At 37.3% G+C, this 144,179-nt stretch overlaps 1 protein-coding gene across 4 annotated transcripts; it reads right to left on the bottom strand.

The window, feature by feature from the left end:
- Positions 1–45,806: 45,806 nt before the first annotated feature.
- Positions 45,807–120,584, bottom strand: CDH10 (cadherin 10). Of its 4 annotated transcripts, XM_086609017.1 has the most exons (12): positions 120,354–120,584; positions 94,266–94,560; positions 84,794–84,913; positions 84,006–84,173; positions 78,865–79,052; positions 75,065–75,318; positions 69,991–70,127; positions 67,609–67,734; positions 55,008–55,015; positions 52,178–52,286; positions 47,100–47,351; positions 45,807–46,297 (listed from the first exon to the last, which is right to left on the bottom strand). In XM_086609017.1, exons 1-12 carry the CDS (start codon positions 120,582–120,584, stop codon positions 45,807–45,809), a joined length of 2,379 nt encoding a protein of 792 aa, XP_086465143.1. The 4 variants fall into 4 exon arrangements, with proteins under 4 accessions (XP_086465143.1, XP_086465141.1, XP_086465142.1 ...); XM_086609015.1 differs by lacking the exon at positions 55,008–55,015 and having other exon boundaries at positions 67,613–67,734; XM_086609016.1 differs by lacking the exon at positions 55,008–55,015 and having other exon boundaries at positions 45,807–46,291; positions 67,613–67,734.
- Between the last annotated feature and the right edge of the window lie 23,595 nt (positions 120,585–144,179).

Genomic DNA, 144,179 nt, shown 5'->3' with positions numbered 1-144,179 from the left:
GAGTCAATCGGCACCTCTGCAAATTTCCCTATTTAAGTCGGGACAAAGGAACCAGAAAAGGTGCTTTGCCCAGGAGCGAGGAGAGAAGGGAGGAGGGCACTGCCCCCGCTCCCTGGCTCCTGGCTGGGCAGCTGCCTGCGTCGGGCCGGTGCTGTCCACTGAGGATGGCAGCGGTGGAGCCAGCTGGGGAACTCGGGGAGCACCCCACTCCCAGGGTGCCCACTGGGCTGAGTTCACCTGGAGAGGACTGAGATCTGAGAGAAACAGCCGCATCGACACCAGGTCAGTGAGGATGGAGCAGGAGGAGCTGAGTTTCCCCTGCAGCTGGTGGTGAGACAGCAGGTGGCCCCCCTGCAACCAGGACGGCCTCGGTGGAGCAGAGACCCACTCGCAGCCCCTGGAGAGGAGATGCCTGAGCCTGAGGACAGTCGTGTTGGGACGCACGACAAGGCAAAGAGGCATCTGGAATCTGCGTGACGACCCAGTCTGGAGCGAGTGGCTACAACTCCCTAAGAATCCGAGACTGTGGTAAAGTCCACACTTGGGCAATTTGTGGGGAAGGATTGTTTCCTGTGGGCTGGACTCACGCTGGAGAAGTTTGTGGATTTTTCCTCGTGGGTAGGGGATCCACTGGAGCAGGGGAAAAGGGTGTACGGACTCCTCCTCCTTTAAGAAAGAAGCAGCAGTAACAGCATGGAAGGAACTGACCTGCACTCCCCCAGTCCCTGCCCCCTGCGCCACTGGGGGGAGGAGGTAGAGCTGGGAGGAAAAGGAAAAGGGGGGGTGGGGGGGAGGAACGAAGGTGTCGGTTTTAAGATCTGGCTTTGTTTCTTTTTATCCTCTTACATAACTGGTTTTGTTTCCCTTTGTCCTTTTAAGTAACCATCAATAAATTGTTTTGTTTTAAGAAAGCCAAGTCTGTTTTGCCCGGGACCATGGTTGGTGGGTGCTCCCTCTGTTCTTGTCTTGATCCTCAGTCCCTTTATTATATTTTTCTCCTCTTCACTTTACTGGAGAAGGAGAGACTGTGTGAGTTTTAGTTGCTGGATCAGCCTAAAACCACGACAGTTTAGCACAGACTCAGATATGAGATGTGAGAGAAAGAAGATTTCACTTATAGTTTAAATAAATAATCTACAAACTATGAACATTAAACAAGAGATAAGAGATTAGACAAGCTTCTAATAAAAATAAACAACATGCCTTGAAAGTATGAAAATTATTGGTTAAAAACAGCCAACAATTTTGTTAATAAAAAAGGCATGAGTAACACAAATCCCTTTGATATTCATGCTTGCAGAAGTGCATATGTAGAATATGCTGTATAGTAAAGATCTGCAAATATCTCCACGTATCTGCAACTTTTTACTGGGGAATACCATGAGTTATTTATGCATATTAATCTTATATGCATATTTATGCATATAAATGCTCTGGTGTGGGGTCCTCCACAGCTGCAGGTCTTTACAGACTGCTCCACTGTTTCTCTCATGGGCTGCAGGGGAGTCACCTGCCATCTCACCATGGGCTGCAGGGAAATCTCAGCTCTGGCACACCTCTTCCCATTCCATCTTCACTGATATTGTTGTCTGTGTAGTTGTTTCTCTCACATCTCAGTTCTCTCTCTGCTGCAGCCGCATCAGGCCTGACCGGCCTGATGAACCTTGGCAGCCCCAGCGGGATGAGTTCCACCCAGTGTGCGCTCTGGGAGCGGGGAGCTTCGGAGAACTCCAAGCTGCTCCAAGCCTTGGCCACAGCCATCTCCACCAGACGAGGGAGTGCAGGCAGCCCAGTGCAGATAGCAGCCTGCACCTTCCTCCTCTCTTCACTACAGGTCTCACATGATGCAGGTTTCTTTGTCCTTTCTTAAATGTTATTCACAGAGGAGCTGATTAGCATGGTCCTGGCCAGAGGAGAGTCTGTCTTGGAGCTGGGGAAGGTTCTAGCAGGTTCTCACAGGAGCTATCCCTGTAGCCCCTCCTCTGCTACCAAAACCCCTCCACACAAACCCAACACACGAATATCCAGGTTCAGTAGAGAATGACTTTTAAATATTGTGGTTTGCCCTGGTTTCAGCTGGGACAGAATTCTTTCTAACAGCTAGAAGAGCTCCATGTTTTGGTTTTAGTCTGGGACTCGTTATGAGAAGAATGCTGATAGCACATTGATGTTTATAGTTGGCACTAAGGTCTCAAGGACTTTTCAGCTTGCCATGTTCTTGCCAGTGTGCAGGAGCACAACAAGATAGGGGGGAGCATGGCCATGACAGAGGGTCTACAACTCCCATCATTATTTCAATTTAGGATTGAGGGCTAAACTGACCAACAAAGTATTCCATATCATGCAGCGTCATGCCCAGCATAAAGATGAGGGCTAACCGGAAAGAAGGGCTTTTGCTCTTCCGGGCCTCTCACTCTCAGAGTGCTCTCTCTGTCTCGTTCTCTATTTTTTGGTCTCTTGCTCATCCAGGATTGCGATATTGGGATTTATCTGTTTCGGGATGGTTAGTCTGGGACAGGACGGGCCTCGGTCAAGGGGTGGTAAGCAATTACAGTGTGCATCACTTGTTTGTATATATTATTATCATTATACATATCTATATATTCATATATTATTAGTAGTGGTATTAAATTGTTCTTATCTCAACCCACTGGTCTCTTTCCCTTTTTCCCCTTTAATTCTCTTCCCCATCCCCTGGGGGTGGGGGAATGCGAGCGAATGACTGTGTGGCATTTAGTTGCTAGCCAGCCTAAACCACAACGTGGTTATAAGCATGCTGCACCATGTACATAGTATATTACAGTTTTGTCTTGACAGCTGTAATTATGGCTTATTTCTTGTGATTAGACTATGACGTAATTAATATACCTACATGTTAAAAATGCATTCATTAAGTATGCAGAAAATAGAATAATAGTAAGCCAATAGAAATATCTCAACCTTCTGCTAATGTGAAACTGTGACAATTGCCAAACTGTGATTCCACAGTCATTGCAATGTAGACACAAGGTAGATAAATTTAAAAGTGCCATTGCCTGTTATTTGAAAAATAAAAAAAGCTTGTGGAACAATTTTTAAAAGTACTATCAGACAAAGTTTAAACCAAAAAATATTTCTGAAAAAAATTCACTTTTTTATAAATAAAATTTAGATTTATTATCAAATTATTCATGAATTTACCTATACCTGGAAGAAAAATATGCTAACCCTTGATGTAATTTTAGTAAACAAAGATTGCTTTAGCATATCTTGTTAGGATTAGATTTCAAATCCTGTTCCAGGGAATCAATAACTTTATCTTCTTAATGGAGAATATGATATCCATTTGTGACTTCTCAATTCCAACGAAGGATACAAATCCATTGGGAAATACTGCAGAAAATAAACAGATATTTGGAAATTATGAAACTCCTCTTGTTTATTCCCCGTGCTATGTGCGTTTGCATAAAGGTATTTAAGTTTGGCCTTGATGAATCAGACTTACTGGCTGGAGTGGCGAGAATTCTTTTCCGCTGCTATTTAAGTGCTCTCAGCTTGTCTTGGGCAAGCCTGATATCCCCCTCTCCTTTCAGTCTAGTGTAAAGGACTGTCTATGAGCTCCACTAGCTGATGAGCAAAGACTCTCTTTCTCCTTTGAGAAAGGTGAGTTTCTCATCTTTGAGAAATTTTGCAGAAATGCAGAAATTTTGCATCTTTGAGAATTTTGCAGTTTCTCATCTTTGAGAAAGTTTGGCATCTGGTGCCAGCAAGCCTAGTGCCATGTAGGATATCCCATTTCCAAAATCCCAAAATTTTGTTGGTGACACCAGCCATGGAGTCACGTATCAATAGACTGGGTGCATCTGTTTCTTCCAGTGTCACTGCCCGCCATGGGAAGAAGAGAGGAAAGAATATCCTGTGCTCCAGATTCCCTTACCACCTGTCTTAGGGCCCTGAAGTCTCTTTTGATGGCCCTTGGACTACATATCGCAGCTTCATCACCACCCACATGGAAGAGCAGTGATGGGTAACAGTCCAAGGGCTGTACCAGGTTTGGAAGTTTCCTAGCGATGTCCTTAACCCTGGACCCACAGAGTCAGCAGACTTCCCTAAGAGGAGAGTTTGTCTGGCATATCGGACCCTTGGTTTCCCTCAGAAGGGAGTTGCCTACAACAATAACCCATCTTTTCTTCCTTGTGGAGGTGGTTGTGATACAGGGGATAGTTCTTTCTGATCCTGGCAACACCTCTAGTGTAGAAGGATCGTCATCCACATCATCCATTGACTGGCCATCCACATCCAGAGCCTCATATCTGTTGTACAGAGGTACCTGGGAAGGCAAGGTGGGCAAGGAGGAAGTTCTCCTGCTGCCCTGAGCACAGACTTGCCTCCATTCATTCTGCTCCTTTAAGCTACTGCCTTCTGTCTGGTGAGGGAGAATACAGGATCTCCTTGATCTTGGCTTATTTCTGGTCGTTGTTCCTGTTTCTGTCTCAGGGAGGGCAGAGCATGACACCACCAGTCTATTTCTTTCCCAGACTCTCTGATGCTCCTTTACCTGTCTACTTCCTCTCACAGCTCTGTCACCATGCTGAGCAGATCATCCACCTGGTCACACCTCACACAGCTGTTCTCTCTACTGCTGTCCATTACCAGACAACAGCTCTGGCACTCCCTGCAGCCTGGGACCTGGGTGGCTGCATGTTTTCATGGGAGCTCTGTCTGGGTTGCCACATCCATTCTGCCAAGTGCAGAGGACTTGGCTTTCTGCTGTGTGGGTACATAGCTAGGCTTCTCTGAGAGCGTGATGGCCACGAATTAAACTCATCTCTTGAGCTGGCAGCGTGACTACGCCAGTCTTACAGGCCCTTCCGTGTGAACTGCTGTGCAAACTGCTGCACCACGCCCTGTTTGCCTGCTCTGTTCACTCTTGTTCTGTAACAAGCTTTAACAATAGCACTATTGCACAGCTACATAAATCCATAAATTTCTATTCTTGGTTGATTTGAGAACTGAATCTTGTACAAAAATGTCATTCTTCTTTCATATAATACTGTTACTCTGTGTAACTGTTCATCATTTGTCAGAAATTCTTATTTAGCAACACTGAATTAATAATACTTGAATGTTATGGCATTGATTACAGTATTCTAGGCCCTGTTCTGCTTTACTTGGTTTTTGTGCTCTCAGAGTTCTGGACGAAGCCTACTCCACCTGAGGGGAGACAGTGTACCCTTTCTTTAATCTGGAATACAGTACAAGAAAAAAGGCAGAGAGTAGTGTTAAGGCATTTTCTTTTTGTTTGGATCGCTCTTAGAAGGTGCTAAAATACACAATATAACATAAAGAGAGCACGCAATCTGCATAGATTTTTCCATATGATAAATCACAGAAGAACACTTCAAGCTAAAACCTAGGTTTAGATGATTCTGCTTCTACAATTGAACTTGCACGTGACGAAATACTGCGTTGTTAGTTAATGGGGCTACTCAAACTAAATTTTTTGCTGATATCAAAATGTTAAATATTATGTTTAATAAGTATCATTGAAATGAGAGTGACATTAAGATGTTAAGATCTTGTAGATAATCTAGGTTTTACCTTCACAGTGGTACAGAAGGAAACAGAGATAGTCAGTTCTATTTTATTTAGTCACAGCTGTTTTATTTGAGTAGTACATTACTGAAAGCAGAACAAAAACCAATCTGGCCTGTGATATAGCAATCTAAGCAAGCAGATAAGTAAAATGACCAGGAAGCATAAGTTAAAAGTATTCTTCAGTATGACTGTAAATGAATAGTTGTTGCTTCACTGTTTTCTAGTGTTTGGGGTGTATTTTTCTGCTTGTTAATATGAACAATCAATAGATTTAAAAGAGAGCCTTAAGAATAGATATACAAAGGAAAATTTATTTGACTTTGCCATATTATTTAGAGCACATCTTTTACAAGCTCTGAAGAAGAACAAGAAGAGTACAACAGTGATTTATGATAATGTTATCTCTAGGTGAAAACAGATGTCATTAATTGCTGAAATTCAGTATGGAAACCTCAACTCTGACATCAGAAAAAAAACCTGCAGGATTAGTTGAAGAACCTTGCAACAGGAACATGACTAATTTGAAAGATTTGTCAGGAATGAAGGGAGTTATAGGAGAATAAAATGGAATGGTAAAACCCTAAAACAAATTAATTAGGAAAATTAAATTCACATAGCAGTATTTTATCTTGCTCATATCAGTTCAAAATAACATCAAGGCTAGAAAATAGAACACTTCAATGTGTGATCTTGAAATATAATAAACAGTGTAGGAAGAAAAGTTGTAGACACATGGACTAATGGCAGAAGCTTTTTCCTAGGGGCAGTGTACATAGAGATACTAGAGCACGGTTTCACAATGTTTGATCTGATAATACTGGAAGCTTCTAAAATCTTGAGGAACATTACTGATTAATACTCTTTTAATAGTAATTTTAAGTGTATTTCAGCACGTTGCACCCTCAGCAAGTTTGCCAATGACACCAAGTTGTGTGGTGCCGTGGACTCACTTGAGGGAAGAGATGCCATCCAGAGGGACCTTGATAGGCTTGAGAAATGGGCCAGTGCAAATTGCATGAGCTTCAACAAGTCAAAATGCAAGGTCCTTCACCTGGGTCGGGCCAATCCTAGGCACAAATACAAACTGGGCACAGAATGGGTTGAGAGTAGCCCTGAAGAGAAGGATTTGGGGGTGTTTATAGATGAGAAGCTCAACATGAGCTGGCAGTGTGCTCATGTGGCCCAGAAGGCCAACCGCATCCTGGGATGTATCAAGAGAAACATTCAAGGCGAAGTTGGACAGAGCCTTGAGTAGCCTGATCTACTTCAGAGGCGTCCTTGCCCATGACAGGGAGGTTGGATTAGATGATCTTTAAGGTCCCTTCCAGCCTCTGCCATTCTATGATTCTATGTAGCCTGAATATGACCATTGTCTGTTCCTGTCTTAAGTATTTAATGCACTTATTCTAAAACTCAAGAGTGTTTCTTGGAGATCATTTTGCAAAAGCAAATAAAGGAATCCTAAAATACTTTGAGATAATATAGAACTAGAATTTGCAGAAAAATCTTTAACATTGTAAACTCGTTATATACTTCAAGATAGTGACAGATTCTTTTTTGGTGGTGTTGAAAGACTGACATTTGACAGTGGGATTTGGAAGAAGGGTCAACATCTTTGCAGGGTTTAGCAGTATTTAGTACTTTTTTTTTTTTAATCTGTCTGCCATGTTTATCTGATTTCTAGGCACTGTCACTATTAATGTTATCTTTTCCTGATTTACTCCTGCCACCCTGCCCTTGTGTTGGATTGAATCCTGTGCTTGGCTTTAGTTTCAAGTTCACCAGTCAAAGTTGAGATAGACTGATTGGAAATAAAAATAAATAAATCTCCTTGCACTGTTCAATGTGGTGATCAAAAGACTTATAATGAGAGAGATATATATGCAGATGTGCAGCTTGCCATGCCTACTTCGGTCATCTCATTTTTTGGTCTGTTGGATAGGTCACTGATAATTAAGGCATGACAGATTTTAAAACTGCACATAAAATGCAATGTAGGAAATAATAATAATGTTACATGCTAGTCTATCATTTTAAATGTTTTTGTTGTCTAGCAAATGGAGGTAAATGAGCAATTTAACAATACATTAAGATATTTCGTGCGTTATGATTTATTTCATCTGTAAATTGAAATGTCAGAAATGTTTTTATTCCACATGTTCAAAAGTCACTAGGGATTTATTTTAGCTCTTATTTAAAAGCTGAAAATTTACAGTATGTATTTGAGAGAAGAAGGGATCTCATGATGCAATGAGACACCTGTTTAAGCTATCTCAGCAGCTTCATGGATCCGGCAGATCTTTACAGTCCTTTATGTCTTTCCTGCTGTATTTTATATGACATCAGTTGAATACATTGTGAAAAACTGCAGAATTCTGTTTATGAATGCTGATTAAGATTGTTAATGTTTTGTATGAATCTATACCAGATTGGTGTTTGCAGTTCATACATGGAGACTTTTGCTTCTTTGCTGCTTTTTTCAACCCAGTCTTCAGAAGTAACTCAGAAAGGAGATAGTTCAGAGCTAGCAGAAGAGGGCTACTGCTTTAAGGGCTCCATTGCTGACCACCTGTAATTTGTCTAAACAACAAGCCTATAGGGGGTGGAAGCAAGGACAGGTAGCCTGGGAAGAATACAGAGAGATTGTCTGAGTAACCAGAGATCAGATCAGGAAAGCCAAAGCCCTGATAGAGTTAAATCTGGCCAGGGACATCAAGGGCAACAGGAAAGGCTTCTATAGATATGTCAGTGATAAAAAGAGATCTAGGGAAGATGTAGACCCTCTCTGGAAGGAAACAGGGGACCTGGCCACCCAGGATATGGAGAAGGCTGAGGTTCTCAATGACTTCTTTGCCTCAGTCTTCACTGGCAAGAGCTCTAGCGGCATAGCCCAAGTCATGGAAGGCAAAGGCAGGGACTGGGAGAATGAAGAACCGCCCACTGTAGGAGATCAGGTTCGAAATCATCTTAAGAACCTGAAGGTGGACAAGTGCATGGGACCAGATGAGGTTAATCCATGGGTCCTGAGGGAACTGGCAGACGAAGTTGCTAAGCCACTATCCATCATATTAGAGAAGTCGTGGCAATCTGGTGAAGTTCCCAATGACTGGAAAAGGGGAAACATAGCCCCCATCTTTAAAAAGGGGAAAAAAGAAGACCCAGGGAATTACAGGCCAGTCAGTCTCACCTCTGTGCCCGGCAAGATCATGGAGCAGATCCTCCTGGCGACTATGCTAAGGCACATAGAAAACAGGGAAGTGATTGGTGACAGCCAACATGGCTTCACTAAGGACAAATCCTGCCTGACTCATTTGGTGACCTTCTATGATGAGGTTACAGCATTGATGGATAGGGGAAGATCAACTGACATCATCCACCTGGACTTATTCAAAGCATTTGATATTTTCCCACACGACATCCTTGTCTCTAAACTGGAAAGACATGGTTTTGATGGGTGGACCACTCGGTGGATAAGGAATTGGCTGGATGGTCACACTCAAAGAGTTGTGGTCAACGGTTCAATGTCCACGTGGAGGCCAGTGATGAGTGGTGTTCCTCAGGGGTCGGTACTGGGACCAGTGCTATTTAACATCCTTGTTGGAGACATGGACAGTGGGATTGAGTGCACCCTCAGCAAGTTTGCAGATAACACCAAGTTGTGTGGTGTTGTGGACATGCTGGAGGGAAGGGATGACATCCAGAGGGACCTTGACAGGCTGGAGAGATGGGCCTGTGAGAACCTCATGAAGTTCAACAAGGCCAAGTGCAAGGTCCTGCACGTGGGTCGGGGCAATCCCAAGCACAAGTACAGGTTGAGTGGAGAATGGATTGAGAGCAGGCCTGAGGAAAAGGACTTGGGAGTGCTGGTGGATGAGAAGCTCAACATGAGCCGGCAATGTGCGCTGGCAGCCCAGAAAGCCAACCATATCCTGGGCTGCATCAAAAGGAGCGTGGCCAGCAGGTCAAGGGAAGTGATTCTGCCCCTCTACTCAACTCTCGTGAGACCCCACCTGGAATACTGTGTTCAGCTCTGGAGTCCTCAACACAAGAAGGACATGGAGCTACTGTAACAAGTCCGGAGGAGGGACACGAAGATGATACAAGGGCTGGAGCACCTCTGCTATGAAGATAGGCTGAGAGAGTTGGGGCTGTTCAGCCTGGAGAAGAGAAGGCTCCGGGGTGATCTTATTGCAGCTTTCCAGTACCTGAAGAGGGCCTACAGGAAAGCTGGAGAGGGACTTTTTACAAGGGCATGTAGTGATAGGACAAGGGGCAATGGATTCAAACTGAAAGAGGGCAGATTTAGGTTAGATATTAAGAAAGAAATTCTTTAGATTGAGGGTGGTGAGGTACTGGAACAGGTTGCCCAGAGAAGTTGTGGATGCCCCATCCCTGGCAGTGTTCAAGGCCAGGTTGGATGAGGCTTTGGGCAACCTGGTGTAGTGGAGGGTTTCCCTGCCCATGGCAGGGGTGTTGGAACTAGATGATCTTTAAGGTCCCTTCCAACCCTAAACATTCTATGATTCTATGAATTAAGGAAAAACTGGTTTGTCAAAGGGAAGCTGTTGTCAAATTGATTAGTTCCAGTAATGACTCTAATCAGGTTTCCCATCAGACAGAGCAAGAGGAAAGGAAAAAAGGTATGGATTTGATTTGCAGTCATATTCAGCAGTTAAGACTAAGGAAGACCATTTGCATCCAGAACCAGAGGTGGTATTTTGAAAGTCTATTATATCTGGTTTACACTGTCTTATGCTGCTGTCTTCTTTGTTTTAATTCTTATAGATAACTTATTGTTTTCCCCACAGATTTCCTATCCCATCTTCCAGCTCCTTTCACTGTCAGATCTCCTCCTTATATATCTCATTATTAGACTTCCTGTTAGTCTAGGATCTGTAGACCAATATGCACCAAACATGTCATCAACTGAGTGAGTGTAACAGTCATCTCAATCCTCGAATAATATTCTGATGGATCACAAATAGTGGTATAGTCAGAAAGAGTGTAATTTGCAATATTTTGTCATATAGTGAGTAATAAATTCAGTGTTTAATAAGTGAACAATAGATATTTTAGCAGGAAACGTGGCTGACATGAGGAGGTGAAATAATTTTTGAAAGGATGTGACAATCTCTTACCTACTTATCTCCATTTTTCCATCATCTGCAACCATAGGATCCAATTTATAGCTGAAGTTACTGCTTGCCATTCTAGTTTTACTGTAAAAATAAGTGATTTTCAGTTTTTTTAGGTGCCATATTTGATCAATATTGAATGCAAATGTTTTGTGGACCCTTGGAAATGTGAAACATACATAACTTTTTTCTATACCATTACAGAAGCCCTTTTTTCATTTTAATGCTCGGATGTAGTTTACTGTTTTTAAGTATATTATTTGTTTTATTTGGTTTAACGAGCCATTTCATACAGTCCCAGAGATAAATTGTTAGATATAATATACGCACTTGCCATGTATGATTTTAGATTTAATAGACAAACCACACAAACTTTGCAGCTGAAGATACAGTAAATAAAAATAAAGTGGAATAAAAACTTAATTTTTCCCGATTCAAATATGAATTTATTGTGAGCGGATGCTAGCCCGTGGCCAAACACCCACCCTGCCTCTTGCTCATTCCTCTCTCCTGTGGGATGGGGAGAAAATCCAAGGAAGGTGAAGGGACTCATGGATTGATTTTAATGACAGTTTAATAAAGAAAGCAAAAGATGTGTTTGCAAGGAAAACGAAATAAGGAGTTATGCACTACTTCCCATCAGGAGGCAGCCATCTAGCCACTTCCTGGGAAGCGGGGCCTCAGCACCTGTAAATATTGCTTGGGAAAACAGCACAGTTGCGAATGTCCTTCCTACCTCCCCCTTTCCCTGAGCTTTTGTTGCTACGCACAACATCATACAGTTGTGCACATCTCTTTAGCCAACCTGGATCACCTGTCCTGGCTGTGTCCCCTCCCAACCTCTTGTTCTCCAGTCTGCTTGTTGTAGGGGGAAAGTGGGAAGACAGAAAGCTTTGATTCTGTGCAAGCACTGTTGAGCCAAAACACAGGTGTGATATCAACACTGTTTAAGCCACAAATGCAAAGCACAGCACCATGCTATCAAGAAACTTACCTCCATCCCAGCCAGACCCAGTACAGAGTAGCTTCTGTTGCTGAAATGCTTTACCTATACACTTATGCCGAAGTCAGTTTTCATGAAGACAGAAGCAGGAAGACTGTGTTAAAAGACAGTGGGGAAAGCTGTAAATTGTTTATTCCTTCCAGGTAAACTATTCAGTAATTTTATGTTAATTTGTTTTGAATATATTAATCATACCCTTGCTGTGTGTTTTGCAATGCAGGATTAGTTTTGGAAATAATAGTATCATTTACTACATACCTTTATATTGCTTTTTCCAATGCATATTCTGTTCTTGTTTGACCTTGCTAGGTATGTTATTATTTGCCAACCAGCCAACATAACAAATTGCTCAGGAACTTATTAATATTCTGAGATTAAAGCATTTACTTTATGTTCTTGGTTTCAAATTGCTGTTTATTACTCGTTCTCTATTTCCAAATAACATTCTGACTTCTTAAAGACCATCACTAGTTAGCTAATACTATATGAGGGGAAGCAAAAAGAGTAATCCCCTTAATAAACTGACAGCTGTATTTTGTGTTAACATTCCCTCATCTGAAACTCTTTTACAATCATCTTCTAGAAGTAGTCTCATAGACAGCAATATTATTTCACAGAAATCTTTCCTTTACTTCGCTCTTGTCTTCATCAACTTACGAGTGCAAGCTTTTTTCTCTAAGATAATTTAAAATAAAGTACTGAATATTGCTCTTATGTTCTGTAGATGGAGGGGGTTTCTTAAATTTGTATTTCCACTGCAAGTAACAAAATCATACTAATAAAACAAAACTGTGAAGCAAGATGGCATATTAGAGAAATACTTTCTAATTCTAGCATGATCTGTAGAATCTTTGTATCATCTTACTTAATATAAATTCTTTTTTGTTTTAGTTAGTGACAATTAGCCATAACTAGCTTTTGTGATGCTTATTCTCTTTTTTCATCTTTTGCTTCCGTTAAAGGTCCTCCCACTGAAAACATCTAGTTTTCGCATTGCAATAGCCTTTGATAACATACCATTCTCCATCCTTCCCCTTTATACACCCTGGAGGTGTTCAAGGCCAGGCTGGATGAAGCTTTGAGCAATGTGATCTAGTGGAAGGTGTCCCTGCCCATGGCAGGGAGTTGGAATTGGATGATCTTTAAGGTCCCTTCCAACCCAAACTACTCTATGATTCTCTGATTTTATGAGTCTACGATTCTATGATTAACAACTCAACAGGACTTTATGGTCAGGACTTCATGAATTGTATATAATTGCAACTGATTGGTCAGGAATAGATAGCTGTTTTTCAATATAATCTCTGTTGCCAAAGAAAACATATAAAAATAACTAGTTCCATAAAATTATTATATTCAGATAATATTTTCATAGATGTTTTCAGATGTTTCTTTCCTGAATACTTAAGTATATGCACGTATATATGTATACATACACACACACATATGTATTTATAAGTAAACATATATATATAAAAGACACAGTGAGAGTTTGAATATTTTTCACCAATAGTTACATATTTATATTATAAAGAACAGTTATTTTTGGAAAAAAACATCAAGTTGTTGTTCTGAAGAGATGAAAATGGACTACCATGTAACTTTTCTTTTTTTTTTTAAAAGATATTATAGAGTTGTTAGGGATTCTAATTAGCTACTTGCTATGTATTTATTAGTTTAAGAAGGATTTGGCTAAAAGACAAAAGCACATCTACACTAGAAAATATGGTTTAGACCTCTGAAAGTCCTATAGTCACTACTGACCTCTTTGGTTCAACCACCTTTGGATACTCTTTTACGGTTTTCTGTAGTAGTTCGAAGACTGAACATTACTCAGTAATAACTCAGCAAGTAATTATATGTTGGTTATGTTATACTTTGGGAGAGATTTTATGCTATAGGAAGAAGGATCTAAGTCGAATAATCAGAGCAGGATGAACTCTTGTAACCATTGAAACCTACTGTTTCACAGGGGATATATATTCTGATAGGGCAGATGGGAATATTTCTAGAAACAGCTGTTGTCCATCATTCTTCTGCACAGCAACCCAGATGCTGTTGACAACTTGTATGTAAATCATGCTGACAATTTGTTCAAAGTCTTTCCTGCTGTGACTGAGGTTGTTCTGGTCATACCATCTATCAGATAAAGAAGTTATTGTGGTCCTGCAAGAGTGGCTCCAACTGTTTTGTTGGCCAATAAGCAATGGTAGTCATTAAATCAGTGAAAAAGTTTCTCTACCAAGAATTTATCTCTATCTTACAAAAAGAATTGTTACCTCTGTCCCTGATTCTGTGTGAAAATGAACATTAGGTACTAAATGTTATGCAGACTATAAAAATGCTAAATTGCTTTCTATGATTGTTCCTAGCCTTTTTCCTTTATTTTTTTTAATGACATTGGCAGATATTTCTCTGACCTTGTGTTTTAAAATTACTTTCGTCTCAAGGATGTGACATACAAGGGGGAAATTATGCATGTATTATTTTATAAATGTCAGGCCTTTTAGTTTGCAAATGCTGCTATAAAATCTTTACATTCATAGAAAGTTGATTTATACCCCATATCAGTCTTGAATCTACGTCTTCCTAATTTTGTACCCTAAACAAATCAATAAGATTTTGATACTGTGTTAAGGGTGAAGGACAAAGGAATATGTAATGTTTCTTTAATTCATAAGGTTCTCCAAATAATGCACTAAACCAACGGATTTTAATAGATAAATATAGAACTGTTATATGCTGTTTAAAAGTCTTCTCTATCGTGAAGAAAAAAAATACTTGTGTAGAATGATACCCTACTTAAAGACAGTGGATGAGTATGGATATAACATGAGATGGGTAATGCATAGTTCTTATATGGAAATTAAGAGTCTTGCAGCTTAGTTACGATTAGTATACCAGACATTAACGGACTAGTGGTGATATTCCCACAGTTAAATGTTAATGCGAACAAGTTTCATAAGATGGTAAAAAGAATCAGAGAAAGACATTATGTAAGGATCTCTGAGTGCTTCCTGAGGAGTACTGAATATATTCTTAAATTTATATAAACCTTCATGTATAAATATTCTGAATAAACTGAAAGAATATGTAGAATTAGAAGACCAGAAAACATATAACTGCACACAACCCAGTGTCTGTACATTGTTAATGTATCTAATAATCTGAATTCTTCTGTTCATGTGGATGAATTTGTTATCATTCTGTGACACTGCCTAGATGAGTGCAGTGAATGAAATCTAGTCATTACAATTCAGTTCAATTTATGTAAATTAGACTATACTTTGGCTAATGTAAAATTACAATGCTTCCCACTTAATGATATAAACAATTAAAAAAAAAAAAAAGGTTTTCATATCATTCAGAAAGAAGGCCAGACAAAATGATCACTATGGTAACATAGTCCTAAAAGACTATGTAGAGAACTACGTAGTGAACGTAGTGAACCCCAACATCTTTACAGAATGTCCATGTATTGGACTATAATATGTTTTAGAAATATGCTCTGTGCTTATTTATGAACTTTAGTTACCTTTGTTAAATTTTTTTTTTAAAGTTAAAAATTGGCTGGTTTTAAACAAATTTTTTTTTGTTTTATTTTCCCATATTTTTTTCCTATTACTGAAAATACATTTATTATGATCAAAATCGGTTGTACAATTTTTAAATGAATTTTGATCTATTCTTAATTCATTTTAATAAGAAAGATGGAAATAATGATAAAATACTTGTTGAGAAATGCCACTACAGCATTGCTTTCTACTGTCATTATAAATAATTTTAAATGTCATTATCGTTATTTATTTTAGAGATCAGCAATCAATAATAATTTGAATTCCAGCTTGCAAGTAAGTTAAAGATGAAAAATCAAACACTTCATACTTTGTGGCAGTTTCTTTCATAAATTTATCCCTTTAATAGAATATTTCACCACTTTGAAGTATGATATATATGTGTAACAAGATACAGAACATGGATAGCTCTTCAGATGGAAGGTTAATGCAATACAGCTCCTTTGTATCTGTACAGAAGTTTGGAATTGCATGTAATTTTTATTTGAGAATTATTGGATAAAATGCATAAAAACACTGGGATCAGGGTATCTGACACTCCAGATGGGCATCTTCAGCAGTGACTTACAAACTGAAATTCTTTTTTTTCAAACCGTGTATATCTTTCATTTCTGTATGCACCATGATCAAGTTTCACCAGTCAGGGACAAGAAGGGATCTCATCCCTGACTGTTCCAAAACCTGATCAAGTTTGGTCTTACTTCCTAGATAAGCACTTTAATCACAAAAAGGTTGTCTGTTTCTCCTCCTCCTTACTTCTAGAAGCTGATGTGATGTTCCAGACCCCACATGAATACAGGGATTACATGTGAAAGCCTGACTTAAGTTCCAGTTTAAGACTATTGGTTTGCCTCATAGTCCTTGTGGGCAACAGTGTGTCACAGTACAATGTAGAAGTACTAAATTTGCCTCTGAGAGCACGAAAGCTTTTATATAGCCAATGAGGAATGGTAAACATACTCCAATTAGACATTGAATCTATCCTTCGAGACATATGTTTACTTCCCTTGCCTATACAGGGAATTAGAGGCTCTGAAACACCATGATGAAGACAGGTGTGAAGCCCGTGGTTTAAGTACCACGACCCCTGGGTTAGGCAGCTAAATAGATGTCTTGAGATGGCGAATCTGCTGATACAAATGTGGCCTGTTATCATTAAATGATCTTTCCATTCTGCATTTAAGAAGTATTTTTTTTTTTACTTCTACGTTTATGAAGAGTTAATTTTAAAATATATTTTGAGAAAATTCACTCAGTGTTGAGTAGTTGCTATAGTTCTAAGATATGCAATTGCTATTTCTTTATAGCAAGGAAGCGAATTGAATTAAATTTCTGCTTTAAGTTCAAAAATCAACTAAGTTTTGTCTTGGAGGCTTCAAATGATGTATTTCAACAATTGTATCTAAATATTGTCCAGTCCTATGGCAATATCCAGGCTATCCCCTCAGGAAAACTGAAAAGCTCCTGTAAATACCCAGCTTGGAATCCACTTGTGGACCAAGTCAGTCCTCAGGCTGTTTGAAAAACAAACATATGGATCCAAAAAGGTAATAATCAAAGCATGAAGCTTAATCTGCATGCCTTCCTAGACCTTTTAATTTACTGCCATATTGAAAGTAATTTTATTTTAGAAACTTAAAAAAAGGAAGCTTAAAAACATGAATATTTTATTTATTTTCTTGGAAAGCAATGAGATATAATAGGAATATTCCTCCAGATTCCACATACAAGTCCTTGTGAAATAGACTGTAATTATTCATGTAGATCATATAAGGGGTATCATATTGGTAAATAGAATGAAAATACCTTATTTTTGTACATAATCTTGCTTACAGATGTCTAACAGTTCTCTTTAAATAATGTATGAGAAAGACCTCACAAAAGTTGGAGCAGAGTTGGGCAATTGGCAATAGACATTTTGTTGGGAGAAAGACAGCTGCTCTGAAAGGCTACAGGCTGAAGGTTATTATGGAATCATAGAATGGTTTGGGTTGAAAGGGAACTTGAAGATCATCTAGTTACAGCTCCCCTGCCATAGGCAGGGACACCTTCCACTAGACCAGGTTGCTCAAAGCCTCATCCAACCTGTACTTAACAATTCCAGGGATGGAGCATCCACAACTTCTTTGGGCAACCTGTTCCAGTGCCTCACCACCCTCAGAGTTTAGAATTTCTTTCTTAGATCTAATTGAAATCTACTCTTTCAGTTTCAAGCCATTACTTCTTGTCCTATCACTACACACCCTTGCAAAAAGTCCATTTCCAGCTTTCTTGTAGGCCCCCTTTAGTTACTAGAAGGTAGGTACACTACTAGAATTAGTGTAGAAAGAACTATACAATAAACTTTTTATAATTGTACCTGTGTGACCAGTTTCCTTGTTTAACTCACAAGGTATATGTGTTGAAAATATGGCACTTTCATTCCTAACTTCTTGTCTTGCCTTACATACAGTGTTTTTTTCCCTCTTTTTTTTGGGCAGATTATAGACTAGCAATAAGATCTTCCATTTTCTTCACTTCGACAGGTAGAGTGGCTGGACTGAGGAAGCTTATCAGACCTAACATTGATATAAGCTAGAACGTCAGCAAGATTCTATAAATATGAGATTAATGTTAGGACTTTACTGGCACAGAACAGTTCCAAATAATTATTTTGTGACATAACTTAAGTTTCATGAAGTTATAGAATGCATTCCAATTAATTTTGGCTCTTCTGGGATTAAGAATCAAAGACTACAAAGTAACTAGCAGTTCAGCCTTTGTTAGCAGCATTGATACTGCTGGCATGATGATTTGTAAAAAAGTTAATTTTATGGCTGTTGTACTTCATCAGAACCCTCTATGCAATTCAAAGATATTTGTTTATTTTAGCTATTTGATGAGTTTTGCTTTACAGTGACAGCTTTATGACTTAGTAAAAAAAGTCTATATTTGAATAAAATACTGTTTTCTTGTCTTACAAGAATATATGTTCTCCCCTTTGTTAATATTTTATCTCTATATATCAATATATTTTAAATCCTAAGATAAATTTTCTGGAGTCTATATGTTTGAAATAAAGTGTTAGTGCTCTAGACTAGGGGTTAAGTCTTCATCCTGCAAAAATGCATACAGTTAATGACATATTAAAAAATAACAATAAAAAGGTTTTGTTCCATGGAGGTATTTATATGTAAATGCTTGTAAGTTAAGGATAAAAATAAATTAAACCCTGATTTTTTTCTTACATGTCCTTTTTGAAACAGGTTTGCTAATTCTCATTAATTTTTTACCACACACATTTTTCTCCTGTTCTTCTTTACATAAACGATACTCGAAATAATAAAGAGTAAAATTTTGTTATGCAAAATGAATTTGCTCTTTGAACACATTGCTTATGTCTATGGATAACTTTCCATTTCTTTTTGAGCTTTTAGGCTCCTGGGCCTTTGCTAAACTCTTAATATTTTCTTTTAAAAAAATATTTTAAATAACATTCATAGAAAAGTCAGGGTAATTTTATGATTTTAAGTCTATTTCTAGGTAGGTGCTGGAACATGACTGCTGTCTTCCTATTTCTATTTGTTCAGAGATTTTTGTATGTTTTCTTCTGAAAAATTTGTAAAAAAAAGATGCTTCAAATGATCCCAGATCGGATTGTCACAACTGTTCCTATTGGGAAATATACACTGGAAACAATGTCATGCAGACCTTGCTTCGATTAAACTTAATTTTTGTCAGGAGCAGGTCTGAAGGTGAGATGCAGAAGTCAAAATGAATGGAAATCCAGGGACTGTTTAAGTTATTTGAGTCTTATTGCTAGATACACTAGAGTATGAAGAACACTGTCAAAGTTCTCTAGAAACTTGGGATTTTTCCTGTTGCTCTCTTGATTAAGAAGTGAATACCTGTCATCAGGGGTCATAAAAACTGAATGAACTCTCCAACAACCAAGCCATGCAGTTAACAGCTCTCTTGATAAAGATAACATTCTTGTTGTATTTTACTTAGGAAATCATAATTGTTATTTTTAAAAAGATTGTATAAGGTAAAAGCATGTTGTTTGTGAAATACATTCAGTTTAGTTAAAGTAGAAAATCATTGTGAGATATGAGTTAGTTGGATGAGTCCTGTATGTCTGAAAGACAAGCAGAGCAGCTTGGATCCAGAAATTGGATATTTTAAACATAGAGATAATTTAACTTCTACAATTTGTTCGAAGTTCTGTTTAGAATGGTTTCAAACTAACTCTAACTAACTAGCTTTTGAACCCATGAACGGTTACAACCAAAAGTCTCAAAGATGTAAAAGTCTTAGAATTAACTTCATAGTTAGAAAGTTGGAAGACAAATAAAAGAGAGACCAATATGTGACCTCAAGAATGATGCCTGGCCTGTTACTTAATGTCTCTTTATCAGCAAAGAAAATATGGGTACTGTGATAAAAATGAGCAGAAAAGGTGGTGGAAGAAATACAGGAAATACAAGTAGGAGGGACAAGGTCTCTGAAAAATGACAAAGAAAACTATAGGTACATTTGTCATCTCTAGGAAATTAAGTTTCATTATTTCATTTGCCCTTGGAACAACTCATTTATTTTTAGGAAAAAAACATACTGGGGCTGCTCTGAAATGTGAAGTCTGTCACAATGAAGCCTTAATAAGACAGATACTTTCCATTTCATGTGAATGCTTTTATGATCCTGGGCCTCCAAACAAGATTTTCAGCAGTGACTAGTGATGTTATTTTTTTTTTTATTTTAATAGCCAATACTAGATGCTGTAAAAGGAATTTTCAGCAATTATTAAACACAAACTTTGAAAAGTATGATTCTTCTCTTTTAGGGTCAAGCAGGGTAAAGTCAGAGGAAACAGAGATTACAGGTAGGACGTTTCTTCCTTTCAGTCATTGTCATAAGATAATTTATAGGATTGGCTGCTATCAAATGACTCATGTTCTGCTGTTATGTTCATTCTACAATTGTCTTGTTTAACAATTAGGATTCTTTCATTGGTGAATTATCCCAGGAGACATTGTACATCACACTACTTACAGCTACACTTAACTGTTATCTTCAAAATGTTTTCTTTTTGACTATTTATTTTTAATAAAAGAATAAATAATTAAGTAGTTCTCAGATTGTCAGTTTAACTACTTAATAATGTAAGCAAAAAAGATAATCCTGAAGAGCTTTTTGCAACATAAGTAGGAAGAGAAATTAAATTACCTGAGATTTCAACAAGTAAAAAAAACCAAAGGACTGAACATATTGCTAGTCATATCTAGTCACTTTATTATCAATCAGTCCATAAAGCTGTGTAATACCTTTCATAAACCTCATCAAGAAAAAAAACTAAAGCCATATCAAAAGCACTATATTATTAAATGAAATGCAGTACAAACAGGAGTTTGTTCTTACATGTACTGGAGGTCTAAGGTTCATACCTACCTTTTTCTAGTGCAGTACTTCTGGGTTTATATCAATAAATAATGAGGCAGGTTGCTAAAATATACTACTGTTTTCCAGTCACACCTTCTTAGATTCTCTGAGCCTGAGGAAAAGGTCTCACAGAACTTAAATATTTCTGTAGCTTGTGTTTTGTATATAATTCCAGATTGTATTTCTGTGTGTGTACTGAAAAGCTAATAGAGAGAGAAGCAAAATATTGTATGAGTAAGTACGAAAGGAAGTGAACAAAAAAGAGGAATAAGCTTAGACTGATTGTGCTTTTGTTGGCCATACAGTCTTTGGTGATAATTAGGATGAACTCAAAATATTTCACACATATGTTAGTGAAAAAGGTATACTCATGAATGAGATGCTTAAGGAAGCTCTGAATATCTCAGTTTTATTCCCATTCTGATGACTGTGCTTTAGTTTTCAAGTAATTTCATTGCTATCTGTTACTGCTATACATTTGTTGAACATGTGTAATGGGAATAAATGCACTTCCATCAACAAGATAGTTTTCTAAACAATTACTGGAGAAAAGATATCCTTTGGAGGATAGCTTTGAGTGGAAGATTATGCCCTGAATACTTATCAGGTAAGTGTATTGGCCAACCTAGGTGCAGGATCTGTACTATTCTTAGAAGAATTATTACCTCTGTTCTTTCCTTTAGAAAACAAACTTTAGAAAGGAAGCCATGTAGGATGGGCTGTGGAAAACTGTTCAACAAGAAAGCTTATAACTGTGTACTCACTAGTCAGTCACCCATTTTGCCTCTAGAAGTACAGGAAACAGATTCCTACTCATTCACTCAGGAAGGATAAAGTCTGCAGTGAGACTTTCACGCTATATGACACTGCATTGCCATTTTTTACAAAGTGGTACTGCAAAAGGAATTCCTTCAGAGAAAGGCCATACCTAGGATTTTCAGCCTCTCATAGTATCAACCAGCAAAGCCTGGACTTTGGGATAGATATGAACCTTAGACCTCTAGTACTTCAGTCTCAAATTTCTTGCAATATTAAGGCATGTGGATCACAGCAGGCAAAGTCTGGTACTGTAGGATGGACAGGGCCTCAGCCCTTAAAAGAAGATAGGTACCTAAGGAGGCTGAGCAATGGCTACAGGCTAATTCACAGAATATTTGCACAAGGCAAGGGGTTGTGAACACTGATAAAAGGTTTGAAGACCTGCAGTTCCTGAAGATAACATGTCTCATGTTGGGGTTTCCAATTGGAAGGTATAAGTGGTGTGCTATTCCTTTGCATTGGGCACTGGTCTGTTGGTGTATGATTTTCATGATGATGAAATGAATCAGGATGTGAGATGTCAAAAAAATTCTAAGAGCTTGTATGATCTTTCAGATACTCTTTAGATTCTTATCCAAAGATAGAGGAGCCAATATACAAGTTCTAAACTGTCTTCCAGAGAGGTATCTTTCTCTACACAAACAACCTCTTATTTTACGCATCTAGTTTTACCTTTTCTTCTGATAAACAAGGCACCGCAAATAAAGCTATGTGAATCCTTTCCTGTCCTTTCTGCCATATTCTTGTATTCATACGTTTGTAGACTTTGTTATTTAAGCCTACTGGACAGAAAAATCTAATAAAGAATATGCAAAATTCAGCTGTGATCTTCTTGAGAAACATTAATTTGTTTAAAGACTTTCATCTTACATGTTCACTATCTTTTTTTCTGTTTATACCCTCTTTTTCATAACTACTTCACTAATGAGTTTGGTGGTATAGAGACTGTAGATCTGACAAAAGCCTTTAAAATCTGCCACAGGACATATAATTAACAAAGAATTACTTTGACTTCATTCTTGGAAAGCAGGACTCTGAAAATTCCTAAAAGATAATAAAATAACAGACTTTACATAACTAAGAAATGTTTCTCAAAATTTTTTAGATTGATCTCACAAAATAACTCGAATTTATGGGACTGAGCTTTTGGTTGCTTTTATTTATTTGTCTTTCATTGTTTTCCATGAGTTTTGTTTTCAAATGCCTGCTTTTTTTTTCCTGAAAACATATTTTATCACATTACTTCATAGAAAAGTAGTTAGTGCTGCATTTGAGACAGAACCAAATGTTACAGTATTTTATTATTATTCTTATGAATAAAACATGGATACTTTTAAAGGAAATTATTTTAAAATTAATAACCTAAGCTATCTTGTAGTACAAATATTCAACATCTATAAGGATGCTATATAGCTCTCCTTTATTACACACATTCACTGTCATGTCTGTGTTGTACCTTACAGTGTGCATTGTAACAGCTTATTCTATACTCTGAAAAGTATTTAATACTCTTCCATCTTATAAACCTCTTCTATATATCTTATTAAAATCCAGTAACCATTATGGAAATGTGGTATATATCTTATTAATATTACAATAACTGGTAGAAAGATGATCTATATATCTTCTTAATATAGCAATAATCATTAAACTATTTTCATATTCATAAAAGTGTATAAAGATGTCATTTTAATATACAGCTCTAGTATCTTACATATGTAGCATAATTATTGTAATGTTAAAATAAAAAGAAAATATTGATCAATAAATACAACAGACATGCATTTTTATGTAATGTAAACAATAGCTCGAAAAAATTCCTACTATCCAACAAAAATTAAAAGCTTAAAAAAAGCTTTTAAAAATTAAAAGTATAAAGATGCATGCTATGCTTAGGTAAATATGCTTCACATCTAGATTGAGTAATCAGTGAGAACATTTCATAGAATCATACAGTCATCAAATCATTTAGTTTGGAAAAGATCTTTAAGATCATCAAGTCCAAATGTTAATCTAACACTGCCAAGTCCACCACCAAACCATGTCCCTAAGCACCACATCTACATATTTTGTAAATATTTCTAGGGATGATGACTCAGTCACTTCCCTGGGCAGCCTGTTCCAATGCCTGACAACCCTTTTGGTAAAGAAATTTTTCTTAATATCCAATCTAAACTTCCCTTTGTGCAACTTGAGGCCATTTCTTCTTGTCCTATCCCTTGCTTCTTGGGAAAAGAGACCCACACCCACCTCGCTACAACCTCCTTTCAGGTGGCTGTAGAGAACAATAAGATCTCCTGTGAGCCATCTTTTCTCCAGGCTAAATGACCCCAGTTGCCTCCACTGCTCCACATAAGACTTGTGCTTTAGACCCTTCACCAGCTTTGTTGCTCTCCTTTGGACATGCTCCAGCACCTCAATGTCTTTCTTGTACTGAGAGGCCCAAAAATGAACACAGGGTTTGAAGAGCAGCCTCATGAGTGCCGACTACAGAGTTACAATCACTTCCCTTGTACTACTGGCCACACTTTTTCTGATATGAGCCAGGATGCTGTTGGCTTTCCTATTTCAGTCAGCTGTCAACCAATACTCCCAGGTCCTTTTCTGCTGGACAGCTTTCCAGCCACTCTTCCCCAAACCTGTAGCGTTGCATGGGTTTGTGGTGACCCAAGTGCAGAACTCACTGCTTGGCCCTATTGAATCTCATACAATTGGACTCAACCCATCAATCCAGCCTGTCTCAATGACTCTGTAGCGCCTTTCTACCCTCAAGCAGACCAACATTCCCACTCAGTTTGGTATCATGTGCAAACTTACTGAGGCTGCATTTGATTCCCTCATCCAGATCCTTGATAAAGATAATAAACAGAACTGATCCCAATACTGAGCACTGGGCAACACTTGTTGCTCACCAGCCTGGGCTGCAGCTCCAAGGATGCTGTTGCATCTTCCACAGCCAGGAGGAAATGGCCCACCTTTTGTAGGCAGGGTCTAAACCTTAGTTAATTAGTTAATCACATATTCAATTCAATTCATGCCAGCTGGGTAATAATAATTGGATGCCATACCACTTGTGACCAGTAGCCAACTGGATTTAACTCCGTTCACCACAACTCATTTGCATACCTGTTTCATGGATTGTAGTTGTTATTGCCAAGCTGCATAATTCTTCCCTTTAATTCCTCTTAATTTGAATGTATATTAACACTCAGAATCTCTGAAGAGCTACAAAAAGCTGTCTTTTAAAAATAAGGCAAGTAGGAAGAAAGTCTTGTAAGAAAACGTCACTCCTTCCCACCAAATTGTGATTTTATGACTTTGTATGTCTATGACAATACTGTGCTAATGAAAATTTCAAAATTTGGTTTATTCTTTCTATCTACCGCATGAACTCTTGTTACTTTTTGACTTGTAAATTAAAATGTAGTTTCTGCAAACAGTAGAACGACTGAAACCATTTTTCTGGTGGATTTGAGTGTTCAAGCTCTAGAGCTCTCTGTATTACTGATGTCTTTTCTGCAGATTGGAGAATAAATATATATGTATTTTTCTTTTCTACCTGGATATTTATTTGCATGAAGGCTATAGAAAAAATACCTTTTGAAATAATTTACATTCTGCAGATGTAGTAGAAATCAGGCAGCTGATTTGCAAGTCAGTAGTGGGGGATTTTCGTATGGCTGTGTTTATGAGGTGGGATCTTGGCAGTAGGGGAAAGGCTGCCACTGTAAGGAGATGAGAGAAGCCTCCCAGGCTCAAAAACTAGTCAGACAAATCTCTGTCCAGGTCGGACCTGCCTCGGGCCAGGGCAGAGCCAATCAGAGCCTCGGTGAATGCCATATTTAAAAAAGGGGCCAAAGGATCCTGAGCCAGGTGGGACCTACAGTGAAGAGGGGGAGAGGCGGGGAACTGGCCCCTCAGCCTCCTGGGCAGGAAACAGCCCGTGCTGAGGAACCACCACTTGACTGGAGGTGGCCGTGGCAGTGCAGCGTGAGGTGCTCCGAATCTCCCTGCTCCCGGGATGTCCGGTGAGCAGAGTTCATCCTGCTGGGACTGCCAAGGTTCATCAGGCCAATCAAGTCTGACGTGGCTGCAGCAGAGAGAGGACTGAGATCTGAGAGAAACAACTACCCAGACACCAAGGCCAGTGAGGATGGAGCAGGAGGAGGTGTGCCAGAGCTGAGGTTCCCCTGCAGCCTGTGGTGAGATGGCAGCGGCCCCCCTGCAGCTCACGAGAGGAACAGAGGAGAAGAGGTCCACGCACAGCCTGTGGAGAACCTCCACGGTGGAGCAGAGATGCCTGTGGTTTGACCAACCTATCGGTAAAGAAATGCTTCCTAATATCCAGTCTAAACCTCCCTTGGTGCAACTTTGAACTGTTCCTATGCATCCTATCACTGGATACCAGGGAGAAGAGATCAACACCTGCCTCTCCCCTTCCCCTCCTCAGGAAGCTGTAGAGAGAAATAAAGTCACATCTCAGTCTCTTTTTCTCTAAACTAGACAAAAAACAAAGTCTCTAATAGAGAGGGATGCTCTCACTTGCCACAAATTTTGTTGATTGGTGGCATTTTCTATGTATAATGTGCCACAGTTTACCAGTTTGCGTTGCCCCCCAGTGCTGCTTAGATAAGAGCCAAGTTAACGGGTAACATTTCTGAAGCAGTAACTTTGGCCTTGGACATCCTTTCCTTTAGAAAATGGCTCCTGAGAAGACTTTGGCATTTGTTCAGATATCACACAACTCGTGTAACTTTAGTAGCTTCTGTGCATCCAATGCCTACTTCACAGGCAATGCCAGGTGATTTTGCAGAAGGACAGTCAATTTGAAGAAACTCTTCTGTGTAAAGTTTTGGAACATACATGGAAGAGATGAGAAGTGGAGAAGTATATCCCACTTCGGATATATATATATTTCGTACTTCTACAGGTTGTCAGAATATAAAGATAAACTATCGAAAAGTCCTTACAGGTAATTGAGAACTACCTGATAGTACTGGGGAGATTAAGTCAGTGAATGTTTGACTTTTGATCTAAACTATTAATTTTGTAATAATACTAAGTGAACTGTAATCCTCCCACTCATATATACTAATATTCTGATTTTTGCAAACTATATGAAATATATTTTTGGCAGACAAAGGATAGTAGGAATTTTATGAATGGATAGTTGCAGAAACTGCCCTAGAAGATAATAAATGAATCTAATTTTAAAGAGATGCTGAGATGATCCTCAGTAAGGTACAAGTTTAGCCTACTTTTTCTCTCACGTTTTACTTAGAATGCTTTGTGCTGGCTAATCAACTGATATTAATCATTCAGGTACTGTGAAATATGCACAAACCCTAGGGGCAGTACTGTTACATTTATCTTATTGTGACAGAACTGGTGCAGAACTGCCTTAAGATATCTGTATTCCTACAGTGTGTATAATGTCACCTGGAGCTACCGCATGAACATGTGGCAGACTAATCAATTCTGTGTGCTTGCTCCTTCTCTACTAGCTGATGGAGGGACTGTAGAATGGAGGCAGGAAGAAAGGAAAAATTATGACCTTAATTCTAAAGCAAATGTCTCTGAAAGGGTGGAAAAAACATGGAGAACTCTTGTGTTTGTGTTGGGAGTGTCATATTTATACTCTGTCTCGTAAATGAAAAACTTGTGTCTTTTTTTGTTTTGTTTTCAATGTGAAACTCACATAGATTATCAAGATGCCCTGTTAATTAATTGCTGCCTTTTAGTTTCTCAATTGATATCTTTTTCTGAAGAACAGGCATTTGAGAGGGTTTGTTTTTGCTCAGTGAGGTTGATAGCAAAAAGTTTTCACTACCTGGATAATCCGTTTAGTGCTTTAATGCATTTTATTTGACAGTCTTTTTCTCTGTATATGATAAATGGGCCAAAGTGTATGAAATCCACTCCTTGAACTGCAATGTGTCAAAATGGACAACTTAGCTTGAAATAAGGCACATGAAAATTTAGTTTTTAGATTTGTTTTGGTATTTGACTTGCTTGTCTGTTTGCTTCATTTAGTCATTATTCACAATTACAATATGCAAGTATGTAATATTTCCTAGGCTTTTGCCGGACTAAAAACTGTGACCTTGTTTGTATCAATTCCAGGTCAATTTCATTCTGTTCGGATTCTATCAAAATATTATGTGATGTGATCTTCATGGGGTAGAACAGTGTTCTGACCCCTTGTGAAGGTTGTATGTATATATTCTAGTCTTCTAGTATAATTTGTTGCTCCTAAATATGTTTGTTCATAGACACACATGTATTTGAATAAATTTGCCATCTTATTCATTTTTCAATACCATTGGAAAACTGAAGATGGATTAATCTGGAGCTTGGTTTTATCATTCTTTGTCCTTATAAATGGGGCTGGAATATCACACATCAAGTACTTACTTTAAGCACTTTACTTTGTTCTGTAATACTCCTCCTCTTATTTATTTATCTGTGGTTTTTTTTTTTGTCAGAATAATGTGCACATATTGCAGTGAATGATGAGTCAATAGAGATCTTCAGAGAGCCACTGACTGCTGAATCAAACCTAAACATCATCTATTTTTTCTGAAGTTCTAGACGTTGCTTTGTGCAGTGGCAGAAAAATTTTGTTGAAGGACAAAATTCAAGACGTAGTTCATAAAAAAGAAAATCAAGTAGAAAGAATTTAAAGGAATTGGCTTCTCTCGCAATAGATTTATACTACGGTTTTTTATTAGCTTCAGCAGAATGAATCCTGACATACAGTAATGTAAGGGTAAGCAAAATCACATCCTAAGTCTTTAGATATCATTTCAAAGAATAGCTTGATAAAGATATACTCTGGCACACTTAGCTTAAAACAATTAAAGATTTGGAAACTAAAGTCTCAAATTGCTAAAAAGATTGCATGTATTTAAAAGAGAAATTAAAATTAATTCTCACTCGACTAATGTGTATCAATCTGATGAAAATTCAAAGCTCTTTTGGCTGTTCTAATTAGATATATTGTTCATACTAAGATTAACACTTCAAGGATATATTTAGATGCTGCTAATTTTAAACTACTGGGTTTAAGTGAAAAACTGAAGGTTCTTTGCTGCGTTGTTCTTGGATCTACACTGCATAGGAAGGAGTGCTGTGGTTTAGTGAAGACCTGTGGTCAGTGGAGTGGAAAGGAAAGGGTATTAGACCAGAAAAAGTAGCCTCTAAAGGAATTGTGCCATCAATGTAGAAGGCATAAATATTACCTGTAGGAGAGTATTTGAATTTATCTTATACATGTATATATACAAACATATATTTAAAAGATATATTATACATACATACATATAAAAAGAATTTAAAAATAGAATATAGCTGTTCATTACATGATAATTAAAATTAATTGTGTTTTGAGTTAACGTACTACTTTTCCACATATCAAAATGAGAGTTGTCCTAACCAGATTTACAAGGGGTAAGGAATGATTTTTAACGCTTGATGCAGATGTATTAACCTCTTCTGGTGGACCTTGGACTAAGTAAAAGCATTCTAATCATGTCTGTTGCCTTCTGTGCTGACATTGCAACTCACCTGTTTTTTTTTTGTGCTTAAACATTTTCTGCAAACTTTTGTCCTATTTACATTTGGAGAGAAAAATGAAATATTCAAAATGATGAAAAACATACATCAAGCTCATGACTCATTTTAAGATTCTTGTTATTGAGAAGCCAACTTCTCCAAATGAGCCACATTCTGACTATTACACATATCTCAAATATTTACTAGATATTTGTGCATTTCATTACATCTTATGCTGAATTACTAGGTCAGATCCTGAGTTCATTTGGCCAATCTTAATATGAGATACTTAAATGTATCTCAGATACAAGCTTGCTGCTACCAAAGATTCCCTCCAACAGAAGCAAAGCATGTGCTTCTGTTGCTTCCTTTGCAATTGCTCTATTGATCCTCTGATCTTTTTCTGACTCAATTAGGGAAAAAAAAGAGTTTTCTGCTGTGTTGCCGAGATGAATTTTCTTGCCTTTTGGAAATGATTTCAATACTCTTATATAAATAAACATTTGTGGTGTGGTTCAGGTTTCTTGTTTGTTCTACCTGTGAGTTTAAAAGGCTTTCATAAATACACCCCTGACTTCCTCAGACTAAAGAACCCACCCACCAACTAATTCAGTACTTTGCCTTTCTGTATTGATAATATATGAAAATATTTAAATTGACGTCTTGCTTAAGTTCATTGTCACTGTCATTCTCCTGAAAGGTTAATGTCTCCACAAACTCATTTAGCACAAAAAAAAAAAAGATTCACCTCCAACTGTGCAATGATATTGCACCATAATATACTTAAAATTATGAGGTTTATGTTAAAAAAACGCCAGCAAATCAAAACTCGTTTTCAGTGTTTTCCAGAGTTCTGATTTCCATTTGTGTCTGGCCATCTTATCCAGAGTGAGAATAAAAGTAGAAGTGTTGAGGGAGAAGGCTACAGTGAAGGAGAAAGAGGAGCATAAACTAGTCCTATTCAAAATCCAGACAAGAGTATACTCATAGGGTTCCAGATCTTGAGTAATCTTAGGTAGCAGAAGTGTTTAAATAAATGCTATGGTAAAGTATTTAAGCAAACACTTGGATTGCATGTAGAATCTAGAGCTGTGTGCTCTGACCCACCAATTTAAGGAGCAAAGACACTCTTGGTCCAGTTATTTGTTTATAGCTCCATCTCTCTACAGTCAAACAGGTATGACAAAGAATGCTAAAACCAATTGTGTCCATTACCAATCATGTACAACTGACAGATGCAGTTGTTTAGTAAAAAAGTCAATTACATTCGCTAGCTTCTATTTATTTTTAATTTTTATTTATTAGTTGTGCTGTGAACAGCCAGTTAATTAAATCCAAATTATGATTTTTTTTAGACAGAGGTGACTGTATATGTAAAGAAAGTGGAAAAGGTAGTTAAGCAAAGGGTTCCAAATATCTATCCCAAACATTGGCAACTGGCAATCTTGCAACATGTATTTCATTAGGTTTGGTTTGCTTTAAAAAACAAACTGCCTACAGTTTAGTGTCTTAGAACATATATTTTACGTATAAATAATAATGAGCCAATTTTCATATTCCTGGCTGGAAATACTGTTCCAGCCCCCACCTCACCCCTACCTGCCATGAAAAATATCAACAAAAAAGCCTGAACCTCACCCAATGACAGATGTGCATGTGTGGCCTCTGATCACCAACATTCCTTGTCCATCTGTTTGGTTGGTATTGTGTTTAATCAGAAGTTAAACAAAGCTTTTCACAAGAGTTTTGTGGTTTGGCAAAAATAAATTCGGAATAAAGATTTTTTATTAACATTTCCTATTTTCCTCTATACTATCATTGCATGTTAGTAGATTCCTCTTGCATTTGATCATGTCTGGTCAATTCTTAACCAAAATCTATTAAATGACCAAGAGAAAGGAAAACAGTTTATAGACTGTCAAGCCTTGCACAACAGCATGCATAGCAGTGGGTGTTTGAGAAAATCAGAATTCAGGTTTTGACTTCAATAAAAAAGAACTTCTTCCTCACAAGAAGATGCCATTCACTTTATACTGCAGACCCTCACACACTGCCAGGAAAAAAAGAACTTGGGAAATGTGTGAGATAACTAATTATCATGAAAGTAAGGAACAGTTCATAGGGTATAACATCTGCAGAAACAAGGTGTGAAACACCTCTTCAAAAGGGTTAAAGGAGATAAGGATTGGTGCTTTTCAAAGAAAACGCCTGGATATTTTTCCTCTACGACTTAGAATTTTACTAACAAAGGATATTTAAAGGAATAAATCTCAAGTGCTTATCTGAAAAAAATATGCCAAGATTTCATTCTTTCCTGTTAAAATCCAAACTAACTTCACTGAAACGTACTTACTCTCCTTCAAAATTTGCATGGAAGAAAATGAGATGAGTTTCACTGCTATAAATGTTATGATGGTAGAGGCTGAATTGGCTACATCAAGTGTTCTATTGCCATGCTTCAGAAAGCATTTTATGGAAGATGAGATACTATACAAAATTACATTTTGTCTCAGCCCGAAAAATATGTGTTCCATAGCCTTCTGCAACAGCTGATCTAGCTTCCTTGGACAAATTTTATGGCCTTCTTTTAAGACTGTGAATGTTATAATAAAGAATGTCTCACATTTAATGAGAAAAGGGATAAGGTGTTTCTCTTCAGAATTGCACCAGGATATAGTAATAGAGTCTACTACATCTTCTTTTCAAACTCAATCCCTGTCATGCCCAGAGCACATATTAGCTTATGAACATCTCTGCTGAAGAAGAGAGTTAAAAAATCCATAGTTAAAGAATCAAGTTTTTCTTTTTATAGCTCTGTGACCATTCTTCTGTATTGAAGAACAAATGAGTGAATCGTAGACTTTCAGAATGAATAAACAAGTTGATTTTTACTTTGTACATACTTGTTTCTCAGAAGTAAAATATTCTAATAGAAGGTTTTATATATTTATGTGGTTTTATCTTTACATGTTCTCTCTACTTCCTTGATTGTGCATGACAATACTCATTGTAGTTATGAAAGAAATGAAGAACTCAGAAATGATATAGTAGATGGTCCTGATCAACTCAAATTGGATGCTGCTGAAATAACATAAAAGTTGTCTCACAATACACCAAACTCTTCTACCAAACTTAGGACTCTACTTTCTTTAACATCACTAGTGGAATATCAAGGCACCAAGAGGGACAAGAGCCTAAAAAATGTTCAATTAGACTCTCAGTGACTGTTTTGGGCTTATCACAACTGACCTCTCAACTGTTTGAGGTACATCCACTCTTAACATGGAAGAAGTCAAGCCAAACCAAAGATAGAAGGAAACATCTGCCATCTTTGCAAGTAATACAGCAATATTTTATTGTTATATTATTTTAATACTTTGTCCTGTAATAACACTGCAGAAAAATCAATGAAACTCACTATTCAGCTTGCACTATTTTATAAATAAGAATAAATTTATATTTAAACTCCAGTTATAGCATGAATTAATATTGATTCATTTCACAGCATTTGGGTGCTAGGAAAAAACTAGAGCACTCTTCTCTCCTGTCTGACATTTTCCTTTTAAACATGAATTGCTTTTCTCTTAATATCTTATGTAAGATAATTGTTTCTGCATTAAATAGCTTAGAAATTTATAAATAGCTGTCAGTGACCAGGAGGAGTTATTTTTAGTGGGCTTACATAGACTGTATCTGCACATATGAATGTTGATTAGTATTGCTTTTACTTATATTAATTAAACTAATGGATGTAATCATAGAAATGTTCTGTTTTCATTGAAATGGACAGAGATGACAAATAGCTATAAAGTTGAAACTTAACTATTCAGACTATGTATTTCCCTGTTAGCTCTGAGGGCTGTTTTGTTTTTTCTTACAAACAACTTTGAGGAAGATTTCCCCTGATGTTCCTGTTACAGGTCTTCAAAGTTGCTCTCAAATCTAGTTTTAGGCATCTTCAATAAATATTACTGCCATTTATGTCAATAGTGTTAGGGCACACTTGAGAAATAGATGGGTCTTGTTTGTTTTGTAACACATGCTGTACTTGATGCTGAAAGAACTAGCATTCTTCTGTAACGATGAATAATCAATCAGATTTATAGCTCTGAAACTACACAGATTTGAACTTTGAAAGCAGATACTTTGAGGTTTGTTTACTTGCTGTCTTAGCTAAAATGCATTCTTTCAGTTTGCAAGCATGTTTTGTATCTGCGAGAATATTATGTCCTGAACCAAATAGAAGGCTGATGTACAGCACTTTGTACGAGTAATTCCACATGCAATAATGTTGTTCTGACAGTTCTTAAGAGTAGAGGGAAGGCCTATGTTATCAGTCAGGACATGCCTGTGAATAAAATGACAACAATAAGTCATAGTCTTATTTTAGTGTTTCTTAAGCTGCTATCAGAAAGGAATAAATACAACAAAATTATTAATTCTACTTGTAATAATACAGTTTATTATTCAATTATGTTTTTACTCTATGCACTGGAATTCTAGAGAAATACATAGAATCTGCTTTCATGTCACTGCTGATATCAATGCTCTCCTTTTTAAATGTTTTATTACTTCAAGGTTTGGGTTTTTTTTAATCCTGCTATATGGCAGAAAGGTATTCTGAAGTTTTATTGAGCAGTTTAATAGAAGATTTTGGTTTTTAGGAAGCAATAATGTGGTAGAGTCTCATTTATAGGAAACAAATATATGAGTTTTCCTTGCATTTGAAATAAGCTCTGATTTTTAAGAATGCTAAAACTACAAAAGAATCTTAGACCGGTCATGTTTGAATATTGTATCTATGAAATTTTTTGTTATACATTACAAGACAGGGAAATTTGAACTTCTAAGGAAAAAAATGATGACCTTTGACACACAGTAAATGACATCATACTCTAAAACCGTATTAGTTAACAGTATTAAGGTTGCAAAGGCAACTCAGGAAACGCCATTATTGAGGTTGTTTGTGCTTATTTCTTTATTTTATATGTGTTATGAGTTAATTTTAATCACATGGTGGTTTTTTCAAGTTTCTCCTTTACTGAATAAAGCTGGCCCGCACTTTGTAAGTAACTATTGTCCTTGTCAAATGGATGTCCATACATTTCATTTGCTCTATTCAGTTCAGAAGGGGCTCTCAAGTATTGTATTTTTTTCTGGCATTCCTATAGTGCTCACCACTATCAAAGATGACTCTTTCACAAATAATTTAGTCAAAAAAATCCTCATGGTCTAAAAGGTTTATTTATCTGTAATTTACAAATAAGAAGCTGAGGAATAACTAGTAAAGTAAGAAAATGCCTTCTAGCTGAGATATTATATCTCTGATAATATATATATATATAGATAGATAATATATATATAGATATATATATCTCTGAGATATTCCAGAGATCAGGTTAGGAAAGCCAAAGCCCTGATAGGGTTAAATGGCCAGGGACATCAAGGGCAACAAGAAAGGCTTCTATAGATATGTCAGTGCATCCGCGGGTCCTGAGGGAACTGGCAGATGAAGTTGCTAAGCCGCTATCCATCATATTTCAGACGTTGTGACAATCTGGTGAAGTTCCCAATGACTGGAAAAACGGAAGCATAGCCCCCATCTTTAAAAAGGGGAAAAAAGAAGACCCAGGGAACTACACGCCAGTCAGTCTCACCTCTGTGCCTGGCAAGATCATGGAGCAGATCCTCCTGGCGACTATGCTAAGGCACATAGAAAACAAGGAGGTGATTGGTGACAGCCAACATGGCTTCACTAAGGGCAAATCCTGCCTGACTCATTTGGTGGCCTTCTATAATGAGGTTACAGCATTGATGGATAAGGGAAGAGCAACTGACATTGTCTACCTGGACTTATCCAAAGCATTTGATATTTTCCCACACGACATCCTTATCTCTAAACAGGAAAGATGTTTTGATGGATGGACCACTCAGTGGATAAGGAATTGGCTGGATGGTCACACTCAAAGAGTTGTGGTCAACAGTTCAATGTCCACGTGGAGGCCAGTGAGGAGTGGTGTTCCTCAGGGGTCGGTACTGGGACCAGTGCTATTTAACATCTTTGTTGGAGACATGGACAGTGGGATTGAGTGCACCCTCATCAAGTTTGCAGATGACACCAAGTTGTGTGGTGTTGTGGACACGCTGGAGGGAAGGGGTGTCATCCAGAGGGACCTTGACAGGCTGGAGAGATGGGCCTGTGAGAACCTCATGAAGTTCAACAAGGCCAAGTGCAAGGTCCTGCACGTGGGTCGGGGCAATCCCAAGCACAAGTACAGGTTGAGCGGAGAATGGATTGAGAGCAGCCCTGAGGAAAAGGACTTGGGAGTGCTGGTGGATGAGAAGCTCAACATGAGCCGGCAACGTGCACTGGCAGCCCAGAAAGCCAACTGTATCCTGGGCTGCATCAAAAGGAGCGTGGCCAGCAGGTCGAGGGAAGTGATTCTGCCCCTCTACTCAACTCTCATGAGACCCCACCTGGAATACTGTGTTCAGCTCTGGAGTCCTCAACACAAGAAGGACATGGAGCTACTGGAGCGAGTCCAGCGGAGGGCCACAAAGATGATCTGAGGGCTGGAGCACCTCTGCTATGAAGACAGGCTGAGAGAGTTGGGGCTGTTCAGCCTGGAGAAGAGAAGGCTCCGGGGTGATCTTATAGCAGCTTTGTAGTACCTAAAGGGGGCCTACAGGAAAGCTGGAGAGGGACTTTTGACAAGGGTGTGTAGTGATAGGACAAGGGGCAATGGCTTTAAACTGAAAGAGGGCAGATTTAGGTTAGACATAAGAAAGAAATTCTTTACATTGAGGGTGGCGAGGTACTGGAACAGGTTGCCCAGAGAAGTTGTGGATGCCCGATCCCTGGCAGTGTTCAAGGCCAGGTTGGATGAGGCTTTGGGCAACCTAGTCTAGTGGATGATTTCTCTGCCCATGGCAGGGGTGTTGGAACTAGATGATCTTTAAGGTCCCTTCCAACCCTAACCATTCTATGATTCTATGATTCTATATGTAGCTGTGAATTCTTGGTCTCAAGGATTGATGGTTTTGCATACCAGGAACACTCTTCTACAAATTTGGAGCTCAGAAATTTAAATCTATATAAATTATGATTACCAATACTTATTATATTTTAAGAACCCGTAGCAGAAGTAAAAGTAGAAAACTGCTTCCCTGGGAAGAGTGTAGTTTTTGATGAAATATTTGTACTGCAAAATGCCAATCTCTGTATCAAACGAAGTGTCCTGGTTTTGACTGGGACTGAGTTAGTTTCTCTTTTTAGCAGATACAAGAGCTCTGCGTTTTAGTTTTAGTCTGAGATTCACTATGAGAAGAACGTTGATAGCGCACTGATGATCATAGTTGGTGCTGAAACATCAAAGTCTTTTCAGCTTCTCATGTTTTACCAGTGTGCAGGAGCACAACAGGCTGGCGAGGAGCATGTCTGGGACAAAGAGTTCACAACTCCCCTTATGATTTGAATTTAGACTTAAGACGGAGGACTAAATTGTCCAATGAAGTATTCCGTATAATGCAGTGTCATGCCTAGTATATAGATGGGGGTTGATAGGAAAAAGGACTCTTGCTCTTCCGGGAGCTCTGTCTTTTGGACTCTTGGAGTGCTATCTTTCTCTTGCTCTCTTTTTGGGCCTCTTGCTCGTCTGGGATTGCAGTGTCAGGACTTACTTGTTTGGAATTGTTTACTGGGATGGGACAGGCATTGATCAGTGGGTGGTGAACAATTATGCTGTGCATCACTTGTTTGTATATATTATTAGCACTATACATATATATACTGACATATTATTGATGTTATTACTTTTCATTTTATATAATTATTATCATTATTAAATCGTTCTTATCTCAATCCACAAGTCTCCTTCCCTTTTCTCCTTTAATTCTCTTCCCCATTCCCCAGAGGTGGGAGAGGCTGAGTGAGCGACTGTGTGGCCTTTAGTTGCCGGCTAGGCTAAACCACGACGAGGCAAATGTCTGCACAGAACAGTCATTATACAGTAGCCTCAAACCATTCCCCCAAAAAATCTATTCAGTGTGTAACTGAGGAAAATGGAGCAATATGAATGAAGATAGTGGAGAATGTGGGAGTTACTGTAATACTTGGAGTACATGAAAATTTGCACTAAAGAAAAAGGTTTCTTCCTCTGTCTCTCTCAACTGTACACTAGTATATAAGAAGTCCAGGCTGAGCTCTTGGCTACAAAGGATTATTTTTTTAACAAGAACTGTTTTTCAAATGATATAATGTAAGGTCAGAAGACAGTCTTCATGCTTTTCATTTTTCTGTCTTCCAGCCTCATTTATACCAAGGCTGCCCAGGTCACTGTTTTGAGATGGTGAAGCAGAAAGGTTTATATATCTTTGACACAACTGTACATAGTAGTTGTCCAAAGTTTCTTTGTTGTGAATGTCATCTAAGAAAGGTTACTGTGACATTTCTGAAATTGTCTCTTGCTAATATGTTTGTTTTCCATGTCATGCCTATGTATTGTGCACATTTAACTAGAACACACATATATATGCACACATGTGTATGGAATATTGACATTAGAAACAATATTTTCTTTATGTTCTTTTCAATAGAGTAGGAAGCAAAACAATACTTCTCAAACATGAATAATTTGGAGGACAGAGAGTAGATGGACAATAGTTTCCTTTCAGCAATACTGTTTTCTTCAGCCTCTGAGTTATGAACAAGTTTCATCAACTTCTGTTACTAAATAAAGTGTTTCTTACGGCAATTAAATTAACTATAATATCCTTTACTGTATCTGATGGACTTTCATAAAAAATGAACTATTTTAAATCAAAATTTTAAAATAGTTACATTAAACCTAATTATAGTTAGTTGTTATGCCAGCAATGTCTTGAAACTGTAGCCACCAAATTTTCTTCAAATAAATTGATATTTTGGGCCCACTTATATTAACGTACAGCAGTAGTAAAGGTAAGGTGAGTTTAACTGAGTATGGGTAAAACAAAGATCTTCTGTTAATATCATATACTATTTTCTTAGTCTAATTCTCTCCCATATCCGGTTAAAGCATTTTCTGGAAAATTATCCTATGATTATTCAGCAGGAGTTGCAGATATAAAGAAAGAATTCCAAGGATGACTGATCCATTTGCATTCAAAATTATAGGGTAGGATTTGGTTTTGGGGGTGGAAGAATGTCATAAAAATGAGAATATATGAATCGCTTTACCAGAAATCCTAAGGTCTATAGATCCTGTCTTTGATGGTGGCCAGCTATGGATGGTTGGGAAGAGTGAAAATATAAAGTAAGCATGTAGTGATACTTCCACGTAGAAGTCATGACCGCACCACCAAGCTTTGTGGTGCAGTTGACACACTGGAAAGAAGGAATGCCGTCCAGAAGGACCTTGACAGGCTTGAGAGGTGGGCTTGCAAAAACGTCATGAAGTTCAACGAAGCCAAGTGTAAGGTCCTGCACATGGGTTGAGGCAATCTCAAGCACAAGTATAGGCTGGACAGAGAAAGGATTGAGAGTAGCCCTGAGGTGAAGGCTTTGGAGGTGTTGATTGATGAGAAGCTCAACATGAGATTGCAACGTGCACTTGCAGACAAGAAAGTCAACCATATCCTGGGTTGCATTCAAAGAAAGAAGTGTGGCCAGCAGGTTGAGGGAGGTGATTCTGTCCCCCTACTCTGCTCTGGTGAAACCCTACCGGAGTACTGCATTCAGGTCTGTGGCCACCCTACATGAGAAGGACATGGAGCTGTTGGAATGGGTCCAGAGGAGGGCCACGAAGATGATCTGAGGGCTGGAGCACCTCTCTTATGAAGACAGGCTGAGAGAGTTGGGATTGTTCAGCCTGGAGAAGAGAAGGCTCCAAGTAGACCTAGTAGCCTTCCAGTATCTAATGGGGGCCTACAAGAAAGCTGGAGAGGGACTTTTTTGCAAGGGAATGCAGTAATAGGACAAGGGACAATGGTTTGAAATTGAAAGTGGATAGATTTAGATTAGATGTTCCAGATGAGCTCAGAGAAGTTGTTTCTGCCCCATCCCTGGAAGTGTTCAAGGCCAGGTTGGATGAGGCTTTGAGCAACCTCGTCTAGTGGAAGGTGTCCCTGCCCACAGCAGAGGCTTTGGAACTAGATGATCTCTAAAGTCCCTTCCAATACAAACCATTCTATGATTCTATGATTCTATGATTCTATGATTCTATGAAATTACTTATATGGTCACGGGCATAGTAAAATTCCAGGGATTCTTGAATGATCATAACTTGCATTGAGGAGCTTTTGAAACATTTCCTTCAACAGTTTTGTCATCTGTTTAAGCATTTAACATCTACAAAGTCTTGCAGCAAGGAACTCCACAGCTTTAGGTGTGTTTTATGACTGAAAAATAACCCTTTTCTTCTTGTTGAACCTGATATTCGTTGATTTTATTGGATGATTCTTGTTACTTTTATTCACAAACACACTGTGTAGTAGATCCTCTATATCATTCATGTTTTCATAGACATCTGTCATGTCTCCTATGAGCTGAAGAATCCTAATCTGTCTTACTGTTCCTCACAAAGAAACCATTTTCTGCCTTTGATCAACCCTTAACCTCTTCTTTATCTTTTCTAGGTTTATAATATAACATCTGGGGGAGAACGTGATAAGGACTGCAATAAAACCTTCAATGTAAGGACATGACAGACAGTAGCATAATAATTTTTTTTCTTTTCCTAATAATTCTTGATATTTTATTTCCTTTATGATTTGCCCTTTTATTTACTGGTTTTAAGCTTAATCACAAATAAGCTCTCTTACCCCATTATTCATCTCCTTTTCCTTATCAAAAGATCTAATTATGAAAGATTCCACTTTTGGCCTTCCTCTACTAGGATTATTGAATATTTACTGTCACTAATGTTGTCTTTTGCCCAGGTGAGGACTTTGCATTTTATTCTACGGTAGCTTAATTTCTTTAGGAGCTTTGATGAGAGACCTTGTCAAACACTTTTTGGATATCTAAGCAGACTATGAAATCTGGAGTTCCCTCCTCTATATGTAAAAATTTTGAGTTTCTTGACTCATAGCAAATGAATGAAGTTTCTAGAGGCAATCAAATCTTCTGACTTTCTGTTAACAGACAGATTGTCACACTATCCAGAAACCAGACAAAATTCAAGATGTTCATTACTTCTGTAATTGTCTACAATTATGAAATTCATGAGGGGAGATGCTTGCTAGAGACGTGCATTATGATTGAAATATTTTTTATGCACCATTGTTAAATATATCACCATTCCTCTGTAAATTAAAATTTGTCAAAACTGTTATGACTCCCAAAACTTTTAAGACCTTTTAATTATTTAATTTCTTGGATTTGCTGTACTTTTTTGTGACTGTACATCTGCAAGTCACACTATTTTGTTATCTTATATCCTGTTTGGAACATAAAAAATTTTTCCTAGATTTAACTGTTGGCTTTCCTCTGGCATTTTAGTGAATATTATACAATTAGAATTTGTTCTGTTTTGCTCAAAAGGACAGGTGTAAGAGAAGCTTGCTGAAAGTTTCCACACATAGTACCTAAACATGGGTGCAAGCATATTTAGAAAATATTTTCCTTCCAATGTTTAATCAATAATCAAAATCTTTTTTTGAAACATTCATGGAAATGTTCAGTAGTATTTTGCCAAGTATATGTTCAAAACATATCTGATCTCTGGTTTGTAGCCAAAAAATCAAGGAAAGAGCATTTGTCATATTTCTTTTCAAAGAATTTTTTATTTTTTTCATTGTTTATTGGGGTTGACATAAACTTAAAGGCAATGAAGTTTTCTCAAAAGCTAAATGTTTGGTTTGAAATTATTATTACTTTTTTTAAGAGAAACTCACATTCAGAAAAATGTTAATTTAGAAACTGTAATTTTGATTTCATAGTTGACTATATTCCTATAAAATGAAACAAAAATAGCTATAAAGAAGAGAAGACAAAACAGAAGAAAAATTTAAAAAAAATAATTCTATCTGGCTTACTGTATTTATTGGTTCTCATGTTGTTATTACTATATTTTAGGTCTTCAGTTATGTGGAAAGTGACTTTTCAGCCAGTTCAACCATATAAGAATAGAGTTTGAATAAAAAGACTGAAAAAATGGAGAAACAATAGAGAAGCCCATGACAACCAGTTGGAAAAAAAAATTGTATTAACATGTCTCCTTGTATATGCTGTTATCTCCTTATGTTTACTATTTACATAATGATTTTGGACATAATAGATAACACTGTTATGAGCAAGTGAAATTGTTTTATCTTGAACATCTATCTGCTCATCTTGCTCTGAAGAGATTACCGTTGGGTGGTTTCTGTGCTGTTGAAGTGAGCCTAATAACAATAATACAGTGTTTGAAGACTTCTTGTAACTTTTGTAGTCAGGTCTCTGCATGACTTATTTGACAAAAAGTAAGGAAGCCTAAACTCTTCTGTTGATATGTTTAACATATCAGATATATGTTACTAATTAGCTTCCTGAAAAGTTCATTAATTTTTCTTTTGAGTAGTTAGTGATGGGCCAAAATAAAGTATTCACCTTTTCCCAAATTTTGAATAAACCTAGAGGAATACTATTAAAGAATTTGTCTTCTGTTAGAATAAAAGCAAGCCAGTCTGAAACAACCTGGAGTAATGATTGGATTTCATTGTCTCCATCATTCGTGATTAGCATAGTAAGCAGCTCTATAGTCCTTAACAAGTATTTTTGCAGTTGTTTCAGTGGGAGTAAATTATAAGAAAAGGTTTGAAGGAGAATAATGTAGCAAATTTAGTTCTTCTTCCAACTTTGAGTGATAGGTAGCATAAGAAGAATTAAAAAAAAAAAAACATTATAGGAACATCTGGTTCAAGGGCAATAGGGTCACACTGGACAATGAGAGGAATGAAGGGGAGACTCTTGGCAGACAGTAATATAATCAATAAACAGTTTGGTCTGGGAATAGTATTATGCGTGGTTGAAGGATAAATGGTGGAAATGTGACTCCTTGTAACAGTGAATGAGTGAAACACATCTGCATATACAGAGCCGGCAGCTGGTGCATATTGACCTAATGATGCGCAATGTGAGGATTTTGTTGATTTAGGTGCTTGTTTTGTTTCCTGTTCTTTTTTAGCTCTGCTTAGACAGTTCTTACCATAAACCTTTTCCCTGGATGCCCTATAAAATATTACTATTTTTGTTATTGTTAACATAAGGTCTTGTACATACTTCCTTTCACAAGATCTCTTAAAAAAAAAAAATAAATCTTTTTTTTTCAACATACTTTAAGAACTCACTGTTTCCTTGGAGTCTAGTGGCTGCAGTAGTTTTGATACGTTTCTGAATTTTTAAACATTTATAAGGTCTGTCTTGTAAGTAACTCGTAGATTCCATCTGAAATGCGATATTAATGTATTTTGTTTTGTGTGATTCTGTGGCATTTTTCTCATAAGAACGTATAGAAAATTAATTCAGACTAAACAATACCAGGGTCTTGTTTACTACTTTTTTTTACATTTTGTTAAATTTCATACAATGTCATGTGGCTAGGATTAACAGGTACTACTTGGGAAGCAGGTATCTTATTTTACATTTTCTTCACTTTGAATTGTCTGGGAGTTTCACTTTCCAATTCCTCACTATTGTAAGGATGTAAGACAGACATTCAGATAGTGTCCTTGATTCCTTCTCCCTTTCCACAACATCTGATACTCATAGCTTTTATCTTGTACAATATGGCCTTGCATTTGACTAAGCTGTTGTGACTCATCTGTGGCATAAAAGAACATGGAGAACATTGTGGACTATTCTGTGACTGCTTGTCATATTAGAGACCAGGCTCAGTTGCATAAATGATCCAGTTTAACTTCTAAAAGAAATTAGATATGACAATGAACTATGACTTCCTGAATGCTTTTTTATGATTTGTCTGCACAGGTGATTGCATGTCCCTATGCCCACTTTCAGTAGACCGAGCTATTTGTACAGTAAAATGTTGCATGTTTGTACAATGATATGCTGTTTGCACAGGAACATCTATAGTGCTGAAATGGATTTTTTTTTCTTTTCCTAAAACATACTGGGAAATGAAACTGCAAGGATATGGCAAGGGGCAAAACAAATTTTTGTTTATACTATTTATGTAATAATTTTAGTAGAATGTTTATATATCATTATATACTTCAACAATGTATACTAATATTTTATTTAATAATGCATACAGGATTAAATTTTAAACATTAGGTTCATATTCTGCTGAACAATTATAAAATAACTTCCTTAAACATAGTGATAGATAAATGTTTTCACAGTTATTATTCAAATATAAGTACTGTAATGTAAATCAAAATATAGAATCTTACTTGACATTTGCTGATATCTTTAAGGAATGAGGGAGCTATGTGTGTTTGTTTTTCTTTCTGGAAACAAAACAGTCATTCTTGCTGAGTTATATGTAAAAGTATTAGCTGGATCTGTTTAACTAAAATCTTGGTTTTAACAGAGAGGTAAAAACTAGCTGTATTCTAGCCGGTTTTATTTTCCTTCCTAATACATACAGTTAAATATGTAGGGTGTCACTGATCTCAATGTTGCTGCAGACAGAAAACAGTATTGGAAGAGTGCCTTTTGGCTATTTATGTATTTAATGGATGAATTTTGTTTGTTTCTTCCTATTACATGCTTTTGAAGGACAAATGAGAGTAAGAAGAAAGAAAAGATTAGGTCCATTTCGCTTGATAATCATAAAGAAGATCAGCTGTTTGTATGGCCTGCAAGACTTCTACAAAGCTTTGTAATGCTGATTACCTAAGATGTTTCTTAATATTCTCAGAATTACTTTCTATTAATGAATATAAAAATTCCTTAGTTAATGGAAGTATTACTGAGTGAAATGAAAAAAAAATCCATAATCTTCACAGTTTCTTAATAGATCAAATAACTTAACTTGATATCAAGCCAATAAAATTTTGGTTGCCATTGCATCAAAATAGCTTGCATAATAGCACTGTATTCAGCTTTCAACTTCATCGGGTTTAATCACTCCTTTAACGAGAAGAAATATCAGATCAAATAACTATGCAGTATGGCACTTTTCAAAGGACTAATATATTTTCAATATCTGTTGATTTTATGCCAGTAGGAAGTTAAGAGAGACAGAGGAAGGATTAGAGGAAGACCTCCCTGCCGATGAGAGGGGGTTTGGAACTAGATGATCTTTAAGGTCCCTTCTAACCCAAACCATTCCGTGATTCTGTCTTTCAGATGCGTTTCTTCCACAATAATTAAGTAAATGCAGAACCCTATGACATCCTGCTTTTTCTCTGAAATTATTTAATCTCAGCAGTCTTTCAAAAATGCAATGCTTATTTACTAAATAAATTTGTGTAATCTACAGATATCTTAAAATGTATTGGGTTACCTACTTTGTTTCATGGTAGCTAAAGTATGATTTCTGTTGCAGCTGGCTAGTTGCTCAGGTTTCTTTTTACTAAACTTTTCCAAGCTATCAGAAAACTCAGTAAATTGGGTGGCGGGTGTGCTAGTTTTACTGACACTTTGTCAGCCTCAGCCTGACAGCTTTAAAGGAGATTAAGTTGCAATACAACACAAGGTGTTTTATAATCAAATAATTTGTCTTCGGAAAAGGATGCTGCTTAAAAATGAATGTTTAAACATCTTTTTACACTTATCCGTTGCAATTACAGATCACCTCTGATGATGCAATTATGATTCAAAACGGAGAACTATAGAACAAATAAACTCAGTTTTTGAAACTAATTATTTGTGTTTGGATGGGTTAGCTGTACCAACATGTTTTTAGAATAAGGTAGTTCAAGTTGAAACAAAATAGTAGTTCATGTTTCTAGAACAGAATATCATTAGTTCAGCTCAAAAATAAACCAAAGTTTCTCTTAAACATGACAACTGCAAGAAGTAGCACTTTTAAGCAAGCAAATAGGTCTATAACTTGATCCTCTCCCTGTGAGCACAAGCACTTCAGACTGTGCTAAATGTATGGAGAATAATGCAACATAGAAGTACTAGCAGTTGGCTCTGCTGTCATCGGAGAAATTTCGTGTTCTCTTCAAGCCTGGAATTGATGGCCAGAACAGGCAGGCAAGCATCAACGTAGTTGTAAAAACTGGTTTATTTCTTAAAAATAAATACAAAAATATAAATATAAAACATTGGCAGATAGAATTTGATGAAATGAAGTTCCACGAACTTTTTTTTTTAAACCAGCTGCATATTACACTTATTAACACCACATGTACATTTTGTTTGAATTTTAATGTACAGAAGAGAACATACTGGATTTTTTTTTCTTTGCCATCTTAAAAGCTGCACTTGCAAGGATAAGGACATGTACCTAACAGAAGCGGCTTGTACATGAGGTTGCTTAAGGGATTATCACCCTGTTCAAATTTTTGTAGGTAAGATATTCTTTATTTTACTTACTAAAATGGACAACACTGAATTTCCATAGCTTTGGCTCTTGGAAAGTGATTAAATAAAATACTGTATATATTCCAAGTGGCATCCTACTAGAAAGAATGAATGACATTAATGGACAAATTTTAAAGAAATTTTAAAAGGAAAACATTGTGCTGAGTGGCAGGAAAATTTTCCTCAATGTTAAATACTGTTGAGTGCAGAAGGTGTCTGTAAAATTACTTCCGCTCAAAGGAAACAAAAGTGTAGCCTACTGTAGGTTAAGTGTCTTTGTCACTTTCTCCTCCACCGTACATTTCAGCTAGCTTATTAAACCGAGGACCCCATTCTCGGAGGTAATCATAGTTTTGGTCTCCTTCGGTAGTACCCGACTCTAAGGAGCTCAAGGATTCAGCTATTGAATCGTTTCCTTCATAGGCATAGGTTGCGAGCGAGTCGTATGGCGGTGCAGAAGGATCAGTATCGTGCTCTTTTAGCCTTTGGTTAATGAAATCTCGGACATCTGTGTTATCCGGTGCTGAAGGAGTCCTCCGTGGTACAAATAACGTTTCAGGGATAATGTCTCGTCGAAGCTTCTTATCTTCGATAGCTGCAGGATTCCTCAGTGTGCCAATATCAAAGGCTTGGGTGTCTTCCTCTCCACCGCCTTCATCGTTATAACTCACAATGTTGTCTCTGATGTCCTCTTTAGAGAGAATCAAAGGCTCCTTCTTTCGTTGCCTCTTCAGAGCAGCAAACAGCACCACTATAACTTAGAGAGAGAAACAGAGGATGGGTAAAGATCTCTATTTAACAATTTCTTAGTAGCAAATCTGCCAGGTACAAGAGCTTTATTTCAGCTACATTTCAGCAATTCAATTCTGTGTAATAAATGGATAAACATCTCTATATTACAGTAGCAAAGTAAGGTCTATATCAAAACATGTTATTTTGCACACACATGTGCTCTGCTTTACAGAACCATGAGCTTGTGACCGTGCTCCTTCTGTAACTTTGATGAGTTTTAAAATAGCCAGGTCTATTCTGAAGATCTTTTCCCTCTTTTAAGCTCAAAGTATATTGTTAAAATTGGCTTTAAGTTGAATTATAGATCTTTAAGCGATATTCTGGAAACTGTAAAATGAAGGTATTACAAAATTTACGGAAACCTCTGGATAGACAGTGCTTTAATATAACAGAAATACTATTTACTGGAATATTCTGTGTGAAATATATATTGCATGTTGACTTTGGAATGTTAAATAAAAAAAAGACATTCCCTAAAAATAAAATGAAAATGAAAAATATGAAATTGAATTCTGATTATACTGTTCCTCCTCCCTGATCTTTTTTGGACAACATAATGAAAGAATAAAAATGAGCTTTTGGTTGCACACTGATAGTTTAAACAAGCAGGTTTTGCCTTATTTTTTTCCTTCTTTTCATTTTAAGTTGCAGCTAAATTCTTCTTGCAAAATCAATGATCATTCACTTTATCGACCTGCGTAGTTTTGTAAAATGACTCAGGCCTGAAGTATTTGTTAATGGGAGAAAGATGAATTTCTTCTTCTTACCTAGCAGGATAATGATGCAGAGGAGAATGGCAACCAATGCCCCTGTGCTGAGGCCGGCAGGGAGGAGCAGGGCCTCAGCATTGCAGGACTGCATGTTCCCCCGGCTGTCACAGGCGCACACTCGAATGGTCAGCGTGCCAGTGCTGCTCTGGATCGGGTAGTCATTGTCCGATATCACCACTGGTAGAAGGTAAGTACTTATTTCATGTCGACTAAAGCCGTTCCTTCTCGTCAAAATTCTGGCAGTGTTATCTAGATTGATTAAAATATACTGTTGTAGAATACATGAATATAAAATATATCATTTATAGTACATGCAGATCAACATATTTTACATCACTGGTAGCATTTTGAAACTGTTCCTGATATCCTAGTGATATCTGTCTTTTTCTAGTGACATTCTCATTTGATCAGAAGGCCATTCATAATTTTTTTACGTACATTTTGCCCGCTCTCTTGTGCCTCTACACAACTGTGCTGATTTTGTCTGGGATGATTATCTTCATAGTGGCTAGTATGGGGCTATGCTCTGGATTTGTGCTGGAAACAGTGATGATAATAGAGAGATGTTTTCAAGCCCTGGTCCTCATGGGGGACTTCAACCACCCTGACATCTGTTGGAGAGACAATACGGCAGGGCACAGGCAGTCCAGGAGGTTCCTGGAATGCGTGGATGACAACTTCCTCCTGCAGGTGATAGAGGAGCCGACAAGGAGGGGTGCCATGCTCGACCTTGTGCTCACCAACAGGGAGGGACTGGTGGGCAATGTGAAACTTAAGGATAGCCTTGGCTGCAGTGACCACGACACGGTGGAGTTCAAGATCCACGGGGCAGCAAGGAAACTATACAGCAAGCTCTGTGCCCTAGACTTCAAGAAGGCAGACTTTGGCCTCTTCAAGGACCTGATGGGCAAAGTGCCGTGGGAGGCGGCCCTGGAGGGACGAGGGGCCCAGGAAAGTTGGTCCACATTCAAGGAGCACCTCCTCCAAACTCAGCAGAGGTGCATCCTGATGAAGAACAAGGCGGGCAAAAAGACCAGGAAGCCCGCGTGGATGAGCAAGGAGCTCCTGGACCAACTGAAAATGAAGAGGTTAGCCTATAGAGGGTGGAAGCGGAGACAGATAGCCTGGGAGGAATACAGAGAAGCTGTACGAGTGACCAGGGATCAGGTGAGGAAGGCTAAAGCCCTGAAGGAATTAAATTTGGCAAGGGATATAAAAAGCAATAAGAAAAGCTTCTATAGGTATGTAGGGGACAAAAGGAAGTCCAAGGAGAACGTAGGCCCCCTCCGGAAGGATACTGGTGCTCTGGTTACCCGGGACATAGAGAAGGCTGAGTTACTCAATGACTTTTTTGCCTCAGTTTTCACTGATAAAGCCTCTTGTCTTACTGCCCAAGCTGTGGAAAGAACTAGCAGGGACTGTGAGGATGAACCACTGCCCACTGTAGTTGAAGAGCAGGTTCGAGAACATCTGAGGAACTTGAAGGTGCACAAGTCCATGGGACCTGATGAGATCCATCCGCGGGTCCTGAAGGAACTGGCGGATGAAGTTGCCAAGCCACTGGCTATTGTATTCGAGAAGTCGTGGCGGTCTGGCGAGGTCCCCGATGACTGGAAGAGAGGGAACATAACCCCCATATTTAAAAAGGGGAACAGGGCAATTACAGGTCGGTCAGCCTCACCTCTGCCTGGCAAGGTCATGGAGCAGATTCTCCTGGGAACCATGCGAAGGCACATGGAGAGCAAGGAGGTGGTGGGTGACAGCCAACATGGCTTCACCAAAGGCAGATCGTGCCTGACCAACTTGGTGGCCTTTTATGATGGGGTGACAGCATCGGTGGACAAGGGTTGACCAATGGATATCATCTACCTGGACTTGTGCAAAGCTTTTGACACTGTCCCGCACGACATTCTTCTCTCTAAACTAGAGAGGCATGGGTTTGATGGATGGACCACTCGGTGGATAAGGAATTGGCTCAATGGCCGCACTCAGAGAGTAGTGGTCAACGGCTCGATGTCCAAGTGGAGACCGGTCACGAGTGGTGTCCCTCAAGGGTCCGTGTTGGGCCCGGCCCTCTTCAACATCTTTGTCGGTGACGTGGACAGTGGCATGGAGTGCACCCTCAGCAAGTTCGCTGATGACACCAAGCTGTGTGGTGCTGTCGACACACTGGAAGGGAGGGATACCATCCAGAGGGACCTCGACAGGCTGGAGAGGTGGGCCCGTGTCAACCTCATGAAGTTCAACCAGGCCAAATGCAAGGTCCTACATCTGGGTCGTGGCAATCCCAGGCACAAATACAGACTGGGTGGTGAATGGATCGAGAGCAGCCCTGAGGAGAAGGACTTGGGAGTACTGGTGGACGAGAAGCTCAATATGAGCCGGCAATGTGCTCTTGCGGCCCAGAAGGCCAACCGCATCCTGGGCTGCATCAAGAGGAGCGTGGCCAGCAGGTCGAGAGAGGTGATTTTGCCCCTCTACTCTGCCCTCATGAGACCTCACCTGGAGTACTGTGTCCAGTTCTGGAGCCCCCAACATAAGAAGGACATGGACCAGTTGGAGAGGGTCCAGAGGAGGGCCACGAAGATGATAAGAGGGCTGGAGCACCTTTCCTATGAGGACAGGCTGAAAGAGTTGGGGCTGTTCAGCCTGGAGAAGAGGAGGCTCCGGGGTGACCTTATAGCGGTGTTCCAGTACGTCAAGGGGGCCTACAGGAAAGATGGGGAGAAGCTGTTCAGGAGGGCCTGTTGTGATAGGACAAAGGGTAATGGTTTTAAAATAGAGGGAGGTAGATTCAGGTTGGATATTAGGAAAAAATTTTTTACCATGAGAGTTGTAGAACACTGGAACAGGTTGCCCAGAGAGGTGGTGGATGCTCCATCCCTGGAGACGTTCAAGGCCAGGTTGGATGAGGCCCTGAGCAACCTGATCTAGTTGGAGATATCCCTGTTCCTTGCAGGGGGGTTGGACTAGATGACCTTTGAAGGTCCCTTCCAGCCCTAACCATTCTATGATTCTATGATTCTATGATTATTGCTGAGCAGTCCTTACACAGAGTCAAGGCCTTTTCTGCCTCTCACATCACTCCACCAGTGAGTAGGCTGGGGGTGCACAAAAAGCTGGGAGAGGACACAGCTGGGACAGTTGACCTCAACTGACCAAAGGAATATTCCGTACCATATGATGTCATGCTCTGCATATAAAGCTGGGGGAAGAAGAAGGAAGGGAAGGATGTTCAGAGCGATGGCATTTTGTCTTCCCAAGTAACTGTTATGCATAATGGAGCCCTGCTTTCCTGGAGATGGCTGAACACCTGCCTGTCGATGGGAAGTAGTGAATGAATTCCTTGTTTTGCTTTGCTTGCATGCACAGCTTTTGCTTTACTTATTAAACTGTCTTTATCTCAACCTTTTTCTCAATCTTTTTCTCACTTTCCTGGTTTTCTCTCCCATCCCACTGTGAGGGGAGTGAGCGAGTGGCTATGTGGGGCTTAGTTGCTGGCTGGGGTTAAACCACAACGACCACCTTCAAGTGTGATTTGAAAAGAGGATTTCTCAAAGCTTAAAATGTTTTATAGATTAATGCATGTAGTGCATGACACAGTTCCAGGTCAGGGCTGAAGCACTGAAATGAAGTTGCCAACTGAGAAAAAATAACTTTCCACTTCATGCTGTTCTACAAGCACTCTGTTCTGAAAGATTCTTTCTATGGATCTTCTCTGACAACACCTGCAGGAATGCTATCTATAAATTCAGTATGAGATTTTCCATACAAAAACGTTTCAACACATTACAGAACAATGAATTATGTACCTTAGCACATGGAGTAAATTTTTTGGGGGTAAAAATTGTCTTAGGAATTCAGAAAATGTGTAGGCATTCCTGTATGGTTCTGAGAAAGGAATTTACTAAACTGTATTTGTAGCAGACAAATCTTTGTTGTATGCAGTATACTTCAGTATCAAAAGCTGTTCACTGAGTGGCCAGAGAGAAGGAAAGGAAGGGGAGGAATGAATAACAGGGATAGACTATTTGTTCTATTGTTAGGGTCACAATAAAAGTGTGACCCAATGCTAGAGTTGCTAACTTTTTAGTCCAAAAGAAAAAAAAATAAAGATTTAGTCTCCATTAGAAGGAAAATTTAATTTTCACCATACTTGTGAAACTATCTTAGTTAGCTATCTTGCCAGCCAACTTCAGATTGAATTAAAATAACTCATGTGCAAAAAGAAAGAAAATAATTACAGATAGAAAAGAAAGCAAGGTCTATACCTCTATACACTCAGAATCTAGTCACTAGGATATAATCTTTGTTTAAAATATTAAATTATATATTTTTTTCACAGCCTCCATGATGTGAAACAGAGTTTTCCTTTATTGCATTCCTTCATTATTTTAGGGAACTCATATGCTATTTGTTTTCACCCATCATCACTATTCTCATTGCCTTTATGTTTTTTACATATTTGAAGGTTGATACTACGTTCCTCATCATTTATTTCTTCTGTAATCTAGAGCCATCTCAGTCAGTCATACTGATAATGAAGACCAAAATAGGTGCATAGTTCCCCTTCCTCGACAGAATTTTCATAAAATTTTCTCTGATAAAGAAAGATTGACAAAGAATCAGAAGAAAAGCCAGAATGATTATGCACTCAGAATGATTATTTTCATTAATGGTCAGAAAGAAAAAAACAGAACACTAGAAGAATCAAAACTATGTTACAAAAGGCTAAAGAGAAAAATCTGAATTTATCAGCTGAAGCTATCTTTGAAACCTTTTTTCTGCTTCATTCAACCATTTCATCTGGCTACTCACACTAAACCAACATTTTTACTGATTTTCTTTATAATCTGTTTTATCATGTTTTTGTCATGCTGATATTCGCCTCCCTTACACAGACAAAAATGTAGAAGTCCTAAACCACAAACATTCAGGTAAAATTATTATTCTTGCTAGCAGCAGCCTTAGCAGCTTCTCTATATATTGATAGACATTAAAATCAAATGTATTTCAGGAATGTATGCCAGACAGCAAAACTAAAACTCCTTCCCCGGAACAGGCATGAATTTTACCTTCATTATCCTGAACAGTGAAGTTAGGGTTAACAGCAGCTAAACTGAAGAAAAATTTTTGTCCACCAAGAGGGTCATCTTTGTCTACTGCACTTATGGTTTGAATAAGCTGCAGGAAAAAAAGTAAACAAACAACAAAAAAACTAAATACACTTAGGTTTTTGATACAGCTGTCTGATTACTTTAAGAAGACTACAAGTGTTAAGACAACTTCATATTCAAACTAAACACACATTGACTTACGAATTAATCTGTAGAACATATTAACTGAAAAAATGTTAAACGAGTATCACATAAGTTTTTCAACAAAAGCATCCATACATGTTTCATGTGGTGGTACATGTATAAAATGGCCAGCTTCTACCTTAGTCCTCCTCGATTTCTTTTTTTCAATACATTTTTATATATTTTTGTAACTACATAGAAGACAAAATTTGACAAAACCAGTTTTGTCTGTAGTCTAGGTCGTTTTTATTCTACATCTCTGATCCATCATTTTAAATTCAAATCAACACCTAAAACAGGAATTCAGAGGATGTTTTATATTTTTGTGATAAAAATGGTATGTTTTCAAATAGATAATTCTGATAGGGAAGTTAAAGTTTCAAATTAAATTTCAAAATAAAAACATTTTTTTCTAAACCAAGATTTTTCTATTTACTAGTATAACAAAAGATATCGATAAGATTACTGGGATAAAAATGCCAGTTAGATCACATATATATTTAAACTCTAATAAAACACTGTAGCAAACTCAACAGATGCACCACCTCAAAGTGGTATGAGAATCTGGTGTTACAATTCTCAGAGTAAGCTGCTTCAGGTCAGTGCAGTACTTAGATTGAGAGTTTTCTGAAATGCCTACAAAAAAGTTTGGGTATTTTAGGGGGGAGTAATGGCAAGCCCTTTATCAACATTCATTTATCTGTCAGGTAGATGAATGTGTGCCTTTTTTTTTCACTGAAGTTTCTATACCTAAAGGTGGCAAAATGTCATTTCCCGAAGAAAATACAATTTTTGACGCAATTATTGTTTTATTTCAGAGTGGGTTTTTTTTTATACCATAGCAATAAAAACTGTACTTATGGCTGAATTCTTGTGCATGCATGCATGAATGTTCAGTTATGTTCTTAAGTTTAAATTCCAAAAATAGGTTAATCTTTAGCCTGGTTCATTTTTGTTCTTTATGTTTGATCCATCATTTTAAACAGCAATGTTTTTTCAAGCATTGAATTACATTTAATTTTTGACACTATTCCATCCCTGTGGCATACTTGTTTGTGGAAGGATACCTAAGGGTTAACATGTGAACAATCCAGCCTTTCTTGGGAGCACGTGCCTGGATGCAGAACAGGAAATGGACACCATGATGATGTTGCTTCTGGGATGCAACCAATCATACTGAGGGGTGGGCTATTGCTTGTATCATAGCCAATCACAGATTGCCAAGTCTTGTTTAGAAAGCTATAAAGCACGCTGAGTGTAAACAAATAAAGGTTCACTTGTTTGATCACATTGATCATGTCAGGTGTCCTCACTCATCTCCCGCAAATGGCGCCCGAACAGGGACCCTCAGATTCCTCACGGTAAAGTTGCGAGACTTGGCGAGGAAGAGGATGGAAGGCCAGTCAAATGATCCACTGCCCCGGCGGAATGAGCAGTGACCCGCCCAGTCACTGAGTGGAAAAAGTTGCACCTGTTTAGTCGCTGGTTCGACGCTGGAATCTTGCCTAGGACACTAGGTGAGCGGTCGGGGAGACAGATGGGGTTGGATAAGCAACAAGAGGCTGTCCTAAATCTGCTCCAACACATGCTCTCTGTGAGAAAGCTTAAATATGAGTCCTCGGCTCTTAAAGGGCTGTTATTGTGGGCATGGAACAAAGAGTTAATCTCCTCAGTAGGAGTCGTTTTTGAACTCGCTACGCGGGAAGCCATAGGCACAGAGCTATGGGAGGATATCAGTTTGGGGGGAGTGAGCGCGAAGGAGGCGAATAAATATGCTACTCTGTGGAAGTTAATTAAAGAAACATTGCATACCACGGAAGTCGGACGAACTGTCGCTGATGCTGCTTTTGCTGCCTTCACCCCCTCTCCTATTGATTCTTTATCAACAACTAGGAACACTTCCTCTATCTTTTCTACGCGAATTTCTGTGCCTGTACCACCACCATTACGCCCTGTTATCAAAGTAGAAACCGCGAATTCAGGAGAAAAAAGGAACCCCATAGGGTCCACACGCTTAGAAGAGGAACTAATAATAATAATAATACCGACGAGTGCCGGAATAATCATAATACCAATAATCATAATACCAACGAGTGCTGGAAGCTGGGAAACTGGAAACCGAGCGCGCCAGCCCCGCGCGCGATGATAGTAAATCAGGGAGCAACACCAGTATCAAGTCAGGAATTTGTCCCCTCCGTGCCGCCACCACAGGAAGTGCCGGAATGGATGTGGAAACCACAGTAGATTCAACGCTCGTATCTGACAAAGTAGTAGTAATAGATACAAACGTAAAAGGACCATTAGGTGAAGGGTTATCAGCCTTATTAATTGGTCACTCATCTACATCACGTCAAGGTATTTTTGTATTACCAGGAGTTATTGATGCAGACTACACAGGGATTATTAAGGTCATGGTATACACGTTAACTCCACCTGTTTTTATTCCAAAGGGCAGTAAAATTGCTCAATTAGTGCCTTTCCGTAGCTGCATGCTTTCATCTGATAATGTTGAAAAAGGAGAAGGAGGCTTTGGCTCCACTGGTCAACCAGAAGTATACTTTGCTTTGGATCTAAAAAGGACGAAACCTGAAATGATGGTCTTCACTTTGTTCGCTTTTGCAATCTTTGGGGTATCACTCACCACACTGGGATACCGTATTCTCCCACTGGTGAAGCTATCATTGAGCGCTCCCACCACACGTTAAAAAACATGTTGTTAAAACAAAAAGGGGGAACTCAGGGTTGGCTGCCCAGTGATCGATTAATGAAAACGTTGTATGTCCTGAACTTTTTACGTCTGGCAGGAAACTGTGATGAGCCGCCTATGCTAGTACACAGTAAAGGAATGGGCTCATTCTGGAAAGAAAAAACGCAAGGCCTAGTACTCTATAAAGATTTAAAAACAGGGAAGTGGGAAGGACCAATAGAATTAAAAGTAACAAGCAGAGGATGTATGTGTTTACTTACAGGAAACGGACCACTGTGGGTTCCGGCGAAGTGGGTAAAACCATATATACCCAAAGCAAACTAGAATGCGGCTTCTTCCCACAGATACATACTGTTTACTGACAAGAAATGGTTCAAAAGACTCGTAATAGAAGATTTCATGTTGATATGCAAACTGTTTTTATGTTTCTTGTTGTTTGGTGTATTGCGGGTGTGGGGGTTGCTTGTATGCAATTTGAAAAAAACGCTGTTGGCCAGCAATGCACATACCTGGCAGCCTTGTCGCACGCACTGGCCACGCGTGCAGCAACGCCCAGTCAGTATCTTTTTCATAGACTCTGTTGAGGGTGTAAAAGAGATGGCTCAGAGCGGAGAAGAAGGAGACTACAGATAAACAGGGGACGCCCTGAAGGTGCTGTGCCTGCCTCCCTTCTCTGCGATGACCCTGCTGATTGACATATTCCTGCTCAGCGGAATCTTGGGCATAGTATTAGACGAAGCACGCATTGGGCTTCAATATTTGCACCAGGATGAAAAGCCTTCTATTAGTTTTAGTAGTTATCGCAATGATTCTCTTAATAATTCCTTGCCTGTTACGCTTGCTCACGAAAATGATTGAACGGGCTGTAAAACAAGTCTGGATTGTTCAAAAACAAGAAGGGGGATGTGTGGAAGGATACCTAAGGGTTAACACGTGAACAATCCAGCCTTTCCTGGGAGCATGTGCCTGGATGCAGAACAGGAAATGGACACCATGGTGATGTTGCTTCCGGGATGTAACCAACCATACTGAGGGGTGGGCTATTGCTTGTATCATAGCCAATCACAGATTGCTAAGTCTTGTTTTAGAAAGCTATAAAGCACGCTGAGTGTAAACAAATAAAGGTTCACTTGTTTGATCACATTGATCATGTCAGGTGTCCTCACTCATCTCCCGCACTTGTTAAACCCTGGATGTTTTTTCCTCTTCCAGTTTTTCCAAATACAACCGTTTCTCTTCATATCACAGCTTTTGTCAGGCTTAACATCAACAATTGCAATGTACTCCTGTTTGCCTTAACAAATGCATGATTACTTCCAAACTTCTCTCTTGTCCATCCAGAATACAACAACAATTTTTTTCATGAGACAAGGACTGGATTTCTTTTAATACAGTAGTTTGCTTGTTTTCTCAACTGGAGTTTTTTTCTAAATTTGTTTTCTGACATAAACCTTCAGTAACTTACTAAATGAACAAACAGATAACACAAGCATAGAATATTGTTTATTTCTAAAGAATGAACCTTTTAATTATTTAGTGAGTAATTAGAAAATAAATATTTAGATTTTTTTTGCAAAATTAAGTCAAGAAAACACTAGTCCCTTTTATTTTACAACTGGAGACCAAGAATGCAGTCAGTTATTGGTGTTAAGTTGATGAAAATCAACTCCTCCACTTATGCGTGGCCATACTTTAAAGGGAGTGTAGAATTTTCTATAGCCTCAAATCTTTTATTTAGGGAATAATCTTTACAGGGATTATTCACCTACTACATCACTGGAAACCAGTATCCCTCAGCAGAACAACAGACAGCAAGAAAAAGTCCCCTATTAATTCCCCCATCCATCACTTGTTGTAGCATTTGAAGTTCTCTGGGAACTTTTCTGTTCAAATACTGATCATGTTTAATCTTATGAAACATCTTGTAAGCAAATTCAACTCATTTTCTTACATTAGGGCTTGAAACAGCTTGTGGTTTTTTTGTTACAAGCATCATTTAGATATTAAAATGTAATAATAATTCAAAAATGCCAGCAAACATTTGGCTGACTAAATATTATGCAGTTTCAAATTACTTGCTGCTATGTTTCTTTAAAATTCAAAGTTTTAAGGATGATCTTAGTGAAACTATGTTTTCTTACATTGTCACATCTACAGTGCCTCTAAATTAAATTGTAAAATATATCATAAACAAAAACATTAGTAGTTACAATTTTTTTTTTTTTCAAATGAGGATAGTACTGTAAATTCACACTGGAAGTGCATAACCAGCTCCTTTTCACATGAGGCCACATACACATTTCAATAGAGCAAATTCATCTTCTCCTGCATGACCCTGGGAAGTTCTCCTTGCAGTATCACTGGTGTACTCGAGTTCCTCCTCGATGCCATCCCAAAAATACCCTATCCACCAGATTGGGAGCTCAGTGTGGGTGAATTTATTTAAAGTATGCCTTTGGTCTTTGGAGGAAGCAGTATCTTCCTGTTAAATTTTTGGAGCACTGCATGATCTCTTGTGTTCTTTCAAAGTCTGTACCTGAAGCAAGCTTCAGATAACACATGGACAAAACATAACAAACAAGCAAGGGGGAAAGCAGATTCCTCCTTCATTGCTCAGAAACAATAGAAGTACAGATGTAGGCCAGAGTCAATGATATAGATTGTTTTGGTAATTTCTTTGCTTGACTACTCCACTTCTCTTGTAGACAATTATAGCAGCATCACAGGTTTAGATGGCTTAAACAGGACATATTTGACTTCCTTATGGTTGACTTAAACAAAAACAGTTACCACAACTTCTGTTTGAGAGCAGATTGAGGTCTGGAATCCCTCTCAGCTGCATTCAATTTTTTTTTTTTTTTTTTTTTTTTACTTGTTCCTGCACTCTCCTCAATTTCATCGGTTGTGATCAAAATTAAGGTGAGGAGACATTGAGGATCCCAGTGTGGCACAGAGAATTTGCTTTCATAATTTTCTCACACTAGCCAATTGGACTCTAACAGTTCTGCCTCTTCTCCAAGACTCGTCTAATCATGACTTGGGTTGGAGTCAGACCTTTCCGTCCCATAGTATTTGTATCAGACAGTTCTTTGTGTTTGACGCTTCCTTTTGTTCCTTAGTGTAAACAATAGCAACATGTGAAAGGAAGTATTTCCTAAGACTAGTATGCTATCTTCCAGATTTTCAGTGTATTGTGCTTGCTGCTCCATGTCTTGACCTTCCAGCATTCCAGTCTTTGCCCTCTTGTGGCACCTTGTGGATCTCATGAAAGTGGGTCTTTGCTCAAATTTTAAATTCTTTTCACCAATCTAACTCTTTAAGTAGACTGTGACACTGTCTGACAGGCAAATCCAGTGACTACAGATTTTGTCTGGTTATTAGCCAGTTTTTTGTGGCCACAAAACTGACAGGAGTAATTAAGATTGGAACTAACCACAGGAGCTGTGTTGCATGAGATTTCCCTTTTGAGAAGTTGCTAGGCATCCTCTTGCAATACTATCTGTATTTTACCAAACCTGGACTCATTTTTGAAACTTCAAGGACCGATAAAGCCTTCAGTATACTGGTTTTTAGCCATTGCTTGCTTGACTTTGAACCTTTAGGCAGTAACTGATGGCAGGGTAACTACTCAGAGTCTCTTAAATATATGCAAATCCAATGGAAATAAAAATAAACATTTCTTACTGGGTAAACCTCTTTATTTGTAATCAACGTGTACATTAACAGCCTTTTCTCCTTCTCAGTGACTTTTGAATATAAACCTACGATTGAGAGGAATTGAAGTGACAAAGAATAAACTGCCTTACAGGTCATGTACCATCCAGTGTTACATGGTAAATATAGGTAATGGGTGCTGAAGAATGTCTACTACTTTTAATATACATTTTTGTTATTGCTTAGTAAAACTGAATAGTACTGAATCATTAAAGGTTTTAGTCCTCAGTTTTTAAAATTTGTCTACACCATTTTATACTATGTTTTTTAAAAAATATAATTAAGACAGCAGCAATAGCTATCCAGGAAAATACTTTAATTTTACTAGAAAATCCTCTTTAGTTATAAGGGACCCTTTGAAGGAGGAAGTAAATATGAGTAGCTTCTACTATCCCCCTGCCTTTCTAAGAAAAACTGATTTAACAAACTAGACTTTTAGAAATAAAGCGACATTCTACCAGGAAATAGCTATTCGTCTGAAGAGGTTTAGAGGTTATCAATACTATATCAAAAATGGAAAGTTGGGAAGACTTTTTTTTCCCCAGATTTGACATAAAATTATTCATAGAAACATAGAATCATAGAATGGCATAGGCTGGAAGGGACCTTAGAGATCATCTAATCCAACCTCCCTGTCATGGGCAAGGACGCCTCTCAACTAGACCAGGCTACTCAAGGCTCCGTCCAACCTGGCCTTGAACACCTCCAGGGAGGGGGCATCCACAACTTCTCTGGGCGATTTATTCCAAAGTCTTACCACCCTTGTACTGAAGAATTTCTTCCTAAGATCTAATCTAAATCTGTTCTCCTTCAACTTAAACCCATTTCCCCTTGTCCTATCAGTGGACACTCTTGTAAAAAGTCCCTCCCCAGCCTTCCTGTAAGTTCCCTTCAGGTATTGGAAGGCAGCTATTAGGACCCCCCGAAGTTTTCTCTTTTCAAGGCTGAACAATCCCAGCTCCCGCAACCTGTCCTCATAGCAGAGGTGCTCCAGCCCTTGGATCATCTTAGTGGCCCTCCTCTGAACACGCTCCAACAAATCTATGTCTCTCTTATGGTGGGGACACCAGAACTGGACACAGTATTCCAGGTGGGGTCTCACAAGAGCAGAGTAAAGGGCACCTCTCTTGACCTGCTGACCACGCTTCTCTTGATACATCCCAGGATGCAGTTGGCCTTCTGGGCTGCATGAGCACACTGCTGGCTCATGTTGAGCTTCTCATCTATAAACACCCCCAAATCCTTCTCTTCAGGGTTACTCTCAACCTACTCTGTGCCCAGTTTGTAGTTGTGCCTAGGATTGGCCCGACCCAGGTGAAGGACCTTGCATTTTGACTTGTTGAAGCTAATGCAGTTTGCACTGGCCCATTTCTCAAGCCTATCAAGGTCCCTCTGGATGGCGTCTCTTCCCTCAAGTGAGTCCACGGCACCACACAACTTGGTGTCATCGGCAAACTTACTGAGGGTGCACTCAATGCCGTCATCCATGTTGCTGACAAAGATGTTGAACAGCACTGGACCCAGAACAGACCCTTGAGGGACACCACTTGACACTGGTCTCCATGTAGACATCACACCATTGACCACAACTCTTTGAGTGCAACTAGCCAGCCAGTTCTTTATCCACCAAGTGGTCCATCTGTCAAATCTGTGTCTCTCCATTTAGAGACAAGGATGTCATGTGGGACAGTGTCAAATGCCTTGCGCAAGTCCAGGAAAATGACATCCGTTGCTTTACCCACTTCAACCAGAGCTGTAGCTTTGTCGTAGAAGGCCACCAAATTAGTCAGGCACAACTTGCCCCTAGTGAAGCCATGTTGGCTGTCACCAACCACTTGGTTATTTTTTATGTGCCTTAGTACAGCTCCCAGGAGAATCTGTTCCATGATTTCACCTGGCACAGAGGTAAGGCTGACTGGTCTGTAGTTTCCTGGGTTGTTCTTGGTCCCTTTTTTAAAGATTGGGGTTATGTTTGCCCTTTTCCAATCTGTAGGAACCTCACCAGACTGCCAGGACCTCTCAAATATGATGGCTAGTGGCGTAGCAACTTCAGCCGCCAGTTCCTTCAGGACACGTGGATGTATCTCATCAGGTCCCATGGACTTGTGCACCTTTAGGTTCTCTAGGTCTTCCCGGACCTGATCTACTCCTACCCTGGGTGGTTCTTCACTCTCCCAGACCTAGCCAACATCCTCTGTGATTTGGGTGGTGTGGTTCGAGTGGTTGCCAGTGAAGACTGAGGCAAAAAAGCTGTTGAATATTTCAGCCTTCTCCATGTCCTCAGTAACCAGGTCACCCGTATCCTTCCAGAGAGGCCCCGCATTCTCTCTCGTTTTCCTTTTTTCTCTCACATACCTATAAAATCCTTTTCTGTTATTTCTAATATCGCTGGCCAGATTTGACTCTGTCAGGGCCTTAGCTTTTCTAACCTGGTCTCTGAGTACACGGCCGACTGCCTTGTAATCATCCCAGGTTACCAGTCGCTGCTTCCATGCTTTGTGTATTCCCCTTTTGTATTTGATTTTAGTCAGGAGTTCTTTGTTTATCCATATAGGTCTCCTGGTAGTTTTGCCTGATTTCTTCCTTTTAGGGATGCGATGCCTTTGAACTTGCATTCTAGCTGTTCGTTGACATAGAGGGCAACACCCCCTCCTCGTCTCCCCTGCCTGTCCTTCCTGAACAGTTTATACTCCTCCAGTCCAACACACCAATCACAGGAGTCATTCCACCATGTCTCTGTGATGCCAATCAGGTCATAGCGCTGCAGGCTCACAAGCATCTCCAGCTCCTCTTGTTTATTGCCCAAGCTGCGGACATTCATATAGAGGCTTTTGAGTTGGGTCCCTGATGAGGTACCTGGAGCCCCCTGAAGATGCTCAAATGTTTCCACAGTAACCAACCCCTCAACAACCCCTGTGCTCTGTCTGCAACCTGGCATGACACCTTGATCCCTTGCAAATTCACAAGACTGCACGATCTTATTAGTGCATTCCTCCCCCACAAGCACTGGCATACTGCATTCCGGCTCCCTTCCAGTGATCCTGATTTCACCCCCACCCCCTTTCATACCTAGTTTAAAGCTCTGTCTATGAGCCCTGTCAACTCCCTTCCCAAAACTCTTCTCCCTCTGTGGGACAGGCTATTACCATGCCTTTCTAACAGACCTGGCCTCATGCAGATCCAGCCGCTGTCAAAAAACCCAAACCCCTGCCGGACACACCAGGCTTGGAGCCATCTGTTAGTACTTCCTGCCTAATCCCTCATCATTGCCCACAGCGGGAGGGATAGAGGAGAACACGAACTGTGCTCCTGATCCCTTGATCAGGCACCCCAAGGCTCTGAAGTCCTTTTTCGTTGTCCTTGGAATGGTTCTTACTAATTTCTCACTGCCTACCTGAAACAACAAAAGGGGGCAATAGTCTGAGGGCCTTACTAGGGAAGGAAGCTTCTTCCTGACATCTTTAACTCTGACCCCTGGGAGGCAACAGACCTCCCTGTGCAGCGGGTCCGGTCTGCATATCAGGCCTTCTGTTCCCTTAAGCAGTGAGTCACCAGTGACAATGACCCATCTTTTATTCCTTTCTGATGAGGTTTTAATGCCAACGGCAGTCCGACTAGGCTTTGGTGACACCTCCAAGCAGGGAGAACCAACATCCTCACTGTTTTCCAGTTCCCCTTGCAGAGCACTGTACCTATTGTGCAAGGACACCTGGGAGAGTGGGGGAATTGCCAGGCAGTTATGCTTGCCACTCCGAGCAGGGACCTTGTGCCATTGCCCCCTGTCCCCTAATTCCTCACATTCCCTGATCCCCTTTAACCTCTCTACTTCTTCTTTCAGTTCTGCCACAACCAGATTGTGGAAGTTGTCAATTTCTCTCTCGCTTTCCCTAAATATTCTTAAGCTACTCACCTCCTCCCTGAGCTCCAACACTTCATCCTGGAGCTGTGCCACCCGGTTTAGCAGGTCATCAACCTGCTCACACCTCACAGAGCCATCCTCAGGATTGCTCCCAGCTACCAGGGAAAAGCTATGACCTTCCTCACAGCCCGTGACCTGAACACCAATATCCCTTCAAGTGGGTGCAGAAAGCACAATTCTCCTCCGGGAAGCCACCATGACTCCTGGATAAGGTGAAGCACTTCAAATCCCATCCAAAAAGCTGTAAGCAGCAGCAGTTGCCCCCTCGTTAGGCAGGAACAATAGGCTTGCTTGCCTTGTACTTGGTGGGCAACGACCATATATTCACCATATTCACCATAACTTTTATTGCCAGAGCAGCTATATTGATCATTGTACTGACATAAAAAGTAGTTATAATCTAAGGGGGTTCTTACATGACATAACGTGTACCAATATATATATGATTCTTATTTAATGTTGGAGTTTTGAAAAGAGGCAATCCTAGTTCCCTTGCTTCAGACAATGTGTTCAAATACATAAGTTACTGTTAGTCTGTCTTTGTTCTATTTGACTTCCATGGGACAGGGCAAGGGGAGTGCTTTTGATTAACATTAAAAAAAACAACAAATAAGCAGAAGTCGAAAGCATTATATTACATATTTTGTATACTATTTCCTGATGATGTTGGTAACCATATTAGTGTGATATATCCTGTTTTACACATGCTTTCATACAGTATGTTCTCCTCTTAGACCAATCAATTGTTGGATACTGACATTACACCCACAGTACGTTCCTTCTCCTTGCTACCAATGCCACAAAGCAGTAGCTGCGGGGAAGCCAAGAATGTTACTGTGTCTGAAAATAGCCAGGAAATTAAGGGCCCAAAAGTAGTCAAAGAGGGTTGTTAGCCACTAAAAACTGATAAAACATTAGAAACAAGTTTCCTGCGTAGGCTGCTTATTTCAACACAATTCACTTTTGTGCTTGGTAGGTCCTCTTTGAGCAGCAGTTCTATCCACTGTTTAAGGAAATGGTATTTTTTTCTAAACTACATTATATATTTGCTTTTAAATTCTGTACAAAGAACAGAAAACATAATGTGCCGTTAAGAAAAAAACCCACAACAATTTAGAAACCCTATATGGAATTGTATTACAAAAACTTTCTCTTGCCAGAGTAACACTAAGTAAACATGAGTTTTTGAAAAAAATAGTCAAGAAGAAAATTTTGATAATGCTGAAATCACTGGAACATATAAGATCTATAAAAATATTCTGAAGGAACTAAAGTAAGAATTAATCAGAAGAGATAGAAAAGGAAGAGAAAAAAAAAATTCAAGTAAATTGACCATAAATTGTAGTATGACACAAGAAATGAGGGGTAAGTGGAAAACAAAGAAATAATAACACTTCAAGATCAAAGGATATAAGAAAGTTCTACAAAAACATCTAAAGAAAAGGAGGGAAAATTGAATGCTAGAAAATGAAGCTACAAAGAATTTAGTTTTTCAATAGTTATGTATTTTAGTGATTTTTTTTCAATAAAAGCAATATTTATTAGAAAGACACTTGGAGAATATAAAAAGGAAATTATTAGAAATATAAAGATACCAAAAGCTATGTTTACTCAAGGTTATGGTAAGAAAAATATCCCTGATAAATTTTTTTATAGGGGTCAAATAAGTTTATAAGAAGAGAAGCAACATAAAAAGAACTGGTTCAAGAAACCTAGTGTTTTTATGTAATCTATGCTGAATTAAAATACAGGAAAAAGTAAAAAAACCCCAAAGAATAAATCGTTCATATTTTAAAATGTCATTGAAAGTGGATCCATGATGAAGTAGACTGATTTTTATAACACTGGGACATTAGAAAAGGGAGTAGGCATGTATAGATTTGGTAAAATGAAGGCTAATAACAGCAAGATGGAAACAAGCGTGTTTGGAGACCCAAACAGATGGAAATACAACTTTCCTTATTACTTTTGGGACTTGAAAAGCTGTGAAGAACCTTGCTGTTTACTACCCTGGTGGGACAGGTGTTTTCCTGCAGCCCTGGAGAGGACCCATGCTTCAGCAGATTTATCTTGAAGGACTTGAGCCCATGGGGAATGGGTTGGAGCAGGGAAAAGTTTGAGGAGGAAGGAGTGACAGAGAGGAGGAGGTAGAGGGGTCAGGAATAAGAGGTGAAGGTGAACCTGGGAAGAAAGGCGAAAGGAGGGAAGGTGGTTTAGTTCTTTTTTTTCTTTTTTTTTTTTTTTCTCACCATCTTATCCTACTTTTAACTAGCAATAAATTACATTGATTTTCCCAAAGTTGAATCTGTGATGTTGAATAAGTGATCTCCGTGTTTTTGTCTCAACTCATTTTCTTTTTCATCTTATTCTCTCCACCTGTCCTGTTGAGGAGGGAGGGAGTGGCTGGGTTGGCACTTGGCTGCTATGCAAAGTCAACTCATGCTGCCTTTTTTTTTAGGCAGATCATTTACAAAGTGAGAAGAAGGGCCTCTCTTCTGATCATTACTAAAAGGAAAGTGAATATTTGGAAAAAATATACTCAGCTTCCATGTAAAATCTCTCGAAATTAAGACTGACTTCTACTTTCCACACTGATTCCTGCCTTTTACAATAGAGGATCTTAGGAGGCTGGCTGCAGAACTGCCAGACATGTGGCATCTGGGAAGTGACAAAACCAGTAGGAATCCGTCAGCCCAGATGCCCGGCTCCTGGATCTTCTCACCTGGGGGCGGAGGACAGCTGAACTCTTTTGTGTACAGCACTCAGCAGCCTGGGCATTTCACTCCTTTCTTCCCCTCAACTCCTACTGAGTCAGCCTTGTACAGCTCACAGGAATGGCTGTGTCCCCTTTATGCCATCACACCAAGATTGTCCTAATTTTTTGGGGGGTTGAAAGAATAACTATAATATTCATTAAAATGTTTGTCAGTAGGAGATAGGAATTATTTAAAGGAATACCACAGAATTTGTGACTGATGAGGTATCATAATAGTTTCAGTGATCTAATGGAAGATTTAATATTTAAGATTTGATCATGGATCAAACACAATTACAAAAACCTGAAAGGAATAACAAATGTGGGAGGAATCAAACTTAGAGAACCATGTTCAGTATTGATTGATTAAATTCAATCTCCCAGAAATGACTGAATCCCAAAACAAGTCTTATTTATGATCTACTAGTAAGCAAGAAGAATATAATTACATTCCAATAGATTATTCATGTTATCCTACATTGCATTTTTTCTCTTTCTGTGAATTATTTTCTTTAAACAATCATTTGCAACTCAAATATTTTTAAAAAATTGTTTATATTTGTAGTCCTTTTAGTAAATGTAGCACTTTATTTTCCTGATATAGGAGACACGACTGAGCTCTATAACAATTTAAATAAGCCTTTATAGATACATATACTTATTTAACTTGTCATTTATTAGTCATAAATTATTAATTTTTTTTCAACTTTTTAACTGACAGCCTTTTCTGTATATAAACAAAACCAGTGTAATGCACAAATCACATTTATATTTGCTTTTAAATTATACTGACCTCAATATTCTAGATAGCTCAGAAAAATAGAGTTTCTCAAAATATGTTTACATGAAAATATAACTGTTCTTCTAAGCTTTTCTTGTACCCTCTGTATTTAGTAACCTGGATAGAACATATTGTAAAACCTGAAATGAGTAAGATTTGTGGATTAATGTATTTAGTTTTGGTTTTTTACCCAGAATTTTTTTTTTTGTGAAACTGGAAGAGGAAAATTCAGTGTTCTACTTTTCCTGTTCTTAATCCCTGTCTCATATTGAAAATTATTAAAATGTTAATTAAGCATTTATAGAAGACACTACAACTGTTAAAAATTCTAAATTATTTCTATTTATTTATTTATTTATTTAATAGTTTGAATTCTGTTATAACTCTCGTAGCAGACAAATGCCCTTGCTCAGTACCTTTAGATAATTCATGCATTATAAATTTGGACCTTAAATCCTCTATTCTCATTGCCAACTGACATTACTTTAGAAAGAAGAATGGCAACCTGAATGTGAAATTTGTAATACAGCCTGAATGCCATACCTGTAGGACTCAAACAGTTAAGACAAGCTGGCACTTCTCCCACGTTCTGTTCAAAGGTACTAAAATGATAGCACTGAGGTACTACTGCTACCATTTTAAAGGATTTATTATTGGCTGACTGTGCTCTGGTACATGCTGTGCTGTAATGGGAAAACAGTTTTTTTAACAGTTCTAATAAACAGCTGCCTATTAGTAACTAGATATTAAGCAGTAGAAATTTCACTTAAATTGAAGTACGCATTCTGCAGCCTCTAAGAGGTAAACCAAAATATTATGTTACCAGTTCAAAAGAAAAATTATGTTTTGCATTTTCTTTTCAAAAGTTTTTGCAGCAAAAATAAAAGCTAAGTGTAACAATTGCAAAAAAAAAAAAAAGTGCAACAGGTGTGGAGGTCTGTAATCACCATCAGCATAGATTGAAATATTTAAATATATCTGAATTTTTTTATTTGAGAGTTACTGTAAATATAGATAAAACTTTTTTGTAGTTAGATATAATATTTTGAGAAGATATTGTCAAAACTACTTATGACCATGTCACTTGAATCTATCTAGTCAGGATTTAATAGTAGTAAAGCATTAGGTAAAGAAAAGTGGTAATTCACACACTGATCTTGTTGTAATATACTGATATTTCATGCTAATCCTCACCTACAGAGCTACTTTGCTTTCATTTTTAACATTTCAAAAGCTGTTTTAGACATGTATTCTCCCAAGCAACAGGCAAGAATGATCTACGATTGAATACTGTGGCAAAACTGAATAGTTGAAAATGTTTGTCAAAGACATACCTGCCCAGCTCTTGCATTTTCACAAACAAAAGTATCGTAGAATACAGCAAACTGCGGGGCATTGTCATTAACATCCAAAATTCTTACGTAGACAGGAACACGAGTAGTATCTTTGGGGTTGTCTGATGGGAGAAAGGAGAATAATAATAAGCTTATTTTCCTACTAAAAGTTTTCTGTATTCTTCCAAATTTCATGAGAAATATACATGAAAGATTAGGTATGAAATTGGTCGAAATTTAGCATACATACTGACGCCATGTAAGAACCAGGCCTCCCGAAAAATAAGGAGATGTTTTGTTTAGAGTAAAATATAAATTAAAGTATTGGTATCTAGTGAGCAATTAAGATTTTACATGACAATAGGGGCTGCAACCCTATGCAAATATAGTATATTAAAAGAATGATCATTACTATAATGACAAATTTGATTACCTGGTGAACTCAAAAGCATTATTCTGCTGTAAGGTTTTGATTTTTAATTTTAAAATTATTTGTAATCTATTTTGTTTTACACCGAAAAGACATTATTGACTTTGTGCATATATATTTTGAAATTTTGTCAAGCCTGACTTTCCTCTCTTGTGCCTTAATAAATAGAGATACATTCTAACAGAGCCAATGAAAGTATCCCCTCAAAAATCTGGTAGAGAATTTATTAGAATTAGAGTTTTTATGTTTAAATTTCCTTAAGAAAAAATGAGTGTAGATTTTCAGACCTTAGGTTGAGAAACAAGAACAGTAACCCTCCCCTTTCCAAATGCAAAAACCCTAGTCCTCTCATTAGAGTATGTTAATTCAAGAATAGAAGTGTCCCTTTTCCTACTTGCTGATAAAACTGCCATACTAAGAATCTGAAATAATGCCTGGAAGTGAAGAAGTGCAACCATTCTTGGAATTCTGCTGGCTAGTATCTAAACACCATATGATTTTGCAATTTTAACGGAATGGGATAAGTAACAACAGAGATGATTCAAAATTCCTTTTTTTTTTTTTAACTTGCTTTGAATAAACCACTAAACATTTAGGAGTAGTTGTTAGGAGAAGTTGGCATTAAGTTCACTTCCTATTAATAACATCTTTGCTAAAGAGTGTGATGTGAATATTTTTGACATCATGAATTATTTAAAATGGCAGGTTTAGAGCACTGTTTTTCATAGCCTTTTGCATTTTTTGTATTAACTTTCCAAATGAGTTCCATTCTTAATACTACTTTCCCTTGTGTCATGCTTCACAGGTAATATTTTTAAAGATTTAAAGACCTAGGTCTCCGTCTTCATTTCTTTCTCCAAAACTAACCTACCTCTTCAGAGAATGCTAGCAATTCCAACTAGGTCCAGAATGTAAATATAGTCAAAGTATCCTGAGAAGGAAATAAATTTGGAACTATGATATAAGCTTACGAGTATACTAAGTTTTTCGTTATATAAATACTTCTGTAAAATATTCTTACGAGATTGGACAGCACTGTGAAAGATTGTAATCTCAGGACCACGCATCACAAGAAAATGAGAAAGTTATAAAGAAAAAAAGTAAAGCTACTGGGTGTGCTCAATACAACCAGTCTACTGCTCTGTACTAGAGAAATGGAGACAGGCAAGTTAAGACTGGCTAGTTGGCTGGACATCGTGTTTCATTTAGTTCTCTGCAGTGTAGTTCTTGCCAACCGTGCTTCACTGCTCAACAGCACTTTTTTCTGGTTTTGACTGATGTAGAATTAACCCTAAAAAACAGTGTCTTTGAAAGCAAGTGATCCTCACTAGCTGATTTCAAAGATCAGAATTTCGTCCCTTAGAAAATTTTCTGTTGGGCGATTAGAGTTGATCTCAATAATGTGACAGGTTTAGGAGGATCTCTGCTTTGCTCTTTGTTCTTTTCACGTTAAAATATCTACAGAGACCTAATTTAAATAGTCCAAGGAATGTTACAGCTTAGGGATCAAATTGAACCTAACTTGTAAAGATATTGATTCTAAGAGCTGTATGCGTAGATACCATAAGAAGAGTTAAATTATTTCTAAGGAAATGAAGACAACAATAGAGACAGACACAATGATTACCATCCTGAACTCTGCTACTTTAACAGCAAAATCATGTCATTGTCCTCAAAGAAAAGGAAGAAAAAAAAATTACTCCAGTGTTGTTATATTATTGGGTAACATTTCAGAAGTAACTTGGACATTAAAGGTCAGTGGTGGAAGCAGGTGAGCAAAAAAAAACAGTGAGGAGACAGCTGCTGTTAGCTACTTCCAATCTACTTTCCCAGAATATCTAATAGAAGGGGGCATGGGGAAGGAAGGGAGTTTTTATCTCATGAAGTCACAGCTGTAACTTTGCAGGCTAAGGAAAATTGAAAGGAAGAAAAGATCAAATTGGCTTACTGATTTCAGCTGCTATAACGCTAAGATTGTGCCATTGTGATATCTCACGGTCAAGTGGCTTAGAAGTATAGATGGATCCATTTCCAGAATGAATATTAAATATCCTGTCAAGGTCAGTGTGACGATCCAGAGAAAACCTAAATACAATAAAGAAAGAAAAAGTATTGTCAAAATGATAGAAAATAGAAGAAAGCATATGTTTCACAGGAAGTTAAAGTAGCTTTTAGGTTCTCTATGTTACATTACAAAAGTTAGCTCTGAGAAGGCTTATCTTTAGCTTCCGTAAATGCTTGTGAAAATTCTCAAAGTTAGTGCTATAGAATGAGAAATAAAAAGTGCAAGAATTTCATAGATATGATACTCTAGTGTAATATTTGATCATCTGATCTTTTATAAACATATATAAAAAACATAAAATATAAGATAGAATTTCAATACCATAATTAAATAATTGTTTTAATCCTGAAAGGAAAATTGTCTTTGATATACTGTTCCTGCAGACTGAGACTGACAGCTAACTCATGAGCTTTTCGAAAGTATTATTATACGCTCTGCTTCTGTACTTTAGGATGCATTAATTTACTGGAGATCAAGTCAAAATATATCTCTATAAAAGTAAATTCACATGCAGAACTTTCACTTTCATGAATATACTGATGTCAAAGGACCTTCTATGTTGCTGTAGTTGCTATATTTCTACAGGCAAAACTACTAGCACAATATGGCAGAATGCAAAATTAAAATCAGAAAATTGCACTTTCCTCCATTTTTTTTCTCATATTTAACGCTGCCTTCAAAGTTAGGATTGAATCTTTGATGTGGGATTAAATGTAGGATTTTACAAAGTGCAAAATACTTATTTAACTACCTGGCAGAATTGGACAAAATTTAAAAAAAAAAAAAAAAAAGGAAAAAAACCCAAAGTCTGCTAGTATAGTACAATAGAAACAATTGTTCATGTTTCTATGAACTTTTAGGCGTGATCTAAACAGTTCATTAAGTGTATCTGTTTTTACTTACAGTACTTAACTAAACTGAGCCAAATGAAAAAATGTTGCAATATGGAAATAATGTCTATAATGTTTTGGTGAATTTTGTTTGTTTGTTTGCTCACTCTACCGAACACAATACACAAATACGTAGAAAACCCAAACACAATCCCAACAAACAAATCAATACCAAAATGAATACAAAACCAAAACGAAACAGTCAGAAAAGACTTCTGAAAGTGCAGGAAAGACATGCTCAAATTATTTTTTTTACTACTAGCTAACTATAATAACTGTTCGTTAGAATTAAACAAGAACTTGCTATTTTTGAGAGTAAATTATACGATAGATTATTTGGCTTATACGATAAGCATTTGATTTTATTCCATCCATGACGGAGTTGTAATGAGGAAAAGAGTTTAATTTGAGAGTACTCTAGCTAACAGTTTTTCAACTGGCAATAATCACTTCTTTAGCTGATGAGATCTATTCCACATTGTTTCATTAAAAATTCTATACCGTTTGATAACAGCCATGAGATAGACATATACTTTTACTCCATCGCATTACTTCAATGGCCTGCAAATTCTTCGATAATCATTATTTTCAGCAGATACCTCCATATTCATTGCACAGAAATAGAAATTCATGCAATCGGAAGCTATTAGCACTCAATTTATAGGAAGCCTAACATACAAATTTTTAATAAACAGAAGTTAATATTTCAAAATAAACTGCTAAACAGAAAAAAAAAACACAACTGAATAAATTCTACAACCTGAAGCTATAATTTTTTTTGAATAGTGGTATTGAAGTATTATACAAACTACTCCAATTTCAGAATATGACAACTTTCAAAATACTTTAGTTTAAATGTTAGCTGCTCACTTCTGGGATAAATACATAGTGCTTAGTATTTAATATTGATATTATAAGAAGTAAAAGCTTGCAAAAACTTATCCTAGGTAAGTATTGTTTGAATGAATATACAAGGTTTTTTTGGAAGTTGAGGAACAGCAAATACTAAAGAGAATTCAATCTACTCTACGCAATTTGTTTTAAGTTCTTGTCTTCAATTTGATAGCATTAAATGAAAGCTAAAAGAAATTACTATGAAGAGCATTGTCATACATGTTTTCGATTATTTTCTTCAAGTGAACTAAATCTAGGTTCAATGGTCCTTTTCAATTTTTTAGAAATTTCTTTGCCCATATTACTTTGGTTTGCTCCACCTGCCTCTTCTAAATTACTTTTTAAAGGAGAATGAAAGAAAAATGACCGGGACATAGAAAAAAATATAGAAAATAATCTTTAGATTGCTAAACTGTGCAAGTAATAGTGATGAGGGAAACACCTGCCACAGTTCTTCAATTCATCAAGTTATGTCAGAAACTAAATGAGTGAACACTCCTGACTTTTTGTTTTAGCAGTCATGACTAAGAAAATACAACTACTAAAATCACTAGTTGTCTCATGCAATTAGAGTGGGAAAAGATGCAATGCTGTTATTTATACATTCTTAAATTTTAGAGGCTTGGTCTTATCTCAAATTTTTTCCATAGATGTGAATCACCGCAGGAGAAAATTAGATTCAGTTTCATTTCCTAATCCATTTTTACAACCTGGGTCTCATTAAGAAATATGTGGCAATGGACTTCAAAGTCAGTAAACAAGATTCTTTTGCCAGAATATAATTTTTGCGCTTTGATTGGTATTTCAGACAACACACATCCAACTTTGTCAGCATTGTCTTACCTGCTTCTTAAAGCTTATGCATTATAGAAAAAACTCCACATCAAAATATAGTTTACTATGTTCAGCTAGATACAATGTAACATGTAGCATCTAGTAGTATACATAAAAAACATTTTTTAAGATATTAGAACCAACAAGCGAGCTAGAACACAATCTAGAACTTGCTCTAGAACCAATGAGCGAGCTAGAACACGCTCTACAACCAACAAGCAAAACTAGAATCATAGAATCATAGAATCATAGAATCATAGAATGGTTAGGGCTGGAAGGGACCTTCAAAAGTCATCTAGTCCAACCCCCCTGCAAGGAACAGGGATATCTCCAACTAGATCAGGCTGCTCAGGGCCTCGTCCAACCTGGCCTTGAACGTCTCCAGGGATGGAGCATCCACCACCTCTCTGGGCAACCTGTTCCAGTGTTCTACTACTCTCATGGTAAAAAATTTTTTCCTAATATCCAATCTGAATCTACCTCCCTCTATTTTAAAACCATTACCCCTTGTCCTATCACAACAGGCCCTCCTGAACAGCCTCTCCCCATCTTTCTTGTAGGCCCCCTTGAGGTACTGGAAGACCGCTATAAGGTCACCCTGGAGCCTCCTCTTCTCCAGGCTGAACAGCCCCAACTCTTTCAGCCTGTCCTCATAGGAAAGGTGCTCCAGCCCTCTTATCATGTTCGTGGCCCTCCTCTGGACCCTCTCCAGCTGGTCCGTGTTCTTCTTATGTTGGGGGCTCCAGAACTGGACGCAGTACTCCAGGTGAGGTCTCACGAGGGCAGAGTAGAGGGGCAGAATCACCTCTCTCGACCTGCTGGCCACGCTCCTCTTGATGCAGCCCAGGATGCGGTTGGCCTTCTGGGCCGCAAGAGCACATTGCCGGCTCATATTGAGCTTCTCGTCCACCAGTACTCCCAAGTCCTTCTCCTCAGGGCTGCTCTCGATCCAACATCTAGAACATGTTCTAGAACATGCTCTAGAACCGACAAGTGAACTAGAACACGTTCTGGAACCAAATAGTGAGCTAAACTTCAATCCAAAACAAAACAACTGTCTTGACCCAAAAAGTGAGCTCGAAGTTCAAAACCATCTTCCTGAACATGAAATTGAGTTATAACAATCAGGAACTAGTAAGCAAATTGAATCCCAAACTAGTTACGTAACAATGAGGAACCAAACCCAATCTAGAACCGACAAGCAACCTGGAACCCAATCTAGAACCAACCAAACCTAGAACACGGCCTAGAGCCTGCTCTAGAACCAACAAGTGATCTAGAACCATGATCTGAGTTAGAACCCTGCCTAGAGCCAAAATTGAGCTCTGGAGTCCCCAACACAAGGAGGACATGGAGCTGCTGGAGCAAGTCCAGAGGCGGGCCACGAAGACGATCTGAGGGCTGGAGCACCTCTCCTATGAAGACAGGCTGAGAGAGTTGCGACTGTTCAGCCTGGAGAAAAGGCTCTGGGGTGATCTTTTTGCAGCCTTCCAGTACTTAAAGGGGGCCTACAGGAAAGCTGGAGATGGACTTTTTACAAGACGTGTAGTGATAGGACAAGGAGCAATGGCTTTAAACCAAAAAAGAGTAGAATTAGGTTGGATATAAAAAATAAATTTTTCACTCAGAGAGTGGTGAGGCACTGGAACAGGTTGCCCAGAGAAGTTGTGGCTGCTCCATCCCTGGCAGTGTTCAAGGCCAGGTTGAATGAAGCTCTGAGCAGCCTGGTCTAGTGGAAGGCGTCCCCGCCCATGGCAGGGGGATTGGAATGGGATGATATTTAAGGTCCCTTCCAACCCAAACCATTCTGTGATTCTGTGACTGTGATTAATCTTTCAATGTCTAATTTCTTGAGGTATTTGAGCACACAAAAAGATAACTTTATCCTGTATAACAATCACTCTGGCAAGCCTACAAAGCAGGAGGCACCAACCAGAGCAGATGAGATCAGCACTAGGACTGACCAGAGGAAGCATTAGAGAGCTCTGTACCCATCCTGGGTCATAGAGTGATTTGGCACTTTTTCACAGTGTAAAATAAGAATGAGTCCTGAAGAGTCTACTTGAAATCAATGTGTAATTTTATAAGATTTCTGAGATTTGAAGTACTAGAAAATATTTCCTGTCTTTTGTGTGTGAGTGAATGACTGTTTCCTGAGGTGTTCGAAGACTTACGGATAGCATCCTTCTCAATTCTGTCTCTCTGGAACACTAATAAATAACAGAAAAAAACATTAGCATCTTCTTCCTGTGCACAATGGTATGTGAAAATTCATGTTGTATTACTATTTATCTTCATCTCTTTAGCAAATGATGTGTTTACAGAGACTGGAGTATTACCTTATTGGACTTGAGGCTGAATCAGGATCCCGTGCCATTACTGTTCCTATTATTGTCCCTAACTCAATATCTTCATGCACCTCAAAAAGGTAGGAAGATCTGCTGAAGACAGGAGGTTCATCTACATCTTCTACAGAGATTTTCACAATAGTTGTATCTTTGAAAGGCCCAAGATAATAGAAACGTGGATCCACATGGGTATTCTCAGCTTCTACTTTCAATGTATAAAGTCGTCTCGTTTCATAGTCCAGTGGCTAAAAATGAAGATGATGATAAAATTTATTAAATTACATTATATGTTTACAGATGTTGACCTGTATTCATAATGGAAACTGAAGAGGACTCAAGCCTTGTCAGATCTTGCCCTGGGTTGGAAACCCCAATACAGTTCAAATTTTCCACAGCACAGCCATCACTTTCTCTAGTAAGAAATTTCCATGGTTCTTAGAGCAAATTTCTCTTCCTAGATATTATTTGAATGATCATAGCATCAATGCAAAAAATATTTTCAGTGCAAATTTACCAATTATTTAGTGAATTTTGCAGCTGTTTCACAAGAATATGGATTTGAAATAAATGTATAAGGATTTAAAATATTTGCAATACAGACTTGAAATACATTTCAGAACAAGGTACTTCATACTAATATTTCTCAGGAAATGCTATAAATTCTTGGATGACAAATGTAGCTGGCCTCAAATATCAGGAGCATTTTAGGTTACTTTTAGTGAGAGGGTGTATCAAAGTTCTCTATATCTAAAGAAACAGCAAGAGCTTAATCTTGTTCTTTTTCATTTAATTCAATGAAGCCAACATCAGAAACTTTTTTTTTTTTTCAAATAGATTTAACTTCTTTGTCAGTAGTTCCTTTTTAAAATGGAAGGAGGAAAGGTTCAAGGTTATAATTAGAAACCATTCTGGATAAAAAGAACCTCTGTCCCTTCAGATTTTTCTAACTGTCATAGACAAAAAAGTGTTAGCTAATCAGTGACACAGAGAAATAAGCAAGCTGAGAGTTTACCTTTCTGACACAAAGACTACTTCATTAACTCCCTCAAAATCTCAGGCAAATATCAAACTGGTGGTTTTCATTCGTCAAAATAGATGGTAGAAGAGTTGGGTTTTCTGCCTAACTGCTTTTAAAAATGTCCTGGTTTTGGCTGGGACAGAGTTAGTCTTCTGTTTAGTAGCTAGAACAGCTCTGTGTTTTGGATTACGTACGGGATTTGTTAATAAAAGAATGCTGATGGTGCACCGATGTTTATAGTTGGTGCTGAGACATAAAGAAGTTTTCAGCTTTCCATGTTTTGTCAGGGCGCAGGAGTGCAACAGGCTGAGGCAGAGCATGTGGGGTACAAAGGGCCCACAACTCCTCTTAGGATTTGAAAAAGATTGAGGTCCAAATTGGCCCGTAGAATGTTCCACATCATGCAATGTCATGCCCAGAATATAGATGAGGGTTGACGGAGAAGTTTGGGGCTCTCTTAGACTCTTGGACTCCCAGAGTTCTATCTCTCTCTTGTGTTCTCTTTTCAGGCCTCTCGCTCTTCCAGCATTGCAGTTTTGGGACTTACCTGTTTAAAGACCGCTTGCCGGGATGGGATGGGTGTTGGCCATCAGGTGGTGAGCAATTGTACTGTACATCACTAGTTTGTATCATTATAATTACATATATTCATATATTATTATAATTTTATAATTATTCCTTCAAATTATAATTATTATTACTGTTAAATTGTTATTATCTCAACCCATGAGTATTCTTCTCCTTTTCTCCTTTAATTCTCTTCCCCATTCCCCAGGGAGTGGGAGAAGGTGAGCGAGTGGCTGTGTGGTGTTTAGTTGCTGGCCAGGTTAAATCATGACAAAACACAAATTAATGTTTGTGACAGATGGCAGAGTGACAGCCTAGATATTTAAATATTCTATTTAAGAGCAGAAAGATGCAGTTCAGTGAAAGAATGAGTTTCCCCACTGCCCCAAACTTACTTAGAGCAGAAGGGAGAGTATCTATGAATACAATTGAGACATGCAACACAGTGCTGCTATTTAAGCTAGATATGAGATTATTGATGTGCCTATAAAGTGCAGCATGCTACTGTAAAGGGATGCTGGCTTCAAGCCTAGAAGCAAAGAAGCCATGTTGGTCCTGCTTTATTCTAATTAGCTGGTTTAATTTGCCAGAAAATATGCCACGAAGATGTAGTTAACTTGCTACTAGTACATTCACAGCCAGTTTGAACATCTCTTCAGGCTACAGTGCAAAATATGGATATAAAATGTGTGCATTATACAGATATTCTGACATATCACCAGTAATGAACAAAACTGTTGCCCAAATATATGAAATTGTGGCAATGCTATTATTTTGTCTGTGAAAACTTGTACAGAAAAACTTGCACAGAAACAGTTCTTTTGCAGCAGGTATTAAGTTCAGACTTAATAACTTAAGGAACATAAGCTATTTGTAGTTATTCACCATTGAAAACAGCAATGACAATCAACGTGGCTAAATAATAAAAAAAACCTGAATAATATTTTCATAAATGAACAAACTGAGTGTGTATTCTTCCTCGCTAGTTAATGCTATTGTCTATGCTATCTGAATAAGCTACTTATTAATCAATATGAGAAAGCATCCTGCAAATTGCAAAAGGTGTCAGATTGCCAATGACAAAATGAGAAGATCTTGTTCATTAGCATTTGTTGGTGACATTTTTGAAGCTGCTGTGTTATAACTTACGAATTTTTTATGCTTGATCCTGTTATTAGACTGTTTTTTCAAGACTGCATTGATTTGATATAATATTCCGTGTGAAAATCTGAAGCAAGCAAGAAAGGAGCAACTCAAGAGAAGCCTTCACAAACTTCTAGAAAGAGGAGAAATATTAACCCCCAAACTTTATATTTTCATTCCTTCCCAGGTAAACTACAATGCCTACTATGAACATAGAAGAACATAGAGTTTAAAAAGGAACACACTCTGACCTTTGAAGAACTTATATTTCCCTTGTTTCCCTTGGAGCTATATTTTATAGTAGTGTTCAATTTGCTATTCTTAAGGATAGCTGTTTTAAAAGCTAAAATAAACAGTGCTTTATGTTAGAAATGCTGCCTGAACTCTTTAGAAACACATCTCAAAATCCAAAAGAACAGGTTTGAGTGACTTCTGGAAGGGAAATTGTGGAGGAGCAGGAGAATGACATTTCTAAGTGTGAGATCTTACACCTCTGAAAGTTCTCTGACATGCAAGACAGAGGGCAGAACTAGAGTTAGCTCTGAAAGAAGGACACCATCGTTATTCACTGCTCCTGTGTTAACCACCTGACATGTTTGAAACAGCAACAAAACAATATACCTTGTGACTCAGCCTCCATGAGTGTGTGTGTGTTCTGGCATACTCTGGTCACCTAAGTTGATGAGAATCTCCTAGATAAATGTCTCTCAGGAGTGAGTGAACTGCATATGGCTTGCTGTAAAAAATAGGTTACATGAATACTAAAGTCCGTATTTGAAATCACGGAGATAATTAATACTAACACATTGGGGATGGTCCATTTTTTACATACTTCGCTGGAAATAATGCTTTACATCTATGCTGCATCTCAAATATGATTACTGCCTGCTATTTCCAGTCCATCTCAAAAGGAAATAGTACCATTCAGTCACTGATGGGGGATGATTGCAAGTGTTAAGCAGTTAGAACATGCCATTACATGATCTAAGCACTTATTTTCCAAGGAACATTTGTGGCATAACATTGACATCAAAATAATTTAGTGAATGTTGTTAACAGACACCTTTCGCACAGTTATGATGCCTTCCTGTGTGTCCTTCTGTGTCACAATATCAAACATATCTGTCCCATCACCATCTATAATTCGGTACTCTACTTCTGCATTTTTTCCAGTGTCTGCATCTGTGGCTTTGACGCTGCCAATGGCTGTCCCAACTGGGGAGGACTCGGGAATGCGGAGGTGGATGGTACCTGTCAAAGAGACAAAGAGCCACTCAGGAGCTCCAAAAGCCAGAACACATGCATTAAGTTACATTGTGTCACACAATAGCTGATTACATATTTTTGTGTATCTTTTATTCTAGAGAACTTGCCATTTAATACAGGGAGGATGGGACAACGTGAGGCAAAGAACTATGAAGGGGAAAACTTTAGGTAGAAGACTGAAAACAAAATGGTAGAAAAACAAAATCGTAGAAAAATAAGATTGAAAAGGGCCTCTGTTCTCCTATGTCAAAGACGAATCAACTATGTCTGTACTTTTCTTGACTATGAAATTCCTTTTACATCATCTGGAAATATTGCTCTGTGTTCTTTTCACTCTGCTTTTTCCCCTTGAATATCTAAGGTGAATCTTTTGGGACACATTTTACATCTGTTTTATCATGGAACCAAGACGAACAGAATCTCGTAACTTCACGGGCCAATTCTAAGCAGCAGATTAACTTTTCAGCTTTCAAAACTAGATAGATAAAATATTAAATAAATTCGAATGACATCTTAATGCAGGGATAGGTTCTTGAAAATCCACAAGCAAAAGGTGTGCCTATACTTGTTAAAACAGTTAATTCATACTTAAATAAGGCTTATGAACATAGCAATTTTGATCTTGTGCTACTTTTCCTAGCTTGGTTGTATCCCTTTATTGTGGTGTCATATAGCTGACAGAGAACATAGGAATAAAACTGTCATCATTCAGATATGCTGCAATAAATAGAAATAAATATCTTAGTGTACATTTTAGCGTTCCATGTCCTAGCTTTACTCTGAAAACTGTAAATAAGGGTTGAGATCTCTGGTCCCGTCTGTCAGAACATACGGTAGGAAAACACGTGGGACGCATAATGCACTATGAAGAATTCTCAGAAAAAGATTTTAAAATGAATGCGGATACAGCTGTCATTCCTAAGATGAAAGTTATGTCATCAAAGCTCTATTGAAAAACATTTTCTTCTCTGGCCTTAGTTAAGTGTTCTAAGATTTGTCATTTTACTTACAGACTTCCTAAGGTAAGTAAAGTGAGGAGAAAGATAGTTCAGTTAAGAGAACACAAATCGGAAGCAGTAAAGACCAGTAACCACAACAGGAAAAAGTTGAAGAGGATAACCAAAAGTCTATACATATATACCTTGTTACAAATAAGAAGTACAGAAAAGTCCATAAAGGAAATTATTAGTTTTGTGTGATCAAGAAGAATCCTGAGAAGAGAGCAATGGCAAGGCAGTACAGGAAGGCCACTGGCAACATGATCTTATCGTATCTTCAAGAAAGCACAAGGGAGTTGTGAAGATTTTCAGTGTTTCTTAATAGACTGTATTACAAGCCAGATACAGAGTGACAAAAGAACTGGGTTTGGTTCTGGGAACACTCATAGGAAAAGAAAAAAAATATTCGTTGAGATGTTTGAAACTGCCTCTCTTTCTACAGAACTATTTTTTTCTATTCCTTTATGTCACAGTTTGCTAAACTAAGAAAAAAAAAAAGCAAAAATTAAAAAAATAAACAGATTCACATATAGTTTGTAATCAAATGTTGAATGAAAAATATTGAAATTGAATTTCTTCATACAATTTTACTTAGACAGTTTTGATACGGAACAGTAGCAGAATTATTACTTTATGGCCATATACACTCCACATTTTATTTATATGAATTTATTTTTGCTCAGTTACATTTTGGTGTTTCAATTGAGTGATTTCTCTTGCGTTTACTCTGACATTTTCATTGCCTTTCTCTAATACCGAAATCTGTGTACTTTGCTACGTTAGTATATAATCTCTTTGTAATCGCCTAATCATTAAAAAAGTGGAAGAAAAAAATAGCCTCTGCTCCCATTTAGTATTTATTCAGTACTATGTGAGACTATGGTGAAAGACCACTTTCTTTTTCACAATTATTTTTAGATTATAATTAGGTTTATGGTGTGTCAACTATTCCCCACATTTTTTTTCTGGAGACCTTAAAACTACATCCCCAAGCTGTGCCTTGTGGACACTACTTTAACTCCCAATGCGATACTCAACTCATTAATTTAGTCCACAAAGTTGTAAGAGCTTGTATCTTGAATTGCTAATAAGGCAGTGGAAACAGAGAGTGAAAATAACCAGAAACATATAATCTGAAAGGTAATTTTCTGTCTAACCTATCCATTTATAGAAATCTCCACCATAGTATGAGACACTTCATTTTATTATTTTTGTCACTGAAGACATTTAATGCATTGATTAAGTATGGGTTGCAGTGCAGCTTTAGATACTGTATCAGAACACAAACTACACCAAGTAGAATTATTCTTGCAAAACTCTGCTGTCAATCCTTTTTCTCTCACTTCTATTCTTCCTCAATGAGAGTAATTTACTGTTTGCATTTACTCCAGTCAGTGATGTTCTCTCATTTGTTTGTCAGAAATAAAAATAGGAGGATCAAGGAAAGGAAAAGTTTTTCCATATACTAAGAAAATCAGCTGGAAGATTAAAATCTACACACTTGCATCTGGAAATACTTCAGTCAGTCATAAAGAAGAAGAAGCAGTTTTATTCATGTTTACCCTTCTTCCCATTTGCTTTTGAATAAGCAAATAATGTAAAGGTAGATTTTTTTTTTATACAGTAATATAGGCTACAGTCTCACAGGGGGCGTGGGTTGCCATAACTCATTGGACTAAATGCAATTAAATTCCTTGAGGAAGAATAAAAGTGAGAGAAAAAGGAGTGAGTTTCAGTCAGACTCAGGCTGCTCAGTCTGTAAACCACTTTTTCCATCTATCATTGGTCAACACCATCTCCTTACTTCTGAGAACATTTGGAAATATTACGGTTAAAACAGAGATCCAATATCTGAGGTCTTTGATGGCCTTTCTGTGCAGAACCTTGATAACATTTAAACTTTTATGTTTCTTCAGAAGAACAGGCATTGCTACCTATATGGTTTTCAGGAAATCTGTAAGAGGAGAAAAATGTTCTGAAGAATCCTTGCTCTGTTATCTAAACACAGGAATTAATGTCTCTTCTGTTTTGTTTTGGTTTTTTTTTTGATAAAGTGTGAATATGTTTGTCTCATGACTCTAATACACATCAGATTTTTATTAACAGAAGAGAATAAGAATAATTTAACTTAATCGGTATCAGTTCCAGTAGTCTCATTGAACTCTATTAAAATCAGGAATCATTCTAATGTGTATTTCCATTTTGAGATTAAGTATATTTTTTTTTTAAAGTCAATAGATATTTTTACTTTTATATGTCTAGTAAAGTGAGTCAACTTTATAAATTTTTGAGCTTTCATTTCCAGTGAAATATACATTTATATCTAGCAAAAATATGAGAAGAAAGTGGAGAGAGAAAAAAACCCCAACACTCCTCATCCCACCCTCTATGAAAGTAAGACTGCGAGTTTCTTTAAAGCAAAGGTCAAATCTGATTTACACTGACATTAACAGAAAAATGTAGAGATATTTCTGAGATACTACATCAAATCCTTATCTGACTCAAATATGACATTAGACTGCCAAATAAGGCATGTTCAAATGGTTTAAAAAGTTGATTACATCATTCTGTTAATTTAACACAGTGTTTAAGAAAGAAGGAAAAAAAAGAGCATAAATATGCATGTTTGATGCTTATATGCCGTCTTAAAATTTTCTGCTGAAATTAGCTTTTCCGTAAAGCTTTGAACATGACACCTCTTTGAATAGCCTTCCTCAATAGGTCCAGAGAGGAGCATTCCTCACCTATACAGCACTGGAATTATCATAATCCTCTATATACAAATAGAAACAAGAAAACTAATAAATCAAAAAATTGTGGAAATACAAAGAACATAAAATGACAAACTAACAATAAATTCTGTCCAGAATAGGGTCCGTGTGGAAATGCACAAACTATAAGTACTCAATTGTTCATGATTTTTCTATTTTGAGTGTATATATGAAATCATATGCCCATAAACATCTTAGCTAAACACATCTATATTAACTACAATATTAAATTGAACAAAATTATTTACTACATTTGTGCCATAAAGAGCATGTTAAAATCAGAATCATTTGAAGCTGTTTATGTTATTGTGAGCCTGAAGGCTGCTCATCAGTAACTACTACATTCAGTAGAGTTTTATAGAGGAAAAAATAAGTGGTGAGGATACTCTCAATCCTTTAGCTATTAAGTATGTTCAAATCACCTTGCAAATATTACAACTTCAGTATACACAAAAGGCTTCAGATGTCCTTAAAACATGTAACCCTTTAGCAAGCTTGATGTTCCATAGTTTAATATTTCCATGTTACAGAGAAACCAAGAATGTTGTTTGTGTTTTAGTTTGAGGATACGAAATCTTAATCGTTGTACTGCCAGAAGTCAACAAGCATTATAAAAGGCTTTGGTAAACTTAAGCTGAAAAAAAAAAAAGTTAAATGTCATTTACTTTGGGAAATTTTCTATTAGGTTTTGTAACACGGTAACTGGAAAAGTACAAATCTGTTTAATTCCCTTCAAGTAATTTCTTTTCCACATTCTTCAAGATTAAATATTTAAGCAGATACTACAATTCAAACATTTCTGCATATCTAGAATTACTACATGTTTTATTTTCCAGTGGGGGAGTATATGGGATTTAAGCAATAGGTAAGGGAAAAAAAAAAACCTTGCTCTAATGCTCTTATGAGTCTACCTACCACCCCCTCTCATAGTACTAGAAAGTGTTCCAGGTTTGCTGCAGTTTTATTTGACCATGTAACCGTCTTCCTAACAAAAAAATGCTGTAACATTTAATATACTGCTTTAATAACAGCGAATAAATCAGTACATAAGCCTTTTGTTCATGTGTGCCCCATAATCTAGATTTACTCTGAATTAAACCAGATGGTGATTGCTTAACTCTTTAGTTTGAAGCTTTTACAGTGCAAGACAACTATTAAATGCAGCTTACTCTGGGGGAATCGAGGTGGATTGTCGTTGACATCAGTCAAAGTGATGTTCACGGTGGTGGTCCCTGATAATCCACCCATCTGGCCTCCCATGTCCTTTGCCTGGATAACTACTTGGTACTGCTCCCTGTTCTCTCTGTTCATGTTTGGCAAAGCAGTCCTGATGATGCCTTAAATAAATAAATAAATAAATAAATAATTGTTAATAATCTCTTTATTTTTGATGTGCAGCAAACTACTGTATCTTTTTTGTTTCAGTCTATGAAATACATTTCTAAAATATTCATTTCATGTTTTAAAGTGCCAATTTCTGTTCATAAGCTTTATAAATAGTCTTCAGTACAGGCTATCTCTTTGTTGAACAAAACCTTCTCTCTACATCACAGCTCCCTTTCCAGCTAACATGTCATGTTAAAAATGATTTAAGATATTTATGCACAAGGTTCAAGAGTAGAAAGAATACCTTTTTTTATTCCAAGTAGAACCATTAAGAAAAAAAGAACAACATTTTCTGTGACACAAACCTTTATTCTTGCCTTTATCAGAAATGTTGCTATTTAGATTCTTAAGCTATCAATAGTATCACTGTAAAGTTACTTATGCTTCACAGTGTCAGCTGTAATAACACCAAGTTTTTATATTTATCACAAGAATTACAAATTATGAGGAAAAAAGCAAGAAATTATTTTAGTTAGCTTTTAAAATTCATTTTTAGGTGATTCAAGATATTTAAAATGAAAGAAAAAGTCTACATTTTATAGTAAATGGAAATAATGACAATTTTCCTGACCTGTTTCTGGTTCCACAGAGAAATATGGCTGTCCCTGAAGTATGCTGTAAATTACTCTGGCACTGTTTCCGTATGAAGGGTCATCGGCATCAGTAGCAGTAACTTGCACGACAGAAGTACCTGAAACATCCAAAATCAACTTAGTTTCACATGGTACTAGGTGGAGATTCCAGAACATCAATTTTCATTTGAGCAGACTCCAAAGAAAATTTCAACTAAATGTCAATTGGACTTTTCAAATACATTTTATGATCTTATAGTCAACTTCAGGTACATTTTTCCCTATTCCAGGATCTTATTCTACATAAATTGAATCTAAACTTTCCTAATCCCACAATTGCGATTAAGATCTAGTTAGCAAAGGTAAACAATAGCTATGGTTGAGTTGAATTCTTATCCTTACCCAGCTACAATCATTATATACTCACTTATATATTATATATCACTTATATACTCACTTCCTCTTTTCAGAAGACTTGTTTTTATTACAGTAAATATCTGCTTTCCATTATCTGGAACAGGTATTTTTGTGTGTGTGTCCAATAATATCAACATGATATGAAACTACACATGCAAGAGCATGACAGAAAAAGGTGGTCATTGGAACTTGGGAAAAACTAGTCACTATTTCTCCTTACCTTCTAAGTTTTATTATAGATATCTACTAGCAGAAGAAATATTGTCATACAGACTTTGAAATCTGCTGCTTGTTTAGACTCCAGAAAATTTTCTAATCTTAAAGACGATCTTTAAATTTTAGTAGTATATACCAGTCCTTCAAAACACGAAATGTTTAACTTTGCCTCTGCCATTTCTTGCTGAGTCAAAATAGTTTCTACATCCTATTCAATTCTTCCACCAGAGAAATAAAGTATCAGTAAGTCTCTCCTCTTTCGCACCTCCATAAAGTGCAGATATGATTTTAAATATACAGGAAAGAAGTGAAAAAAAATGCAAGGAAAAGAAAATAAATCATCATATGCATGTAACTGGTTAGCCATGGGCTATTCTCAGGATCAGGAGACTTTCAAACCTATTTCTGTTTTTATCCCAATTTCCTTCCACCAAATACTGCCAAACATTGTGAAATAAAGCACCTGTAAATCCAAGCCACTTGGTAAACTCTTTATTCCCTCTCATAGTTTGACTACCTTACATTTTTATTCTAACATACATTGAAAGGCAAATAGAAGCAAATGCTGAGCTTGCTCAGTTTGTTTGGAATTTCACAAGATGATGACAAATCTGCTTTTGACATATCAGTTGTTCAACAGAGTGAACAATTGTACCAGTATCAATGGAATGAGCACGTGCCTAACTGCTGAATCAGAGACGAGTTCTTAGAAATGTTAGCTTTCAACTGTTATAGAACAGAAACACTTGTTTCTGTGAGTCCCTGAAAGTACTTGCATCTCACAAAGAAGAAATAATAGGCAAATTCCTGGTTATATAATTACTGTTATTAAAATAGAATGAATCACTGATTTAACAGAACAAAGCCTCAACATAAAATAAAATTTAAAAAACAAACATAATAAAAAAATAAGATAAAAAATATGACTGCTTTCCACTGTACTGATGATTGCTCTAGTGATCATCTAGATTAGGTTTGAAACTGAAAATCTGAATGTCTTTAAAATATAAGAATGCATGGGTGGTAGAGCTGTCCTAAAAACTTCATCTGTTTCTAATTCACAAATGTCTCGTATCTCCAATCACACTGAACTCCATTTGTAGATATATGTCTATATAGCTATTCTGTTAAAAGGCCTTTTTGTTGAATATGTTTAAATTCTGAGGAGTGTTGCCTTGATTGTGAAGTGCACTTATTGGACCATCCTGGTATGTAGCAAACTGCAGTGCTATAATGTATATTGGCTTCTGAAGAATATTTGCTCTGAAACAACAGAGAGGAGGTGTGTAAAAGAAAGAAAAAAAAGAAATCATCTTCAGTAACTTCAGTAACTTCAGTAACTTAAGTACTGCGAGTTAAAAAAAAAAAAGCAATAGAAAAAAGTACACCAAGTACATTGATTAACATGGAATTATCCAAGTAAAGTTTCCAGTTCCTCTGTTTTATAGCCATAAAACCAGAGAACACTCAGCATCAAGGTAAATATCACAACACCACATGTATTAGTGAGAAAAGTCTATATTGCAAACCCATGACATATTTTGTCTCTATTAAGTGTAACTGAATTATTTCTTTCTTCTAATTCTCACATTTCCTCCACATGTTTAAACTAACAGCATTTATTAATAGGTCAATTGTATGAGATTTTAATTTCATTTTTGTTTTAAAAAACATGCAGAATTGACTTTGAAGAATAATTTGGAAGAAAAATGAAGAACACATTTAGTAGCTTTAAAAAAAAATTTTAAAAAAATTCTATTTGCAATGTAATAATATATGTTTAATAGTTACTGCTTCCTCAGCTATATGTGTCATAATGCACATATATTAATTCATGCTGGTTTAATACACATGCACATGAAAGAGAACAAATCATATCAGCTATCCTTCTCTCTAGCTGCAATAAGCATGGCTGCATATACACCCAAAAAAATCTATCAATCATTTCTGAAAATTGTAGATCTGATCCTGTTCCCTTTTAAGTCTGTGAGAAAAGACTTGGTCTCCTTAATTTCATCACTACCACACAGTGCGATTTACACAGTGGGTTGTGCTTAGGGTAGCATACACCCCATTACCCAAAAGCAGGAAGGATGAACTATGCTTTTTAATGTTGCCTCAGCCATTTTGGCTTTTGCTGACCAGCCATTGATCAGGTACCTGGCAAGAAAAGTGCAAGGGAACTGCTACATTTCTGCCTGCCATTCAAGATGCAGAAGTCACGGCTGTGATCTTGTCCTTTACTCATAAGAAGAGGAGAGACATGCTCTCTAAGCTTCCACTGAGGGATCGTGATTCCTACGAAAAACCTGACAGAAACCAGGCAAAGAAGCAAACAGAAGGAGTGCATCAGTGTATCAGTTACGTCATGGACATCAACTGTCAAACTATCGGCTTTTTTTGCTTTGCTTCAGTTCACTGAAGACCACTGATGCTCAATACCACAAATATATTGTTTGCTCTGGTCTGAAACCTGGACCAGAAATCCAAAGGCACTGAAGATGATCAGTTGTGCTGGGGTTTAAAAACTACAGCATGGGTGTGGCTTAGTCAGCACTACTTGGTCTGGGCCTCTATCTTTTATCTAGGCAAAGATTGCTGATGATGATGTTGGTAAGATTCTTTGGCTTTCAAGATCTAAAGCCTAATCTGAAGTCTACAGGAGCGCATAAAGGAAACAGTGATAATACACTGGAGAATATGGCACCAGCTATGTTATTAATAATACCTATATATTCTGTAAATTTCTCCTTGTATACTTCCAAATTTTATTATAAAATAAACTAGAATTATAAGGTGATGAGCTAGGCCCAGAAATAAACAGTAATTTTTCAGATTATTGCAATTGTCAGAAGACATATTTTAACACAATATTTATTATAATGTTTGAATGTCCCTAGGGTCTGCTACTATAATGGTAATTAATATATTTGGCCCTTTTTAATGTGTTGCTTTCAAACATCTTCAAACACCATACAAGTATTAATGACTTTGACTTCACAAAGCATTTATGATGTAGATGTATTAGATAAGAATCACTGAAGATAATTAACTAGGAAAAAGAACTCATAGAATATCCATTGTAGAGATGAATTTGAAACTGAGATTTCCTTTTCCTTGCTCCCAACTGTGTTACGTGATATTTAACTAGAGCAAGTACCCTCCATAGTAAATTATCCATACAAATAACAAGTTGAATTAATAGAAATTTTCTGCTCTTTCTAGTGGAAAAGAGAGGAAACAATGACACATGTTCTCCCCTGAAATAAACTATTTAATGAAGCAGAAGAGAAGTGCAAAGGGCTGCATATTCAGAAAAATCAACGTCAGAAAGGTCTTTGAAAATGACAACCTGGAAATAAACATGTCAGTGGATATTTCCAATTCTTTTAAGATGTCCCTTCCAAAGGAAAAAAAAACAGTTTAATCTTGCGGATTTTTCTATTTTTTATTTTTGGTTTTGCTTTCCCTCTCCCCTTATTTGTCCCCTCTTCTTATTGCAGGATTTGTGTGCAGAGTCAAATTAGAATTTATAAAAACTCTAAAATTTTGATATAATAATTTGGGTTTTCAAAATCTGCCATTATTGATACTATGAAATTATAAGTCTGAAGATTCAAAAGGGTTTGGTGAGAGAACTATAAAAAATAATAATAAAAAGATTTTAAAATATCTTTGTTAATAGGAAACAAGAAGGAAGTGTTATAAGATAAATACTAAGGCAGAGAGGATTAAGTATTGGGAATTGGTGGAACAGCACTAATGAGGGAATGTGCAAAAGCCTAGGGAGAAAGCCAAGCAATAGTAGCTCTAGATGCTGTCTAAAGAGAAAGACAAGAAGAAAACGACAAGTAGACATGACAGGCTAACTGTGGGACACCCAATCTGTGGTTCACACATAAACCCAGAGGGAGGTTAAATCTTATAAAACATACATTGATATCCCCAATTTTGAAGCAGAAAAGACCAGGTAGGGAGCATGACAGATAGTAGAAAAGTATCTTGAAGATACACAATGGACTAAGGATAAGGAATGCTTAGAGAATATATAGGCTTCAACAGATGAATAGAAAAACATCAGCAAATAAAAGAAAGGATGTGATGATTTAAAAAAAAAAATTTAAATAACAAAAAATTCTGAAAGCTTGTCTAAAAGATAGGAATAGGAAAAATCCAAAGGAAAAGCTGTATAGAGGAAAATAGACTCACCTGCAGTTCTGAAAAGAAACCTTCAAATGAGCAGAAAGAGATAGAAAGGTGAAGAAAATGATGTACAGAACAGAAGATTACAGTAAAAACTGTACGAATATTCTGAGTCATAAACTTTGGAAGTAAGGAGAGGAAAAAAGTGAAAGAAGATAAAATGTCTGGTAATCAGTTCAAAGATTTCAGGAGAACAAGACATCTTCTAGGATATTAACCCAACTGCAAGATCCTGAAGTTGACTTATTTATCTCTGCCTTTAGTATGATTAATGAGTAGCTTCTGCTAGAAGACAGATGAAGATGAAGAAAGATGAAGAAGACAACAAAGAATTTATGGACCTTTGTCAAGACACTGTATTTGATAATAATCCACATTCTCAGGTATCAATCTAGCTAATACACAGTCTGAGGAAGAAATCAAAACTTCTCTTACTGGTCTGAAAGAGGCTGGTGTATGGCTACGTCATTATTCGATACCTTGAAGATGAGGGCAGAGGGAGCAGATAGAGACTTAATAGTCTTTTTCTTACCTCTTGAGCCTCTGTAGTACCTTAAAGTATAGGGCATTTTCATTTCTCTCATTATGAGAAGAATGTTGATAGCACACTGATGTTTACAGCTGGCGCTGAGGCCTCAAGGACTTTTCAGCTACCGTGTTCTTGCCAGTGTGCAGGAGCACAACAGGCTTGGGGGGAGCATGGCCGAGACAGAGGGTCCACAACTTTCCTTATGATTTGAACTTAAGATTGAGGGCCAAATTGACCAATTAGTATTCCATATCATGCAGCGTCATGCCCAGTATAAAAGTGAGGGACAGCTGGAAAGAAGGGCTTTTGCTCTTCCAGGGCTCTCACTTTTGAAATCTCAGAGTGCTCTTTCTGTCTCGCTGTCTATTTTCGGGCTTCTCACTCGTCTGGGACTGTGATGTCAGGACTTACCTGTTTTGGGATCATTAGTTGAGGATGGGACAGGCCTTGGTCAAGGGGTGGTGAGCAATTACACTGTGCATCACTAGTTTGTATATATTATTATCATTATACATATCTATATATTCATATATTATTAGTAGTAGTACTAAATTGTTCTTATCTCGACCCATGAGTCTCTTTCCCATCCCCTGGATGTGAGGGAGAGTGAGTGAGCAGCTGTGTGGAGTTCAGTTGCTGGCCGGCCTGAACCATGACAGTCCTTTGAATGTACAGATGAGGAGTAGGACATTTCTTCTTTAAATTTTTGAAACTCCTCAGACAGCTTCTGCACAGCTGAGATGCGAGCCTGTACAGAAGTATTGTCTTCATATTGCTGGAGTCAAGTGACCACATCACCCATGGGTGGTATGTCTTCTCTGAGATCCATTGCTGCCAGTGAACTAGAATATGATGGTGGCACACTCCGTAGAATCTTCTGCCACATTGCAGAAGATGTGCACCGGACGTCATACAGATATTCAGATAACTGTGTGTTTCTCAGGTCATAATAAATCACCTCTCGCATGGCTAGTTTCCTCGGGTACTCGATACCAACTCTCTATGTTGACCCACTTGCCTGGATTACTGGACAGTATCCACCCATTATTCTGTACCGCACACGTCATGCTCAAATCTCACATATATACGTATATACCATTCCCTTAGTCTGTGGGTCATCCTTCCATAAAGTTTGTTGAGTTCATTTAGTCCATTACTCTGGGCTCCTTCTGTCATGGCAGTCTCTCCAGGTAGGAGAGACTATATGTCATCCGTTCTACCAACTGAGTGAATTCCACATCATCTCTCCAGCCCTGTTTTCAAACACTTACAGAAAGGTATTATGTTTCAATATGCTGACACAGGTGAGTGCCACAGAAAGAGACAGATTCAATGCAACAGTACAATTACACCCAAACCTGTAATTTCTGTCTGCATTCCTTACATCAACAAGTCTGATACTTAGTCCATGCCAAAAGTACTGGCCAAGTAATGGGCTATTCACAATACTATAACTGAAAACTAAAATAATCTGAATAGAGTAAAATAGAGCAATGTAGGAATTTCTTCCTATTTTCCTTTTGATGGAGAGGATTTTTTTGATGGAGAATCAAAATTTTCCTTTTGATTTTCCTTTTGTTGTGATAACAAAACTAGTTTTTAACGTTTCTTTTTTTCCATAAATCTCTCAGGTAAGTGTCTGTATTAAAAATGCTTGAATTTTATGATGTCTGAAAAAAAAAAAGATACTGATTTAAAAATGTTTTGTGATTAATTATGTGATATTACATTTAACTATTATACAAATACATGGAGACTTTTTAACACACAGTTTCAAATTACTAGTGAATTCTATTTGCCTCAAAAGTTTTATGTAGTTTGATCCTTAGAACATTTCTCCCCTCTCCATTCAGCCTTTGGTTTTGAGATTAGAGAGTAAATTTAAGTTGGAAAATTAAATTAGTGTTAAGAAGAAATGAATCAACTTTGAGAAGTACCTTACAAAATCACGTCAACTACTCATGGACCACAGATGAACACATGCCTCTAGATGTCAGTCAGAAAGCTAAAAGTCATAAAGCTAAAAGCAAATTCTACTTATCAGGCAGTTAGTACGTCTAGCAGCTGAATGGCCGCATTTATAAAATCCAGGAACAAGATATGTTTTAACCTAGTTACAATTCTTCAAATTATTCTCATTTTATTGACAGAACAAAGTATGTTCATTTCAACACAACTATTTGTGTAAAATATAGGGTTAATATTCTAAAGACATCCAAATGGATGTCTTAATAGTGGATGTCTTAATATTCTAATATTTAGAATATTAAGGGTGGATGAACTACTTAGGGATATGGTTTAATGGGGGATTAGGGATGGTTGGACTGGATGATCTCTAAGGTCTTTTCCAACCTAGAAATCTATGAAGTTTTTTGTTGGTTTTTTTACCCATTAGAGTAGTTTTTTGGATATTTTTCTTATCAACTTATCTCTTTCTCTTATCATGTTTTTGTTTTGTTTCAATACAGTAAAATTTGCACTTTCAGAATTTATATGATCTATGTGGACATACAGATACATTAGAACCTCACATCCTGAATATTTTAGAATCATTGAAATGTCTTGGATGCTTAAGAATACTTAAGAAAAATATTATCTAATTTAGACTGACAAAATTTGGAATCAATAGATTACAACTGAATGTTATATAATAATATATAGTATTTAACAAAAACATTGAATGATTTTAATAAAACCTTTCCAAGAATATTTTAAGCAATGTCTTATGAAAGTTACAGAAACAACATGAGAAATTAAGTGAAAGCTCTGAGATGTCTTTTTTCAACCCTACTGTAATCTTACCCCATGCCTCTAGAAAATGCAGCAATGCTCTTTCAAGATGCTCTGCTTAAAATTATATACATTTACTGAAATGCGTGATTCTAGAGAACTGATCAGTAAATTAATAAATCAGTATTACATTTTGTTCTATTTTGGAACAGTAAAGAAAGACAACTTTTCAGTTCTCTACTTTATGTGGACAAATTTGATACGATGTTAGTACAGCCTTATGCGAGATTGAAATATCTTACTAAGAATAGAAAATTATTAGTATGATGCTTCCACACATTGCTGCACAGCTTTGGTGAGGCAATTCTCTTTCAATAATTATTATATATTTTCTTACTCTTCTAACACGTTTCAATGACCAGGAAGCTAAGTACTGAAACTTCAATACCTGTATATATAAAACATATCAAAACACTGGTTGATCTAGTTCAGGCAGTGGTAATAATTAAAATAGTGCTAATAGCCAAAAGTAGTATCAAAGTTATTATGTGATTTCCAAATATTTAGGAGTTAGTATTGTATCTACAGTTATACAATGAATAAGTGAATACTAATTTCAAAAAAGAGACTCTATATATTGTTTAGCTTTCAAAAATTCTTCTTAAAGTATCGTACGGGCTAATTACTAATAGCTCATTTTCAAAAATGTTATTGCTTATGAATCTAATCAACTGGCATGATCCAGGCTACAACTTTGTAGTTAATACATTGCAAACAGAAGAAAGATTAACTGAAACAGCTGTTTAAGATTCTTGAAGTTGCCATTCATGTGTGAGTTAAAGGAGGAATTGAAAGCACAAGAGGATTTGGCCATGCACTAAAAAACTGAAAGCAAAGAGAATAAAGAAGGTGTCTACCTTCAGACAGTGCATGAACAGCACATGAGTAAACATATAACTTTCCTCAGCCACAGAAAGGATGAAAGTGGAGACAGTTCTCCATTCAGTGGTTATCACCACTGGGGACATCCAGTGAAAATGAAAAGAAAAGATCATTGAGCTTTCAAAAGGTTAATTCAGTGATCTTATTCTAACAATTCTTAAGGAGGAAGGTGATTCACCTTTAACTGCTTTCTACTTATATTTATATTCCAAGTCACTGTAAATCAATAATTTGAATATTCTAAGTAGAAATAGACCTCAAATCACAAAAAATCTGTTTCTACATGCAATTCAAAATTTGAATGAACAAACCAAAATGATAAATACTTAACCCATGAGGTACAATTCTGAACATGACTGACTTTTCAGAGGATGGGGAAATTATTCATCAAGTAACATAGAGTGGGCATCTGTACCTCAGTATAAAGCACTTACCCACTACTGACATTTCAGGAACACTAGCAGTGTAAATTTCTTCCGGAAATGTTGGTTCATTGTCATTGATGTCATGGATTTTGATGACAAATTCAGATTCAGGCTCCACTGGTCTCAGAGTTCTTCTATTAATAGCTTGGGCACGCAGGGTGTAAAAGGCTTTCTCTTCCCTGTCAATTCTCCGAGTAGCATGAATGTCACCTGTTTTCTCATCAATTATAAAAAGAGTACCAGCTCCATCTCCTGACAAAATGTATTTGAGGGATCCATCTCCCTTGTCCTGGTCAGAATGAAGCTGAAAAGGAATAAAAATAGGAATATTTTATTTAGAAGAAATGAAAAGTTGCTGGGTTGTTCTATTTTTGTTTTGGTTTTATTTTAGTTTTAATAATTGTTATATATGAAATTATTCTGAGTGCAATAAACATGTTTAATACCAACAAAACAAAGTAATTTTCAGTCACAATTGACTGGCAGTTATGGTGTCATACTGAGGCATTTGTTTCCTTACTTAGCTCCAAGAATCTTTTAACTTGACTGTTGTGGCAGATTTTAGTTTTACAGCAACACCTGTTCTCTGCTAAGAAACCTTTGCACCGCAATTCTTAAAGAAGATTTTTATGTTAATACTGACCTTTTCCTTTCTTGAAGCAATCCTATTAAAAATTCACAACCTGCTGTGCTAGTTGTAAATTCACTAAGCAGATAAAGAACATGACAACTAAGGAAAATAGAACAACTGGTTCCATGTCATGCTAAATTCTTTTAATTATTATTTCATTTCATATTGTTTATATTTCTCCTAAATCAGAGAAACTTTCATTTTAAGTCATTGTTATTTTCACTTCATTAACTAATGAAAATAGCCTAAAGGAAAGAGATCTATTAAGCATTCAGTATTGATTTAATACCTGTTATGTAAGTAATATAAAGCTAAACTTCATCTATTAATGACCTGTAGTACTAACTGACTTCAGAATATCCATAGCTGAAAATAATATTCAATTATGTTGCTTTGTTCACCACGGTAATGCGGTTGGCTCATTTGATCTTTTGGGTACACTTACCATAATTTCTCTTGTTAACTGAAAAAATCTGGCATTCAGATTTATTTTCACCATGAAATGTATATTTTTTTTTTATTTTTACATTTAGCAGAACACTCAAATCAAGTAAAAAGTCTGATTACAAAAATGAAGTGGAAATATAAAGACTTTTGAAAAATCACACTCAAAAGCTACCAGAATGTTCCAAAAAGTTTAAGATAGAGCTAGTACATTTTTTCCCTTTCTAAAAAGTTATTTGAACACACATTAACAACATCAATTAGAACCACAGTAAGATCATATTTAATCATGTAAAAGGTTTTTGAGAATTTAAGCTCGCATTTCAGGTCATGAAAACCATTATGTATGTAGCTCAGTATAAATATCCCCCTTGGCATGCAGTTATGGAAATATTTCTCTTTATTTGAATATGATGTCCTCGAATTATCTTTCATAGCATCTAATTTAAGTCAGTATCAGAGGTAGAATATTGAACTATTAGGGTTTTGAATGTGACTTTCTTTGATTTTTGTGCTGAAACCAAATATATACAATAGAGTGAGGGGATAAGTTGAAGTCAAACAGTAGCCTTCTCTTCTGTGAAACATTTTAAAATACTGAATATTTCCCACACACTTGCAAAATATGAAACAGAATGAACTCATGTGGAATCTTGGATCAAAGACTTTATGATAGTTCGAAAACTTTCATTGTTCTAAACTTTGATTTTCTATATAAAGGCTTTCCTGTTTTCTTTCAGTTCAGAAATAAACCTTGAGAAACACTGTAAATATTTATCAAAGAATGACAAATTAAACTTTGCTTACATTACATATAACTATGTGTATGCTTACTTTACAAAATACAGATTTTCATACTACTTTCTTTATTTAATTCCATAACAAATAAAGAAATAGGATGCTCCAGAAAACATGAAGAGTAGGAAAGTAGATGTTAAGAGAATTTTTTTGCAAATAAATCCTATTCTTTCTTTTCATGCTGTTTGTCTTGCTGACTTCAAACTGAAGGCCTCAAATAAGTCTCATTCCCCTTTTGGGGAATGAATTTTTACTGTGAACTGTAATCCCTCATGCTCTTCTCTTGATGACTCATTAAAGTTGTGACCTTTCATCCTTCTAAGTAACATTCTTTTTAGGTGATTGGACAGTATCGTGCAGACTGTGGCCCATTTTATAATGTCGTTTAGTGTAACTAGTCCTCAAAATCTTATCAAGTGTTTTCTTCTCCAGATCTTCCTAGGATACCACATTATCTTCAAAAACGTTTTGGTCCTAATATCTCACTGGTGGTCCATGACCACTAGATACAATATTTTCACAGAAGAGTCATGAAGAGCAGTTGTAGGAGGCTGCTCTTCATCAGACCTGTGCACCAGAAATACAAAATAAAGGCCTATTTGAGCAAGAAAGATTGGGGGGAAAAATAATCTTTAAATGGGCACAGTGCAATTTTCTTATACGCTTTCCAAAGTCAGATATAGTATTTAAAATTCTTACCAAAGCTGACAACATTATATTGAGGCTTCAGTGCCTGTTCTTTAACTCAGAAATCAGTTAGCAGAGTCTGTCAAAATTCATTCTAATAACTTCCCTATCTCCAGAAGAGCATAACCTCATGCAAACTGTTCCCAGGAATAGCATCTAGCCAAATTTAACTCACAAATCATGCAGGGAAATTGTTTTGGAGACTGATATTTAGCAAAAGCATGCCAGGACCTTGCAAAACAATTAAACAATGCCAATAACTAATGCTTCTAGTGCCTGGGAATGTTATCTGGCACTAGAAGCACAAAAGCAGCGTAGCGAAGAGAACTAAATCAGAAAATGAAGAAAATCCTGACACTTCAAAATGTGAAGCTTTTGAACAACTGTATTTACATCCAGTTCAAGATGTAAAGATTTTTTAACATACTTTTTTGTATAATAGGTAAGGTACTATTGATGTTGATGGTTTTCCATTTCTTCTCCTGTAGCTATGTGTATGTCAAAAATTCTTATTAAGTTTTTACATCACTCACAAAATCATTAACCTCTTATCTCTCCCAAATTCAAGCTTTATAGATTGTTTACCACGTATATTAACCAAAAAACTGGAAAGAGAGCTGTATATAAGATTTTGAGACATTCAGATAAAGTCTTTTAGAGAGCTGATAGTTGCACTTCAGAGTAGCATACTTAGAAGGAATACCAATCTGCATAGTTTAGAAGAATACTTTAACACAGTCGTTGTAGAAAAACTTCAAATTCAGAATGACATTTCAGAAGGTTTTCTTGGGTGATCAGGAAACACAAAGCTATAGACAAAAGGAACAAGGCTTCTAGATATAATTAAAAGAGTGAAAATAATGTATTATATATAAGCAAGGAAAGACAATATCTCTCATGCCATTTTTCTTAGCTCTTAATTCAATCCAGATATTATTAGACGAATCAAGATGGCTACGGGCTGCCCTATGTGCTTGACAGCCTTGAACACTGAATCTTTACCCAACTCTGAAATGCATAAGCAGTGTGTCAATCAGCACTGCAAAGTTTTGTCATTTTACTCTAGTATTAAAATAAGTCCTGTGAAATATTTCTCTGCTACTTTTAGTATAAAGTGTTTCCTATAGTTATTTCGGCTAATGGGCATCTGTGATGCATGTCAGCCAAGCTGAGAAATGGAGAGACATCTGTTTCATTTAGTAATTTTATTGCACAAAACGATCAGCTGTGAAGATGTGGTTTTGTTTTCATATCTGTCACTAATATTATGAAAACTTTTGCTTCAGTGAATTTCTTGCTGTTCTTCCACAGAAATACTTCCCTTTTCAGCTGTCAGTGTTATATATATTTCATATAAAATATTTCTCACTGTATAGAGAATCAGAATATCTCTTGGCTTGATTTTATATAGCCCTGTTCCATCATACAGTAATTGCAATTACTGTGAAGGACAATTTTGCATATTTAGTCATCTGTCTAAACTGGTTGAACAAACTTTTAGATTGAGAAGGATTTCATATGAATGAATGAGGGTAACAAAATGGAGCGCTGTGTGAATACTTAAAAAAGAAACTGAGTTGCCAGTCCGAGAGAAAAATAGGTTTTAAAAGATGAATTTAATTAAAATATAATACCTTGCTCTTCAAGGTAAATGCAACCATAAATAAAATGACTTAATAAAAAGATGCCACAAGGTAATTCAGCTCAAAATCTTTTTAGATCTGTAAAAGATATTTGTAAAAGGCCTTTGAGAATGCTTTAGATGAACAACATAATAATTCTGCTTTAAAAATGACTTGAAAATTGCAACATGTGAGTTCTACGTTAATTGACTTCCAATGATTCAAGTCAAACCTCCCAATTGCAAGAGTGTAGGTTTTCATTTCCTCCTCACCCCATGAATTCCACTCAAATCTGAAATCTCCTAATTGAATATTAAGGTTGTAGACTGTTTTCTAATAGCATACAAAGTGTTAATGTTATTTTCATCAAAAAAAGGCAGAAGATGCTACTGTGAAAAACAGAGAGCAGATTAGGTTAGCAGACTCATTTTATCATACAAAAAACTTCTGAAATTTGAAATTATTTATGAAAATGCCAGATAAAGACTTTAAGATTTGTCATACCTATTTCTGTCTGAATTTCAGATTCAGAAGTCTCTCCACGAATTTTCAGTGATTGGTATTCAGATGACTAGAGACCAGAATATGACTGTATTAACAAACCACTATTCAGGTTCAATTGTTACTGTAGGCATTAATACAAGTTCAAGTATGTTTGTTTGTTTGTTTTTTTAAACTTAATTTAAATTGCTATAATTTATAGGAGACTTTCCACTCCCATTTACATTTTTTTTTGCAGTCGTTACCAAATGGTAGACTATTCCAATATCATCTCACTAAACACATTTTAACTTCTACTTTATAATCTTTTTTATTTGTATAATCTAGAAAAAAAATTTATACTTTCTTCTGCAATATATTTGTCAACATTTCAGTTCAATCCAACTATCACAGTAACAATGAGACCTCAGTACACTCCGGAATTACTCTATCTTTTAGATTTTATTAAAATAAGTCCTGAATTTCTCCTAATTCTAAGGACAAATTTCCAGGCAAAATGTAACCTATTAGCTCTTTTCTAAGTAATCATATTAGCCATTGATGCCAACATACACCTGTGGAAGCATTTACAATTTCACTCTAAGCACAAACTATAATATTACCACCTTCACTGGATACTTTGTAGAATAATAATTACAGTCTCTCTAAACATAATTACAACAATGGGCAGATTTGATCTGAAATCAGTAGAGAATTGTTGATATGGAACTTCCACAATCCAGATACTTATTTTAAACGTCATGAACTGATCTATTACATGATGCAGCTGTTTAACATTAGCTGCACTTATTCGAAAAGATTTTCAGACCTTCACTAGCTCAGGTCCTGTGCAGTATTCTCTTAGTTGCCAGATTTAACTGTCATGGCTTTGAGCCAGATTTTACTCACCAAAGAGATTCACTTATTTCAATTTATGCTTAAGGTAACGTTTAAAGCAACTCTCTTCAGTGATGAAAGAATTTGCACTAAGTTTTAATGAGACATGTCACACGTTTAATATTCTCACTCAGTTATATTGTCAGTTTGCCAGTCCTGTGCTATTGTGCGTTATTTAAAAGAGGAGACAGGTGGGAAGGAAAAAGGCACATTTCAAAAAGAAAATTTTGCGAGACTGGGAAAGATAAGGGGAGAGAAAACTAAAATGGAAGCATAACAAGTAATGCAAGATGAAGAGTGCTCTGAAATTCTTTTGCTTGCTGAGAAGAAGTAATAAACAGAAATTAAAAACTCCAGTCTGCAGTGCATTTTCAGACCATATTAGCTTACTTTGATTCATTATCCAAAGGAAAGCTTAAAATAATTGTTACCATTTCTATTGAGAAACATTGCAGTAGTTCCTTGCAGGTCAAGATTTTTATTTGTTCTTATCAATGTTTCAAAATGGTAAGAGATAAATTAAAATAAATAATATTTTTAAGGTTCCTTTACACATTCTTGGTGAAGCAATGTCTGTCATAGGGTTGTAAATATTATTTCTCCAGCTCTCTACAATTATCACGATCAAGTGATATCTGCAAGATTTGCAATTTCCACAAACTAATCATACAGCAAAGGTATTTTTTCATGACTAGACTTCCATCTTTTGCCCGTTATTTTAGCTTTTTCTAAATATTTACAGTCTAGAGAAGATAGATGGTCCTGTGTCATGGCTTAGCTCAGCTGGCACCTAAGCCACCACGAGGTCACTTGCTCACTCCTCCCCTCAGTGAGGTGGAGAGGTGAAAAATGTAACAAAAGGCCTGAGAGTGAGATAATAACAGAAAGGGATCACCCATCAACCATGTCTCCAGGGAAAACAGTCTCAGTATGGGGACAAAATCAATTTAATTCATTAACGGCTCATTCAGGGAGGATAACAAGAAACAAAGCCAGATGTCAAAGAAAACACCTTCCCCCCGCCCCTCCCTTCTTCCCTTCTTCCCGGCTCTACCTCCTCCTGCAATGGCTTAGAGGGACTGGGAATGGGGGCTGCAGGTCTATTCATCTATCTCATTTTGTTTCTGCTGCTTGTTTCTTAAAGGAGGAGGACTCCTTACACTCTTTTCCCCTGCTCCAATGTATCCCCTTCTCACAGGACAGTCCACAGACTTCTCCAACTTGAGTCCTTCCCACAGGATACAATCCTTACCCGTCAGATTGCTCCAGTGTGATCTTCTTCCCCGCAGAGTCACAGGTACTTAAGTGCAACTCACACAAATTTATCCTTTTAGTAAATTATTAAATCCATATTCTAGAGAATAGTATTCTCAAGAAAAATCCTTTCTATATACCAATTACTAAGTAGTTATAGTTCAAATCATTATATACAATTACATTACAGAATGGATGAGGTTGGTAGGGACCTCTGGAAGTCATCTTGTTCAACCCACCACTGCTCAAGTAGGGCCATCTAGAGCCAGTTGTCCAGCACTATGTCTAGATAGCTTTTTAATATCTCCAAGGACAGAGACTGGAGACTCCACAACCTCTTTGTACAACCTGTGCCAGTGCTCAGTCACCCTCACAAGACAGAAGAATTTCCTGATGTTCAGAGGAACCTCCAGTGTTTCAGTTTGTACCCATTGCCTCTTGTCCTGTCACTGGACACCCCTGAAAAGAGCCTGACTGTCCTCTTTGCCTTCTCTCCTCTAGGGTAAAGAGTTCCAGCTCTCTCAGCCTTTCCACATATGTGAGGTGTTTCAGTCTGTTAAACAATCTTATGGCCTTTCTCTGCACTCTCTCCAATAAGTCTATGTCTCTCTTGTACTAGGGTGCCCGGAACTGAACACAGCACTCTAGGTGTGGCCTCACTAGTGTTGATCAGAGGAGAAGGATCCTCTCCTTTGACCTACTACATCATCCCTGGATGCTTCGACAATGTTTCTGTATTCCTCCTAGGATACCTGTACTCGCTTCTACTCTCTGTAGGCTTCTTTTTTGTTTGAGTTTGGCCAGGAGCTCCTCATTCATCCACACAGGCCTTCTGGCATTTTTGCTTATATTCTTATTCATTGGGATGGAGTTCTCTTGAACTTGGAGGAGATGATCCTTGAATATTAACCAGCTTTTAAGGGCTTCTTTTCCCTCTAGGGCCTTATCTCATTGGACTCTTCTGAGCAGGTCTTTGAAGAGGCCAAAGTCTGCTCTTCTGAAGACCAGTGTTGTGAGATTGCTTTTCACTCTTCTTTCTCCTCAGGATCCTAAACTACACCATCTCACGTTCATTGCAGCCAGGACTGTCATTAACCTTCACATCCTCAATGAGGCTCTCCTTTTCGGTGAGTATGAGGTTCAGCAGAGTATCTCTCCTTGTTGGCTCCTCAGTCACTGAGAGGAAGAAGTTATCATCAATGCTTTCCAAGAACCTCCTGTATTGATTATGCTCTGCTGTGTAGTTTCACCAACAGATATCAGAGTGTTTGAGATCACTCATGAGCAGCAGTCTGTGAATGTGAGGTTCTTCCTACCTGTTTTTAGCGGGTCTCATCCACTTGTTCTTCCTGGTCAGATTGTCTATAGCAGACACCCACTATATTGTCACCTTTGACTGTCTTCTCTTTAATCTTAACCCATAAACTCTCTGTTGGCTCCTCTTCCATTCCCAAGCAGAGCTCTCATGCACTCTAGCTACTCGCTCATACAAAGGGCAACTCCCTCTCCTTGTCTTCCCTCCTGTCCTTTCTAAAGCGCCTGTATCCCTCCATTGCAACAATCCAATCATAGGAGCCACAACATCTCAGTAATCCCAGCAAGGTTACAGCACTGCACCTGCATGCTTCCAACTCATTCCCTCTACCACGTGCATTATTATACAGGGTTTGGGGAATTTATCCACAATGGTGCCTTGTAAACACCTTGTGGGCACCTCAATTACATAGGGAATTACATTTATATAGGGAAATTTAACTGAATCTAATTGTTTTGTAGTAAGACTGGGTAGGTAGCTATAATTAAAATATAAATTAAAAGTTTTCCTACCAAAGCAGAATATTTTATTCCTCTATCAGACTGTAAGATATCAAAATAACCAAATTTGAATAGAAACCTTGGCACACAAGTCATATAGAGCATTACATGTTATGGATGCTATGATTCTATGATTCAGTGTTCTATGATTCTATGTGTGTATACGTACAAGACAGCATCACCAGCCCCGTGAACTATATTCCTCAACCACTTTTACTGGAGGCAGAAAGCGCATCTTGATCTTTGCTGCTACAAATTAAGAACAGTACTCCATAGTAATCACTTTTCTTTGCAATGTTAATTGCTGTTTTCAAAATGTGTTCTGTGTCCTACATCACTGATGAAAAATTATTTCTAATTTATGTGAACTCTGGCAAGCAGCTGATAAGTTCAGTCAATATTTCCATAAAGCTTCTATGACATTTGCTTGCATTTATAAGACATCAGAAACACTCTTTACCTAATCTCCCCTTTCCTAATTTCCAATAAAATATACTATGTTGGTTATGTTGTTGGTGTTTGAGTTTTCTTTGTGGTTTTGGTTTGGATTCTTTTGTTTGTTATCATTGTTTTAAATCTCTTAGGTTTGGTATAAATTCCTGCTTTACAATTATACAAAACTCTCTATTCTTTTTGTTTTGTCTATAGAACCACAGAGAGCTTTTGCATTCGTTTTTTTCCAAGATTAGGCCCAGTTTCATGAAGCTTTAGTTCTTGTCTTCTGGCCTATTAGCTGTTAGTCTCTCTTTTTTTTTTTTTCAGTAGAAAGAATTCTTTACTATTCCTAGAAAACTTCCTAATTCTCTTTTATGGTACACAGTCTGACATAGCACTAGAAATAGTATTCCTCACTCTTTCACTTACTTTGTTTTCTATGGCACATCATTATCCCTTCCTGGCAAATACATTAGTATTACTGAAATCTTTACCATTATTCTCACATGATAAGCCTTGATTAATCCCATGCAGCTTTTTCATTGTCACACTGCTCCGTAGTCCTCTAGCTATTACATTTATTTTACTTTGCTTTAACTAGAAAACATGCCACTCCTGACACATAGAGAATGGTCTGTCACATAACCTGACCTAACTAAAGAGATAATTAAGCAATCAGTTTTCTTATCTTCCAACTGTATTATTTATATAGCAGACTCATTATACTTTTTGAATGACCTAAGACATCCTGCTGATTGCTAAAGGTATTCCTAAGTCCTCTGAGGAATCCTCTGTGGAGCTGGCATCCACAATAATATCACTGTGTAAAAGTGTGGCTATATTCCCGAACAGTAGTTCTTACAAGTGACAGATATTTCCAAAGAACAAGAAGAGTGGAGAGATCAGTGAAATTTTGCAAGTAAAAATATTAATATCAATTTACAAAAGTCCTGTATCTTTCCTGACTCTGTCCCATCAAAGATATATTTAATTATTTGACTATACCCATTTAACCTCTCCTGAAGCTCATATATTCTATTTGTCATATTAATTTAACATTTCACAAATAACTTCACTTCATTAAAAGCTTTCCAAATATTAGTAACATGGCCTGGAACATTGCCACTGCATTACACTATCTTTTCTGTTTCCTTCTTCAAAATGGATTTCTTCATGACATTTCTTTAAATTCCTATTCTTTAAAACATAAAATTTATATAGAAATCTCATTTCTTCTCCTTGTCTACTTTATCTCTTATAAGATTGCATTAGTCATTTTTCTCACTGTCAAAATTTAAAATATCAATATCATTTTTATCATTTAGTACTAAGTTAGACAATTTATAACTATGATTGTCCAGGTAGTAATAGTTGATAATTACTATGTTCACTCAAGAATAATATATCTAAAATATTTCTACTTCCTAAAGATGCCATTTGTAGTGGAATTAGCAATCATAAACATGGAGACTCAGAAATTTCAATTTATGCATATTTTACACCAAATGCCACAGTTCAAAAAAAAAGGTTATGCAAAAGTTCTCATTGGAAGATGGGGTTCTTAATATAGAAAGAAGAAATCTTTATTACTATGTCATGTCTCTGCATATCAAATGTAATTTATTCTACTAATCACTATATTGTAGCATATGTAATTCTAAATTATATATAATTACAAAAAACTATTAAAACTTTTTATGAAGAAAAACCAGAAAAGCATTTTTGTAACATAAAACAGTTTCCAAACTAAATGGGAGGAAAAAGAGGTTGCTGCTTCTTTACTCAGTTGTTTTTGGATGAGGAAGAGACAAATATTCTGCATGATCATCTCTACTGTATCATGCAGCCACTTTACAAAATACTCAGAATGGCGACCTTCGAAGTTCTTCTACAAAGTAGGGTGTGGGTTTTTTTTTGTTGGTTGTGATTTGCTTGTTTGTTTTTTTTACCACCACTATTTCACCCTAGAATATTTCAAATCATCAAGTCCAACCTCTCTTTCCAAACTTGTTATCTTAATAAATGTCATTCGCTTGAGAATTATTAAGAAAGTACAATCATTCTTTGGGCGATAAAAATAAATCAGAAGTCACAAAAAATATTGACATCAAAGGACAGCATGATTACCTCGGACTTTATATTGAGAGGAAACATAATATGTTCGTGTCTTCCCACCTGTGCTTTGAGATACATATGTGGGCAAGTTGAAAGGAAAGGCAGGCTTGAAGGAATAAAATAAAAAGTTCAGAAGCAGAGAGAGTACTTAACACTTTTGCCTAAATAAAAAGAACAGTTGACTCAGTGTGGGTCTGCATTAGTCATTGCGTGTAAAACAATAATGCTACATCCAGGTGGCATAACAGGACTGAGAAGCACAGATGTAGGAAACAGAAGAAAGGCACAGAGTATGAGTGTAAGCCAATATGAAGGAGCAAGGCTTTTCTACAACTAGGAAAAAGTAAACAGAAGAGACGAACAGAATTGCAATTGAGCACTGAGGTTTCCTTCAATTTTTACATATTCTTAGAAGTATCCAGAATTTTTTCTGACATAAATTTTGTGTGCTCAGCCATCTGAATCTTACAGCGAAGGCAGTAATCTTTGCAACAACATAGTTTTCAAAAGTACTTTATCATGAATACCCCAGAACATGATGTTCCTTCTTTCCACTCATATTTTCTATCTAGATGCTTGTATAAAATATGTTTGGACATGTCTTTTAGCATACTAAACCACCCAATTATTCATTAATGCCTTTCTGAGTGGTTAGGTGCGTCTAGACCTGTACAATACTTCGCAATCACGTTTCAAGCAATTGGATGGTCTGTGAATTGGATCTTTGAAATGAAAACAAGATAGCTTTTCTTCTCAGACTTGAAGAGTATATGAACTCATCTATGGTTGCACATTTAAAACATTGTAACATTTGTTACATACCAAAATATTGTCAAATTACAGGATAATATTTTCCTTCAATGGTCCAGTCCTCCTTTAATGCTCTCAAGTAATATCTGTTAAATGACTCAGGAAACAGAAATAATTTGGTTTGAGGAAGCAACACTGATGAGATTGACAATGTTACTCCTGCAGACAAATCCTGCTCTGCCTGTCAGGGACTTCAGATAGACTGACTGTATAGCTGCTTACTGTCTCAAAAAAAAAAGGCACTGGAGGGTTTGAAAGAACTTGCCATTATAGACTTTTTGGTTAAACTTATTTTTAATTATCTTAAAAGACAAAAACACTCTCAGAAATATAAGGAAAAGCTTCCAGCAGGAAGACATTTTAAAAGGCTAAACATCAACTTTTAACTTCTTTAAACTCTCTCCCTCATGGGTATTTTGTCGCAAGTGACTAATTTTCCCTCAGTATTATCCCTGGCTCTTCCTTGTTGTCTGTGTATATAGGATATTTAAAAGGTCATCTACATCTGATTAAAAAAAAAAAAAAATCTAGAAAGGAAAAAATAAGCCCCTAAAGTGTCACCCTTTGAATTGCTGTTGAAACTATTGGCTCTTTATACATTTATCATTTTAAATAAGGTGTAGGTCAAACATTTCTGAAGGTCCCTTTTCTGTTGTGTTTTTTAATTCCTTGAGTGAATGAATGCGCTGTGATGAAATTGACTCTACTTTCCCTGAGCTATGGCTTTGAATATAAATAATTTCAATTTTATCAGTTCTTTCCTTTTTGGAGTATCTTTTTGCGACAAGCAGATACAATTTTAAAATTGAAAGAGAAATTGAACTGAAAGGAACTGGAAAGTTCAGACTAAACTACTTCCCTGTTTCTTATATTATTTTGAAGCATGATGTCATTTTAAGTGCAATGCATAATCATGTACAAACTCTGAGTCTGGAAAACACCCAAGAGAGCCACAATTAATCTCTGTGAAGGCAGCAAAATGCATCTTACTGGTGATTTTACACCTGCTGGAAGGACGCCCATAACTTAGACTATCTTCCCTCTAAATCTTCTCTGCAACTGATTAATGCTATTGCACTTTGAGCTTGCACAGAACGGAATTGTCTCTTTTAGAAATTAGATTCAAAATCAGATCACAGCTATTTGGCTTCTTAGGAAATAAAAAAAAAATAAAAATCAAACATTTTTAAAGTTTTCTCAGAGACTGAGAAAGGCAGTGGCAGGAAACCTACCCCAGTGACTAGTAGGATCATACTGACCACTCATTCTCATTATCACTTAACTTGTAATTTATTTCACACCAGAACCAAGACTTTATTCCATGAAATATATATATTGGAATTACCATCACTACTGTTGTAGACATCTCCTGCACTTAGAAAAGAAAATCTGCTCTAGCTCCAACTTAAAGTGTCCTCATCAAAACAATACACAAACACACAGAGAAAATCTCTCTTAAATAATATATCATAGTTTGAGTTCCCATGTTCTGATTCTAAATTATGGTCCCAATGCATCTCCTTTTTTTCTTTTTTGAAAACAAAAATTGAGTATATTGATATTTAACATCTTTGTTGGAGACATGGACAGTGGGATTGAGTGCACCCTCAGCAAGTTTGCAGATGACACCAAGTTGTGTGGTGTTGTGGACACGCTGGAGGGAAGGGATGCCATCCAGAGGGACCTTGACAGGCTGGAGAGATGGGCCTGTGAGAACTTCATGAAGTTCAACAAGGCCAAGTGCAAGGTCCTGCATGTGGGTCGGGGCAATCCCATGCACAAGTACAGGCTGGGCGGAGAATGTATTGAGAGCAGGCCTGAGGAAAAGGACTTGGGAGTGCTGGTGGATGAGAAGCTCAACATGAGCCAGCAATGTGCACTGGCAGCCCAGAAAGCCAACCGTATCCTGGGCTGTATCAAAAGGAGGGTGGCCAGCAGGTTGAGGGAAGTGATTCTGCCCCTCTACTCAGCTCTCGTGAGACCCCACCTGGAATACTGTGTTCAGCTCTGGAGTCCCCAAGGCAAGAAGGACATGGAACTACTGTAACGAGTCCAGAGGAGGGCCACGAAGATGATCTGAGGGCTGGAGCACCTCTGCTATGAAGACAGGCTGAGACAGTTGAGGTTGTTCAGCCTGGAGAAGAGAAGGCTCCGGGGTGATCTTATAGCAGCTTTCCAGTACCTAAAGGGGGCCTACAGGAAAGCTGGAGAGGGACTTTTGACAGGGTGTGTAGTGATAGGACAAGGGGCAATGGATTTAAACTGAAAGAGGGCAGATTTAGGTTGGATATAAGAAAGAAATTTTTCACTCTGAGAGTGGTGAGGCAGTGGAACAGGTTGCCCAGAGAAGTTGTGGATGCCCCATCCCTGGCAGTGTTCAAGGCCAGGTTGGAAGAGGCTTTGGGCAACCTAGTGTAGTGGAGGGTTTCCCTGCCCATGGCAGGGGGGTTGGAACTAGTTGACCACAACTCTTTTGAGAGCGATCATCCAGCCAATTCCTTATCCCCTGAGTGGTCCATCCATCAAAACCATGTCTTTCCAGTTTAGAGACAAGGATGTCGTGTGGGACAGTATCAAATGCTTTGGATAAGTCCAGGTAGACGATGTCAGTTGCTCTTCCCCTATCCATCAATGCTGTAGCCTCATCATAGAAGGCCACCAAATTCGTCAGGCAGGATTTGCCCTTAGTGAAGCCATGTTGGCTGTCATCAATCACCTCCTTATTTTCTATGTGCCTTAGCATAGTCGCCAGGAGGATCTGCTCCATCATCTAAACTCTGTTCAGCAGAATTTAATGTTTTGAGACCTATTTCAATGAGTAGCTTCCTCTACTTTGTACCGCCTATAAGAAATGGCAGACAGTTTTAGTTTGTTTTCCTTAAGGGGAAAAAAAGAATAATGATTAAAATCATCTCATATTTTTCAGGATCTATTGAAGCTTCCATGCTTTGTGTTTCAGTTCAAGACCATTAATACTGTTAAACTATATAATACTTATGGTCCTACAAAGGCCAAGGAGAAATAAGAACAGACTGTCAAATTAGTAATTGCTTGAAAGTTGAGCAAATGTAACTTTTAGAGGAGAATATTCATTCACTATATTATTTCATTCACTGTAACACTTCCAGTTACCATGACTTCTAAAATTATGTGAACTATGTATAAAACTGTACCCACAGAAGCGAAAAAAGTAGTGGACTAAGCTTTAAACCTCGAGCTATCATCTACAAGCACATTTACATGTGTTTGTCTAAGCAATTTAGTGACTTAAAATTATTTTTTTGTGGTTTGCCTTGCTTCCATATGTGGAGTCTTGTAGTCTGAGAGAGTGATTTCTGTCTTCTTGGGACCATGGCTCACTTTGTTTGCCAAGGAACCACCTCAAGGTCCTCTAGCAATTAGCTCTGCATGGATACACGATGTGAGCCTGGAACTGGCACAGAATTCATTGCCAGTAAAGAAATGATGCAGATACAAACCTGGAACCATGGTGCTTCACCTATTTTTACCATATCCATTGGTAAAGAAGACATATCCATTTGATTACAACTAGATTAGCACTGTTAGAAAATTTTTTCCCTAGCAGCACCCATATAGTAATTGGCATGCTCTCAGCTCTTTCTCTTGTGTCCAGCTCATACAGTAATAAAACATAGGACACGCTGCTTTATAGTTCTGTGAAACCAGATCTCTGCTAAGCTAGAATGTGAATGACATCACTCTTCGTTAGACTACTTTTTAATCTTTTTAGGTTTTTTGGTTTTGTTTGGCTCTCCTTGCCTATATCCATCCTCCCTTCCTCCCTCTCTCCCTTCCTCCTTACTTCCTTCTTTACTTTCTTTCTTCCTTCCTTCTTTTCCAATGTGTATTGCATCTCCTCTAATACCTCACTTGACAGTTTGAGCTACCAGCATCTGATGAGGCCCCACTGGTTTTTAGAAACATGTCTCTTGCAGTGCTAAGTGGTTCTGGTTGGATGAGCAGTCCTATTGACTTTACCATTTTAGAGAAAAAAAACAATCCCAAAGCAGTCTGTCTGTTTGGCCTTTAAGGACAGATTTTAAGCAGAGAAGTATTCAACACGTCCAACATTTCTCCTTAACAGAACAAATACTGACACTGAACTCCCTGAGAAGGGCAAAACTGCCTTGGAATATCTACCCTTAGATCTGTTGGATGCAGCCTGCACCCCTAAAAAAAAGTCTAAAAGGACAGTAAGCCATTCCAGTACTATCTCACTGTGAAGCACTGGAGTTTCACTGTAGGTCTCTGTTCTTCCTTGAACTTTCTAAGACTTGCCAGTCTAAAGAGGCAACTGGGAATGCTCACGGAGGTATTTCATTTACAGTGCCTGGCATATTTGACAAAAATTACCATCAGATAATATAGACACTGGGAAGCATCTCCTTAAGCAGTTGGGTTGAGTATGTCCTTGAAATGCCCTACCCAAATGACCCAACCCCTCTTCCCTTGTTACCAGAAAACACATCTAAGAAGCTCATATGCACAGACATCTGTCCAGAGCTGGGAATCCACAGTCTTTGAACAAATATATCTCACTTTGGATTCAGGCACACGATAACTGTGGCTTCTTCGGTCTTCAGTAAAAGACTGGTGGATATTACAATGCCTTTGCATTCCTTAATAACTGTCTGTTCCGTCTTGTGCCATCCAGAAACACCCAGTGTATTGTAGGGACACATCCAATGCAGTAGCTGAAAAATAATTCATTCTTTACGGGAATGAAAACTTGAACTATTCAGTCAGGTCAGCTCTTTGCCACTAGTACCTTCTACTGCTCTTTAATGAATCAAGAATCTAACTAGTTATAGTCATAAACTCTTACTAAGCTGGAATATAATAGAGTTTGAGAAAGAATTTCATGTCAGCACTCAATCAGCCTCTAGAACAATCTTACAGGAAGCTTTGGATGCCTCTGATGTTATGAAAAAAAAACAGTTGTACCATGTGTTTTGAGAAGCCATTTTAGCTCCCGTGTTTTGGACTACAAGAAGAGGTAGAAAAGAGCCGACCTTTCAAAAAAAAAAAAAGAAAGAAATTGAAACATATTTCACTTTGACACTCTTAACCTGTGCTGAAATATCTAGGAGCTCACATACATACTCCCAAAAGCAAGCTTTTGTATCTTTACCATAAATTGGTGCCTTAAATAACAGGTACCTTAAATCACAGTCTATGCATTTAGTCTTGTTGAGGAAGAGATCATTTTCTAAATGTTGTTGTCCCTCAAGTGTCAATTCCACCACACTGCAGTATCTTCAATTTTTGAAGATACACAGCTGTCAACAACTTGATTTTTGCATCCAGTAGAGTTACACCAAAAAAATCCCAAGTGGAATCTGTTGAAGGACAAGCTGTCCTCTTTCCACTTGGCAGCTTAGTCTTAGACATAGCAGATCACAATTCCTTTATTCAGTTTGCAGAATATCTCTCTTTACATTCTTCTTTACTGATCTCTGTCACAATAATCTGCTCTAGCTGAAAATTGATCCTCTACAGTATTTCAGTGTCATGGAGTTGATTCCCTTCATCTGAAAGGGAAGGCATTTTATGTTTGTCAGACCTTCACACCAAATATTATGCCTGCATATGAGCACTTTCTATTCAAAAACCTACTCTTTAATCTCTAAAGGCACCAAAGGTCTTTACAAAAGAAAGAGCTATGGTAGAATCACTCTTCAGGAATCAAAATGCAGAAGTTCTTAAAAGGGTTTGGTAAGTCTTATCTTACCACTTCAACAACAACATTTCAATGGAATCTATTTCTATGGATCTTTTTTTTTTGTCCCACTTGATGACGAAACATTTGAAACCCAGACAGCATGCTCTTTTGTATTACCCTTTCCAAAACCAGTACTTTTGGTAGCTGCTGCATCAGAAAGAAAAATCCATTCAAAATTCCTGCCCAGGATGGTTTCTGGCTTTCATTTCTTTCAGGAAATTATTTTATTTAATCTCTCCTAAAAACTCCAACAGTGACAACTCTATGCACATCTGGTCTTAGCTAATATTTATTCTTTTACATTAACAGAGCATGGACTTTCAGGAAAATTCATCTTTTTTACATCTGATGTCAAATCCTATGTAAAATACTTCTCATTGGATTATAGACTATATGAAGCAATACTAACAATACTAAGCAATAGGAGGGAATACTAGCAATACTAACTTAAAACAGCATATTTAATTCCAATACATACACATTTAACTGAAGTACAGGCAACATCTGAGACTTCCCTACTTTGCATCTTTATGACTGGGTGGTAAGCTGTCCTGTGCTCTATTCACACTTTTGTTACACACTGCTCTTGCCGAGTTGTCTAAAAGCAATGTCACTTTCGGGATAGCTGTCTTTCAGGTTTTATTGAGTTAAGGATGTGGGACCCGCCTTCAGGTATCTGTTCTGTGGTATATCATCCACAGTGTCAATAGACATAGGTAGTTACTGAAAGGAAAAGATAAGCTATGACCTAGTAACTGTTGTTCTTGAACCTGTGTCATGTATGTGTGCATTGCTAATACTCCAAGTCCTTTCTTCAGAATCCTGTGTTGGGATTCTCAAACTGAAAGGAACTAAGTGAGGTTGACATGCTCTGCTCTTTACACCGTCAAAGGTAATGGGTGCACATACAGACGTATAATTACGAATACTGCCAGGATAATCCTTTCTGGTAACAGTTCTAATATGGCACATGCAAAATTAGATATAAATTTGTGTGCAAATATATGATAAATTATCTTTTGAGATACTAAAAGACACTGTAGTGTAACTAAGAACTTCAGTCTCTCAAAGTACTGAAAAATTCATGTCAGTTGATCCTTTATGCAATAAAACTACTGTGATGAAAATTGCTGGAAAAGATCACTATCAATCTCAGAAAGCAAAGTGGAAAAATATCTACGAGAATGAAACAAATTGCAGAATCTGACAAAATAATAAGGAATAATAACTTTAATGTTGCTGAAGAATTTATTTGTAAATTTATTTTATGAATTACTATGAATTAAGACACCATTGGTACACAGTAGTGCTTCCTTTAGGTGACAACTATTACAGTACAATTTTTAGATTTAAAAGAAAGATGTTTTTTTCTGGATATACTCAAAGTAAGTTCATGTTTTTCAGAACAAATTTAAAAATGTGTAATACTTTGTAATTGCAACACTTTATTTGAAAAATAATAAATAGGCCTTGAAATTATATACTAACAAAAAGAAGTAAAATTTATGGATCAACTTTCAGTATATTAAGAAAGGATAACAAAGTATACATAGACTTTCCACACAGAAAAAGACATAAAGTAAGTATTAAACATAACTCTAACCCCAAATATGAATAAAATGCCTTTTCAGATATGAGGTTTAAGCTTCTTTTTGAACATCTCTGCATTCTTTCTCTGAAATTGGGAAAAAACATCTTTCTCTGAACTACTGTCTTCTAGCATATTTTTGCAAAGATAGCTCAAAGATAAATTGTGTAATATATATAGGTCTGTTTTCCCACACTGCTTCAACCTTTACTAAAACTGTCACTGTAATTATTGTTTGAGGTTCTGCATATGCAAAATTCACTATGGTTTGATTTCTACGATCAGGATGCTGTCTATTACAAAAAGGAAAGAATGACCATCCTCTTTCCTTATAATAAATACTGACCTGAAGAAACCAGTGAATGTCCATAATCAGTCAATATGTACTTTGCCACCATTTCACAAGTATGCTTGACTTAAACAAGTAATTCTTCAGCTATTACCAGATTACATAATCTATTCATTCATGGAACCTCTTTTCCTTCATATTATTCTAGTAGAACCTTCTCAAACTGACTTAAACAATGAATAAAGAAATGCATAAATTCCATAGTGAATTGTAGACACTGGTTTCAAAAGTAATACGATATTCAACAGTTTTCAAGCTCCCTTGTCAGATGTATGGATGCAGGATAAGAAAAAAGAAAAAATATTTTAAGATAAGAAACAAGCAAAAAAAACAAGCACAAGTACAGGCTGGGTGGAGAATGGATTGAAAGCAGCCCTGAGGAAAAGGACTTGGGAGTGCTGATGTACGGGAAGCTCGACATGAGTCGGCAACGTGCACTGGCAGCCCAGAAAGCCGACTGTATCCTGGGCGGCATCAAAAGGAGCGTGGCCAGCAGGTCGAGGGAGGTGATTCTGCCCCTCTACTCTGCTCTCGTGAGACTCCACCTGGAATACTGTGTTCAGCTCTGGAGTCCCCAACGCAAGAAGGACATGGAGCTGCTGGAGAGGGTCCAGAGGAGGGCCATGAAGATGATCTGAGGGCTGGAGCACCTCTGCTATGAAGACAGGCTGAGAGAGTTGGGGCTGTTCAGCCTGGAGAAGAGAAGGCTCCGGGGTGATCTTATTGCAGCCTTCCAGTACTTAAAGGGGGCCTACAGGAAAGCTGGAGAGGGACTTTTGACAAGGGTGTGTAGTGATAGGACAAGGGGCAATGGCTTTAAACTGAAAGAGGGCAGATTTAGATTAGAGATAACGAAGAAATTCTTTACTCTGAGGGTGGTGAGGCAGTGGAACAGGTTGCCCAGAGAAGTTGTGGATGCCCCATCCCTGGCAGTGTTCAAGGCCAGGTTAGATGAGGCTTTGGGCAACCTGGTGTAGTGGAGGGTTTCCCTGCCCATGGCAGGGGGGTTGGAACTAGATGATCTTTGAGGTCCCTTCCAACCCTAACCATTCTATGATTCTATGATTATATATATCAATCATGAGTTCAGAAAGCAAGCAGATGTAAATCAGAAATCCGTATGAATCTGGTAGCTTCCATTTTGGAATTTCTGCCGATGCTTTCGCTGGCATGTTTGACATCTAACTATCATTCTCAATTTTAAAAATCACACTTAATGCTTATTTTTGACTGAAGCCTCTCCATGAGAATCATTCTCTTCTAGTCATTGACCACAAATCATTGAGTTCTAACTTGAGCTCAGACTATCTCACGTAATTTCCAAACACCATCTTCAAGCATGTTGCAGAGAATTTAACAGGAAAGTGACATTTTATGTCACTCACCTATTCAAATCATTTTGGCTTTGGATAAAATCAGATAAAAGGAAACATCCAGAAACATTTTGACTCTACAACCCAGATGGCCTTTGGAAAGGCGAGTGCAACACCAGGGAAAAGAGATATCTACTACAAAGTTTATATACTATGATTTTAATATTTTTTTTCTCTAATAATTTGAGAATTTGGACTATCAGACTGTTAAAACATTCATTAGAATAACTATCAATTTTTAGTTCCACATATGATCTGTTTGCTTTTGCTTCCTTTGTATAAACTCTCCCTGTGCTAATACAATGTTATGATACTCTTCATTTATATGTGTTTTATTCACTTTTTCCCAAACTTGTCAGAAAATTGGATAGGGCAACCAATATTTTGTTTGCTCAAATTAGCAAGATTTTTCTCTAACCAGAGCAAAAAAAAGATGGAAGTGCAGTCATAACTGCTCCTCAAGTTTCTTCTCAGTTCTAAACTATTTATTTGCAATTTTTCTTATCTTACTTATTACTTCCCATTTGCAAACACTTATTTTCTCTCAGCCAAACCGGTTCTGTGTTTATCAGCATCTCTCTCTCTTTTTCTAATGCAGATGACTTAACCTATCAAAGTGTTAACTCTTTCCCCTCTAAAGAATCTTCACTCATCATGACTAGAAAAAAATTAAGTAACACCACGCACACTTTATGATTTGGGATCATAAATATTCAAAAATAATGAAATAAAAAATAATCAGCAGGTTTCTGAGAGAGCTTAAATAATTCGAAATTCAGAGTGCCCTGCAAAGCTATTTATTTCCCGGGACTTCTGGGAGCAATACACTTCCAAATACAATAGCACAGTGTTTTGATACAGTGGTACTTCTTATTTTGTGGGCAAGGTTAATTTTCATAAGTTATCAGCCTGGCTTGGACTTAGGAACAGGCCTAGATACTTTGGGACACTTGGGAGGCATGATTTTACTTTTGGTAAGTGTGTTATCAAACAATGAAGGGGTTAAAACTTTTGTAAGGATTTCATGAGGGATTTAGTAGGTGGTTTGCACATACCTAAGGAACACAACAAGATGAACATCCTTGAAGCTGCCTGGAGTGATTAGAAGGGAGACTCTTTGTCAAAGAACTGTCTGCCCTTGAAGGGAACATCCCAGAGAAGTATAAACTTTGTTATCGTGTTTTTCTGAACTGTGAACACGCGCAGCAGTGACTTGGGGGAAAGGTAATTCCGGCAGGGGGAGATCGTGACCACCAACTCACCGACCACCTACCCTAAACATAACCCAGACCCAAAAGAAAAAGGTGGAGGAAGAGAACTGAGCACGCTACGTAATTTACATGTAAATCGAGAGAAAATTAACCAATTGTTTGAGTAACAATGAATATGTAAACATGTTATGAATATGCATGATCGTAGTGCATAACTAAGTTTCTGTCCAGGGGCCAGGTGTGCATGCCAGGAGGAGATATCCCCTGTACACCTGGCGCCACAATAAAGTAATGCCTGCTCTCTAACACTGCAAAGTGTGTTAAAGAGTTTCTGTCTGGATTTTCGGTGACAAATGTATAAAATAAATATAGAGACTATTTACAAGGATCTCAATATGTTTTAGAAATTCCTGTATCATGCAAATGTTACTGCTGAAATTACAGACTCAAAGCAACAAATAAAAAGTGGGGGGGAAAAAGGCAGTTTACTCTTTCGTAAGTTTGTACTCTAAAATTTTTACATAGTATGTAAATTTCATAAATTTTACTAAGCATTTCCTTTCTCAAACCCTCCCTCCCCAACATTCTCAATCCTTTTAAGAAACATAATATAATAATCCTATGAACTTGTACATGCTGGGGACCAACTGGCTGGAAATCAGTTTTGCAGAGAAGGACCTTGGGGTCCTTGTGGACAGCCAGCTGACCATGAGCCAGCAATGTACCTTTGCAGCAAAAAAGGTCAACAGCATGCAGGGCTCCATTAGGAAAAGCATCACCAGGAGATCAAGAGAGAAGATCCTTCCTCTCTGCTCTGCCTTGGTGAGACACATCTGGAATGCTATGTCCAGTTCTGGGCTCTCCAGTAGAAGAGAGATATGGAGCTCGTGGAGAAAGTCCAGCAAAAGGCCACTAAGATGATTAAGGGACTGGGACATTTTTCACAGGAGGAGAGGCTGAGAGAGCTGGGTCTGTTCGGGCTGGAGAAAAGAAGTTTCAGCAGGGACTTTATTAACTTACATAAATACCTGATGGGAAGGAGTGAGAGAGACAGACCCAGTCTCTTTTCAGTGCGGCCCCGTCACAAGACAAGAGGCAACAGGCACAAACTGAAATGCAGGAAATTCCTTTTAAATGTAGGAACAAACTTTTTACTAAGCAGGTGGTCAAACACTTGAACAGTTTGCACAGTGTGACGAATACACTAGATGCCTAGCCATACTTTGGTTCAGGCTGACTAAAGAGCAACAAGCCTCATAGCCAGTGGTGAACCTGAGAGCTGAAAAGCTCCTGGCTCACATACAAGGGAGTGAAGATGCTTTGAAAAGTATTTCGAATTGTGGTTTCAAAGCCCAAAAATGCAAGATAACCTAAGTACAGAACAAGATACTAGGGGTAAGCAAAGACATCTGTCTTGTCTATACTACTGACTAGCAGCCAACTACTTCACTCTATAAGTATCAAGATCAGTATGAGCCCAACTGAGCTCTCCCTGAATTGCAACTGGACTGCATGCCAGGTGACTCTCCCCCAGAGCAAGGACACCTCTCAAGGTTTGAGATTCCTTACTTGAGACTGAGAGACCCTTCCTTACCCAAGGCAGAGAAATCCCTCGCTCCTGGCAGATCCTCAGTGGTTGACTGATAGCATACTGAATTAATACTAATGAAACATTACTAATTCACGTAGATACTAAATATTATTATAAATTTTGTATAGATAATTCCATTAAACATAAACTGCTGTCCAAGACTGAGACTAAGATTGGACCTAGCCGCATCTAGGCTCCATAAGGAGTTTAGAAAGCAAAGGGGTCCACTCTGAACCTTGTGACTCAACAGGAGAGTCTTCCTTACCCTTTTGTGTCTCTGATCTCTCTGTGAATCATTCTAACTCAATTCTAATTCAATTTTTCTTTCTATGTTTCTTCCATGCAGTAATTAATAAGGTGAACATTGTCATTAGACTTATTGAACTTTTGTAAACCACTGTTAAACTTTGTTAAATTCCATGAATTTATTGAACTTTGTCAAATTATTATTATACCTCAGTAAAACATATTGCTGCTTCTCTCTTTTGAGTGAGGTGCATTACACACTTCCTCAACACCCGGAGAGATTATTGAATCTCCGCCTTTGGAGATATTCAAAATATGACTGGAATAGTCCTGAGCAAGTGATAGTCGACCTTGCTTTGAGCAGGCAGGGGTTGGACTAGATGATCTACAGAGGTGCCTTACAACCTCACCTACTCTGTGATTCCGTGATTTGCAACAAGTCAGTATTTCTCTGAAGTATTTTACAAGTTCAAAATAATGTAAAAAAATAAAATCTGGATTATAGAAAATGAAAGTCCTGTGTTTATCACCAACCATTCGTGCTAAAAGGTACCCATTACAGCTGACACTAACTTCCACTTCAAGCAAATTACCATTTTGAATTAATTCCTTGTACCTGTTTGAATATTATCATGGCATTATACGTTATACATTTTTCAATAAAGCACATGACAAAACATAGGCATCAACTGAAATAATTTAATGGACACTTCCAGTGTCCTTTATGTATTCATCTAGTACACTGTGCAGTCATATGTGCAGTTCTGCTGACTTCTATTGTAGTTCACTTCCTAACCACCTCATTTCTATCACATGGTTGTTAATAAATTTTACTCATTGGAGTTTACTGAATTCAGGGAAAGTTCACAGAATCACAGAATCACAGAATGATAGGGATTGGAAGGGACCTCAAAGGATCATCTAGTCCAATCCCCTGCCTGAGCAGGACCGCCTAGATTAGATCACACAAGAATGCGTCCAGGCGGGTTTTGAACATCTCCAGAGAAGGAGACTCCACAACCTCTCTGGGCAGCCTGTTCCAGTGTTCTGTTACCCTTACTGGGAAGAAGTTCTTCCGCACGTTTAAGCGGAACCTCCTATGTTCCAGCTATATCCATTTCCCCTTGTCCTAACATTGGATGCCACTGAGAAGAGCTTGGCTCCATCCTTATGACAGTCACCCTTTACATATTTATAAACATTAATGAGGTCCCCCCTCAGTCTCCTCTTCTCCAAGCTCAAGAGACCCAGCTCCCTCAGCCTTTCCTCATAAGGGAGATGCTCCACTCCCTTAATCATCTTTGTGGCCCTGCGCTGGACTCTCTCAAGCAGTTCCTTGTCTTTCTTGAACTGAGGGGCCCAGAACTGAACACAATATTCCAGATGCGGCCTCACCAGGGCAGAGTAGAGGGGGAGGAGAACCTCTCTCGACCTACTAACCACACTCCTAATACTCCCCAGGATGCCATTGGTCTTCTTGGCCACAAGGGCACATTGCTAGCTCATGGTCATCCTGCTGTCCACCAGGACCCCCATGTCCCTTTCCCTTGTGCTGCTCCCCAACAGTTCAGTCCCCAACTTGCACTGGTAAGTTAAGGAGAAGAATATTGTTTCTTCAAAATAGGTTGCATTTTTTCAAACATAAGCACAGAAAAAGAATGCATTATCTTATATGAAACAAATATTCCAAGAGAAAGAGTTGAAAAAGAATTTTATAGTGAGTTATAAGATACCATGTTTTGATACAGAACAGGTACTGAGTGGGCTTCTCATAGGAATGACGTGCAAAAGAAAACAAATTTGTCAAAGGTGTCTTCACTAGTTTCATTCAAATATTTTTTAATAACTTTAACTAGCAATATAAATTTAGTGATTCTAGCAGAACAAACAATTTATATATTGCCTGGAAATCTGTCTCTTACACATTAGAATAAAACATAGAAACTACGGCTCTATAGAAAGATAAGTAAACTTAACAATTTTACAGAAAGCTTAATGAAAAACGTACCTTGCCTACATATTGATAATCAGATCCCGTGTATTCCTCTAAAAGGAAAAACTGATTCCACATCCAGCCTCGCTTCTGGCGGTGAATTGCTTTTCCATCGTTCCCTGATGAACGTCCCCCAGAGTTTTTGGGTCTGAGATCAGGAGTCCTTCTGAACAGCAATTCTGTATGGCCAGGATGCAGCAGCCACATCCAGAGCAGCAGAAGCAATAGAACTTGCTGTATAGTCATAGTTCTCCACTGCTGATGCTCTTCAAGTTGGTCAGCTATGGAGCCTACAGTTTTGTTCTTCTTGACTTGCTTTTTATGTCTCTAGTTGCTAATGCAGCCAAACAGTTTCCAGCAGCTCATCTCTGAACTGTACATAGTAACCAAATCCTGAAAGTAAACAGAGAAGTGACAATGTAAATTGAAATGCATTTACTCTGTAGTGTTCAACATCCCTGCTACTGTACCTGCAGATACAAACATTATGACGTGAAAGCAACCTGGTTAGGAACATGAAGGTTATCCAGATGTTAGAACATTGTGAATATATTAGGTAGCTGATGTCAAAACACTTCCTAAGACAGTAAGAGTGCCCTGAGATGATCAACTATTTCTCAAATCTTTCCATTTAGAAACTTCTAGAGTGTTCTTGATATAGAATAGGGATTAAGATTGCTGAAACTTACACATTAAATACTGCTTCGTTTCAAATGTTTTCCATCTGATTTGATTTACAAGAATTCCAGTGTTTTATTAATCTTATTATCAAGAGGACTGAAAAGCCAACACAAAGTAGTTTTAGAAATGAGGAAATGGTAAAATACTAATTCTCCAGAGTGTTTTAATGGTAAAAGAGAACATCATATGCATCAGAAGAAATACAACATGACAAGAAGCAAACTTTTAATAGAAAAGGTTCCTGAGATGATCTCGCAATATGAAGTGATTCAAACTTAGCTTTAAACTGCAGGAAAATTGAGGGCATGTTTTAAAAGTATCCTGAATAACTTTAATTTTGGACAGTACTGAAATTAATCTCATCATGGCAAGTGATATTGCAGAGAGGAGGCAAGCCTCTTCTAACTCATCTTCATTTGGTCTCCACAACTTTTTCTTTGCTTACTTTATTTTCTTTTAGTTTTTCCTTCTTCTGACAGAACCATAAGATGCTATTTCAGCAAGATAAATTTAGCCAGGATCTCTTCATTTGACTTCCATCATAGCATTTAAAGAGTAACACTTTTTACTAGTGAGATAATTTAGTAAACATTTTCCTTCAGTAAATCATGGCAATCTATGATTTGTCTTCTTAATAGGGTACAGTTTCTGCAAATTTTAATCAGCGTCACTTTTTCATTTTTTTTTTAGCATTCCCAAAGGAAATAAAATGCATGGATAGTGGTCACAGTTCCGTGTATATTCTTCCACACGTGGCACAAAACTCAAGTAATAAAAAACTTGGGTTGTTTTTCTCTTTTTTTCTTATTTTGATAGATAAGTAACATTACAGACTGCAATCCCACCCATGTGTCCTCTGATTTCAGTAATATTATATTATATCTCATGATTACCTTTTAAGCATTTTTATTTTTCAAAGTGGAGGTATGTAAAATTTTCAAAAATTCTTTCTGCGTTTCAGTTTGATTTTGATGTGTTACTTAAGATATTTCCCATAAACTTGTGTTGATAAAAAAGGTTCACAACAAATATCAGGGCTTTAGAGTAGAAAACCTATGAAATGTAGTGATTTCTTACAGTTAAAAGACTCTGCGTGTGTACATGCGTGTGTGTGTGTGTGTGTTAATAACTGAACAAATTCAGCTTAGGATTTAGTTTTTGCCTTCAAAGTTAATTCTCTGAGAATAATGTTTTCCACTCTTCTTCAACATTTGGAAGACTAAAGAACTTCTCAAAGCCACTGCTTTCAAGGACTTTAGCCCCAAGACTGATCACAGTAACTCACAGGCATGCATTTCTATTTGTCTAAATAAATATCGTTATGTATCGCTTCATTTACCTCCTCTTCCTTTCTTCTAAAAGTTTGACATTTACTTGATTTGTGAACTTTGAATACTACCCAGACAATCTGTTCTAATATAAACCCGTAATAACATATGCTGAATTACATCAGCATGTGCAAAGTGGAGCTGTGGTCCTCCTCTTGGAAATTATTTATCACAACTCATATTTATGTTCTTTTGAAACAAAGGTATACTGAGTGAGAGAGGAGGATCACGATTTACTCTCATATAGTTAGAAATGTTTCTTCTCAAAGACTATAGGAATTTCAAACTTGAAATAACTCTTTAGGGTATTATTAGTTTCCCTAAAATTGGAAAGCTATTGGGATTTTTGTTTGAGAAGGAGATATATTTTCTTTTTTTTTTTTTTTGGTGTGGGTGTTGTTTTGGTTTGGTTTTTTTCTTTTCTTTCTTGTCACACTCGGTATATATATTCCATTATTCACACATTATTACTTGATGTAGAAGTGTTGTTAAATTCCTCTTGAGAAATAGCGCTTCAATATTAGGGGTTGTTATTGAATTTCCTTCTTGTTAAATTAGGTCAGCAGAATGAAAGCTCAGATGAAATTTGTTAAAGTTACAAGAGTAGCTAATGCACATGGACTTGGCAAACATGGCTGCTTAATGGATGTATGTACCAGTAAGGTCTTTTCCCTCCTTTGAGACTCTTATTGTAGTTCAGCTTCCTGCTTTAAATGTAATGAGTTTGATAGTAATCTACACTCAAGCAATAACATTTACCCTTAAAGGAAGCTAGAAAATAAGAAAAACAGACTGAACTAAAACCAATTAAATAAAAGGTGTGGAATTAAGAAAATATTTGAAGAGAATTAGGTGAAGGAAACCTTTTAATATATAACTACAGAAAATAGATAGAAGTCCTAGTTCTATAATACATTGTGTATTTGAGTTCTGTTGCTACCCTATCAGAGCTGGAACCAGTCAATGGAGGAAGATAAATTTATCATCTGTTTGTTTGCTGTTGGGTTTTTTTTTTTTAATTCTCTGGAAAACTAATTGGAAAACTATCTAAATTTTTGTGAAAATCTTATCTTAGAAGGGGGTTTTAAGAATTCAGTAGAATTTTAGTAGTTTCTCTGACTTCAAGTAAGTATTTTTTTTAAAGAACTGAAACAATTTTAAAAAGCTTTAAATAGTTTAAAATGAAACTATTTCACCAGTCTTTGTCCTCAAATCTGTCTCTTCTTCCAGAAGATCACTTCTCAACTTTTTCCCACAATAGAAAGAAACAAAGGAAGAAAATTATTATAAAAATAAAATTAAAGCTTTCTAAAACTATCAATATGTGCAAGGTTCCATATTTCTGTGTAATATCCTTCTAAACTACATTAAACTTACTGCAGAGGAGCATTGTGCCCAACTCTGCTCTTGTTTATATAGGTTTTTCTTTTGGAATTATTTTAAATTAATTTTCTTGGAAGAATCTCTAGTGTGGAGAAGTTGAATCAATCATCACTGAAGCTATTAATCATTTCATCATTAGCTTTCAACTAACAATTTTAAAACAATTAGGCATTTTCACTTTCTCTCAGAACTTAGAAGAAAATGTTTTAATTCAACTCCAACAGTCTCATGCAATTTCAAATGTAATTTTTACAAAATTTGTAAAATATAATTTTGCTTGCTCAGTCATGCAACCCCTCCCCCCCAATAATGCTAAAACATACTTCATACCTTTTGAAACTCATGAGATTTAATGGACACATAAGAAAAACCATGAATATCTTTAACTGATGCACTTCTCAATCAGATTTCCATTTACTGGTTGCTCCAGCAGTTTGATCTTTACAGTTGAGATTTTATTTCTTTAGTAAATTATTTCCTCTTTTTGTCTGTCTTTCGAAATTAATTTATAGCTGCTTTTGGAAGTCAGCAGAATTAAATTTAAAGTAAAAACTGTAATATGGATCAAAAGCTTGTCTATGTTTTGGCTTTTTTTTTAATCAAGAAATTTTATTAAACTTCTGTCTATCTTGTGAAGAGCAAATTTGAGCAGCAAAAACTTTTACTTAAGATAGCTGCAATTTACAATTTTTATTCTGTATTTAACCTTGGTCAAACTCGAAATGAATTTTGATCCTGTAATATTTAAAAAAACTTGCTTAAAGAAAGACATTTATACATGGCCATTTCTGTTTTCTCCATTTCTGTTTTCTCCATTTCTGTTTCAGTTGGGAGCCATTATCTATTCACATCATTACTCCTGTCTTTCAGTCCTTTTTTTGCTATGTTTGTACAAAAAGAAAGATGATTTTTGGAACTGAAGATGCTTCATGATGAATTAGGATAAGTTACACTGGAATTTTATGAGGAGAACAATCTTTAATTCCATTACAATGGAAGACACTGGAACATATTGTGTTCTTGTTTTGCTCTTGCTCTGCGGAGGTGACACCAATAGAGCTTTTCTTATATATACCCACAGTGAGAAAACTTTCTTACTTTCTGTCTCATTTCTCCAAATCTTTGATTCTCTTGCAGTCATCGTATAGAGCTACCATCACAGGCTGCAGACCCTCTTTCAAAGTGGCTATGAGACACAATTGCTACTATTTTGGTTTTTGTCCTTGAAGTAGGTTAACTTGATAAGGTGTCTCTCTACTTCATTAGAACTCTTACTCCCAGCTTATGATGTCATAAAAGAAATTCGAAACTCTGGCTAAGTTTTGAAATAATAGGAACTATTTAACAAGCTGGTAAGAATGGAAGTAGGAAAGAAGCTAAGGGTAGAAAAGCTGCATTTTCAATGAACCTCAGAAAGCCTCCAGCTCGGCTAATTTAGCAGTTTTGCTTCTTTGCCAATTCTTTATCAAAAACAGGAAGAAAGTTCTGATGCTCTAGAGCACAGTATGATTGTCCTGGTTTTGGCTGGGACAGAGTTAGTTCTTCTTTTTAGCAGCTAGAAGAGCTCCGTGTTTTGGATTTAGTCTGGGACTTGTTATGAGAAGAATGTTGATAGAGCACTGATGTTTACAGTTGGTGCTGAGACATCAAGGACCATTCAGCTTGCTGTGTTCTTGCCAGTGTGCAGGAGCACAACAGGCTGGGGGGGAGCATGGTCAGGACAGAGGGTCCACAACTCCCCTTAGGATTTGAACCTAGGATTGAGGGCTGAATTGGCCAATGAAGTATTCCATATCATGCAATGTCAGGCCCAGAATATACATGAGGGTTGAGTGCTCTTGCGGGACTCTCACTCTCGGAGTGCTCTCTCTCTCTTGTTCTTTTCTCGGGCCTCTTGCTCAGGATTGTGGTGTCGGGACTTATCTGTTTCGGGATTATTAGTGGGGACAGAACAGGTATTGGTCATAGGATGGTGAGCAACTATATTGTGCATCACTTGTTTGCATATAATATTATCATTATACATGTATATACTTTTTTTTTTTTTCTTATCTCAAATCATGAGTCTCCTTCTGTTTTCCCCTTTAATTCTCTTCCCCATTCCCTGGAGGTGGGGGAGGTTGAGTGAGCAACTGTTTGGCATTTAGTTGCCAGTTGGGCTAAGCCATGGCAATGATGAAGAAAGTACTTTAAACAGACACCTTTGCAAGAGACTCTTATTCAAAACAAAACAAAATATTTCCCTCTATAAGTGTAACTTATAGATGTAACTTATCCCTTAAGGGAAAAAGAAGACAACAATTTTTATAAAGGTTTTTAAAAGTACTTGAAGCAAACAAACTCTTTCAAATGATCAATTCTTAATGGATTCTAATATCATCTTTCCTTGTATTATAGATTTATATACCTTGCTTTATCTATTATTTCTCAATTAAGTTGCCTAAAGCTGTTCATAATGTAATTGCCTAGTTTTGAACAAAGGAGTTGATTAGTAAATTGTCAATAAACTGCTTATTTCATAGCCTCCAGCGGAACACTCACACACCGCAGTGACCACACTTTAAGTTATTAAATTATAACATGAATTTGCAAAATAGTCAGCTATACCTTTGAACTTTAGAACTCAATCCTCTTTAGGAAGTCCTGCAACTCTTGATCCACTTAGGAATTTGAATTGAGTGTGTGTAGTTTGATACTGAACTAAAAAAAGCAACTAACATTTCAGGAATTATGTATTTTAATGAGTAATAGTAATCATATTTCCCAATCATCAAAACTTCTTCACTCTAATGAGAGTTTTTAATATTCTTTTCATAGTCCATGAGGAGAAAGACTGAAAAATAAGCACAGGAAACAAAAGGAAATATTGATCTTTATAACTTCTGCTGCAAGAGTTAAGTAATATTTTAGGCAACAGAGAGATCACATAGAAGCACATCTCATGTCTTATTTTTAAGCATGTTTATATAGTACAAATCCTAATTGTTATTAAAAAATAAGCTAACAAACTATACTGATTTCAAAGTGGAAGGTTAAAGATTCAGTCTGCCTTCCATTGGTAGTTCTGTAAATGTGATATCCAAAAAAATGAATAAAATAACCCCAAGTGGACATAAACTGACGAGGAAGAAAACATTAACACCTTACTCCTCCCAGTTCCCCTGCTGTGGGGAACATAGTCTTCCTCCCATGTAAAGACACTGCAACCCTTCCTTGTTCTTCTTAAGGAAAACTGAAACCCTCAGTCTTAAGACACAGCTGGACATTAAAAGGATGAGCAGAATGCCAGAGAAAAGGCAGAAGATGTTAGTAAGTTCTCTTGTCTAACAATTTTGATTGCTTCTTAATGAGGCTTTTCTGTATTTATTGATTACTTGGATACCTAACAATAATTCTTAGCTCTCTCCATATAATGAATCCACTTTTTCTCACAGGAAGACATAGAGAGTAGTGTACTACTATGTTAATTATCTATTTTGACATTTAAATTTACTTTTATCCCTAAAATTTTGGGAGAGAAGTTATGCATGCAGCAGTGACAAAGTGGTAGGTGACTTGTGGACATGCAAAAGATTTAAATCTTTATAATTTCTATACTCTGCGAGGACCCCATAGCATTTCATTCCTTGCTGCATTCTGTTTTCTCTTCTATATGACTTTCTCATCTAATTATATATACTGAGTTAACTTCCACATGTCTTGGCAGGTATCCAGTATTTTTCTACATGATTTAGATGAATAGTTAGAGAGCTTATATTAAAGTTATAGAATGCATTAAAAAACACTCAGAATTAAAAAAAAAAATAAATTCAAAGTATTCCCAAAATATTGCAAAAAAAATCTGCTGTACAGGAGATGATTTAAAAAAAATAAAAGTGGAAAGATCTTAATAGGTGCACAACATAGGAAGCAACTACATAGGCACTGGTCTGGAGAAAATAATTGAGCAACAGGAATATAATAGTTCTAATAGACTCAATAAGGTAGATGCTTCATTACTTATATTAAAAAAAAAGAAAAGAAAAAAGAAGATACGTGAAAGAGAATATTCTCTTAAAAAGGATTAAGAATAATCCTTCATCTCCACTCAGTCTCATTTCAAATGCTATGCCCAAGTTTGAACATCACGATACCAACATGTAATAACCAGAAATCAAGCTAGCAACAAAACATTTAGGAAAAAAAGTGTTATTTTTGAGGAAAGAACAACGACATCTGTTTACCTAGTCTACAGAAAGAAAAAAAAAGATGAAGATGGTGGTAAGACTAGTTTTCAGAAACAGAACACTGTTGAAACTAAGAAATTATTATCAATGCGCACCACAGACAGTATAAGCAATTGATCTATTCGCAACAACGATAATTTAGGTTAAGCATTAAGAAAAACTTCCTATATATTTGCAGGGGTAGTTGCAGCTGAAATGAGATGTGACTGAAGGTTTAGAAGAGTCTGAGCAAACTGCTTTCAGAAATGGTTTGCCTGCAGCTGATGTGACCAGAGGATTTCTCCAAATCTTTTCAAGCTCTGTCCCATAGAACTCTATCCCATCTTTTTCATGTTATTATTTCTCTCATTGTGTCTTCCCACCTCTGGTGTCACTGTTACCAGTGGCCTCTCAATTCTCCTATATATGGAATATGTATTATTCATTCCAGTCAACCCCATCCTTTTCCATTTATCTGATTTTATCTCAAAAGTAGCTATAGATTTACTGTTGTGGGTTGAAAGCAACTTAATTCTCTTGCTCGCCAGCCACCATAGCATGCTTTTCCACATCAAATGATACAGTCCTAGCCACATGGGTCCTTCCCATTTGAATAAGGTCTGTGCCAGTCTCTGAGTCTCCCTTCACAAGATTTTGGAGTTACATTTATCCCGTCAAAATTGTGTGATATATTCCCAGAGAGTGAATTTAGCTCTTTCCTACTCCACTCTGAATTCATGCCTTGTACTCCTAAATGATTATCCCCTTTGTGTTTATCTCATGGCCATGCTGCCTTCTAAAATATCCACATTCCATTATCGGCCAGACTTTTAACTTTTATAAAGAAGGTAGCCCTCTACTTCATCTATTAAAAAAAAATACAACAAACAAACCCAAAAATCATTATAGCTTTTATTATTAGATTATACTGCCTTTTCCTTCTTTGTTTATTTAATTAAAAAAAAAACCCCACACACACACAAAAAAAAAAACAAATAAAAAAAGATCACAACCCACAACTCTCACAATTTTAAAAAAAACAACCTGTTCTGACATTTAGCATGCATGCTAGGGGAAGGGGAGAAGAGAGTGATGGTGGGGAGGAGAACAATGGCCATTCTGATGGGAGGCAGCAGACAAGTTCCAGAATGTTTTGTTCTCTTGAAGAAGTACAGAGTAGGAGGAAAACATTGATTTATCGTAGAAGAAAATCCATTTGCATCACTATAACACTGTAATTTAGACATGAGCATATACTAAAGCGATTTGTTAATACTCTATTTTCTTTTTCTTATTTGTTTCAGTCTATCTTTGCCAGACCATGATTTTTCTGGAAACGAAGACCAGAAACTCCTGTCTGGATCTTGCCAAAAGCCAAAACTGAGAGAACATTGAACATCTAGACTTGGCAACTAAATATTCTTTCTCCCTGTACTGAAGAGTTTTACTGGACGGAGTGAATTGTAACGAATAATGCTGAACGGTTGCAAAAAAGACTTTTTTTTTCTTCAGGACAGGCAGAATTTAAATCTCCTAGTCTTTGCTATCCAATGCTTTCACCTGCCAGCAAACTCTAAGTCTTATTAGAGAAATAGAATAAGCACAGAAGCGTGCCAAATATCTAAAACCTCACCATAATCTCATCAGGAGTTTATATCTTCAGCTCAGGCAGAAACCTTACAGCTTCAGAGAGCAGAGGCAGTTCACCTAAAGCATAAAGAATTGGGGCATTGAGAGACCGTGCCTGCTAGAAAACTGTGTAATTTAATAAAGTGTTCATTGATGTCTACACAGTGGTCCTCAAACTTGTGTTAGTGTCTGTGCCTGCAGCATGGATAGTCCCATTCCTGCTAATTAGATGATAGCAGAAGGATTACATTCTTAGCAGGCAGGAAGAAATGGAAACAACCGTTTCTCATGGAAGCTCACAGCTGAAATGTAAGAGAGGATCACATTTTAAGAAAGTTTGTTAAAGCATATGATTGCATCTCTCGCATTTATTGGAATAAAAGTGTGAATATTGAAAAACGTACTTTATTATTCACAAATCCCAATAATGTTATATTTGGTATTAAAAAAGTAGAACTTGAAATACAAGAAGGAATATTTGCAATACATTTTAAACTTTTTACTATAAATATTTCTTAAAGTGCTTGGAGTTTCACCTTGTGTTCAATTACTTTTTAATTATTTTAGTATATTAAAAAGTCCTTCTATGGCTTTTTGTATCATTCTTAGTCTACACAGTAAAATAAAAATCACTTTATGAGGTGACTACAGTTTGATGGACCAGGATGACCTGAAATTATGGAAAAAAAAAATCCCACAAAAAACCTATGGAATAGTAATATCATTTTTTATACTGGTTTACTATGGTTGGATAAAATGATCATAATTTCTGCACCATTAGTGAGTTAGAATTATAGAACCTCCCTTACAAATTGTCTGTAAGTTGTTTTAAATGTTAACTCATGACGAGAAACCTCTTAAAAATATACCATATATGTGTTTACTGTATAGTAATCTGTAGCCTTTTGTGCCTAACATAATACTATCTACAGTGGACTGCTACAAGATGAAGTAGTGTACATCAGGCATTCGGTTTAGGCAGTACATTTCATATTGCCAATGCAATGTGAACCTGTCAGTTGAGTGACACATTCGTGATGATAAGAGCTAAAGATTGCATCCTATTTTTTGCCAAATGGTTCTTTCTTTAAAGCAGTACACAGCAAGCTGCAACTGACATCTTTTCAAAATTAGTTTTAGACCAGGATTAACTGTGAAGACCTGCAACTCGCATAATGAAAATTCACCTTTTTTTTTGCATATCTCAGTAATGAAAAGGATATGTCTTGACTAGTTTTGAAGAGATATCTGCTCTTAAGTAGTACATCACCATCACAATAAGGCGTCACATACGGACATGATAAACTGCTGATGGACATGGGTCAATTAGAAATTTTGCAGGTAAGGAAATTTTCTCTTAAGAATGTTTCTCTGTACCATAAAACTCCACCAGCACTGTAATTATACTGACAGAGAGCTCTTCACACTCAGTAAACATCCTTTGTATATACACTGGCACTGCTGCATAAGAATATAAAGGTAGACATTGATCAGATAAATGAAATTATGCATATCCTGACCCGGCGCTTCACACATGTATCAAGACAGTTCTGAATGTCTCCTGCAATATCTGTATAGTTCTATACTTTATACAATCTCTATTACTGTCTCGTTCTTCAAAGCAAGAGAGATTAAGTCAACACAATAGATTCTATAGGACTAGCAAGCTTAGCCAGAAAAGTCAGATAAACTTGTGGATTTCAGAAATATTCTCTGAGCAAATCTGACGATATTTAAAACGCGTTTATATAGTACATTTTCTGACATTTTTTTCATGGTTGCTGGTTATACAGAGATGTATATGTTGGTTTGCTGGTTTTCTCTATGCTGTAGTTTAACTGTTATGTTTTTGGATGTTGACCATAGCATCTGAGAAAATGATAATAACATAGGACTATTACAGAGACAGTCTGAAGACAGTTACTGAATTTCTGGTGAAAGCCAGTAATGAAGTGCCTACTTTTCCCATCTAGAAGTCATCTATGTAGAACACTGCTTGACAAAACAAATACTTAAAAACTATTATTTCGGGAAAAAACAAAAAAAATCAATGTGCTGAAGAACACTTGTAATACTCACCTCAATAATGTGAAGAGGAACTCTTCCCAACAAGAACACTCCTCCAGAGAAATAGATCACTGAATTCTACATGTGTTTTTCCCCATAAGGTAACATTTCACAGATTGTGCTGTATACTTTTCTGATAAACACGAGTGAAAATCAGCAACCGCTTTACACTGGAATGAATTTGCACAGGTAATTGGTGCAAGGCCACACCCAGCTGCCACAGGAGACACTTTTTTTTCAAAAGAGTCATTCTATCTCTGATTTTTCACTCCTAATTTTCAAGGGAAACTAACAAAATATCTTTCAAAGCTAAGCCTGGAGCAGAACTTCAAACTAGCTGGAAGACAAAAACAATGGACTCAAATGAGTTTCTGGTTTTATTGAACTTTATAATCTCTCTCCCTTCCATTCTAACCTCCGTATGTCTGGAGGTTATAAACTACCTAACTCTTTCATCTGAGAGCTAATTTTTTTTTTTTTTTTTTTGCTTCAGTACCCTTTTCACACCAGTCTATTTCATTGGTGGCAACTATATATATTTATATATATGTAGATATATTTTTTCTTTACAGAGTTCACGTAATTGATAGCTATCTAAATAAAAGTATAGAAATTGTTCTCAACTTTTGTTTAGTCTTTAAGTTCACTTTTTTTTTTTCAAATCTGAAAAAGGACTTTTATGCCTGAATGGATGTATTGTTGTGGCTTTTGTTTTGTTTTGTTTTTTCAAATACAGCCAGACAGACTAGTAAAATATTTTCACTTCATTAAAAGAGCTATACTTCATCTATAAGTCCTTGGATCATTACAGTGAAAACAACACTAGCAGTCTTTACAGCATTCATACTGCTTCATCCGAGATGCAGAGCAGGAATATGTTATTTTCTATTACTCTACAGAACACAATAATAAAATATTATTCTATTATTCTAGTCTGTTATTCTACATTGCATGAGTAAGAAACTCAGGCAAAGATAAAGTGATCACTTGAGATTGCAGAGCAAGTATGTGACAGGCAAGGAGACAAATTGTGTCTTTTGAAGTCTCAAGGTCCAAAGCTGAGTGGTCTTTCATTTATCCTCTTCTGAGAGGCTTCTATTCTATATCCTGTACTCATGTACCCTATTTCAAGCCTATTTGATGAGGTCAAGTTTACGAATAATAATAGATTATTATTAGTCAAGTGAAATCATTCAGCTGCTCAGCGAAGGGGAGTGTGTGATAGACAAAAAAAATATAGTATGCTCCTACCTGTAGGATAAAACTGTGCTCTGAAGCTATAAATACATCTGAATTATTATAGTTGTGTAACTCAAGTAATAGAGCATTGACATAATTGAATGTGGACTGATGAGTGACTAGAAAATAGATTAACGAGCAAAATCTGCTTAGTCCGCTGGAAGACTAACAATATTTTACAGAAGTTATTCATACTATTATGTTAGAGAGGATGCGCAGACCAAGAAGTGTCTATTTGTCACTTTCAAATATGAATACATTGAATTCAAAGTTTTATGTTGGTTGTCATTAAAGTTTGTGAGACTTCATATGAAAAGATGAAGTTGGTAACCTATTAAAACGTAAATGCCAAGGACTGATAAATAATAAGAGAATACAATGTACAAGGAACTGTTAAAGAGATACACAGGAGAGACGTTGTTCTCCAGAAAGAAGTTGCTAAAAACTGAAATCACTGAAATAGTAAAAAGTACAGGTCACCAAAAACTTTGGTTTGAATTTACTGGCTTAGTCAAGAAAAAAAAAAAAGAAAGCAAAAAAAAGAAAATAACAGTTTTACCTACAGTTGTATTACATTTTCTTTCCTCCGTTTGTCCTGTATCATGGCACTAAGCTCACCAGGTACAATATGTAGGTTAAATTTTGTAAAATACACATTTTAAAAATCACTAATGTAAGAAAGAAGGATTTATTTAAAAGGTAAAGGACTTTTTTTTTTCCTTAGCATATTTTCTCTCCAAACTGTGACTTCATTAACTCCAAAATCATTCAGAATTTCAGTACAGATGGCAGCTAATCAGGCAGAGATGTTAACCAGAGCCATTCCTCTCCAGAAGACTGTTCTGATCACCAGGTCTTAGGATCTTTCACAGCCTCTCTTACTAAAATTATTCAACACTGTAGGCATTTTCATAGCTGATGAAACATAGAAAAAAAAAATGTAAGAGAGAATGACAGCTTCCCGATAGTCATGCCATTCATGAAAGTCCTCAGAGGAAGAAAGATCAATTATAAGACAGAATATTATGTTATAGTTGTTGCTAATCTGCGTCCTGGCAATCCCTTCTCTTGCCTTCTGCTTGCAACACCAATTAGTATCTCTAGGAAAAACACAAAAAACCTGGATAAAATAATGTTTTCATCAGTAATTTCTAAGGTGCTAACATATTTTGAAAACAGATTTTGAGACTTGCAAGACCTAATTTGTTCATGCACAACAATAAACTAAAACGCCTCAATTCATTTCCCCATTGTACTGATTTCAAGTAGGATAGAGCTAATCTTCTTCACAGTAGCTTACATGGTGCTGTATTTTGAATTTATGACCAAAACAGTGTTAATAACACAGGGATGTTTTAGCCTTTGCTGAGCTGTGCTTTTCTGGCCTTTTTCAGGCCTTTTCTGTTTCTCACACCACCCCACCAGTGAGTAGGCTGAGTGCACAAGAAGTTGGAAGGTGACACAGCTGGGACAGCTGACCCCAACTGACCAAAGGGATATCCCATATCATATGATGTTAAATTGAGCAATAAAAGCTGGAGAAAGAAGGAGGAAGGAAGGGACATTCAGAGTTATGGCGTTTGTCTTCCCAAGTAACCGTTACGAGGGATGGAGCCCTGCCTTCCTAGAGATGGCTGAACATCTGCCTGCTGATAAGAAGCAGTGAATGAATTCCTTGTTTTACTTTGCTTGTGAGCACAGCTTTTGCATTCTCCATTAAGCTGTCTTTATGAGTTTCCTCACCTTTATTCTTCTCTTTCTCTTCTCCATCCCAATGCAGAGGGAGTGAGGGAAGAGCTGTATGCTTCGCTGCCTACCAGCATTAACCCGCAACATTATTTTTTCTTTTTTTTCTTTTTTTTTTCTTACAGGAAGCTGTCTTTAATAAAGATAATCTTTCGGAATAACAAGAACCAGATGCCTTGTACATTTTTACCAACAGAATCCTTCAAATCACTTGCTGAGAGAGAAGCATTATAGAAGATCACAGACTATTTGCAATAGACTCTTCTGACTATTTTTGGGTTGCAAAGTCATCAGGAAAACCTGAATCTCGTATCTTCTACTAACACTATAATCTAAAAGTTGTCTAGGAAATAAATCTTAAAAGCTACAGATACAAGAGTACACATACAGATACAATATGCTCAGATACCTTCTGCAAAAAATAATTCTGGAAAGTGTCAATATAGAAAATCTTGACCATCTGTGATCAAAATCACTCCAGGGGAAACAAATTTGTTTCCATCAAAAGCATACCATGACTATACTAGTAGCTGAAGAATTGCTATTTTATCCAATCTGCCTTGATATTTTTACAGAACAGCATCCAGCTTCTCACTTCTGGAAGGTTTATGTCAGGCTGAATCTCTGTCACACTGTTACAATCATGATTTATTGTACCTGCCAAGAAAAATGCGTCGACCGAATGCTAGTGTCAGCATGAGAAGAAGCAATGCTGAATATTTAAAGCTTCCTATTGTCGTTTACAGTAAAGTAAGCAATTACAACAAGCTGAGGACTTTAGACAAACATAGGAGGAAGGTTACTTGAGATCCTACATCCATTCAATAATGTCCAAAAGAACAATGGTTCCAAATCGAAAGTAAAAGTGATTCTTAATAGGCTATAAAGGTAACAAATTAAATGGTAATACAACCATTGACAGGATTTTTTCTTATGAATCCTTCTGTTCACTTTTACAATTTCCATCCAGTGTCATTCATGAGTTATTTGCTCTAGCCTGTATTTTGAACATGGATTTTCGTTGATAAGTTGACAGCTATCTTTTCTTTTCCTAATATTTTCCTTTTATCCCTGATGTTTCTTTTAGTCTTCTTCCAAATACTTGTTTGAGAAAGGCAGGGTAGCATAATCTAATGTCAATGAAAGTGTTACATTTCTGTAACTACAAGAATTTCAAGAATCTGTTCTCAGTTTCAGCAGCAAAAAGCCAGCTACTTCAGTGACTGAAATGTACTTCCTGAAGATACTCACTGGTGTCACTCAGAGCACAATGTGATACATATTTAAAGTGTGTATTACCATATTTAAAGAAACTGTGTTTTTTTTTCCTAAGTGATAAGAAGCACAGAACTACAATGCTATAATGTATATATATACACACATTAGCAAAACTTACAGAAAACGTCAAGCAATGATTTCCTCCCTCTCCTTTAAACACTATTTTAAAGTAAAAAGATATATCGTCTCTAGTAACTGTTATATGACTGAAGATGGAAGATTTCATAGATTTCATAGATTTCTAGGTTGGAAAAGACCTTAGAGATCATCCAGTCCAACCGTCCCTAATCCCCATTAAACCATATCCCTAAGTAGTTCATCCACCCTACTCTTAAACACATCCAGGGATGGGGACTCAACCACCTCCCTGGGCAACCTATTCCAGTGGCTGACAACCCTTTCAGAGAAGAAATACTTTCTAACATCCAACCTGAATCTCCCCTGACTAAGCTTATACCCATTTCCTCTTGTTCTATCACCCATCACTAATGTAAAGAGCCCTTCCTCTACCTCCCCACCATCCCTTCTCAAGTATTTGTAGGCTGTAGTCAGGTCTCCCCTCAACCTCCTCTTCTCCAGGCTAAACAGCCCTAACTCCCTTAGCCGCTCCTCATAAGTTTTATTTTCCAGCCCCTTGACCAGTTTAGTCCCCCTTCTTTGGACTCGCTCCAGGAGCTCAATATCTCTCTTAAAGCGAGGGGCCCAAAACTGGACACAATATTTCAGGTGTGGCCTCACCAGTGCCGAGTACAGGGGTAGGATCACTTCCCTGTTCCTGCTGGTCACACTATTCTTGATACACGCCAGTATCCATTGGCCTTTTTGGCCATCTGGGCACACTGCTGGCTCATATCCGGTAGTCGGTAGTCAACCAACACCCCCAGGTCCTTCTCCACCAGGCAGCTCTCCAGCCACTCTTCCCTGAGCCGATAGTGATGCTTGGGGTTTTTATACCCAAGTGAAGGACTCTGCATTTGGCCTTATTAAAGCTCATGCCATTGGCCTCAGCCCAACGATCCAGTCTGTTCAAATCCCTCTGAAGGGCCTCCCTATCCTCAAGCAGATTGACACAGCCTCCCAGCTTGGTGTCGTCCACAAATTTACTGAGGGTACATTCAATCCCTTCATCCAGGTCATTGATAAAGATGTTAAACAGAACTGGACCCAGCACTGAGCCCTGGGGAACCCCACTGGTGACCGGCCTCCAGCCGGATTTAGCCCCATTTACCACTACCCTTTGGGCCTGGCCAGTTTTTAACCCAAAGAACTCAAGTACAAGTTTTTCCTATGTCTATGAACAAACCTTCCAATTTGCTATGTCTTCGTCACATTACTCAGTGCAACTCTTTAAGAAACATAGTTTTATGATAGTGAAGAAAAAACCCCAATACCCACAATGAACACATCAGCTCTAGAAGGCCAACTGGTGTTTAAAAAATGGCTATGCACTGAATATGATATAAAGCCACTTTCACACTGTTGAAAGCTTTGCACTTTTCTGGCAGCTTCTGAGGTAAGACATCAAACACCACCTAACAGACAATCAGGTCAGCAAGAAGTCATGTCACAGAGCAACTGGATCCCAGCAGCAGCACTGCTGCTGTCATTCCAATTCGCAGTCCTAACAGATGCTGCATGTGTGTCCCTTCTTCTGGTTTGCAGTTGGACAGCAGCCTCTTCAAAGCCTCTGTATCTCAGTGGTTTTCAAATCTTGTTTCACAACCTTTTCCAATTAATTTGGAAATCTTCTCCCCCAAAAGCTCTTTTTATGCAAACTGCTGAGGTTTTTGTCTTTTCTTAGCATCATTGTTTATAAAAGTAAATTTAAGACAGATAGCTAATACAACTAATATTGACAACAAGATGTTTTCACCTCAACATCAAACAGGAAAAAGTCAGGATAAAGATTAATTGAAGATTAGATGAGAATGGTCAGCTTTTGCAATCCTATTAGCTGTGTAACAAGCTAGGTTTGCAACCGAGAGCCATGAGACATTGGAGAGATCCATAAACAATTGCTAGGTGGGAAGCGATATGAACTCCTGCTGAAGGAGGTGGAATCCCACTGGACAAAGTGTGCAGCCATGACAAAGGCAACTCGGTTATGTTAAGTTATGCGACTCTTCTTTCACTGAAAAGACATTCAGAAAACCCCGCAACCCAATATCCACATGTTCATGTGTTGATAAAATAAAATTGCCTTAGCGTGGGAAACAAGTATGCTCAAGGACCATATATTGTCCGCTGCAAATTACATGTTTTTAATGTATTGAGCCTAATGAATTTACTACTAGTATAGAACATGAATTCACTAGCATAATTTCAGAATAATTAGTCATTTTTCTATTTAAAAATCTATTTTCCACCCTAATTCCACTCTAAATTCTTTCTGTAATTGAGTAATTATCATGCCTTGTAGACAGAGAAAAATCAGTTAAGTGTCAACCTTCTTAATGTTAGTAAGGCAAACAGATGACTGAATATGATTTAACAGCATCATCTGGATCAAAAAATAAACTGATCTATAAGGATCACTATAAGAAAAATAAAGTACATCTCTACTCAGGCAATAATGGGAAAGGCTCAACTAATACAATAAATCTATTTGAACATCACACCTTAAAAGAGTTGTGGAGAAGTCAAGGCAGAGAGGAATTGTCATGACTATCTTGGCAAAAGTGAACAAACTGACACCACTATGTTGTAACAGAAAAGTGTGTGAGAGAGGAGAACAAGTTAAAACTTTCAAATATGTAAGACTTCTGTAAAAGAGATGGGAGATAATCTGTTAACCATATCTACTGGACATGACAAGAAGTAGTGGTTGAGATGATCTGTAGCTGGGGGAAAAGGCGCAAAACCCACCTCAACAAATAAATTTTTTTGGTAACTTTAACGATAATTACACCTACAGACAGAACTAGCCCACATTTACATAGTACAATTCATCTCTTAACACTATCTTTGAGATTAACTTTCCCTTCCACCTCTATCCAGCTGTAATCTTGTAAGTGCTATACTCAGGAGACCAACCCTGATCTTTATTTTATTTACACTGGAAAAAGTAATAAAAGGCTATTATATAATATATACTTTCAGATATCTTTCACTTCCACATGGTAACTGAGCGAAGGAGGAGAACCAAATTTTTTGAGCCAATCTTAATCATACTGACCTTATTTTATCAAATAAAAATTCATAAAAAGGTCTGTTAACCTAGATTCAACATAAAAGAAAAGTAATATTTGCAGGCTGGCTTCCACAGCCCTCTAGGGATTAAACATAATTTGAAAAACTAAATGCCTACTTATATTTTGTTTAGTAGTAGCTCACCCTATGTTTGTTTTTTTAGAGTTGTCACTTTAGACTACTGAATTTTCAGAAGTACCTTTTAACACCACTGGAAATGGGAAACATAGCCGAAGGGCCTGAACACACAATGGTTAATGCTTATATACCTGCTATGTCTTCAAGGAAAGGAAGATGGAATGATTCCAAGCATGTAGAAGAAATGCTGTCTGAAAGAGGAAAAATAATACGAAAACTGTAATCACATTGCTATTAAGGATGACCTGTCTTCAGTATGATGTTTGATTCTTTTAGATATTTCAGCCATTTCAAATCACACTTAGTTCTAACGTGATATGTCATTTATCATCAAACACAAAACATTACATTTCAAAAGAGATTGATTTAGAGACGAATTCTAAATAAATAAAAAATAAATAAACAAACATTTTGTTAAATTGGTAAACTACTTCTTCATCAGCCTTGAAAGGCCCTGTGAAGTTATCTTCCTTTTCCTACATTTATTTTATTATATATTTTCATGTTTGTTTGGTTGGTTGGTTTTTTTTTAATTTAAAAGTACTAATACGATACATAGCCAGTGGGCAGTGATGAACCTGAATGAAAGAGTTTCTATTCTTAAATCCTGAAGCAATGTGAAGTGTGAGTTAGGGCAAGTAATTTCAAACTTCTGACAGCTATTCCTCACCTCCTAGGCTTTTCAAGTCTTGTCTACTTAACTTATAAATGCCTTATATCTGTGACAGTCTCTAACAGGTCACAACATTTCCATACAAAGAATTCCGTACAAATACTTCCAAAAGAGCAAGAAAAGTCAAGCAGCTAGACTAGACAGGTCTTAACGCTGAAAGCCCCAGTACACTACAGCAAGACGGTTTTGTTTGCTTTTCACTCCTGTGTTGTGTTAAATGGGCAAAGCTGCACTTCTTTAGAGAACCGTGTGCCCCTGTACACATTATGTGTACCTCGTGTACATTTCATTTCCCAGTGAGTTGCTCAGACTTCGTGGTTCTCTCCCCTATAAATATTTTTTTCTCAGTTCTTCCACAAGCAAGTATCATGGCACAGTACTTCAAGGTAGATTGAAAGATTTTGAACAGGATAACCAAGTCCCACCAGGATGTCTTTACAAAGAAAGAGCTCTAGTGATCATATGTAAAGCAGTCCAATTAGTAGGACAAATTCTCAAGATGAAACTGAGATAGAATGCCACTCTCAAAATCTATACATTCATAACAGTATTATATATTATTTGATAATCCCAAATAATCAGGAAGACTTGATTTTAAGTTTTACTTGGTATACAGTGGTAACAGCAGTGCTCCCTCTCTAAATGGAATATTGATTGTTAGTTAAGTGTGGATTCAACAAAAAAAACACATTAGTTATGGAATTATGAATTATTTTATATTTCACTAAATAATCTTTATGTGCTGTCCAATCATTTGTATAACTGTTGTGGTTTATCCCAGCCAGCAACTAAGCACCATGCAGCTGCTTGCTCTCTCGCTCCTCCCCTCCAGTGGGATGGAGAGAAGAAAATATAACAAAAGATTCGAGGGCCAAGACAAGGACAGGGAGGGATCACTCCTCAATTATGGTCAAGGGCAAAAAACAGACTGGACTTGGGGAAAAAAATCATTTTAATTCATTACCAATTACATCAGAGAGGATAATGAGAATCAAAGCCAGATTTTAAAAACCACCTTCCCCCCACCCCTCTCTTCTTCCCAGCTCTAACTCCTCCCTAGAGCAGCTCAGGGGGACAGGGAATAGGGGTAGCAGTCATTTCATCACACATTGTTGCTGCTGCTCCTTCTTCAGAGGGAGGACTCCTCACACTTCCCTTGCTCTAACATGGGGCCTCTTCCCACAACAGACAGTTCTTCACGAACTTCTCTGACATAATTTTTCCCTGCAGGATGCAATCCTTACTCATCAGATTGCTCCAGCGCAGATTTTTCCCATGGAGTCAAGGCTTCTTTGGGTGCAGCCAGCCTCTCTGGTATGGAGTCCTACACAGGCTGCAGAAGCATCTCTGCTCCACTGTTACTCTCCAGCAGCGTGAGGTCCTTTCCCATGGAGATAGTCCTCTATGAACTTCTTTGGGTGCAGCCACCTGCTCAGACGTGGGTTTCTCCTCGTGCTGCACGTGTATGTCTGGTCCACTGTTAATCTCCATGGGCTGAAGGGGGAACAGCCTGCTGTCTCACCACATGTTGCAGGGGTATCTCAGCTCCAGCACATCTCCTCCTGCTCCATCTTCACTGACTTTGGTGTCTGTGTAGTTGTTTCTCTCACATCCTCCTCCTTTCTCTGCTGCAGCTGTACTGGGCCTGACTGCCCCAGCTGTTGTGGTTTAGCTCAGCTGGCAATTAAACATCATACAGGTACTTGCTCACCCTCACCCACCTTGGGGAATGAGGAAGAGAATTAAAGGGGAAAAGAGAAGGAGACTGGTGGGTTGAGATAAGCACAATTTAATAATAATGACCATATAGAATTAAAACTAACAATGACAAGAATATGAAAAAATATATATGTATTATTATAATAATATATAAAAACAAGTGTTGCACAGTATAATTGCACCCAGTGACTAACATCTGCCCCATCCTGGCTAACAATCCTGAAACAGTCAAGTCCTGACAAGTCCTGGGGCCCGAAAAGAGAACAAGAGAGAGAAAGCACTCCGGGAGAGACTGCACAACACAGTTCCCAGAAGAAGCATAAACTTTTTTTCCCGGTCAACCCTAATCTATATACTGGGCATGACGCTGCATGATATGGAATACTCCATTGGCTAATTTGGCCCTCAATCCTAAATCTAAATTCAAATCATAACGGGAGTTGTGAACTCTTTGTTTCCACTGTGCTCCTCCCCAGCCTGTTGTGCCCCTGCATGCTGACAAGAACATGGCAAGCTAAAAAGTCCTTGAGGCCTCAGTGCCAGCTCCTGGCTGAAGGAACTACCTCCAGCCGGCACCCAGGGAGCGGAGTGCTTTGGAGCCCTCCAAGCCGTGCCACCACAGCTGCCGCCAGCTGAGCAGAGGCGCCCAGTGCAGACAGCCACCCACCTGGCAGACCGAGGCCGGTCCTTTCGCCTGCCCCCTCCCTTAGCTGCAGGTCCCACATTGGGCGGGTTTCTTTGTCCCTTTTTAAATACGTTCTTCACAGAGGTGCTGATTGGCTCTGACTTAGCCAGCAGTGAGTCCGACTTGGACAGACACAGGTCCAACTTGGAGGCCAGGGAAGCTTCTCATTGGTTGGATGAGGCTTTGGGCAACCTGGTGTAGTGGACAGTTTCCCTGCCCATGGCAGGGGGGTTGGAACTGGATGATCTTTGAGGTCCCTTCCAACCTGAACCATTCTATGATTCTGTGATTCTCACAGCTCTGTACAGGGGCTACCCTGATAGCGCCTCTCTTGTTACCAAAACCCCACCACATAAACCCAACGTAATAACTCAGGAAATTTCTGGGAGTTAATAGGACTACAGACTAAATGAGTGGGTATAGTTTGTGGGTTTTTTTTGTGTTCATTAATTATATTATATGGACAATAAGAAGGCGCGAAGCTCTCCAGTGATGCTGAAGCTGTTCTGCAGCCAACCAGGCAGTGCACAAATAGATAAGAGGACAGTACCTAAGCACAAACACTGTTGCAACTCAAAAAAACACAGTACTTCACATACCTATTGACGTGTGGAAATAGACCCACAACTGGGAAGGCTGTAAAGTAGGTATGTTTATTACACGTAGGTGCACGGGGGATCAGGGGATCGCTCCGCCACAAATGTGCACACCCACACCGTATGGCAAAACAAGAACCAATTTATAATGCAAAGGCATACATGACTCATCACCGGATCATAGAATGGTCGTTAATAGTTCCCATCATCTTATCTGCTCCTTCTAAGGTCGTTACTCACAGACAATAGTGTTCCCATAACAGTTCCTGTTACCTTTATGGCTTTAGATGGCTACTTATCTACAGGATTCTTGCTCGAGACAGAGCTTCAGTATTTTACTAAACTATTTGCTGTGTTGCAATGCCCGACTAAGTGTTATGCTCCATATCACTATCAATAGCTAATAAGTGATATATTATAAAAAACGGCTTTCCTTTATCATTAATTACATCTTTATAAATAAAATCCATTATACACTGGAAATTATCCAGGAACTACAGCTGTGCAGCATGAACAGTTGATAGCATTGCATATTCTTAAAAGCTCCAAAGCATACCATAAAATCTATGTTTCAAAATGATTCAGAGACTGAAGACATTTAAGAAAAAAAAACTATTTCTAAGGATGTACAATGTATCATAGAGTATCCAAGAAGTATCTGGATGTGTGGACAGATACCTAGAGATACCTATTTTTTTTTGAACAGATATAAAGGGACTTATCACATGACCGTTTAGGTTTGAACAATTTATTTTGATGTTTCTCCTTGCTAGTGCACCATGTTGTTTCTTACGTGGCATGTTTCTTCAGGGCATGCTACTCAAACTTGGTCTACCAAAGTTTATCCGATTTTTGTGGGTCCTGGTGATACAGCTCAGGAAGGGCATACCTGGAAGAGGTATGACACAGTACTTAACCACTCACTGGAACAGGAAATTTTGTATGTCTAGCCAGAATTCATATATTTTGTTTTAAAAAAAGTGTTCTATATTTCAGCTACATAATAAAACTTCTCACAGAGGACTTCAGACTCCTTTTAGGCTGTCACAGTGAACCCCAGTCTTATTAACAAGGATCAGGATTTCAAAGTATTCAAGATTTATTTTGCCATATTACATCGAACAGATGACAGTCATCAGTGATTGGCAGGAAATATGAATTGAGAATTAAAGAAGAGAAGAATTATGGCATAAACGAAGAACATGACACACAAAAGGAACACCAAAATACCAGTGCCTGCTCAGCACAGAAAGAAAGCAAGTGATCAAGTTCTGAGTAAGTGTTG

Source organism: Tauraco erythrolophus, chromosome 3 (genome assembly GCF_009769465.1).
Source record: "Tauraco erythrolophus isolate bTauEry1 chromosome 3, bTauEry1.pri, whole genome shotgun sequence".
NCBI classification, from domain to species: domain Eukaryota; kingdom Metazoa; phylum Chordata; class Aves; order Musophagiformes; family Musophagidae; genus Tauraco; species Tauraco erythrolophus.
The sequence above is the reverse complement of the archived record's forward strand: the minus strand, read 5'-3'. Positions and strand labels throughout refer to the sequence as shown.

Excerpts from the sequence above, each read along its gene's own strand:
- CDH10 (XM_086609017.1), bottom strand. The coding sequence starts at position 120,584 with ATGACTATACAGCAAGTTCTATTGCTTCTGCTGCTCTGGATGTGGCTG. Across the intron at positions 94,561-120,353 it reads ATTATCAATATGTAGGCAAG|CTTCATTCTGACCAGGACAA; the intron begins GTACGTTTTTCA and ends ATTCCTTTTCAG. Across the intron at positions 79,053-84,005 it reads TCCACCTCGATTCCCCCAGA|GTACCATCCACCTCCGCATT; the intron begins GTAAGCTGCATT and ends TCTCTTTGACAG.